Source organism: Sorex fumeus, unplaced genomic scaffold (genome assembly GCF_029834395.1).
Source record: "Sorex fumeus unplaced genomic scaffold, SorFum_2.1 ptg000036l, whole genome shotgun sequence".
Classification (NCBI taxonomy): domain Eukaryota; kingdom Metazoa; phylum Chordata; class Mammalia; order Eulipotyphla; family Soricidae; genus Sorex; species Sorex fumeus.
This window is the reverse complement of record NW_026606093.1, coordinates 6,097,912-6,242,090: the sequence shown is the minus strand read 5'-3', so window position 1 is coordinate 6,242,090 and position 144,179 is coordinate 6,097,912. Positions and strand designations below refer to the sequence as shown.

Below are 144,179 nucleotides of genomic sequence, written 5' to 3'. Positions count from 1 at the left end.
AACAGAGCCTCAATAAAACATGGGAGGCACTCGGGACAGCCTATCCACATGTGGTCACAAAAGGGCTGTCGCAGTGACATGCTGTTATCCTCACCAGGTTTCCTTCTGAAGCATTCATTTGTTTTTTTTTTATTTTAGGGGCTTCACCAGGCAGTGCTCAGGACTTCCTTTGGCTCTGAGCTCAGGGGTCACTCCTGAGGCCTCAAGGAACCAGATGGGGTACCAGGATTCAAACTTGGATGGGCCACATATAAGACAAACTCCCGACCCAGTATGCTATTGCTATGATTCCTCCTCTTCAAATATGTGAAAAATGAGCTACATGGGATAAAAATCTAGAAGAAAGTATCTGAACATTTGTTCAACGCAAATATTGAGACGTCTATGAGCGATAGCACAGCGGTAGGGCATTTGCCTTGCACGCAGCCAACATGGCCGACCCGAGTTCGATTCCTCCGCCACTCTCGGAGAGCCCGGCAAGCTGCTGAGAGTATCTCGCACGCATGGCAGAGCCTGGCAAGCTACTCGTGACGTACTCAATATGCCAAAACACAGTAACAGCAAAGTCTCCAGTGGAGATGTTCCTGGGCCCGCTCGAGCAAATCGATGATCAACGGGAGGGCCTTTACTTACTTCCAGGTAAGAAGGAAGACTAGAGACAGGCGAAGTGAGAATACTGAGGGTAGAAAAGTGAACTATTTTAGATTGGTAGTGTAGGGCCCGTGAAATCTCTATGAATCCAGAAAGGGGAGGTGGTCTCCCAGCACAACTGAGGTCATTTAATTTCTATGTTCAGGTAAACTGCATTTATATAGAGGCTGAAGATGATCAGCAAGAAAAGGAGATGAAGGGCCAAAGAGATGGTGCATCTGGGAGGAATTGTCCCCATAATTTTCTCATAAGGAAGAATTATCTGCCTGCTTTCCTTGCTTAAGTGCCTATAGTCATCAGAACTTTTTTTTTTTTTATTGAATCACTGTGAGCTACAGTTACAAAGCTTTCATGTTTGAGTTTCAGTCATACAATGACTGAACACCGACCCCTCCACCAGTGGACATTTTCTACCACATGCTTGCCTTGCTTGTGCCGAACTGAATTCTATCCCTAGCACCACACAGGGACCCCTGAGCTACCAGAGTGATCCCTGACCACAGTGCCAGGAGTAAACAATGGACATTGCCAGGTGTGAGCCAAAAACAAAACAAAAATTCAGGGGCTCTAGTGATAGCAGAGCAGATGCACGTGATCTGGGTTCGATCCTTGGTAACCCATAATGGTCCCCCAAAACCTGACAGTGTGATCAGCTGAGCACAGAGCCAGTAGTAAGCCCTGAGCATTGCCAAGTGTGGCCCCAAAAATAAAACGAAAAAGAGAATGAAACTTGATGAAGGGACTGGAAAGACAGCACAAGAGGCACTCACTTTCCTTGGGGCAAACCCTGGTTCAAATTCTGGCCTGACATTAGTTCCTTTAACAATGCCAGGAGTGATCCCAGAGTACAGAGCCAGAAGTGAACCCTGAGTGCACTGAATGTGCTCCACCAAGTTCACTCGATCCCCCAAAGCAAACAAACAAAAATTCGGTGAATTTGAATACACAGACTAGCATGAGATGGTTAGAATCAAGAAAATTTCCAAGCAAGGGCTGCTGGCTTTTGTAGGTTATTAACTAGTATGGACCATTAGGTAGAACCAACAAATGAAATGCTATTAACGGTGATAAAGGGAAGGTAAAATGGTGACACCAACATTATACATATATATGTATATATATACATATATATATATATGGAGTCCATAACCCACAAATGTTACCCAACTATCCTTTAGAAAAGGTGGGAAATGTGGAATGATTTTTTTTTAATATGACAAGACCTGTAAATTTTTTTAACCTTTTTAAAATTTTTTTATATTCATTTATTTTGCTTTTTTGGGTCACACCCGGCAATGCACAGGGGTTACCCCTGCCTCTGCACTCAGGAATTACTCCTGGTGATACTCAGGGGACCATATGGGATGCTGGGAATCGAACCCGGGTTGGCCGCGTACAAGGCAAATGCCCTACCCGCTGTGCTATCGCTCCAACCCCGGTAATTAATTTTTTTCAGGATTTTTTTGTACAATACAAATTGGGGAGATGCACATGGGACTAGATTATCATTTTCTTGCATTGTCAATCAAAATATAGGGGTCAAGTGGCTTGGGACAAGATCTCAGCCCTGCACTACACACTTTCTGCAGTGAAAGATTTGGGTAGCCAGTCGCAGGCTGACATCTGATGGTGGATATCATGTTCACAAGAACCTTACCTAAGAAATAGTAACTTAAAAGAATCAGGGACACATTGTGATCTATGTCTTTTGGTACTGAGTAATCAGTGGGGAGACTTTCCTGTGGGTTAAAGGCGATTTTGAGGCTCCACTAATCCCACTCTTGTGAATGCATGGCCAGTGGTGCTGGGGACCCTGTGTTTCCAGGAGTTAAACATGGGCCTTTATGAATGACTTCCAGATTCTTTTCTTCTTTAGAAAATAAATGTGGATTTGGAGTACTATGTAGCTGTTAGAAAAGATGAAGTCATGAAATTTACATACAAGTGGTACTACGTGGAAAGTATCATGCTAAGAGAAATGAGTCAGAAAGAGAGGGATAGACATAGAAAGATTCACTAATACTAAAAAAAAATTAAAAAAAATAAATGTGGATTGAATGTGATCTTCTAAATGGGTGTTACAAAATAGAACTTAGTGATGCAGAATTGTGGGGGGATATAAAGTGATGCATTCATCTGGGGGATATAAAGTAACAAAGTATGAGATTAATACCCAAGAATAGCTGAGATCAGCACCAGGAGGATTACTCCATAGCTTAGAGGCCAGCCGGGCATTCTAGGGGAAAGGGCAGCTCAGATAGAGAAGGGAGCACCAAATAAAGGTGTTTGGAGGATCCCCCCAGGAGGGGAGATGCATGTTGAAAGTAGACTATGGACTGAACATGTTTGCCACTCAATGCCTCTTTTGCAGACCACAACACCCAAAAGGAGAGAGAGAACACAAGGGATTGCCCTGCCACCGAGGCAGGGTGGGATGGTGGGGGGGGGGGGGGAATATTATCCATGGTGGTGGAAACGGGCACTGGTGGAGGGATGAGTATTTGATCATTGTATAATCGAAACCCAAGCACAAAAAATTGTAAATCTACAACCATACCTCATGGTGTTTCACTAATAATAAAAAAAATTAAAAAAAATAAATGTGGATTGAATGTGATCTTCTAAATGGGTGTTACAAAATAGAACTTAGTGATGCAGAATTGTGGGGGGGGGGCTTGGAGTTTTTTTTGTTTGTTTCATTGGTTGTTTAGGTGGGGTTTGGGGGCCACACCCAGCAGTGCTCTGGGATTATTCCTGACTCTACATTCAGGGATCACTTTTGAAGCTACTCGGAGCACTATATACAGCACAATGGATCGAACTTTGACCAGCAGCATGCAAGGCAAGCGCTCTGACTTCCAAGATCTCTCCAGCCCCAAGAATTGTGTCTTTTAAAAGATCTATGGAAACATTTGCTTTTATTTTACTTGGCTGACCTAAAATGTAAGTTTTAGTCACCTGAAAACCAATTAAATGCGAGGGGAAGAAAATGATTTTAGTTAAGAAAAAGTCATTTATCTTCTTCCTCAATTTAATAATATAAGGTACCACAGCTGTAGCACTTCACACAATTCTTGAATAATGGAATAAGGTGTAATTATACATTGGAACCTGAGCATTAGCACAATGGGTACCCTTGTATGTGACCAAACCCAGATCAATTCCCAAAACCCCATATGGTCCCCTGAGTCAAGCAAAAAGTAATCCTGAGTGTAGAGCCAGGAGTAAGCCTTGACCACTGCAGAAATAAAACAAAATGTATGTAATTATACCTGGATAAGCTTGCACACACAAACACATACATTTATATAGGTGTGTGTTTACAAAAATTGTTCATTTTTGAGTCACCCCTGGTGGTGCTTAATGATTCCTCCTGGTTGTGCACTACAAAATCACTTGTTGGGCTTGGGGACCATATGGGGAAATTCCACCACCATTCCACCCTCCCACCACCATATTTTGAATGTTTCCATCAAAATCCTCAAACAGTACCCCAACCAGAACTGAAAAACTTTATTTTGTATTGATTGTTATTAATAATTTGCTTAAGAGATCCAAAAAAGTTTCCTTAGAGGAAAGTGTGTGAAGATTGCTGTATTTCATCCAGGAGCCATTATGCCCTTCTAAAAGAGATCACTAATATGATGTTAAATATTGAGCCTTCTGTGCTTATATATGTGAGTGTGTATACACACACACACACACACACACACACACACACATATATATATACTTTTATTTCACCTAAGATTGTTTGCTTTCTACTTTAAACCCCATCAAATATGCTGTGCTGCACTTGGTATATCGGTGGTATAAAGTAAGGGAGGTCGTGGTAGAGTGCTTCAAGAATTCTAAGCTTTAAAATGTAGTTATGCTGCAGATTCACTCATGAGTGAGGCTCGTCAGAGCCTGTGGAGAGCAGCCGTGAGCATCGCAGCAATTGTGTTCTAGAAGTCTTTGGCTGCTGGGGCTCTGCTGGGGTAGGTCAGGGAACTCACCCATCCTTCGCCAGGTTGCCCTTGATGAAACAGCCTGGTGTGGTGTCCAGAGGCATCTCGATAGCATATCTATTTTTATTTGTTTGTCCCCAAATCTGCAACAGTTCAGGAATTTTTAAAAAAACATATGCAGAATGTCTTCATGCTATATCTTGTCCCTTTGGGTTCAATGACAAATGATAAAAGCTGCAAAAGTATTGTTACACTTCACATCAAAGAAGACTCCCAGAAGGCTGGAATTATTCTAGAATTTTATTGTGGGTGACCACATCAGTGTTCAGAGACTATTCCTGCCTCTGGACTCAGGAGTGACCCCTGGCAGTGCTCAGGACACCATTATTTGGTACAGTAGTGGGGTGTTAGAATCAGGGTTGTGGCACTCCCACCCTACCCTGTGTCTCTGCCTCAGTCTCTTCTAGACCACTACACAGACAGCCTGCAGCAGGGACACGTGAAGGAAGTCATCAGCCACTTCCCGATGCAGTCCAGGTGGAAGACGTGCTTGCAGGGCAAAGCCCGAATGCGGTCTCCATCCACAAAGTCCAGCAAGCAGATGGCACAGTCCTTGGTCTTTCCCGCTGTAGCTTCTCCGGACACGTATTCGCTAACAGGAAAACAGTGCGGGCACCTGAATCGTTGGGCTATATCGAATTCTGTCATACTCTGGGGGGCTGCTGGCAGGTCTCTCAGGAGATTCTCGTCCAGGCTTGGGATCGTCTCCGATGAAAGCTCACTGGACAGAGACTCACTCTCAGAGATGTCAGCGGAGGTGGAGGTATTGAGGCAGTTCCCCATCCTTGGCACCAGAATGCAGATCTGCTCAGTCTTCTGAAAATCTTGAGAATCAGACACTCCACCTTCCAGAAAAAGGTGATAGTTAGTAAAATGGATTCTATAACATTCTATAAGGCAGATTTCATCTCTAGATTGGTTACAGTCCCCCTCTCCCAATAGCACTGCTGGTTTGGGATAATTTACCTGTTTTTGAAATGCCCTGAGCAGAGACTCAGAGCTCTAGGAACCGAACACAACAGCATGGCCTGAGAGGAGTCACCTAGTGTGTCAACGTTGGTGTGTTCTTCCCAAGCACAAATTTTCTAATTTGATTGTCTTGGGGAGGACATACCACATCTATGTTTTGGCCACAAGACAGGACTGCAGGGCTCCCCCTTGTGAGTCTTTGGGGTGGGGGGGGGCATGTGGTGCCAGAACTTGGGCCTAGAGCTCTGTCTGCAGAGCACGAGCTGCAGCCTGTGAACTGTCCCCCCAGCACTGGGTTCCAGATTCGAGCTCTCATGGCAGCTTCACAGGGCCTTGCACCAGACTGATAAATTCTATGGGATTTTTCCAGGAAGATCCCTACTATACCCCTTGGTACTTAAGGCCTCAACAAGGTAGACAAGGTAGAGAATTTATCCTACATTTACATGCAAACAGAAAAGAAAACATTGGAGTCAGAATCAGGGAACTACAGACAGGCCCTCAGAGTGATCTATTCTGGCAACTGGGTGAAGATGTGCAAGTCAGAAATCACAGCATTCCCACCAGAACCAAGCCCAGTGACTCAGGTGCCGGCAATGTCTTCCTGTTGGCGTCACCATGTCCAGAAAAGCTGTAGCTGGAAAGACCCAGGACTGTGCCATCTGCTTGCTGGACTTGATGATCAAAACATGACCAGGACACAGAAATAATGGGTAAAGTTCTATATCCAGCTTGGAAATTTATGTTATTAATCACTGATTCTACAAGATTGTACTATGTACTTGTAAACAATTATGTTAGACACCTTTTTTTTTTAGGTATGAGGTGAAAAGTAATGTTTTCATGGATCCTAAATCTCACTGATAGAAATTCTTTTTGACTGTGTTCGTAGATCAGCCCGTTTTAGCATTAGCAAAAATGTGCCAATAAAATTATATAAATAAAATTGGCTTTCCCTGTAATCTCTCAATATTTTTCCCTGCTTCTTGGTCAGATTTCTATAACACAATCGCCACCCTCCCCATAGCATGCTTTTGTCTGCAATATCCACTTGCCTTCCCTCTCATGAACTGAACTTTTCACAGCTATCTTTACTTAGTTCCAACCTATGTTAGTTTTTTTCTTCCCAAGTTCTAATAACAGTCACATTTGTCCTTTTAAACCAAAAGAGGAGGTAGGGCATTTGCCTTGCACGAGGCTGACCCAGGTTCGATTCTCAGCCTCCCATATTGTCCCCTGAGCACCGCCAGGAATAATTCCTGAGTGAAGAGCCAGGAGTAACCCCTGAATTGCTGGGTGTGACCCAAAAAGCAAATCACGGTCACGGTCACAGTCCTCCCGTTGTTCATCGATTTGCTCGAGTGGGCCCAGTAACGTCTCCTTCATGAGACTTGTTGTTACTGTGTTTGGCATATTGAATACGTCACGGGTAGCTTGCCAGGCTCTGCCATGCGGGCAAGATACTCTCGGTAGCTTGCCGGGCTCTCCGAGAGGGGCGGAGGAATCGAACTCGGGTCGGCCATGTTGGCTGCGTGCAAGGCAAGTGCCCTACCCACTGTGCTATCGCTCCATCCCAAAAAGCAAATAAACAAATAAAAATAAACCAAAAGAGGTATCATATTTGGCAGCAATACCTGCTATCTAGATATTTACTATAGGACCATGCTGGTCTTATGGCAGGAAATTATGGCCTCAATTTTATACAGTTACGTACGATTCCTCTCATGTTACCAATGGATTAAAATTCATAAAATTTGCATATTCATAACAATATAACATCCTCCCATGGTTTACCATGAAATACCCAAATCAGATTCATAACATAATCATAACATAAATACCAAGTACCCAAAGAAAATTATCTCAGTACTTACCGTGCAATGGAAACACAAGAAGGCTGCCTCTGGATGCTACTGTACCCACAGAGGTAACAGAGAAGAGTTTCTTGGCTCTGCACTAGAGAGAGCACAGTGTGGGGAATCCTTTATATAGGGGCCAATGCTGAGTGAGCACCACCCATCTTGTCACTCATAGGGCACAACAAGACCAACCCTTGTAATTTGACACCAGTCATGATAAATCTCATTAAGCTGACTCTTGAACAAAATCATTCTTAAAATCAGAGAAATCTTGGAAAAGCAATGAAAGAAAATGGGTATTTTTGAAATCTGAACTTGTCTATATTACAAAAGCAAAGTTGCCATCTTCCCCCCAGAAGTTCCTGTTTAGTGGAATTTTGTTGTTCTGAGCAACAAGAATATCCATTCTGCTCTTCATTCCCTAGAGGATATTTATACTCCTAATGTCCTTTCTTGCTTGGAGCATGACTGTGATATTGCAATATACTACAAAACATGTCTGCTTGCTAGGTATATTGTTGTTAAACATGCGTCTTCAGGGGGCTGGGTCTATTGCTCTTGGTAGCTCATATGTCTTTCATGTGTGAGGGCCACGGTTAAATCCCCTGTACTGGAAAATAGAAAACTGGAGAACAAACTTCAAAAAAAAACCACTTTCCAGGATGCTTTCAGGGCTTTTGCCCTGAGCACTGCTGTTTGTGACTCAATAATAAATGAAAACCACCAAAATAAATCTTGCAAATGTTCTTAATGAAATTAAAGAAAATAATTTTTTTAAAAAACCCTCATGGGAATGGGGGCATTCCTGGCTCATCCTTCATGCCCTACCGAGGTCACGAGTTGCCCCCCACGAGTGAGTGGCTCTCTGGCACGGCCATGGCTCCAGAAGCACAAGGACTTAATTCAGAGCCTGGCAGATTGTGGCAGAAAAGTGAATGGACTATGTGTTAATCCACACCACCATGCCTGCCCGGAGGGGAAAGGGTGTTGCTCCTTTCCGCCTTTTTCCCTCTGGAAAGCAAGATGGCGGCCGCCTCAGAGTCTTTTGGAAAACCAGGTATGAGCCGGTCATTATGGGGCAACTGAAACCTCATGGGAAGGAGGGCGTTCCTGGCCCATCCTTCACGCCCTACCGAGGTCACCAGTTGCCCCCCACGAGCAGCTCTCCGGCACTGCCATGGCTCCAGAGCCACAGGCACCAATCTCATAATTATCTGACTCTCGGCAGAAATACTTCCAGGTTTAATAAGTAAAATACCAGAAATCCAAAATCATTTGGTTCTTGTAATCAGCTGTAGAAAACAAATTATTTCACAATGCCTTTTCAGCAGGTCTGATTTGGGGGTGCAAACTCTAAATAAGAATGGTGCATCTTTTGTCAAAACAATGAATCTAATCAAAGTAGATAGAGTGTTAACTAGAATTCATCTGCCTCACAGGCATTGGGAGGGTTGGGATGAGGGATATATTGGAGTTCTTGGTGGTGAAAAATAAGTGCTGGTGAAGGGAAATGTGTTTGATCATTGCATGACCGAGACTTAAACCTGAAAGCTTTGTAACTTTTCCCAAAGTGATTCAATAAATAAATAAATTTAAAAAATAATAAATGTAATTTTTAGTTGGATGTTAAAAAAAAAACAACCCTACTTCTCTAAGTCACAAAAGCAAAGTGTCCTTTTTCCTTCAGAATTGTTACTGTTTGGTAGAAGTTGGTTGTTCTAAGCAGAAAGATAATCCATTCTTTCTTCATTCCTGAGAGGAAATTTATATTCCAAACATCCTTTTACGTTTTGGAGCATTACTGTGATATCACACAATACTGCAAACTCTCATATCTGCTAGCTAGATATTGGTGTTGATAATGTGTCTTCAAAAGCATGGGGATGTTTGTCGTGGAAGATTATCTGTCTTGCATGTGTGAGGGACAGGGTTCAATCCCCATGATTGAAAAATAAAACTGGAAAATAAACTTTTAAGGAAAATATTTTCCAGGGTTCCAAAATTTCTATATTTTACTATCAGTGCAACTCTTTTCATTTTAGATGGAGATGTTGTCCTAAGGGTCATGATAACCTAAAAATGGTAACACGTTACATAATCGCAAGAATAAATATATTCTGCAGGTCTTTAAATGACTTTCATAACAAAGTTCTTTGGGATTCAGTCAGGTGCAGACCATGCATGGATGATCTGAGCACTTGGATTCTGTTTAGGCTCAATGGGTAATTTTTCATTATGTATTTAATGTTATAATTTTTTTTTTTTTTTTGCTTTTTGGGTCACACCCGGCGATGCTCAGGGGTTATTCCTGGCCCATGCACTCAGGAATTACTCCTGGCGGTGCTTGAGGGACCATATGGGATGCTGGGAATCGAACCAGGGTTGGCTGCGTGCAAGGCAAATGCCCTACCCGCTGTGCTATCGCTCCAGCCCCTAATGTTATAAATATTTTATGTTCAAAAATGTATTACTTTATGTTCCAGTAATCTCTATATATGATTATTTAAAAAGCCTAAGGCAAAATATTTCACTTTTTCCAGAACATATGAGCCAGGAGACTCTAACTCAGGCCTGTGTGAGGCAGGGAGGGAATTCTGGTTGCAATCACCAAAGTGCTGTGAAGGCTGGGTTGGAGCAACCTTTATTTTATTTTATTTGGAGTTTTTAATATCTGAGGCATTGTTTTTTATTTTGTCAATCTACTTATTTTTTAATTTAGTCTCGATGAGATACACAGTTACAAAGTTGTTCATGACTGGGCTTCCCTTCACCCTTCACCACTGTACATTTTCCACCACAAATATCCCCACTTCAATCCCACTCCCAACCCTAAACCCGCCTCTATGGCAGGCACTATTCTTCTCTCTCTCTCTCTCTCTCTCTCTCTCTCTCTCTCTCTCTCTCTTGCTCTCTCTTGCTCTCTCTTTCTCTCTCCCTCCCTCTCTCTCTCTTTCTGATTTTCCTTTTATACATTATAGTTTGCAATACTGATACTGAAAGGTTATCATGGATATTCCTTTCAGCACTCAGTTCTTGTCCAGAGTGATCATTTCCAACTGTAAATGTCCCAGTGGTCCCTTCTTTGTCCTCACTAGAAGCCGCCCTTTAAAGAAGGAACAGAAAGAACTGTGTACTCAAGCCTCAGAGACAACACTTGAGGACACAAGAAAGCCCTTTGAAAAGTGCAGACAGTGTCATCCATGCTCTACAAATGGTTTGTAGATAGTCTCAGAAATACTCTTGGAAATCAAGGGTTTCATTAAAAAAAAAAAAAGATTTTATTTAAAAGTTTTGAGAAAGGGTCAAGAGATAGAGAGTGACACAGGAACAGACAAAAAGAGAAATACTCAGGAGAGAACATGAGCTTCTCCAGAGTGGAGGGGGACCCCCCGCATACATCCCAGCATTAAGTATGAAAGAGTGACAAGAGGGGAGATGTGGGTGACGGATGCGCTCATCAGGGATATGTGCTCAGCGGCATATGTGCAGGAGGACCAAGTCTTAGTGTTGTTGTTTCATGGGAGCAGAAATGAGTCTTTTTGTTTTGCTTTCATCTTTTGTGGCATTTTGGCCACACCCAGTGTGCTGTGGTGCTACTTTGCTTTGTGGGGGGTGATTTTAGACCACACCCGCCCTTGTTCCTGGGACTCCTTTTGGTTCTCTGTTCAGAAGTCTCTCCTAGAGATGCTTGGTGGGAACAAACCCTGTGGGCTGCAGGGAAGGCTGAGTTTTCTCAGTACTGTACTATGATTTCTGGCCCAATGTTTTTGTTTTTCCCGGTTACTGCCTTGATACTACACAAGAGAGGTTGCCCCTGACCTCTCCTAACACACCATAAAGTTGGGGTGAATGGTTGGATCCTGGGGCCTCCCCTGAACACACCACCCACACACATACCCTCACACACAAGAAAAAAGATGTTCCTAGTCCAGGAGCACTCAAAGTCTTGAGTACATGCTTAACTGAAGGAGGCTGTGCTGGGGATTTTATTGGGATCAGCTGTGGGGAAAGTCAGATTTTTAATCCCGTGTCTTCTTTCCCTCTTATTGCTGAGACACTTATTGGGATAAGACCTTGGGGCAGGAGTGTGGGTGCCAGGGCGCTCAACAATAACATGGTGGGAAGGGTGTTTGCCTTGCAAGTAACCGGGTTGGATCCCTGGCACCCCATATGATCCCTAAGCACGGCCAGGAGTAATTTCTGAGCATCACTGGGTGTGTCCCCCCAAAAGCCATTGTCACTATCACTGTCCTCCCATTGTTCATCAATTTGCTCATGCGGGCCCAGTAACATTATGAGACTTGTTGTTACTGTGTTTGGTATATCAAATACGTCATGGGGAGCTTGCCAGGCTTTGCTCTGTGGGCAAGATACTCTCGGTAGCTTGCTGGGCTCTCCGAGAGGGGAGGTGGAATCGAACTCGGGTCGGCCATGTTGGCTGCATGCAAGGCAAACGCCCAACCCACTGTGCTATCCCTTCAGCCCCCCCCCCCAGTCAAATAATAATAATAATGAAAATAAATAAAAGACTGAATCTTCAGATAAAGTTGAAAAGAATTGACTCATTAACAATACTATTTTCAATTACAAAAAACAATGTATTTCTTCATCTGGAAACACTGTGATTTTGCAGTTTCCAGAAGTTTTGCTTTCTGCTTCCTTTGATCAGAGCCCTGCTGGATACTCTTTTTTTTTTTTAATCAGTTTTATAGTTTATTGAGAAAACAAATTGAATTAATGAAATGTCCTTTTTTTTAATCTAATTCAGAGTACTTTATCTTACTTAAATAAAGTATTTAATCTTTTTTTTTTTACAGTTGCAGACTTACACATTTTTGTGCTTGGGTTTCAATTACACAATGATCAAACACCCATCCCTTCACCAGTGCCCATTTCCCACCACCACGGGTCCCAGTATCCCTCCCACCCCCATCCCCCCATCCCACCCTGCCTCTGTGGCAGGGCATTCCCTTTTGTTCTCTCTGTTGGCATGTCAACTCGCCCAATTCTGCACCAGCGAACTCCATGGGGGTTCAACTTTCATTTTAAAGATCTTCCTTTACAATACTGTCAATGATAGGATTTCCAAATAATTGCTCCCCCACTCCCAGTGTGCTCCACTCCACCATTGTCCTCATATCTGTCACGTGACCCCACCCCCCCTTCACCTTAATTCCCCCTCTCCTCTTCCTTGTGCTAATCGTCCTACCAAAGTCCAATTAGTGTTTTCTGTTGCTTTGGGGAAGTTTTTTTTGTTCCTCTACTATGCTACTTTATAACATACATCTCAGAGGTAATTCTGTACCTGTTCCTCTTCACTGACTCACTTCACTTGGGTTGAGACTCTCCAGATCCATCCATGTAGCCGCAAATTACATGATCTCATCTTTTCTTGTAGACAAGTAGTATTCCACTGTGTATCTCTCCCATAGGTTTTTTTTTGTAGGAGTACTACTATTTATTCAGCCACTGATTAGCTGATTGAACTGGGTATGAACTCCACCTTAATTTTTTATTTTTTTTCTTTTTATATTTATTTATTGAATCACTGTGGGAAAAGTTACAAAACTTTCAGGTTTAAGTCTCAGTCGTTCAATGATCAAACACCTTTCCCTTCACCAGTACTCATTTTTCACCACCAAGAACCCCAGTATACCCCCCCACCCCTCCAAATGCCTGTGAGGCAGATGGTTTCTACTTAACTCTTCTCTACATTGATTATATTCATTATTTCAACAAAAGATGCACCATTATTGTTTAGAATTTTCCCCCAAACAATCAGAATTGCTGAAAAGGCATTGTGAAATATTTTGTTTTCTATAGCTGGTTATGAGAATCATATAATGTCATGCGGCCATGATTTTGGATTTCTGCAAAGAGCCAGATAATTACGAGATTGACTACCATAGTTTCTTGACCAAGATCTACTTACCTGTTCTTGAACACTTGGGTAGTTTCCAGATTTGGGCTATTGTGAACAGAGAAAGGAAGGAAGGAAGGAAGGAAGGAAGGAAGGAAGGAAGGAAGGAAGGAAGGGAGGGAGGAAGGGAGGGAGGGAGGGAGGGAGGGAGGGAGGGAGGGAGGGAGGAAGGAAGGAAGGAAGGAGAAAGAAAACTTTTGAGAAAATGGAGGAAGTGATGAACAGAACCTTTCTAAGAATCTTTCTCAGAGAAGACACTCAAATGGCCAGAAGGTATAAGAAAAAATTATCTGTATGAGTAATCATCAGGGAAATGCAAATAGAAATAACAGTGAAATTTTCTCTCACACAGTGAGACTGACACACCTCACAAAGAACCAAAGCATTTCAGTGTTAGTGTGGATGTCAGGCAAGGGACCCTCATAGACTGCTGCTAGGATGGCGACTGGCCCGGCTTTTGGGAAGATAGTACGGATGCTTCTCCAAAACTAAGGAGTTGAGCTCCCATAGACCCAGCAAGTTTTCATTTCTGAGCACCTACTCCAAGAGGACCTCCCAAAAAATCTATTCAGAAAAGGCTGTCACTGTCACTGTCCACTCTGGAGCAGCCACATTCTCTCTTAAACATAAATTTCCTCTCTTGCTCTCCCATTTCCTGGTTCAAAGTAAACTTACCATTATAAAAATTCTTGCTTTAGCATTTCACATCCTCCTGCAATTCTATTTTGCTCGGGAAGGTGATGGATTCAAAATGCTTGAACCAAGGTTCAGACTGATTTTCTTTCCTGCAAGGGGCAGGGCCTTGCTCAGCTGAGTTCATGGCTCCCTGAGAAACCAGGTGATAGGGATCATCCACCATGCCGTGCAGAGCAAGTGAACTTCAGGTACAGCTTGACGGCTACTACCAGCACTAGCAGGATGAATGTCTGTGCCATTGAAGTGCTTCCAATAGACTCACCAGTCCTGACCCAGCCAGACAGTTCCTAGGGAAGTGGGTGGCCCAGGTGGGTAGAGCAGAGAGGGGACAGCTCTCTTTACTAGAGGTTGGCTCCCTCGTTCCCACTTGAACAAGCCCCTGGAAAGAGCCCAATGTGGCCCACTGAGCCTAAAAGCAGAGAGTGACCCTCGGACCCTCAGAACATGGCCTGTGACCCCACAGACTTGCCGCTGATTCCAAAGCCAGTAATAGAACTGTAGAATATATTTTGTGATGTGCAACATACACATGTGATTTTAGGTTAATGGGATCCTCTGGACAGCAACTCCATCTAACTTGAAGACCTGCATTGTCAGTAAAATATAGATGATCTGGCATCCTGGAAAGTGTTTTACTTTGAAGTTTGTTCTCCGGTTTTGTATTTTCAGTGCAGGGGATTGAACCTTGGCCCTCACACATGGAAGACAAATGAGCTACCAACCTTTTGAAGATGCATTTGAAACAACAATGTACCTAGAAAGCAGGTAAGTTTTGCAGTATATTGTAATATCACAGTCATGCTCCAGCATGAAAAGATATTAGGACTATAAATTTCCTCTAGGGAATGAAGCACTGTAGCACTGTTCTCCCTTTGTTCACTGATTTGCTTGAGCGGACCCAGTAACGTCTCCATTGTGAGACTTGTTGTTACTGTGATTATATCAAATACCTCACAGGGAGCTTGCCAGGCTTTGCCATGCGTGCGGGTGAGATAACTCTTGGTAGCTTCCCGGGCTCTCTGAGAGGAGCAGAGGAATCGAATGCGAGTCTGCCCTACCGGCCTCCTGCAAGGCAAACGCCCTAAGGTTGTGCTATGGATTTTCTTTTTGCTCAGAACAACAAAATTCTACTAAAAAAGAAACTTATTGGGGGAAGATGACAACTTTGCTTTTGTGACTTAGACAAGTTCAGATTTCAAAAATACCCATTTTCTTCCATTGCTTTTCCAAGATTTCTCTGATTTCAAGAATGATTTTGTTCAAGAGTCAGTTTAAAGAGATTTATCATGACTGGTGTCAAATTACAAGGGTGGGTCTTGTTGTGCCCTATGAGTGACAAGACGGGTGGTGCTCACTCAGCATTGCCCCTATATAAAGAATTCCCACACTGGAGTCTCTTTAATCAGAGCCAAGAATCTCTACTCTGTTACCATCTGGGTACAGCAGCATCCAGAGGCAGCCTTCTTGTGCTTCCATTGTGTGGTAAGTACTGAAATGATTTTCTTTAGGTATTTGGCAATTATGTTACGGTTGTGTTATAAATCTTGTTTGGGTATTTCATGGGGGGGTAAGGTTATGTTGTTATGAATATGTGAATTCCCTGATTTTTAACTCATTGGTTACTGTGAGAGAAATTGTACTTAACTGTAAAAATTTTAAGCCGTGGGCGGGGGGCATGTGGGTCCCGGGGCTGAGATCTCCAAGCTTGCTCGGATCGGGCCTGAGCATCCTCCACCCAGATCCTCCATCTTCCAGTAGGCAGGGGTCACACCCACCAACTGCCCCCTGGCGCCGTGTAATCCCATCAACGGCCAAGACCCAGAGTCTATATAACCGAGCTCTCCGAAAGGCAAGGCCGCATTCATGGCCACGCGACATCTTATTATCTCATTCTTACTTTGGACAACCTGGCAGGCTACCGAATGTAACCTGCCCACATGGCAGAGTCTGGCAAACTCCCCATGTCGATTTTGTTCAAGAGTCAGCTTAATGAGATTTATCATGACTGGTGTCAAATTACAAGGGTGGGTCTTGTTGTGCCCTATGAGTGACAAGATGGGTGGTGCTCACTCAGCATTGGCCCCTATATAAAGGATTCCCCACACTGTGCTCTCTCTAGTGCAGAGCCAAGAAACTCTTCTCTGTTACCTCTGTGGGTACAGTAGCATCCAGAGGCAGCCTTCTTGTGTTTCCATTGCACGGTAAGTACTGAGACAATTTTCTTTGGGTACTTGGTATTTATGTTATGATTATGTTACGAATCTGATTTGGGTATTTCATGGTAAACCATGGGAGGATGTTATATTGTTATGAATATGCGAATTTTATGAATTTTAATCCATTGGTAACATGAGAGGAATCGTACGTAACTGTATAAAATTGAGGCCATGATTTCCTGCCATAAGACCAGTGTGGTCCTATAGTAAATATCTAGATAGCAGGTATTGCTGCCAAATATGATTCCTTTAGTTGTTTAAAAGGACAAATGGAACTGTTATTAGAACTTGGGAAGAAAAGACTAACATAGGTTGGAACTCAGTAAAGATAGCTGTGAAAAGTTCAGTTCATGAGAGGAAAGGCAAGTGGATATTGCAGGCAAAGGCATGCTATGGGGTGGGTGGGCGATTGTGTTACAGAAATCGGACCAAGAAGCAAGGCAAACTCTTGAGACATTATAGGGAGATCCAGTTTTATTTACATAATTTTATTGGCATATTTTAGCTAATGCTGAAATGGGCTGAGCCACAAAATCAGTTCACAAAGAATTTCTATCTGTTAGATACAGGATCCACAGTAACATTTTTTAACCTCACACATACAAAAAGATATCTAGCATAATTGTTGACAATTAAGTAGTTAGTACAATCTGGTAGAATCAGTGATTAATAACATGAGTTTCCGGGTTGGATATTGAACTTTACTAATTAAGTCTGTGACCCAGTCCTGTTCTGATTGTCCCGGTTCTGCTCTGTTCTGGTGGGAATGCTGTGATTTCCAACTCGCTTATCTTCACCCAGTTGCCAGAACAGATCACTGCCTCAAATCTCCTGGTTCTGCCTCCAATTTTTTCTTTTCAGCTTGCATGTGAATGAAGGGTGACTTGTGTGCCTTGTCGAGGCCTTAAGTTCCAAGGGGTATAGTAAGGATCTTCCTAGAAAAATCCCATAGAATTTACCAGTCTGGTGCAAGGCCCTGTGAAGCTGTCATGAGAGCTCGAATCTGGAACCCAGAGCTGGGGGGACAGTTCACAGGCTGCAGCTCGTGCTCTGCAGACAGAGCTCCAGGCCCAAGTCCTGCCACTACATGCCCCGCCCCACCCCAAAGACTCACAAGGGGGAGCCCTGCAGTCCTGTCTTGTGGCCAAAACATAGATGTGGTATGTCCTCCCCAAGACAATCAAATTAGAAAATTTGTGCTTGGGAAGAACACACCAACATTGACACACTAGGTGACTCCTCTCAGGCCATGCTGTTGTGTTCGGTTCCTAGAGCTCTGAGTCTCTGCTCAGGGCATTTCAAAAACAGGTAAATTATCCCAAACCAGCAGTGCTATTGGGAGAGGGGGATTGTAACCAATCTAGAGATGAAATCTGCCTTATAGAATGTTATAGAATCCATTTTACTAACTATCACCTTTTTCTGGAAGGTGGAGTGTCTGATTCTCAAGATTTTCAGAAGACTGAGCAGATCTGAATTCTGGTGCCAAGGATGGGGAACTGCCTCAATACCTCCACCTCCGCTGACATCTCTGAGAGTGAGTCTCCGTCCAGTGAGCTTTCATCGGAGACGATCCCAAGCCTGGACGAGAATCTCCTGAGAGACCTGCCAGCAGCCCCCCAGAGTATGACAGAATTCGATATAGCCCAACGATTCAGGTGCCCGCACTGTTTTCCTGTTAGCGAATACGTGTCTGGAGAAGCTGCAGCGGGAAAGACCAAGGACTGTGCCATTTGCTTGCTGGACTTCGTGGATGGAGACCGCATTCGGGCTCTGCCCTGCAAACATGTCTTCCACCTGGACTGCATCGGGAAATGGCTGATGACATCCTTCACGTGTCCCTGCTGCAGGCTGTCTGTGTAGTGATCTAGAGCAGACCTAAGTGGAGACAAGTGCATGGTGGGAGTTCCAGAACCCTGATTCCAACACCCCCCCTCCACCCCCTCCCCTACCGCCACCTAATATTTGTGTCCTGAGCACTGCCAGGGTTCTCTCCTGTCTCCAGAGGTAGGAATAGCCCCTGATTGGCCACCTGCAATAAAATTCTAGAATAAATTCAAATTTCTGGGAGTCTTCTTTGATGTGAAGTTTAACAAAACTTTTGCAGCTATTATCATTTGGCATCGAACCCAAAGGTCCAAGGTTTCAGAACAAAGACATTCTGCATATGTTTTTAAAATTCCTGAACTGTTGCAGATTTGGGGACAAGTAAATAAACAGATATGCTATAGAGATGCCCCTGAACCCCCACCGGGTTGTTTCATCAAGGGGGGATGGGTGAGTTCCCTGACCCACCCTAGCAGAACTCCAGCAGCCAAAAACTTCTAGAACTCAATTTCTGCCATGCTCATAGCTGCTCCCTACAGGTTTGGACAAGATTCACCATTAAGTGATACTGCAGTGTAACTACGTTTTAAATCCTAGTATTCTTGGAGCACATGGCTGCAATCTCCCATATTTTATATCACTGATATAGCAAGTATAGCACACCACATTTGATGGGGTTTAAAGTAGAAGGCAACTCAACTTAGGGGGAAATGTCTGTGTGTATGTATAGAAATACATACACACAAACTTAGTTAAGCACATAAGGCTCAATCTTTAACAACATGTTAGTAATCTCTTACAGAAAGGCATAACGGCTCCTGAGTGAGATACAACAATCTTGTCCGAACAGGACGTGGACAGGGTGGCGTGGCCACCGCGCCCGGATGGTGGCTCGGGTCGCCAGGGATGGGGGAGCGGGAGGATGGAGCTGGTGTCCGGGCTGCTCTCCTGGACGCTGAGCCGAGTCCTGCGGCTCTCGGGCCTCTCTGAGCGGAGCTCGTCCTGGCAGCCCCGGACCATGCAAGAGAAAGCGCTCGAGGTTTACGATTTGATCCGTGCTGTCCGAGACCCAGAGAAGCCTAATACTTTAGAAGAACTGGAAGTGGTGACGGAAAGCTGCGTGGAGCTTCAGGAGCTCAGTGAAGAAGGCCCTCCCGTTGATCGTCGATTTGCTCGAGCGGGCCCAGTAACGTCTCCATTGGAGACTTTGTTGTTACTGTGTCTGGCATATCGAATACTCTCGGTAGCTTGCCGGGCTCTCCGAGAGGGGCGGAGGAATCGAACTCGGGTCGGCCATGTTGACCGCTTGTAAGGCGAATGCCCTACCCGCTGTGCTATCGCTCCAGCCCAGTGAAGAAGATTATCTGGTTATTATAAGGTTCACTCCAACAGTACCTCATTGCTCTTTGGCGACTCTTATTGGACTGTGCTTAAGAGGAAAACGTCAGCGTTGTTTACCATTTAAACATAAGTTGGAAATCTACATTTCCGAAGGCACCCACTCACAGAGGAAGACATCAACAAGCAGATAAATGACAAAGAACGAGTGGCAGCTGCGATGGAGAACCCGAACTTCAGGGAAATCGTGGAACAATGTGTCCTCGAGCCCGACTAAGGAATATTTTAGGAGCCACAGAACTGCTGTTTGTAAAATGTAAAAGACTCATGTGTAATACCTAGGTGGTTTGTACCACAAAGCATTTTTTAAGATTGTTTCCAAACGAGAATTAATTCAAAGTATCACCTACTTTGTTTCCTGTATAACATTCTCAGGATTTGTAACACTTAAATGATCAGAGAAAAAAAAATGTTGTAGTTACTATGTGTAAGATGAGTTGCTATTTTTTCTGATACGACTACTTTTCATGTTAACTATTTACCCTACCCAGTTGTATTCAATTTAAATCATTGCTCTTTAAAATAAAAGAGTTGATTCTTAAAAAGAAAAAAGAAAAAGAAAAAAAGAAATACAACAATCTTCACACACTTTCCTCTAAGGAACCTTTTTTGCATAATTTTTCACAGATCATTCATAGCAAGTAATACAAAATAAATTATTTCGGTACTGCTTGGGGGCAGTGCTTGTGGTTTGGGATGGAAACATTTGAATTATGGTGGTGGAATTTCCCCATATGGTCCCCAAGCCCAACAAGTGAGTTTGTAGTGAACATCCAGAAGGAAGCCCTAACCACCACCAGGTGTGACTTAAAAAAAAAAAAATGAACAAAAATTTTTGTAAACACACAAACATATAAATTTACTTGTGTGTAAGCTTATCCAGGTATAATTACATATGTTTTGTTTTATTTCGGCTTTCTCCTGGCTCTATACTCAGGATTAATTTTAGCGTGAATCAGGGGACCATATGGGGTATCGGGAATTGATCTGGGTTTGGTCACATACAAGGGTACCCATTATGCTAATCCTCCAGCTCCAATGTATAATTACACCTTATTCTATTATTCAAGAAATGTGTGGAGTGCTACAGCTGTTGTACCTTATATTTTTAAATTGAGGAAGAAGATAAATGACTTTTTCTTAACTAAAATCATTTTCTTCCCCTGGACTGGAGCGATAGTACAGCAGGTAGGGTGTTTGCCTTGCACACGCTGACCCAGGTTCGATTCCCAGCTTCCCATATGGTCCCCCGAGCACCACCAGGAGTGAATCCTGAGTGCAGAGCCAGGAGTAACTCCTGTGCATCGTCGGGTGTGACCCAAAAAGCAAATAATAATAATCACTTGATCACCTGATCACTTGATCCCCCGTTATTCATCAATTTACTCGAGCGGGTGCCAGTAACGTCTCCATTCATCCCTGTTGCGTGTAGCGTAGCCCAATGGCATCTGTTTGTTCTAGGAATATGCAGAGCCTCAAACCGATCATTCAGGGTCTTGACAAGAAGTCTGACCATCTTGTAGGTGGGTGTCCACGTGATCTTTTGACGTCCCATGGAATCCAGTCAGTAATGGCTCTAGTCCAGCGGTTGTCTATAAACCTCATTACATGTCCAGCCCATCTGATTTTTGATGCCTTGGCAAATGAGACAGCGTCCCTGATTCTTGAGCATTGACGCAAATCAGAACTCTGGATTCTATCTCTCATTTGAGTGAAGCATGATATTCCAAGCATAGCTCTTTCGATTGCTCTTTGAGAGACCCGAATAGCGTTCTCATCCTGTTTTCGTGGGGCCCAGGTCTCTGAGGCATATGTTAATGCAGGAAGAACAGTGGAATCGAAGAGATGTGCTCGTAGCTGGAGGTTCTTTGTCCTCTTAGTTATTTCTTCAACGTTCTTGAAGACATTCCAAGCCGCTCTCTTCCTCCTGAATAACTCAGGTACCAGGTCATTCATCATGTTGATTTCTCGACCTAGGTATATATAACTGTTGCATTCGGAGATGGTGGTTCCGTTGAGAGCGAATGGAGCATCAGGAACGAGGCTGTTTCTCATAAACATTGTCTTCGTAAGATCCAGTAAAAAATGGATCTCATTCCCCAGTAAAAAAAAATAATAAAAATAATAATAATAATAACAATAATAATAATAATTTTCTTCCCCTTACATTGTATTGGTCTTTGGGATACTAAAACTTACATTTTAGGAGCAAATCTATGAACAACGGGAGGACAGTGTGACAGTGCAGTGCTAATGCCAGAAGTTTGTTACTGAAAATAATAGTACAGTGGGTAGGCACTTGTTTGCACCTGCTCGACTAGGTTGGATCCTTGGCATCCTGTATGGTCCCCTGTGTACCACCAGGAGTAATTCCTGACTATAGAACCAGGAGTAGCCCCGTAGCACCACTGGTGTAGTCCCCAAAACAAACAAAAAACCAAAATTTTAAAACTATTCTTTTAAAACTGGAAAAAAAATACGTTCAATGTATCCACACTATAAATTGCTCAGTGGGTCAAACTAAAGTGGTTTTCATGAATTCTCTAACCTTGATCTCATACCGAGAAAAAAAGTAGTCTAAATACTTCATGTAGATTTAACTGAAAAATTCAAGACTGGAAAAGTTGAAAAAGAACCGGGGGTAAAAATTTTTGAAAGTAGCCAGAAGTTGGGGTGGAGCAATAGCACAGCGGTAGGGTATTTGTCTTACACGTGGCCAGCTTGGCTGACTCGGGTTCGATTTCTCTGCCCATCTTGGAGAGCCCGGCAAACTACCGAGAGTATCTCGCCCACATGGCAAAGCCTGGCAAGCTACCCGTGGCGTATTCGATATGCCAAGCACAGTAACAAGAAGTCTCACAATGGAGACGTTACTGGGCCTGCTCGAGCTAATCTATCAACAACGGGAGGACAGTGTGACAGGGCAGTGCTACTGCCAGAAGTTTGTTACTAAAAATATATTCCCCCAAATATGTAATAATAGCAACGTGGGAATATGGAATATAAAATTTTGGGAGAAATAATGAATAATATTAAACTCATTTGACTACTATTGAAACATGCCAATTGTTCCTGGTTAAAAATGTATGTGTTGGTCAAGTTTCAGTGATTTTAGGTTGGTTTAACACATGTATTTGGACAAATTATAATTTATTAAATGTAAGTTAAAATATAGGTGTCTGTGCCTTGTTTTACACTAATGTTATTGAGCCATGTGTGGATAGCAATGACAAAATCAAATATGATTATTCACTTGGTTGGTAAAATATAATAGCACATAAATTTTCTTATTTGAAAATGCCATATATTGTTCTTATACAAATGTTAAAAGTCTGTATGAATTGTTCAACTTATTTTTTTTAAATTTTAGTCTAACACCCAAGAACAGTAGAGACAAGGGCCATGAAGATTGCCCCACAGTTGGAAGCTTGCCTTATGAGCTCGGGGAGAAGGCAGCTGGGATGGAGAAGGGATCACTAAGTCAATGATGGTTGGAGGGATCATTCAGAATGGAAGATGTGTGCGCAAAGTAGATAAAGGACCAAACATGATGGCCTCTCAGTATCTGTATTGCAAACCATAACGTCCATAAGTAGTGAGAGAGTAAGAGGGAAATTGTCTGCCATAGAGGCAGGGAGAGGGGTAGGACAGTAGTGGGAAAGGGATTCTGGGGACATTGGTGGTAGAAAATGTCCTCTGGTGGAGGGGTGGGTGTTCGATCATGACTGAAACTCAGACATGAAAGTTTGTAACTATGGCTCATGGTGATTCAATAGCACTATAGCACTGTAGCACTGTCGTCCCACTGTTCATCGATTTACTTGAGCGGGCACCACTAACGTCTTCATTGTGAGACTTGTTACTGTTTTTGACATATCGAATATGTCACGGGTAGCTTGCGAGGCTCGGCCATGTGGGTGAGATACTCTCAGTAGTTGCCAGGCTCTCCAAGATGGACAGAGGAATCAAACCTGGGTCAGTCAGTTCCACTGAGGTCTTCTAATAAATTAGAGCCAAGGTCTGGAAATTTGTTCTGGGTTTTGCAAAACATGCAAAAAAGCTTATAAACAGGCATTGGAGGGCTAGCTCCGGTGATGAAGCACAAGGTCTATAGCTTAACGTTAGGTGTCGACAATGATTAGGTGATTCAATAGCATTGTCCTCCTGTTGTTCATTGATTTGCTTGAGCGGGCACCAGTAACGTCTCCATTGTGAGACTTGTTGTTACTGTTTGAGCATATTGAATACGTCATGGGGAGCTTGCCAGGCTATACCGTGTGGGCAGGATATTCTCAGTAGCTTGCCGGGCTCTCAGAGAGGAATGGGACTCGAGCCCAGGTCGGCCGTGTGCAAGGCAAAAGCCCTACCTGCTGTGCTATCGCTCCAGCCAGGAATAATGGAACACACTCCTCATTCTCTTCAGAACCTAGATATACATTCTAGATAAAGGCCTTAATGTTGGAATCCTAAGATTAGTGCAGAAACTAACATTTCTACTAAAGCCAGTTTTCTTTGGCATTGTCGAGACAAATCAGGGCACTAAATGAGAAAGTAGTAACTACTTCAATATGGGGTTTTTGGTGGGGTTTCTTGTTTGTTTTGTTTGGGGGCCATACCTGGCAGTGCTCAGGGTTTATTCCTGGACAGGCTCAGAGAAACATATGTGGTACTGGGGATCAAACTCAAGGATGGTTGCATGCAAAGGAAATGTCTTACCCACTGTGCTATCATTCCGGTCCCCTACTTCAATTGAAGGAGGAAACTCTTTTCAAAGGGCAGAAACCATTAAAGAAGAATCGGCTGGTAGTTGAAAAGTATAGAGGGGTAAGGCACTTGTCATGCATGTGGCCAACCCTGGTCAGATCCCCAGCATCCTCTAGGGCCCCTGAACATTAGCCAGTACTAGCCTCTGAGCATAGCCTCCCAAAAGAGAGTGAGAAGGAAAGAACGGACATCTCCCTCACACCCCCAGGAGATGCGTGCAGCCTGTGCACACAGTCGCTTCATCTCTAGGAACAATCCCCAGCCAGGAACAGCCCCAGCACTGCTGCTGACTCAATTAAAAAAAAGTTCTGAAGATTATAGGCATTTTAGCAAGGAAAGCTCTTTCAATGACAAAGCAGGCAGATAATTCTTCCTTATGAGAAAATTATGGGGACAATTTCTCCCAGATGCACCATCTCTTTGACCCTTCAAATCCTTTCCTTGCTGATCATTTTCAGTGTCTACAATGATGCAGTTTACCTGAATGTAGAAATTAAATAACCTCGGTTGTTCTGGGAGATCACTTCCCCTTTCTGGATTTCTAGAGTTTTCTCTGGTCCTACACTCCCAATATCAAATAGTTCACTTTTCTACCCTCAGTATTCTCATTCCACCTGTTTCTAGTCTTCCTTCTTACCCAGAAATAGACATCTCGATATTTTCCTTGAACCAAAGTGTTCAGATACTTTCTTCTAGATTTTTATCCCATGTAACTCAGCTTTCAAATGTTTGAGGAGGAGGAATCGTAGCAATAGCATAGTGGGTAGGGAGTTTGTCTTATATGTGGCACATCCAAGTTTGAATCCTGGAACCCCATCTGGTTCCTTGAGCCCTCAGGAGTGACCCCTGAGCTCAGAGCCAGAGGAACCCCTGAGCACTACCTGGTGAAGTCCCTAAAATCAAAATAAACACATGAATGCTTCAGGAGGAAACCTGGTGAGGATGGCAGCATGTCACTGTGACACCCCTTTTGTGGCCACATGTGGACAGGCTGACCTGAGTATGCCCCATGTTCTATTGTTGTCGTTCGTTCCTTATTGGTGCAGTAGGGGCTGCTGAAATGGTTAGAAATGAAAACATTTTGTACCAAACATTTTATTTTTAAAATATTTATTTATTTACTCGTGGAAGGGTTTGAGGTTACACCTGGCTGTATTCAGCACTTATTCCTGACTCTGTACTCAGGGATCATGTCTAGCTGTGTTCAGAGGACCATATGGGGTGCCAGGGATTGAGTCTAGGCCAGCATTATGCGAGGCAGGTGCCTTACCCACTGTACTATCTCTCTGGCCCCATATCCCAAAATTGAAACCTAAGAATGGTTTGTTACTATTTTCACGTGAAAATATTTAAATGAGAAAAAACACTTTTTTGGTTTAGTTTTCAGTGGCTTTTGTTATAAAATTGGATTTTCGGTCACACTGGATTTTCGGTCACACCGGCGATGTTCAGGGGATAACTCCTGGCTTTGCACTGAAAAATTACTTCTGGCAGTGCTTGGGAAAGAGAATACAGGATGATGGAGATCAAACAGGGGTCGACTGTGTGCAAGCTAAACACCCTACCCACTGGACTATTGCTCCAGACCCTTAAATGAGAACTTGAACAAAATCATTACTGTTCATCAAGGAAACACTGTACAACTGACAGGTTGGAATCGATTTAAAACCCAATGCCTTACCATGGGATCCTAGTTTACCGATGCATATTCTCAAATTTTTTCTATGTCCTTGTTTAAGCATGCAAAAGCAAAACCTTAATCTCAAACAATCCTTTCTATAACAGAGCACCGCAATATGGAGTTCCAGCAGGCTCAGACAGAAGCTAGTGGTCACTTTGTGCCTGTGCTGTGTGCCCAGGGCTTCAGTGACATAGGTAAACTGTCCAATGTCCTATTATCACAGCTTACACTAGTGTAGAACTACTGCAATAGAAATTGTGGTGTTGGGGGCTAGAGCGATAGCACAGTGGGTAGGCGTTTGCCTTGCACGTAGCCAACATGGGCGACCCAAGTTCGATTCCCAGCATCCCATATGGTCCCCTGAGCACCGCCAGGAGTAATTCCTGAGTGCATGAGCCAGGAGTAACCCCTGAGCATCGCCGGGTGTGACACCCCCAAAAAAAGCAAAAAAAAAAAAGAAATTGTGGTGTTGTTGGAGAGGTGGGGTATGGAGAGGTGGTACTGGATATGGGAACTCTTTATATTTTAAATCTATTGTTAACAGCTTTGTTAACCATTGTGTCTAAATTTTTAAAGAAAATTTTAAAGAAATTGTGTGTGGTCAGATAATGATGCCATTTGTAAGCCTAGAAATAAAACATGTACAGGTTTTCACTTAGAAGATATTTATAAAATGCTTTACACATTTAGCCATAATAAAACCTGAATTATTCAGGCCATGTCATGAGAATTTTACTATATTATATTTAAGATTATGAATTAGATACATGTGTATAAGGCAGCAGTTTCCAAAGCCATCAAGCATGATTTCTTCCAGTCTAATTGATATTTAAATCTTAATTATAAATTTTTCTGTGGTACCAAGGATTTTATCTAATAGGGGGATTCATGCTGGTTTGCATAATCCAAATCATGTAATAGTACAAATACTCATTTTATACATTTTTAAATAAGGGGGTTGGAGTGAGAGTAAAGCAGGTAAAGTGCTTGCCTTGCATGTGACCAACCTGGATTTGATCAACAGCACCCCACAGAATGGCCTGAGCCTATCAGGAGTGATTCCTGAGTGCAGAGCCAGGAGTGAGCCCCTAGCACAGCCAAGCGAGGCCCCAATATTCCCACTAAAAATATCTGCACAGTAAAGGAAATAGTCAACCTGGTCCAAACAAGGGAGAGTTTGGGTGAGGGACTTGGATGTACCCAGAGAAAGCCGTAACCTACCCTGGCATTGAAAAGGGATGGATTAAGCCTCATAAGAAGTATAATAAATTAAGAGCACGATCATGGAACAAACTCTGTCATTATCCCCCAAAAAGTAACTGAATAAGGACCCTGCTAGGATTAGGAAAGACTAACTTGGCCTGAGGACTGTAGTCTGGGTATATATGGTGAGAGGTCCCCAGGAAGAGCCACCCTTTAAGCTTACTGTGTTCATACAAAATGACTAGAAATATTAGTAAGAAGTAAATTTAATAAGATTATTTAAATGGATTACTAGCTAAGGAAGGAGAGAAAGCAAAGTGTGCTTAGGTGGAATCCCTCCCTTAAGTGGATCTCCTAGTAATTTAGAGGTCAGAATCTCCAGATGAGATTTTTGTCCTTGAGTTAAGCTCTTAGAAGGATTTCCCCTGAAGGAAGGGCTTTACGACTCTTTATTGTTACGATTATATTCAAATACACCTATATACCCCCACCCTTCACGATTTCTGTTTCATTTCTATATAACTAAAGCTGTGAGACTTGAATAAAGAGTCACTGATTACCAACCAGCCTGTTGACTATTCCTTCATTTGGCCCTGGGTGGCGGGCCTGCGAGGCGATTCTCTGCCACCAAAAGCACTCACACTTAAACTCACAAAACTCTTTATTTTTAAGCTTTTAATTTTTATTAGTGAAACACCATGAGGTACAGTTGTAGACTTACAGATTTTTGTGCTTGAGTTTCAGTTATACAATGATTGAGCACCCATCCCTCCACCAGTGCCCAATCTCCACCACCAATGATCCCAGTATCCCTCCCATCCTCCCAACCCCCCCATCCCACCCTGCTTCTGTGGCAGGGCATTCCCTTTTGTTCTCTATCTCCTTTTGGGTGTTGTGGTTTGCAAAAGAGGCATTGAGTGGCAATCATGTTTTGTCTACAGTCTACTTTCAGCATGCTTCTCCTATCCTGGGAGGATCCTCCCAACACCCTTTACTTTGTGTTCCCTTCTCTAACTGAGCTGCCCTTTCCCCTAGCACATGCAGCTGGCCTCCAAACCATGGAGTGAGCCTTCTGGTACTTATTTCAACATTCTTGGGTGTTATTCTCCTATTTTGTTACTTTATATTCCCCAGATGAATGCGATATTTCTATGTCTGTCCCTCTCTGACTCATTTCACTTAGCATAATACTTTCCATGTAATACCACTTGTATATAAATTTCATGACTTCATCTCTTCGAACAGATGCATAGAATTCCATTGTGTACATGTACCAAAGTTTCTTTAACCAGTCATCTGTTCTCGGGCACTCGGGTTTTTTCCAGATTTTGGCTATTGTGAAGAGTGCAGCAAAGAGCATAGAAGTGCAGATGTCATTTCGACTATACTTTTTTGCCTCTCTGGGATATATTCCCAGGAGTGGTACTGCTGGGTCAAATGGGAGTTCAATTTCTAATTTTTTGAGAAGAGTCCATACTGTTTTCCAAAAGGGCTGAACCAGTTGGCATTCCCACCAGCACTGAAGGAGAGTCCCTTTCTCGCCACATCCACCCCAACATGAGTTGCTTTTGTTCTCTTGGATATGGGCCAGTCTCTGTGGGGTGAGATGATATCTCATTGTTGTTCTGATCTGCATCTCCCTGATGATTAGTGATGTAGAGCATTTTCTCATGTGTCTTTTAGCTATTCGGATTACTTCTTTGAGAAAGTTTCTGTTTATTTCATCACCCCATTTTTTGGTGGGGTTAGATGTTTTCTTCTTGTGAAGTTCAACCAGTGCTTTGTATATCCTTGGTATTAACCTATTATTGGATGGGTATTGGATGAATATCCTTTCCCATTCTGTAGATTGTCATTGTATTCTGGTCATTGTATCTTTGGAGGTTCAGAAGCTTCTTAATTTAAGATAGTTCCATTTGTTTATCTCTGTTTCCACTTGGTTGGTCAGTGGAGTGTCGCCTTTCTTATTTTTATACATGAACACTAGGTCAAGGGATAAATACTTTAATTCTTAAAAAAAATGGAGTTTCACCTTTGAATTCCACCCTTATTAGAGCTCACTAAAAAGGAAGCAAAATACTTCCCATCAGCATTGCTGATCTCAACACTTGGTGAATGTGCTTTCTTTGTTCATCTGTGAGACAAATGTTTTGTTATCTTAGACTCTAATTGCACGTGTAAATTGCACATCTAAAATGAAAATGAGTCCTTCAAGAACTTCAAGTGCAAATCACAGGATTTAGACCCTCGGGCCCCTGAGTGGTTTCTGACAAACAGTAGACTCCTCAGCTCATATTTTTTATCACTGTATCACTGTTGATCATCAATATACTCGAACAGGTGCCAGTAACATCTCCATTCCACCCAGCCCTGAGATTTTAGCAGCCTCTTCTTACTCATCTTTTCCCAACAATTGGAGGCTCTTTCAGCGTCAGGAGAATGAGACATTACTGTATCCTGTTGTCGTTACTATATTTGGCATAATGAATACACTACGGGGAGCTTGCCAGGTTTTGCCCATGTGGGCGGGTTACTCTTGGTAGCTTGCCGGGCTCTTCGAGAGGCATATATTTATATATTTCTCTTTATGATCTGTTGCTTACTATCTGAACCCATCAGATATGGTGTAGTAATTATGGAAAATGGGTAGGAAGTGTCTTATAGTGTGTACTTTGTGGCTGAGTGGTTTGGAAAACAGCCTGGATCTTGGCAGAGGTCGAGTAGTTGGAGGTCAGCTGCCGGGGCTGGATCCTTTAGGGCGGAGACGGTTCTCACCCACCCCACCGCCTGGCATGAAGTCCGGTGGCATGGTTCTGGGGGCCCCATTTTATACTCCCGTTCTGGAGAGTGGCCGATAAGAAGATTATCTGGTGCTGGCAGGGTGCGCTTTATGGGTGTGATCCCTAATCACCAGAGACTGGGGGGTGCAGAGGATCTCTGTTTCTGGGTTCTGTTGAGTCCAGAATCCAAGGTCACAAAGTTCTGTATTATCTGGGTTCCGTGGGACTTCATTCATGCGTGAGGCTTGGCCTGAGCATCCGGAAAGCGGCCTGGAGTGTGGCAGTGGTTGGGTAGAAGAGGTCGCCTATGGGAGCTGGGTCCCTTGGGATGGGAAAGGCTCTTGCCTGCCCCACAGCCTGTTTTTTATGTATCATTTGCCTTGCACGCGGCCAGCCCGGGGGCCCAGGTTCAATTCCTCCACCCCTCTCAGAGAGCCCGGCAAGCTACCGAGAGTATCTCGCCTGTATGGCAAAGCCTGGCAAGCTATCCGTGATGTATTCCATATGCCAAACACAGTAACAACAAGTCTCACAATGGAGACATTACTGGTACTGGGCCCGCTCGAGCAAATCAATGAACAATGGGAGGACAGTGCTACAGATATTTTATTTTATATATTTTAAATATTTATATATCTTATTTTATTTTTATTTTATTCACTGTAGGATAACAGTGGGTTTGTCCTTTCAGCCTTGCTGCAGGGAACTTACTTAGTTTACCTTATAGAAATGTCCTTTCTGTATGAACACAGGAGGACAGTTAATATTATGCTTTGTAACTTGGGAATTGATTGACTCCAATAATATTTACTCCTGTGCATCTGCTCTCAACTTAGTTGCCCTAGTTCCTAGCACCCCAAAAGCAGGGTCCTGACAAGGGACTGAATGAATCCAGGGCAAGCTGTGAGCTACCCTGGCATCAAAGTGGTCCTGGCCAAAGCGCTACAATACTCAACTATAAATTGAGAGCATGATCATAGCAAATGCTGTCATGATCCAAAAGTAACAACAGGACTAGCACCTTGCTGGGGTTAGGAAGTCTAACCTGGCCTGAGGACTGTGGTAAAACGTCCTAGGAAGGGAATTGTGGAGGGAGAAAGTACCTGCCACTGAGGCAGACTGTAGCAGCAGGAGGGAAACTGGGACACTGGTGCAGAGTAGAAACCCTGATTTTTATGTACTTTGCCAATTTAGTCACCTTTATTCATGGCACTGTTTTTGCCAGACTGTAGCTGCCTTAGCACAAAAATGTTTTTCGAAGACCTTGACTTAGAAAACCTGATCCTTTTTGCCCCACTTTTCAAGGAGTTGATGATAGAAACATAAGTATCCTGTGTAATAATGTTTTCTTGGATGTTCCATTGTGTCCTCTGTATTCAAATTATATTAATTGCACAGTTACTCCTATCTGATTTCTTCAACTTTAGGTAAAGCACAGCACAGCACTTCAAGACAACGCAAGACTCAGTTATGATGTAAAACAGTTGTAGTCTTTTGCTCTTGAGAAAATTCATCTGTTTGATCTCCGGTTCCAACCAGAGAAATTCTCCGTTGATTTTTGCTGTGCATTGCAGGTACCGCACATATGTTTGTGAGGCCTACTAATTGCACTTGGTATATAATTCAGGACTTTCTCCCCCATAGGATTTGCTTAAGATATATTGAGTTTAGTGAAATCGCATGACCCTGCTGAACCCCTCTTTACATTGATAATCATCACTTCCTTGTAGAATGGTGAGATCCTGATGGTGAATCCATAATACAGGTCATGGAGGATCCTGATGTATTGGGCTTGAATGCCCTGATTGGCTAGGGCTTCAATGACCGCTTGTCTCAACAGAATCAGTGGCCTTCTTTAAATCAATGAACATTAGACAAAGTGGCATCTTGAACTCCCGAGAAACCTCAATGAGCTTGGTCACCGTGTGAATATGGTTGATGGTGCTGAACCCTTCTCAGAACCTGGCTTGCTCGCATGATTGTCTGCCAATCCTATTCAGGATGACTCAAGTGTGTTCTGCCAATCCTATTCAGGATGACTCAAGTGAACAGCTTGTAGACGATGGACAACAGGTAGATCAGGTGATAGTAGCCAATGTTGTGGATGTCTCCCTTCTTGTACAGTAGAACGGTCCTGCTGGCTTTTCACTGGGATGGAACCTTGCATTTAGACAGGTAGCATGTGAAGAGCTGAAAGTCTTCAGTGCCACCCTTGAGTACATCATGTGATGACTGGAATGGGAAGGAATGGAGTGAAGATAGATGGTCGGCAAATACACCAGCTCCGCTTCACTGATGACATCGTTCTAATAACACCAAACATTAGCCAAGCGGCACAAATGCTGGATGACTTCCACTGTGAGAGTGGAAAAGTCAGACTACAGCTGAATCTTATGAAGACAATGTTTATGAGAAACAGACTAGTTCCTGACGTTCCATTCGCTCTCAATGGAACAAGCATCTCCAAATGCAGCAGTTATGTGTACCTAGGTCAAAAATCAACATGACAAATGACCTGGCACCTGAGTTGTGCAGGAGAAAGAGAGCAGCATGGAATGAATTCAAGAGAGTCAAAGAAATAGCTGAGAGGATGATGAACCTGTGGCTCCAGGCACATCTCTTCGACTCCACCATCCTTCCTGCATTAACATACGCCTCAGAGGCCTGGGCCCTGAAAAAACAGGATGAGAACGCTATTCGGACCTCCGAAAGAGGAATCGAAAGAGCTATGCTTGGACTATCACACTTCACTCAAGTGAGAGAAAGAATTCGAAGTTCTGACCTCTGTCAATGATCAAGTATCAGGGACGCTGTCTCATTTGCCGAGGCATCAAAAATCAGATGGGCTGATCACGTAATGCAATTTGGAGATGACCACTGGACTAGAGCCGTTACTGACTGGATTCCACAGGAAGTCAAAAGATCACGTGGCTTCCCACCTACGAAATGGTCAGACTTCTCCGTCAAGATTCTGAATGAACAGTTTGAGGCTCTTGTGTTCCTGGAGTGAGCAGAAACCATTGGGCTACATTAGCACGTGATAGGGACGAATGGAGACGTTACTAGTGCCCTCTCAAGCAAATAAATGAGTAATGGGAAGTCAGTGATCAAGTGATACTGAGTTTGGTAATTAAGATTTATCATTTAACACTTGTTGTGGGTATCATTAGTCATGATTCTCTTACTTAAGAAAACAAACAAACACTTTGACTGACGTGCCAGGGTCTCCCATTTTCTTTTGTTGAGAGTGTCTGTGCTGTGTTCCCTGGATAGCTGTGCAGTGGTAGTCATCTGGGGCTGTGAATGAGCAGATTGGTCCAGCAAGACTTCACATACCCATAGGGGTTGTTGCTGGCTCTTGGCTGAGGCAGATCACCCCAGCAAGAGCTGACTAGCAGGCTCTGCATTTGAAGGCTCAGGGGTGACACAGTTAGAAGATACAATTTCCCCACATTTTCATCATTCCCAGGCTTAGCCTAGGGTGCAAGAAGCCAGTGGGGGGCCTGCTTGGAAATGAAGCCATATATCTTCGAATACCTGTGAGGAGCTTCTGTGCTTACCCCATCTGATGTCTTGTCAGGTTACTCTTCCCACGAGGCAAGGCCTAGAGGTTGCATATCATCAGCTGTGCAAAGTACTGACCAATAGGATTCAGGCAGCAACTGGACCTAGGCTGCCTGTCCTAGGCCAGACTGCCAGAAAGAAAGAGCTTAAAATCCTGGAAAAAGTGCTATGTTGGATCTTTTCACTCTTTGGGGAAAAAGCCACTTGTTCCAGCCTTGCTGTGTTCTGTTTTCCTAATAAACCTTCTGCCTGCTCTCTCAGTGAATTATTTCATTAACTCATGCACTTGCTTACCAGCCTGTATATCCTGCGGACTCCAGCGTTCTTTCCTATTCATCTCTGACTAGGAGAGATTCCCTTGGATCACGGTCACATGATCTTCCCGTTATTCATCAATTTGCTCAAGCGGGCCCAGTAACATCTCCATCGTGAGACTTGTTGTTACTGTGTTTGGCATAGTGAATACGTCATGGGGAGCTTGCCAGGCTTTGCCATGAGGGCGAGATACTCTCAGTAGCTTGCCGGACTCTCCAAGAGGGGCAGAGGAATCGAACTCGGGCCGGCCATATTGGCTGCTTGCAAGGCAAATGCCTTACCCGCTGTGCTATAGCTCCAGCCCTCCCTTGGATGAATCTGGGAATTGATTTCTGACTGGACCACTCTGGTTAACCCTACAACCTGTTTGGGTCTTTTCTTGCCCCCATGCTGGTGCCTTGGCTCTTTCTCTGGCCCTTCCCCATCTCTCCCCTTTTCAGAATACCAACTAGGTGAGAACTGTGTGGGGAACAGTGGGATATCTGTTACTTCTTAGATAAGGGGCCTTATTCCAGGGATGCTGCCAGCATGTTGTCATTGGCCCTAGTGTAGCAAGAGGAGACACTTTCCTTAGACTGCAGCAGTCATGTCGGACGGGTGCAACTCCCCCCAGAACAACGTGTGGAGGTCAATCCCCATGATGTTTGGGATCTTCTGGTGCTGGGGGTTGAACCCAGACCTCCCACACACAAATATAGGGTCAACTTATGGAGCTGACTTTCTGACTCTGCTAAAACAATATTATAAGTGAGAGAGGCTTTTGAAAGGATTAAGGATTTTATTATAAAACAGGAAGTTTTCTCAGTTCTGCAATGTATAATTTTTTAAGGCTTTTAGAAATTTAAAAAATAATTTTAGCTCATTTTATATACATTTGGAAAGTCACACATACACACTTATAAAATTGCAACACAGTTGGGGCTGGAGATAGAGTGGGTAGGACACGTGCCTTGCATGCAAGCAACTTGGATTTGATCCATGGCACCCCATATGATCCCCCAAGCTCCACCAGGATTCTTCTCTGAGTGTAGAGCTGGGACTAAGCCCTGAGCACCACAGGGTGTGGCTCAAAACCACATCCCCTAACTCCCTCCCCCCACCCCCAACACACAATGTTTCAATACATCTAACGGGGAAAAGTAATTATGGAATAGCTTCTAAGCAGTTCTTTTAAGACCTCCACATTTATTTTCTTTTCTCTTTAATTCAGATTTTACTCATTTATGTTTATTAGACATGATTAGGAAGTTTCTCAGGCATTAGAAGCTTTGAAACATTTTTTTTAAAAGCTTGCACCTGGGGAAACATTTGACATCTCATGTGCAGAAGATCTAATTGCAAAATTGTGCTGTAAATGAGACTGCCATTTGGGGCCAACTCTCCTGGTTGTTGGATTTATACTAAGGCCATGCAGTGTGATAGGGGGAAAAAATCACTTGGTCTTTCCTTAGCAAGGAAAGGAAAAATTTTGTCCAGATATGGGTTACCTGGTCCAAAGAGGAATTTGAGGGGACTAAAGGAGAGGCTCCCACTGTTTAGAAAGAGATGAAGAAAGGAAAAGGCTCGGGATATCCGAATCTGAGACCTAAGTCATATTAAATTGTCCTGCCAGGGTCAGTGGGCTACAGCCCAGAAAGAAACAGATATGCTTTGGGGGGTTTTGTATCTTGACTGAGTGGGCTCAGAATATTTTGAGGAGGGTCATTTATATTCATCTAAGAAGTTGGACTTAATGAGAAAGTCAACAGGGAATCACTACTGGGGTCACCAGAAATGAGCATTATGTACATTTATGGCCCTCTACGTAATGGGCCAAAAAAGTTTTTGCAATATATACTTTCTGTGAAGTTTAGATAACTAAAACCCTTAAGTGCTGTAATGGAAAAACTGATTGAGGGTCTTCTGTGGGATGCCCCTAAAGAGGACCGTGGCTGACCATTTGGTCGGGGAGGGAGCAGAATGGACCACACTGCTGTGTAGAGCCATTGCTTATCCATCGGATTCCCAGGCCCAGATCTCCAGAAGTTAGTCTGCTGTCAGGGGTCATTTAGTCTCTCATCTGTTCTTGCAAACATCTGGCTTCCTAATTACTAGATTTGATTGTAGGGGACCCTATGGGGATTGAACCCAGGTCAGCTGCGTGGAAGGCAAATGCCCTCCCTGCTGTACTGTTGCTCTGGCCCCTGGTTTCCCTGGTTACGGTAGTTTTAACGTCAATGATATCAGTACTCAAAGTTACTGCTCCCACCACCCACAGTGCCCATATCCTCTGGTTCAACCTGTCACTTAGTAATTTTAGAAAATGTTTACATTTTTAGTACTAGCCATGACAGTAATAAAAATATCCTTTTAAAATTGCTTGTGTTCTGTTTAGAGAAAACAATTTTACATATATGTCATAATAATGTAAGAGTCCCATACAAATGTAGAGAAATATGGAAGGCATTTTAGGTGAGTGAAGTGCTCAGAAAGCACTTCTAGGAGGCAGCACTGGTAGAGCTTAAGTTTGAGAGGGATTGTTTCTATTTTTGATGTGTTACATATATACGCCGCTGGAATGATAGCACAGCTGGTAGGGCATTTGCCTTGCATGCAGCCAATCTGGCCGACCCGAGTTCGATTCCTCCGCCCCTCTCAGACAGCCCAGCAGGCTACTGAGAGTATCTCACCTGCACGGCAAAGCCTGGCAAGCTAACCGTGACATATTCAATATGCCAAACAGAGTAACAAGTCTCATGATGGAGATGTCACTGGGCCCGCTCAAGCATATCAATGAACAACGGGAGGACAGTGCTAAATTGACATATATACACACATACATGGAGAAATAGAGGTTGCCACCACTTTAGATGCAAGTGGGGAATTAGCTTAAAGCTGATTGGAATTGGGGAGGTTATTAAGGATATGAGCCGAGGTCCATGAACAAGCAGACATCACAGCAGAAGCCAAGGCCCTGAGAATACAGTGTATATTATTCTTCATATAAAGCATCGCTGCAGCATTACAGGTGAAATGTGAAAATTTTGGGATCCCAAACTAAGGAACCAGAGGACTCAGATTTTTAGAGTGGAGTTTGATATAATTTTCACCTGTAGAAATAATTGCTTCAGAGGCCAAAAATAACGACAAACTGCCTTGTTTCCTATATAACTACAACATAGTAGCAACCCTAAAAAGTGCAAATACTTCACACATTGTGAACATCAAAAAAGGACACTTGTACCAGTAAATGAAATGAGGATGCCAGGGATATTAATCTCAAAAGTATTTGGGGAAAACCTTTTTCAAACTCTTTTTTTTTGCCTTTTTATTATTATTATTTTTATTAGTGAGAAACCATGAGGTACAGTTGTAGACTTATAAATTTTGTGCTTGGGTTTCAACTATACAATGATCAAATACCCATCCCTCCACCAGTGCTCATTTCCCACCAACACAGATCCCAGTATCCCTCCCACACCCCCCATCCCACCCGGCCTCTGTGGCAGGGGACTTCCCTTTGTTCTCTCTCTCCTTTGGGGTATTGTGGTTTGCAAAAGAGGCATTGAGTGGCAATCATGTTCAGTCTATAGTCTACTTTCAGCATGCTTCTCCCATCCTGCGAGGATCCTCCCAACACCCTTTATTTGGTGCTCCCTTCTCTATCTGAGCTGCCTTTACCCCTAGCATGTGTGGCTAGCCTCCAAGCCATGGAGCAAAATTCCTGGTACTAATCTCAGCCATTCTTGGGTGTTAGTCTCCTATTTTGTTACTTTATGTCCCCCAGATAAATGCAATCTTTCTATGCCTATCCCTCTCTTTCTGGCTCATTTCACTTAACATGATAGTTTCCATGTAGTACCACTTGTATGTAAGTTTCATGACTTCAGCCCTGGTTGCAGAATCTATTACACTTACAGTTTTGGTTTTAGGGCTACACCTGGTGATGCTAAGGTCAGGGGTAAGGTAGGTAGTGGTGGTGCTGCTGCTTCTGGCTCTGTGCTCGGAGACTGCTGCCAGAAGTCCTCAGGGAAGCTCATATCATCAAGGTTAAAAAGCACTTTGCCAGTTGAGCTCCAGCCCAGGAGTATAACAGTGAAAGAGTTTATAAAGGGTGAAAAAGTTATTTTTATTTACACACATGATTTCCATTCTGTAAAAAATTAGAAAACTAAAGTTTAAACTCAAGTAGTAATCATTTATTTCTTCATTATCAGACTGCAGAAGATTCCTTTTTGCTTGGTTTGCAGGTGTAAAAATTTGAAAATCGCCATTGTAGATTAGCAGGGAAGGCCTGCAGAAAATGAAGAACCAAGTTTTCTTGTATCTTTATTGTTCTGAGAAACAAACGATGTAAATTTGATTCTAAATGCATAGGGAATCAATGGATGACTATAGCTATTCTCCATGGAGAAGTATAAAGCAAACATAGGTAGATGTAAAATCCTAGTGTCTTGCTTTGCTCTTACCTAGGTGACAGATAATTTCCAACATCTCATTCAGAAAACTCATGTTGTCTTTTCTGGTTGAATAATAGCAGCTGTACAAAACAGCTCCTTGTTATGAAAAAAAGAGTATGGGAAAAGTATATGGAAACTGAGTAAGTGAAAACCTCTATCCTAAAATTTGCAACCGGAAAATAGGTGACTTTGACCAAGTGCTTTATTATAAATTAAACAAACAAAAACAAAAAGGTATGATTAGACATTTAGACTATTCCTAATGTAACTTGTTTTCATTCACTGGGGAGAAAGGTGATGTGTTTCATAAAATCAGTAGTTTTTTTTCCCTTCCAGTCTATGTATAATAATAAAATTCTATAAGACATGCTTAGATGTTTCTCACTTTAGATATCCAAATTATTCATGGGCTGATTGAGATCAGAAGATTTGTGGCAAAAATTATTGTCAATTTAAACTTGTTGATGGGAAAACATCAGTTAAGAGTAATGACTTTCAACAAAAAATATTTGATTTGAACTCAGTTCATATTTTCATAACATATAAGTACTGGAAACTACTCGGGAGTGATGCCGAAATGATATAACACATGTTAGAACACGTGCCTTCCAGTGAATGCGATGAGATTTCTGAGCCATTCAGTATAATTGTGACATCCTTTAATTCTGAGGAACATTATAAAAGTGATCAAAATGGGAATTACGGTAGCTCGAAATTATGCTTCGCTCACCATCATGGTTAGGATTTTTAAAAATGCCTGAATCAAAAGATGTGGTGAAATGATATGTAAATACTCACTGTCACTAAATGTAAAAACACACAGAAGAGAGAAGTACTATAAATACCAGAAAACTGTTCGCATTCGACCTTTAAAAAACAGGAAAGAATACAGACCAAAAAAAAAAAAAACTACGAATGTAAAGAATGTAGAAAAACTTTCTGTAGGGAGTCAGCCCTCTACATCAGACAACTCACGCAGAAGTGAAACCTTATAGACTTCAGAGAGACATTAAAGAACAGAAACCTTAAAGAATTCAGAGACATTCTCCTGAAGTTAGCCCTCACTGTGCACCAAAGAGTTCACAAAGGAGAGAAACCTTATGAATGTAAATAATGTAGGACAGCTTTCTATAAGAAGACAACCCTTACTGTACTCCAGAAAATTCACACAGGAGAGAAAATTTATGAATGTATAGAATGTTCAGAAACATTCTTCTGGTAGCTAGCCCTTACTGTACATCAAAGAACTCGCACAAGAGAGAAACCTTATGAATGTAAAGAACATTCAAATACAAATAAAGTCAGCCCTTATACATAAGCTAATTCACACAGGAGAGAAACCTTATAAATGTAAAGAATGCAGAACTTTAATATGAGAAATCATACCTCAGTCAACATAAAAACTCACATAGAAGGGAAACCTTATGGATATAAAGAATGTTCAAAATCTTTCTCCAGGAAGTCAACCTTTACTGTACATCAGAAAACACAGAGGAGAGAAAGCTTGTGAATATAAGCAGTGTGAAAAGCCTCTCAGAATTCATCCCTCACTAGACATAAGCAAAGTTGCATGAGAAACATTATAAATATAAAGAATGCTCAAAATCATTCACCTGGAAGTCATCCCTCACTGTATGTCAAAGAGTTCACACAGCAGAGGAAACATAATTTTTTTAATGTAGAGAAACTTTTCCACAAAAATTATATCTCACTATTCATCACAACTCACACAGGAAATAAATCCTATATATATAGTAGGGAGTGAAGGAAAACTTCACTAGAAATCATAAATTACTGTACATTAGAAAAATGAGAAAGTAAAAACCAAAGGACATAGGATATTTTCTGTGAGAAATCATGTATCATCAAAAATCTCAGAATTCATACAGGGGAGAGTGATTTATATTGTAAATCTTTGAGAGGTTAACCTCCACTGGACACCAGAAGACTCACAAGATAATAATGTATGAATGCCAAGTACATGGGAAAATCTTGTACAGTAATCTAGTCCTCATTTCTTAATCAGATAGTTAACAGAGAATAGAAACTGTAAATGTAAAAAAAAATGTAGGGAAAAACCTTTCGCCAGAAGTCACATCTCACTGTACATCTCAGGATTCTTATAGAGAGAAACCTTATGAATGTATTTAATATGTGAAAGGTATCTGGAGGGGGTTCTTGTTGTTTGATTTGGGGGGCTACACTCAGTGGTGCTCAAGGCTTAATACTAAGAAATCTTTCCTGGTGGGGCTCTGGTGACCATATTATGGCATTAGGGATCAAACCAGCCTTGTCCATGTGCAGGGCAAGCACCTTACTTGCTGTACTTTCTCTCTAACCTGAATGTAAGCTTGTTCATATGAGAAACAGTTTCCTGGCACAAACCTGCAGAGAGGGAAACTGCAGCCTGCACTGAGTAGATGTCCCCAGTCATTGTGAGCCTTTGGATGATCAGTTTTCCCTGACCTCACCCGTCGTCTTCAGTGCCGTTACTACATAGTAATATTTTCTACAGTGAACCATACCTATCTAAAGCATGTTCTGAGTTCTCTGCAGACGTTTTTAGTACTGTCCCCAAAAATTAAAATAATAATAATAAAGAGTCCCTGTTTAGGAGGTAAGGACAGACACTATCCCACAGATGGGAGAGGAAGCGGGACATTTCTCATGACCACAAAACCCAACCTTCTAGAGACTTCATGGCTGGAAGAGCATGGACTTCTGCAGGAAGCTGACTTGAAGCTGCTCACCCCATGGTTGAAAGACTAACTCATCCTGGGGCAGAGCAAGCAGGATTATTCACCTGTGCATGTTTTCCTATTTTTCTAAGGTCACTTCAAGGAACTATATGCCAGCCTGTATCTCAGTTCAGAACAGCATAAAAAATGTGCAAAAAACTCAAAGCAACTAGTATTTGCTTGGGGCTAGTTCTGAAGTCCCATTTGTGAAAACTACAATTTTTTTTACAAAAGGGAAGGGGGCGGAGAGGGGAAGCTGTTAAGAATAAGCAATGGCAGGGAAAAAATAGTATCTTACCAAATTCCAAAATCACTCAGAATCCCAGCTTTCAAAGTCTTTCCCAGGCAACGGTTTGCTGTCCTTAGGAGATTTTGACCTAAGGTGTTAGAATATAGGTCATACAAGGAAGAGGACCTCTGGAGTCCAGAGCTGATCTCTTGTCCAAGAAAAATACCCACGATCACCAAGCTGTGCATCTGTTCCCCTGTGACCCGCGGGCAGGGGCAGCTTCCCAGCAATCCACAGACAGCACTGCTACTGTCGTGTCCTAGAGCAGAGCAGTGTTGCCAGTGGGATGGGCTGTGTCCCAGTACTGCAGGGGGACAGGATGTGGAGTGGGATGTGCACCCCTCCTGGCCCCACTGTGCTGGGCAAAGGGGGACAGTGGCAGGGAGAGTCTGCAGGCAACCTTCAGGCTTTTGTGCCCTTGGCCCTTCTTCTACCCCTCAGGGTGGCGGAGGCTGGCTGCATCCTGTGCATGTAACTATTTTAATAGATTTTTTTCTTAAAGGGGGTGGCAATCACCTACCCTGGCAAACTTGTTCCAGAAACCTTAATTGGAGAAGAATGACTCAGTGGTAAGGCAGAAGGTCTGAAGACGTCCAGTTCATCCTCTGAGATGTGCACACCATGCTTGGGAGAGGTCTTCAAGTCTGTGAGAAACGTGTATTTTATGACGAGAACAGGAAAACAACACAATAATTGTACAGTTTTGTGCATGAGATCAATTCCTTTGATACTTACCAACAACTTCGGGGGAGAGTATGGACTGTTTTTCAAAAGTTACATGCTCATCACTCAGTTATTTCAGGCTGATAGTAATGGAGAAGAGCTGTGGCAAAATGAGTCTATCTCAATGAACCTTCATTTTTATGAAAGGATTTAGGTAGGTGATGGCTAACTTGTTTCCACTTTAGATTGAAAAGGCAATGCAGAGTAATATGAAAATCAAATCTACATCCCAAACATTAAAATAAAATTAGAGCATGTTTCATTGTACTTATAACATACATATTCAACCAGCCACAAACTTACAGTTTGAAAATAAAAATGAGAAAACATGAGTCTCCATTACCTGCGACTGGCTCCTGGCGAAGTAGAGTAATTTTATTTTCCAACTCACTTCCAGAAAGATCCAATTTTCTTATTAAAGTCTCAGGCTGTTTTCTCTCTGGTGATGTAATGACATAACCAAAAGATGGCTACAAATCAAACATGCAGATTATTTCTTTAGTGTTCAGATTGTAATGCATCTTAATCAGCAATCTAATTTAACAACTACGACAAAATCATTCTTTTATTTTCATTTAAGCTTAAATGACCATAGATAAAAAGCCCAGGTAGTGCCTTTAATTTCCTTATTGCTATCGTTGCCCTTCAGAGCTAACACAGTCAATGTTGTTTGTACCAAGAAATCCAAATTAAACCTAAAAATGACACTTCCTTCCTCTAGTAATTATCATTGAGGACCTGCAATGTCAGGGACTATTAATCACCAGTGACATATTGGTAAGAAAACAAATGCCCTCAGGGAACTTGCAATATGGGAATATTTTTGTTTTTGAATATTTTCAAGTACATGATTAAAAATCTTTATGAACGTGAGTATGTCTCTACTGTCTTTGAGAATAGAAAGACTTACATTCAAGGAAATTGCTAAATGTGCAACAAATGCCCATTTGCCTATCTTAAATTTTTTTCATATGGAAAATCTTAACCTATGAACTTGAACAAAAGTGGTATTTCATACCTGTCACCAAAACAGAAATTCTGGCTAAAATACCTATTTTCCGTGGTTACATTTCACATTTAAATTTACATTTCACACTTAAACTTTAAAAATCAATTGTGAATTCCAACACTAGATGTTATTTAAAATCATTTCTGAGTTCTGATTTGAATAATCACTCCCTCCGTGAACCATAATTCCCTATTACTGGGATTTGACTCCACTTCTAAAGTAACCTTGGTTTTTCTGTTTCTATATTATCAACCTGGTCCCCAGCCTTCATCCCATTTTCTGAAGGCTCTACCTACTTCCCCAATGCCCTGATGCTTCACTGATTGGCACACAGACTCCTGAGTCCTCCTGTGGCCTCTGCTCTTACCTAGAGATGCAACTGAACACCAATTCAAGTTGTTCCAATTCTTTTGAGAGAAATACGAGTCCTACAAGGGCTCCTTATGATCTGGCCCTTTTGTAATTCAACCTTGAGGCCCACCTACCCCTCAGCTCTTGCCCCCACCCGCAGCAGCTCAAAGTCTGCCTTCTGTCCCTGAGATGGCCCTCGGGCTCCTACCTCCAGACCTTCACTTACGTAGCAACTCTTTAGGGAACAGGCTTCCTCTCCATCTTTCGGTGTCTGCCCCTTCTTATTATTTAGGATCTAATTCAATGTAATTCCCCCCTGACCACCACCTTAAAAATATCTGGGAGATAGTCTAATGGTTGAGATGTATGTACCAAATCTGGGTTTGATCCCCAGCATTACATACATGATAATCTTTCAGTATCTGTATTGTAAACTACAATGCCCAAAAGGAAAGAGAGGAGAGAGAGAGAGAGAGAGAGAGAGAGAGAGAGAGAGAGAGAGAGAGAGAGAAGAAAGTGACTGACATAGGCAGGCTGCGGGGACAGGGAGCATGATGAGGACACTGGTTCTGGAAATATACACTGCTGGAGGGATGGGTGTTGGAACACTGTAGGACTGAAACCTAATTATAAAGAGCTTTGTAAGGGTCTATCACAGTGATTCAATTTTAAAAAATTATTGAAAAAAAAAGAATGATGTAGTCAGGGTGGAGAGATAGGTCTTCAGCCTAGAACACGTGCTGTGTATGAAAAAGGCACAGATTTGATCTCTGACTTAGAATGATGGCATAGAATGGTCTGGAGCACAGCCAGGAGCAGCTCCTGAGTGATGAGCCAAAGCAGCCCCCTTGTATCACTAAAAAAAGACACATGCGTGCGTGCGTACACACACACACACATACACACACACACATAAAAAAAAAGCATGGCTAGAACTGGAGTGACTCCCTGAATGCCTACAAAATCTAAGCTTTGATTACTATTCTATTATGCCCCAGGTCTGCCTCAGTTTTAAAGGTTCTGTGCTCTAACAGAACTCTCATACCACTCAAATAGCAAGACTGGAGACTTTAACTATTTCTGACATATATCATACTTACTCTCTTCACATTGTGTCCACCACCAAGACAACCAAGAGCTTCAGATCTTTGAGCAAAGTACTCTCCTATAGATAGATGTGAAAAACTGGCATCCTCAGTGTCCATGTCCAATGTGCTAACTGATTTCCTCAACAGACTGGAATTGATTGTTAAACCACATGTTTGTTAAACCACTCTTGTTACATCAATGGTGTTGAGTATGACAGGTCCAGGAATTCTAAAATTTAGAAAACGATTATACAGCAGATTCACTCGTGGGTGAGGTTTCCTTGCTTTCATGGAAGTTGCTCTCTTCTGGGAGCCTTATAAAAATGCTTGATTTTTCTTTGTACTTTGTTTTGAGTTTTGTTTTGTTTATTTAGTAACAAATGTAACTAACCCTATCCTATTTTGAAACTTAAATAAAATTTTGTTGTCCAGGTCTTCCTTAAGGAGCATAAACTTTACCGCCACTTATGGTAAAATCTTCAGTTTTTGTACCCTTTTCTTTACTTTTGCTTATTCTTTTTTGTGATATTCCTCTTCCTCTTCCTTCTAGGTCCTTTTGGTTTGCTCTACCTATACCCCAAGCTCCACCATGTCTTTAGCATTTTATTACTGGGGGTGGTGATGGAGAGTCCAACTGTTTTTTTTTAATTATACGTTGGAAACATGGTCACAATAGTATGAACATTTATGCTTATGATTTCAAAAGTTTTGCTGCAGTTTCACCACTATCAGAGTGCAAGATCATTCTGTCCTTCTCATGTGCTTCTCCCACACCCCACCTCCTCCAGCTCCTTGGTAATCTCTTTCATAATCAAAGACCAAGGGCTTGTCGTTATTCTATACTGTCTATTCCCTAAACTGGAGCGACAGTATAGCAGGTAGGGTGTTTGCCTTGCATGTGGCAGACCTGAGTTCGATCAAAGGTACCCCATATGGTCCTCCAAGCCTGCCAGGAATGATCCTTAAGCACAGAGACAGGAGGGAAGCCCTGAACACTGCCGGCTGTGGCCCAAAGGTAAAGGTAAAGGTAAATGTAAAGGTAAAGGCCCTCCCGTTGATCGTCGATTTGCTCGAGCGGGCCCAGTAACATCTCCATTGGAGACTTTGTTGTTACTGTGTCTGGCATATCGAATACTCTCGGTAGCTTGCCGGGCTCTCCAAACAAAAAATAAAATACAGTAAAATACACTATTTTCTTGCTTTGTTTCTATAAAAAAGAAGTTTTAAAGACTGCAATAATTTCACAAAAATAGCCATTTGAGTCTTCTTGGAGGCAGAAAAGAAACGGAAAGGCAAAGAAATGAAAGCCTTGCTCAATAATTTCACCCACAAAGTGAGCACGAGAGATAGGCTAAAGAAAACCAATGTTGCTTTACAGTGCCAGAAGATTCCTCCAGGCTGTGTAGTGATACACGTTTTTCATCTTCTACGAAACTATCATGACTTAAGTCCATGTTTAGAACGTTATCTTGGAAATGTTTTCTGGGATCAGGAACAATAGCCTATAAGAGATAAATGCAAGAAAAGAAATGTACTCACCACTTTAAAGACCATGGTGCGAGCCTCCCCAGATAGGTCCTCTGCTATACTACCTGGAACTCCACAATTCAGGCCTAGACGGGCTAGCTGACTGGTCTTTCTGCTCTTGAGTCACCACCTTAAAATCCTAGATCTCATATTGCCTCTGCTCAGAGAACATCGCAGTAGCGTCCGTATACTATATACAGTTAAACAACAGGACTGCACTAGGAAATGAATCTAAAGCCAAAACTAAACTTAGCCTGACACTGGACAAGCTTGGCTTTTCCACTCTTCAACACAGGGACCACGTAAGCCTAAAGGCACCTGGGAAATCAAGTCAAATGCTCTAGTAGCTCTGTTGGGTCTAGGTTTTCTAACATCTTTTCCCTCTCTCTCGTTTCTTCCCCATCCAACCTGCAGGATGAAAGGCAAGTGCCTTAACCCCTGTACTATCTTTCTTACTCATTTCTCCTCCCCATCATTTAATCATGCTTCAATACTTGTTTTTTTAATATCTATTTCTAATACTTTTAGGAAGCCAATTCTTCTACCAGTCTTGGGAAATAAATTACCATCAGCTCTATATCCAGAGTCCACATCCTTAAATCCAGCCAATTGCATATGAAAATTGATGTTCTGTGGCTACATTGTAGCAAACAACTGTTATTCTCTAAGCAATTTAGTATAAACAAATAATTATATACCAGCTATATTGCATAAACTCATAAGTAATTTAGAAATGATTCTAAGTATCCAGGAGGACATGTAGGTTATAAGCAAATATGACATTAATATATAAGTAACTTACGTATATGAGGATCACAGATCAAATTCCCACAGACACCAATAAATCACTGCATGGCATTGATATTAATTAAGCTTCCACCAGGGGTATTATATTAACTTTCTCTCTCTTAGTAACTCCCCAGGAATAGATAATAACATACCCTTCATTCTGTATTATTCATCTGTGATATGAAACAAAAAATGATAGAACAGTCTGTATAAGAAAACAAAAATAGTAACTGAAAGACCACATTATTTTATCAATGAAATATTCAATGACATAAATATTTTTCTCTAGAAGAAAGACCACTGCTATTTATTTTATTTTTGGAGAAGTAATTTGGGGGCCATACCTAGTGATACTCAGGGTGTACTCCTGGATTTCTGCTCAAGTCACCTCTGGAAGTTCTCAAGGGCTTATATAGTGCTGGGGTTCGAATCAGGGTCAGCTTCATGCAAGGCCAGACCCTTATCTTTTATACTACCTCTTATCTTGAAAAAGACCTTTTTAATTATTTTACCTTTATCATTATTAATTTGTTGGTTCGAAGGCTACACTCAGATAATTGTGCTCAGGGATCCCTCCTGGTAAAGTACAGGATACCATATGCATTGACTGATTGAAGCCAGGTCAGTCACATGCAAAGCAAATGCCTTCCCTGCTATACTGTCTCTCTGACCCCAAAAGGCCACTTTTAAATGATGATAATGGAACCCATTATTAGTTAAATTAAAAACTGTTAAGAGAAAGAAGCAGAAAGACATTATTTTTAGAGAATCTAAGGTGGGGGGGAACCAAAATTACACCAATAAAAAAAATTCTTGACAATAGAAGCAGTTACAAAATGAGGTGGGGGAGGAAGCAAACATAACAAAAGCCTCATATTAACTGGAATGAACAGGTACATGGGGATTTGGGACCCTGTAAATGACTCATAGCTAAAAGCACCTTCTTTGCAAGTATGAGGTTATGAGTTTGATCTCTGGTGCAACACGTATACACTGAGCACAGTTCTAGGGGTAATGCTGTCTTAGACCCAGAGGAATATGACAGAATGTGACATTCATACACAACCAGGTGGGTGTGAGCACAACTAAGGGGTGAGCCTGTATACCAACATCACATAGAATACATAGGCATCCCCCTCTCCCGCAAGCACCACACCAATGACACAACATTGGGTCATCCCAACAGCAGCAGAGAGAAATGAAGAAGGGAGCGTTTTGAGTTAAAAAAAAATAATCACTGATAAATACAGCAATCTTCACACTCTTTCCTCTAAAGAAACTTTTTTTGTAGCGTTTTCAGCGGTTTTTCATAGCAACACAAAATATATTATTTCGGTTCTGCTTTGGGGCAGGGGTTGGGGTTTAGGATGGAAACATCCGAAATATAGTGGTGGGAAGGTGGTGGGATTGGTGTTTGAATAGTAAACGTAATTAAATATTGTGAACTACTTTACAAAATAAAATTTTTTTTAAAAATCACTGAATTGGTACAATCTAAGACCTGTCCCTGCATAGTAACACAGTAGGAAGTGTCTGGACACATTTTACAAGCACCAGGAATCTGGTGTAATAAATGTAATACAATTTCATTGATTGTTTAAAGGTAAAATTACCTTTTTAAAAGCATGCAATGTGTTGTTCCCAGTATATTCACAAAATTTTACAAGTACCACCATAAGTATTTTTCACCCCTCCAAAAAAGAAATAATTAATGCATTCACAGTGACACTCCATTTTTTCCTCCCCTACAGGCCAATAACATGAATCTACATTCTGTCTCTGAGTTTACCTACTAAGTATTATATATTTACCTATGGGTATATGGAAATAAACTGTGTGACCTTTTATGATTATCTTCTCGATCCATATTTCTGAGAGCAACGATACTTCAGCTTTTGGGAGGGAATGCAAGGAGGGTTATCTAGCAGTGCTTATGTGCTACTCCCAGCTTAGGGATCACTGTTACTCTACACAGTGTTTGGGGGACCATGAGATGCCAGCAGCAATTACCTGTACAGTACCGCTATACTTTATATAGAGGTACTTATGGATTGAAAGGAGTCAGAGAAATCTGAAAGCCTCTAGAGGACTGAGAGAGTTAATCCCTTCATCACAATGGTGAAAGTGACATTTCTTAGCAAATGTTTAGATTGAGAGAAGAACAGGAGTTCGGCTGAAATATTTAAACAAAAGCAAATGTTCCCCATCACATAAGATGGGAAAATTACACTATCACAGCAGCAGATATAACTTAAATTAGCCAGGGCCAAAAAGACCCAACACTAAGTGTGGAGCATGGCAACAGGCGCCAGAACTGATAAGATCTCTCCTTGGATAGCAGATAAGACCTGTCCCTGCATAGTAACACAGTAGGAAGTGTCTGGACACATTTTACAAGCACCAGGAATCTGGTGTTGAGTCTCATCCTCCAAGAATTGTCACCTAACTGCCTTTCTAATTGCAGCATCTAGCCTTAATTGGGATTGGGCCAGGGCAAAGCAGAGTTGAAAAGGTGATAGGTCAGGAATGCTAAACTTTATGTGATTGGACCACCCTCTTAAGCCAAGCCCTCCATAAAATGTGTGTATCTGGCAATAAAGTGAGTGGCCATCAGCAGTCTCTCGGAGTAATTTCTCCGTGCAGCTTCGCCCCATGACTGCCTGGACCTGGTGTGAAACATGTCTGGGTATGTTGGGGAGAAAACTGTTCCCCGACATCTGGCACCCAAACATGGAACACCTGTGAAGGTGATCGGTGAAGTTTTTGGATGGGTGAATTCCCCTGACCTGATCTGGGGGAATACCGGGCTTTTTCAGCCCCTCAACCAATTTTTCCTTGTCTCATTTTCTTCCTGGTCTTTCTTTCTACTTTTCTCGCACACTTGCATGTAATCCTGAGCTGTCTCTCTGTTCATTCACGGCTCATGCCAGCACAAGTGCATGACAGCCTCTTTTCCTTCCACCTTTGAATTCTGAATGTGTGAATGAGGCGTGCCAAGTGAGTGACTATGGAGAGTGATTGAATAGGCCACAGGGCCTTGGCTACTGGGTCTAGGTGGATGCCACCCCGTGATTCCATGGATCCTGAAATGACTGAAGGAGACCTGCCCCACAAGGGAGCAATCTGGCGGGGTTGGGGTGGGGGGGTTATACCTGCGCTCCAATGCCAAAGGAATCCTAAGATCCAGCGAGGGATCAGGATGGGTGAGCATCAGAGAGTGGCCCTCCCCCTACTCCCACCTCCGCTTCCCCTCTTCCTTTCTCTACTTGCAACCATGGGGGACACCAGCTCCAAAGACTATTATTCTAAACAATTTGCAGGAAATCTTACACTCTCACAGTATGAAACTTAGCCAGTCTCAAGGTGAGGCTTTGGGGGGACATGTGTGTGAGATTGCCCCCTAAATCACCAAACCCACCTGGTCCCAAATCCAGTTCTTGGCCTCTAGGGCTCAGGCCAGTGATAAGCAAGTATTTCCCCTGAAAGTTTTGCCATTATTTCGGCCCTTCGCCAGTGCCTGCAGTCTTTTGAAGAAACGGGAACTCCACAGGAGGCCTCAGATACATCCTCAGAAGGAGGACAGAAGTTCACCCTTGTGGAGGAGGAGTCAGATACTGCTTCTAAAGATCCTGCTGAGGGGCTGGAGCGATAGCATAGCGGGTAGGGTGTTTGCCTTGCACAAGGCTGACCCGAGTTCGATTCCCAGCATCCCATATGGTCCCCCAAGCACCGCCAGAAGTAATTCCTGAGTGGAGAGCCAGGAGTAACCCCTGAGCATCGCCAGGTGTGACCCAAAAAGCAATAAAATAAAATAAAATAAAAGCCCTGCTGAGAGCTGCTCTCTGCCTTCCCTGTGTCCTGCTGAATCTGCTAATTGCCCTATTCAGCCCCTGTCATCAGTTCCCAGTGGCCCCCACCTGCCCGGTATCCAGTTCCTGAGCTGTTCACTCTATCCAATATGTGCCATGCCAGGAATGCCTCTTATGTGAATCCCCTATTCTTCTCAGGAACTTAAGGATCTGTGCACCACCATTAAGGAGGATGGAATTCAGGCGCCTTGGATCAAATCAATACTATACACTATTTCTCTATCACTTAACACTCTGCATGATTGGTGGTACGTTGCTCAGGCTGTCCTGCCAGGCTCTCTTTTCCTTCAACGGGAGGCTTTTTTTAGAGATGAGTGCCGGGAGGCTGACCGCTGCAATGCACGCTCCCCGTGCCCCATCAACTTGGACTTTAGATCATCTGCTAAGGGAGGGAGTAGCTAGAGACCCCGCACTCCCTGCTGCAACAGCCAGCAGGTTTCTTTTCCCCAGTTCAATCAGTCCTGGGAAAGGCGCTGATGGGCCCTCCTGTGTGTCTTTAACTTCCCTGTGTCAGAAAGCAACAGAAGTGTTTGCTCCATTTCTTTGAAGAATGTCATGGGTATCATTATAGGGATCACATTGAATTTGTACAATGTTTTGGGAAGTATCACCATTTTGGCAATGTTAATTCTCCCCATCCATGAGCAGGGGATATCTTTTCATTTTCTCGTGTCCTCTTTTATCTCCTGAAGTAGCGTTTTGTAGTTTTCTTTGTACAGGTCCTTTACTTCCTTAGTTAAGCTGATTCCTAGGTACTTGATTTTCTGGGGCACAATTGTGAACGGGATTGTTTTCTTCGTGTCACTTTCTTCTCTCTCACTGTTTGCATATAGGAAAGCCATGGACTTTTGGGTATTGATTTTATAGCCTGCAACTTTACTATACAAGTTTCTGGCAGTTTCTTGGTAGAGGTTATAGGGTTCTCTAAGTATGGTATCATATCATCTGCAAATAGCCAGAATCTGGAAAAAACCTGAGTGCCCAAGAACAGATGACTGGTTAAAGAAACTTTGGTACATCTACACAATGGAGTACTATGTAGCTGTTAGAAAAGATGAAGTCATGAGATTTACATACAAGTGGTACTACATGGAAAGTATCATGCTAAGCAAAATGAGTCAGAAAGAGAGGGACAGACATAGAAAGATTCCATTCATCTGGGGAACATAAAGTAACAAAATAGGAGACTAACACCCAAGAATAGCCGAGATAAGTACCAGGAGGTTTACTCCATGGCTTGGAAGCCAGCCACACATACTAGGGGAAAAGACAGCTCAGACAGAGAAGGAAGCACCAAATAAAGGGTGTTAGGAGGATCCTCCCAGGATGGGAGAAGCATGCTGAAAGTAGACTATAGACCAAACATGATTGCCGCTCAGTGCCTCTTTTGCAAACCACAGCACCCAAAAGGAGAGAGAGAACAAAAGGGAATGCCTGCCACAGAGGCAGGGTGGGACGGTGGGGAGGGATACTGGGATCCGTGGTGGTGGAAAATGGGCACTGGTGGAGGGATGGGTACTTGATCATTGTATAATTGAAACCCAAGCACAAAAATTTGTAAGTCTACAACTGTACCTCATGGTGTTTCACTAATAAAAATTTTTTAAAAAAAGCAACAGAGCTTTTTCCCAACTTTGTTCGGAGAGTCAAAGAAAGTATCAAGTGCAAAGTCTCAGAACCCATTATTCAGGATGAGATGGTACACCAATTGGTCTTGGATGGAATGACTCCAGAATTTAAGTGTGTCTACAAGGGCATGCAGCATGCATACAAGGATTGGATCATAAAAACACAAGATGTAGGATCATCCTCTTTCCATGCTGCAGTAATTGCTGCCTTGCAAGATCACTGCGTGAGGAACCGCCGCTGCTTAATATGTGGTGAGTTAGGTCACTGGAGAAAAAACTATCCTAAGAAGGACCGCCCCCAGAGGAGACCCGCCAAACCCAATACCCTCTGTCATTGATGTCAGAAGGGACATCGTTGGAAAAAGGACTGCAAGTCCAAAACCCACAAGGATGGGTCCCCTCTGAACACCATAGCACCCCCATCTCCCCTGTTCCCACCAAAAATTTTCTGGACTGTCCCAATAGTCCAGAACTCCTGCTGACCTCCAGGTCTGATAAGAAAATTCTAACTCTATGTCTCAAAACTAGGAAAGTCAATTTAAAAAAATGGTACCATCTGATGCTTACAACAACGTTGTCATAGTTTATTTTGCCAGCTTTTGCCAGCTTTATATTATCAAAAGCACTTTCCTGGTCCATTTTTAACAAGCAGGAAACAGGCAGGTCAGGCTGGAAAATGGGGGGACAAGGTTCCCAATCAGCTGACAGGGCTAACTTGTCAAGTATATATGTGTGCACGTGTACATGTGGTGTTTGTAGTCAGTCTGTTGTCTTTCTGCCTGTCTGTGTGGAGTACTTGAACGCTAGAGCCAGGTTAAAATCAAAAGTAGAAATCCTTGAACCTGGGCAAGTAGCATCATCGCATGAGGTCAGAGTGATGTGCAACCCAGCGATTTTAAAAGTTTAGGTGTTTTAGGAACTTGATGGTCCAGAATGTTGAGCCTTCAGAGAAATTGAAATTCTCAATTAAATTTCTTATTGGAAAGACATTGATGGTTATTAACAATTGAAATTCTGTTAAGTCTCAGAATCTGCACTATTTAGAAAGAGTTGCGGAACTAGAGCCTGAAACTAAAGTGAAATAATAGTTCAGAGAAAGCAAGTCTTTATATTTCAAGCCTCAGCCAATCTTAATGAAAAAATTAGACTGTTTTACAAACAACAGAGGTACGGAAGCCATAAAAAACAAAGTTTTCTCATACTTTCATAAACATAGGCAGTTCAAGTGTTTTCTTATGCTAATATCAAAGTTTGGGAAAACAGAAAACTTTTTTGTATCCTTGTGGAATTGTTAAGGTATCTGGTGTAGAAAATTCTTGATTTGAAGTAACTAAGGTACAAGAAAAATTGAAATTAAGTCAAAGAAGTTTTTCTCATGTTTCATAAAATTGATGGTTCAAAGGTCTTATGCTGTTATGGCAATGTACATATTTGTATCTGCATTGAATTATTAGAATGTTTGACCTAGAAAATTTTGTGTATTGAAATAATTGTGGTACATAAAAAGAGGTTCAAAGAGTAATGGCTTAGTTTAAAACATGAGTTTCAATAGTTATAAAATTGGCTGCAGAATTTATCCTACCAGTGTTTTATTTGATCTCTGAGACTTCGGTAACTAAAATTTCTAGAACTACTTAGCAAAGAGTTATAATAAGTTATCCTCAGAAGTCAGCCAGATAACCTGAAGCCACAGAATTGTGCCTTCATAAAAGTTTTAAAAATAACAGGTTTTCCTACTGGAATGCCAGATCAGTTTCAGAACTTAAAAAAAAAGAGAGCGAAAGAGAGAGAGAGAGAGAGAGAGTCACTTTAAAATGCAAGCTGCTAAGAACAAGCCCTTTGGCTATAGTAGTTTCTGAGAATGGAGACTTGCATGGAAGATGTGGGAAAATAATTCATCAACTTTTACTGATTATATTGTTAATCAGTCTGTCCAGCACATGAAAATGCATGCTATTATTATCATAATTTTATTTCATGCAAAGCTTTGTCACCAGGTATCAACCTAGTCCTGACCTTCAGAGAACTTTGTATACAAATGTAAAATCCTTACTGTTTCATGGTAATCTATGAGTGTTTTAATTTTTTTATATCAGTGTTTTCCTAGAAATCAGAATCTTAAAGATGTCTGTTGGTTAATTTCTAATGTGAAGTGAACTTTTGCCCAGTGAATATATGTTGTAAAACTTTAGTTGTGAGCATCTTTAAATATTTTTGTATATCTATAGAACTAATTTTTTTCTTTGCTTTTTGGGTCACACCCAGCGATGCTCAGGGGTTACTCCTGGCTCATGCACTCAGGAATTACTCCTGGTGGTGCTCAGGGGACCATATGGGATGCTGGGAATCGAACCTGGATCGGCCATGTTGGCTGCGTGTAAGGCAAACGCCCTACCCGCTGTGCTATTGCTCCAGCCCCCTATAAAACTAATTTTTTTGAAATAGTATTGCAGAATACAGTGTTGTCATGCTAAATGAGATGATTAGCAACTTGTGTCCAAATTTGGGAGATCATGCTGTACTAAGATCAGTAAAATAAGAGTTTAACCTTGTGGGATATGACTAGAAGAGTCTGCATGTATGTCTTAAATCAGAAAGATAATGAATGGATATTATCGGTGGGAAAAGGAAGGGAATCCTGTTACAGTGAACTTGATTTTAACATGGGGTGAAGGAAAGTTACAGCACAGAAAGAATGGAAAGGAATGTGTACAAGTTTCAGGTAGTGTTTAAGGAAAGGAACTATACTGTTAGAAGAAACTCTTTAAATTACATCTGCAGAATTGTTCTAGTACCCTTTTGGCAAGATCTATGGGAAAGATATTGGAAGGATTATCCAGACTCCTGTTACAGTGCTCTTAGATAATGGAATTTTTTTAAGTTGCAGGAAATCAAGGGTTTTCAACATGGGATGAAATGAATTAGATATGCTAAACTGTACACTGGACTCCTAGTACAGTGCTCTTAGATAATGGGACGTCAAGGTTTTCAACATGGGATTGAATGAATTAAACATGATATTAAACTGTATGCTTTAATCTTTACAGATTTTAGCTTCTTTTGATTAGGTCCCACAACAAACGGGTGTGTTGTATCTCATTATACCTCCAGGATTCCAACCAATTCACCACCTGGGACTTATTAAAAACTAGGGTAGCATGAAATTTCACCCCTTATGCAGGCAGAGTCAGCGCCCCTTTGTCAGCATGAAGCAACTCCAGAAGTCAGAACTAAGACCATTTTCCCCTAAAAGATTTAAGGTGGCTTACTCTTAGCTTTCTATAGCATGGAACTCCAATGACTACAAATGTATTTAATAAACAATACTGATGGGTACACACAGATGGGACTTTTGAAGTCACTAGTTGAGTTTTTGCTCTCATACAAAAAAAGAAAAACCAAAACTAGGGGAAAATCTTCCTTGTTTTCAGAGATAACTGCTAAGGATGAGTACAGTTTTAAAAAGTGAGTTCAGGGCCAGCCAGTGTTCAATTCCCAACATACCTGTGAGTATACCTGTGAGGGTCCTGTGAGCCCTACCAACAGTGATCTCTAAACACTGCCAGATACGGTCACCAAAATCATGAGTGTATTCAAAGAAAACTTCTAAGTTGCAATAAAGTCTACTTGGTTCACAGACAAGAAAGAAGACAAAGTTAAATAAAGTGTATTTAGTACAGAGACCAGAAAAAGTGGCAACTAAGTCTGGAAAACAAGGGCACAAAATTTGTGTCTGTACTGTATAGAACACCTCCCAAACATACTGGTCACTGGATTGACCTGACCCCAATCAAAGTATTGAGGAGCCAATGTAAAAAACATTTCAGGGAGCCAGGTTGAAGGCCAACCCCCTGCACCACATTGTACCCTCTGTTCTGGGCTTACACCAGACTCTGTTCAGGAACCACTTCTGGCGGTGCTAGGGGCATCTTAGGCAGTGCCTGGGTTTAAACTTGGGGTGAGCTGCATGGAAGGCAAGCTTTCTATCCTTTCCCCCTTGACTATCTCTCCAAACCCTGGAGATATAAATTTCTTATGGTATTAAAATTTTTGGAACTCACGGTCTTCAGCCTGACAGGGGTGGTGAGTAGGAAAGGGGGTGGAGGCCGAAGCCCTGGAATCCTCACCATGTGGGAGGTCCAAGGAGACAGGGAGGAACCTGCAAAGGGGAAGAAACTGCAGCAGCTGATGCTGGGTGAGAACCCAGAGCCCATGTGAAAGTCATAGTTCAAGGAAGTCTGAATCCCATATTTGTTACATTAAAGATGAGGTCTGCGAAGCTATAGTAAGAAATGGCATCTGGCAACAGGGAGATCAGAGCTCGGTTTCACACACCTTGCCTTGGCAAGATAGTGGAATCTGAGCACCGCCAAGTGTGGCCCAAAAACGAAAAGGAAAAAACGAAAATTATATCTCCAGCCTGGACCTCTCCCTTGACTCTCAGGTAGTCAACTGATCCATTTTCAGAGAAAATGGAGAAAATGCCAACTGCGCAGTAGATTTCTAACAGGCTCATAAAGGAAGAATTTTGATCCCTTCTCAATTCCACCTCGTTCAAGAAAAGCCTGTTTCTTGAGATTTACCCACCAGAGAAAATGATACATCCCTTTTCTGCTTCCTTAGACCAAAAAACTCAGTCATGATGGACTCCTCTCTCTCTCTTACCCTCACTCAAAGATCACACACACATTGCCTGGAGACAAATCCAGTGGCTCTTCAGAGGTTAACCATGCTCAGGAAAAAATAAATTCAAAAGAATACAGATCTATACAATCATGAAATACAAATCATGAAAGATGCTATTGGGCTCTAGAAATACAGAAACCAGGAAAGGAGGAAGGTGAGGATTCCTTTCAATTGAAGGCAGAGCATTCAGTGCATGGTTACAACTCGGCTATGGTGCAGTGGTAACCACATCCAGTTCCCTCAGAATGTAATCTAACACTTAGCCTCTCTTTTCATAAAGGTTTGCCCTGTGCTAAATCATCCCCCGACACATCACGTTCCTAGAGCTCTCCTGGAAGGGGCCATTCCTTCCGCCTCCATTCTGTATCCATCCATCCCTTCTCTGTATCGAACTTAAGACAATCTGTTCATTTTCCTTTACCTATATTTGAACTGGAGCGATAGCATTGCGGGTAAGTCATTTGCCCTGCAGGTGGTCGACCTGAGTTCAATTCCTCTGTCTCTCTCAGAGAGCCCGGCAAGCTACCGAGAGTATTCCGCCCACATGGCAAGGCCTGGCAAGCTACCCGGGATGTATTCAATATGCCAAACACAGTAACAAGTCTCACAATGGAGACGTTACTAGTGCCCACTCGAGAAAATCGATGAACAACGGGAGGACAGTGCTACAGTGCTATATTTGAACTAAATTGCTGCGTTGGGCATTTCTCTTTCCCGCCACATAGACTCTGAGTAGATATATAAAAGATCACCGCAGGGGCCGGAGTGATAGTACAGTGGGTAGGGCGCTTGCCTCCGACAAGGGTTCGAGCCCCGACTCCTCTATAGTCCCCCTGGGAGTCCCAGAAGGAGTGACCCGTGGGCCGCAGAGCCAGGTGTAGCCCACATACTAGTCAAAGTAGATGCTAGTGGGGAACTTCAGCAAGGCTCTTCACTTACCCTGGCATCTCAGCGTCAGGCACGGGCTCAGCGTCTTAGTGTCTTACTTCCCAAGGCAGAGCTGATGTCCGAAAGTAAAGGTTGCCTTCCAAACTCAATCACTTCCAAACGGTGACTGGGAATGAAAGTAGTCATAAAAACAACCAAATCCTAAGCAGCTGCGGTGGAAGGGGTCCGTATCTGACTGCAAGTCTGACGTGAAGAGCAAAGACGAGGGCGAGTGCTAGTGAACGTTCTCAGCTCACACTAGGGGTGGGACCAGAAGTTCGACCTGTGGCTCGGCGTTCCCATAGCAACCTGAGGTCCCGGTGGGGATGTCAGACCATGAGGAAGGGAGAAAAGACGTGGCCGGTCCCCAGCACCCCGCGACCCCGCAGAGCCTGAGCGGCCCGAGCTCCGGGGTACAGGGCAGAGAGCGGACCACGCAAGGATTTCCCGGGCTCCCCGACCCCAGGCCCCAACGGGGTCCCTCAGGCTGGGCAGGAACCCCGGATACGGAGAAGCGCAAGGATGCTCACCAGGCTGGACGCAAAGGGGCCGCCCCTTGAAGCTGCCACCTGGCCTTGAGTGCAACCGGGATGCGCATCCGCCGCCCCGCAGGTGTGGCCAAGCAGGGGCGGGTGTTCGCAGGGCCGGCGAGGAGGCACAGGTGTGGCCGTGCAGGGGCGAGTTCGCAAGGGCCGGCGAGGAGGCACAGGTGTGGCGTTGCAGGGGCGGGTGTCCGCAGGGCCGCTGGGCCGCCCCACCCTGGCTGGACAGCGAGGAGGCGCCTCCGCAGGTCGCCTGAGATGGCCCAGAGTGTTTGCAGGGAGCAGGCGCTGGGCTCAGAACCCGGTTTCCTTATTCGGGGTTGGGACTCCAGAGAGCCTCAACTCACCAGTCCACCACCGACTCGGGTGTGGCCTAAGTGGCTGCGGCGGGTCTCTTAGTTCTTTCTAGATTTCCAGGTTCTTCAGTATTTTCAGGAATGAAAATAGAGAGTCAAAAAAGATGTTCAGGGGCTGGAGCAATAGCACACCGGGTAGGGCGTTTGGTTTGCACGCGCCTACTCAGTTGGATTCCCAGCATCCTATTTGGTCCCCTGAGCACCGCCAGGAGTAATTCCTGAGGGCAGAGCCAGGAGTAACCCCTGTGTATCTCCAGGTGTGACCCGGAAAAAAGCAAAAAAGCCAAAAAAAAAAAAAAGCTTAGATTTGGAGATTGGAAAAATAGCTCCCCAAGTAGGGAGGAACTTAGTATTGGACTAAGGTCAAAGAAAGAGTTTTATGTAGGCCTTTTTAAAGGCCCTTTGTGTTTCTAATCCATGACAGGTATTACAGAAAATGTGTTAGGTGCCAAAGATCTCTGTGGAAATCTCCAAATATTAAGTGGCCACACGCCTGAGACACACAGAGACAGGACAGATATGTCCAGGTTTGTTCACACACCAAAACACACACATACAAGGGACTCAGCACAGAGCGTTCCCAAGCTTGGAACCCTGATCACCATCTGGGAGAGGTTTTTAAGCCTTATGCCCTCCTGCCTACATGCTGGGTGCCCCCTGCCAGGTGCATTCTCATCGCCTTGAGCAAACAAGAGGAGGTACAGAGACAGGGCCGGTAACACAACTTGTTACATGACTTGACTCATCGCTGTTACCTGTGGCTGGGTGTCTGGGTGTTTATGTCCATGCCTTTACTGTCTGGCATGCTTTTCTTATTAGGTTGTAAACTCATACCCCGGAGGCACAAATGGAGTCTGACTTTCCAAACTGGAGGCTGTGGTCTTGTTTCTTTCAAATGCAGGGGATTTACAGGATGGCTAGCTGGTTGGAATCTTTCTGGCCTTCTGCCTCGGGTATTGTCCATGTCTTAGTCTCCCTGCAAGCCTATGTTCCGGGGCAAAATTTTATGATGAACAATTGTTAACTCTTTGATTATCAGAAAAGTCCAGTCAAAAATGTAGGATGGGCAAGCCAAAACTGGAACTGCTCACAGTAGCTGGCAAGGGTAAACTGAGGCTTTCTCTTTCATTAAGAACTACTCTAGCTAAAAAATGACCAGCCACTCCCCGGAGTTTGGTACTGTTAACTGCTTTCCTGTCCTTACACAGCTTTTCTATTGCAGCATTTTTGGCAGGCGCTGAAATGCGTCGCTATTTGCCTGCTAGCAATCTTTGTTTAGAAAATCAGACCTCGGGGCCCTCACTTCTTAATGCTTTGCTACCCCCAATTGCTTCTGATAGTTGGTCTGAGATGGAAAAGTGTGAGGAGACATCCACAATCCAAATTCACCCTTGATTAGCTTTCTAGTAGATGAAGACTACAAACCCCCCTCACGGTCCTTTACTCAGCAGAAGTCCTCTCCTACTACATGATTGAAGCCAGAGAGATTTTCCAAAAATTTTTCCATTTAACCTCACGAGGGAAATTCCCTCTTTTCCAAAGCTGCAACATCATTCACCCAATACTTATTCAAAGGATAAGATATTCAGCTCTTGAGAGAAATCACTTGATCACTTGACATCCCCTTATTCATCGATTTGCTTGAGTGGGTGCCAGGAATGTCTCCATTCATCCCTGTCATGTGCTAGTGTAGACCAATGTCGTCTGCTCGTTCTAAGAACATGAAGAACCTCAAACCAATTGTTCAGGGTCTTGACGAAGAAGTCTGACCATCTCATAGGTGGGAAACCACACAATCTTTTGACGTCCCATGGAATTCAGTTGCTAATGGCTCTAGTCCAGCGGTCATCTCCAAATCTCATTATGTGCACACATTATTTCATTATGTGTACAGCCCATCTGATTTTCGACGCCTTGGCAAATGAGACAGCATCCCTGATTCTTGACCATTGACGGAGATCGGAACTCTGGATTCTTTCTCTCATTTGAGTGAAGTGTGATACTCCAAGCACAGCTCTTTCGATTCCTCTTTGGGAGACTCGATTAACATTCTCATCCTGTTTTCATAGGGCCCAGGTCTCTGAGGTGTATGTTAATGCAGGAGGAACAGTGGAATCGAAGAGATGTGCCCAGAGCTGGAGGTTCTTCATCCTTTTAGCTATTTCTTTGACTCTCTTGAAGGCATTCCAAGCCGCTCTCTTCCTCTTGTGCAACTCAGGTGACAGGTCATTCATCATGTTGACTTCTGGACCAACGTACACATAACTGTTGCATTCGGAAATGTTCGTTCCATTGATAGCATATGGAACATCAGGAATGAGACTGTTTCTCATAAACATTGTCTTTGTGAGATTCAGCTGGAGTCCGACCTTTCCACTCTCACGGTTGAAGTCAGCCAGCATTTGTGCTGTTTGGCTAATGTTTGGTTGGGAGGATCCTCCCAGGATGAAAGAAGCATGCTGAAAGTAGACTACAGACCAAACATGATTGACACTCATTGCCTCTTTTGCAAACCACAACACCCAAAAGGAGGGAGAGAACAAAAGGGAATGCCCTGCCACAGAGGCAGGGTGGGATGGGGGGATGGGGGTGGGAGGGATACTGGGATCTGTGGTGGTGGAAAATGGGCACTGGTGGAGGGATGGTTGTTTGATCATTGTACAATTGAAACCCAAGCACAAAAATTTGTAAATCTACAACTGTACCTCATGGTGTTTCACTAATAAAAATTTTTAAAAAAAGAAAGATGTCATCAGCAAAGCGGAGTTGGTGTAGTTGCCGACCATCTATCTTCACTCTCATTCCTTCCCATTCCAATCTTCACATGAACGTTCTTGAGAGTGGCACTGAAGAGTTTCGGTGAAATGATATCCCCCTGCTGAATCCCTCTCTTGACATGAATGATCACTTCTTTGTAGAATGGTGAGATCCTGGTAGTGAATCCATAATACAGCTCATGGAGGATCCTGATGTATTGAGTTTGAACACCCTGTTTAGCTAGGGCTTCCATGACCACTTCCATCTCAACAGAATCAAAGGCCTTCTTTAAATCAATGAACATTAGACATAGCAGCATCTTGAACTCCTGAGAAACCTCACTGAGCTTGGTTATTGTGTGGATATGGTCGATCATGCTGAAGCCTTTGCAGATCCTGGCTTGCTCGCATGGTTGTCCTTCATCTAGTGTTCTGCCAATCCTATTCAAGATGACTCCAGTGAACAGCTTGTAGACGACAGACAACAAGCAGATTGGGCGATAGTTGCCAATGTTGTGGATGTCTCCCTTCTTGTACAGTAGTACAGTTCTGCTGGTTTTCCACTGGGACAGAAACTTGCATTCAGACAGGTAGCGTGTGAAGAACCGAGCCAGTGTATTGATGAGTACTGATAGCAGGTTCTTCAGGTGTTCGGGTCTGACCTTATTTGGGCCAGGTGCTGTTCGCTTCTTTACCAATGAAATGGCGTGTCGGATTTCGGAAGGGAGAACATTGGGAACAACATATCCATCCTGCAGAATTTGATATGTGGGCAGGTGGACGTGGCTCTCAAAGAGATCTGAGTAGAAGTCATGGATAATCTTCTCCGTTGCCTTTCTGGAAGATGTGAGAGATCCATCAGGATGTCGAAGGGCAGTCATCTTGGTCTTGTAGTTGGCAAAGGACAGGCGGGCATTACAAATGCTTTTCTGCTGCACCTGCCAGCACTGCTGCTCCTCTCTCTTTGAGGCCTTCCTTTATCACTTCTCTGCACTGCTTTTTGAGCTCGAATGTTCACTTGTGGTTGCTTGAGGCTTGCGCCAAGCCATGTTAGCAAATGAGCTCAAGAATTTTCGAGTTTATTGAGTTTCGATAGCCAAGCACAGCGGTAGGGCATTTGCCTTGCACACAGCCAACATGGCCGACTCGAGTTCGATTCCTCCGCCCCTCTCGGAGAGCCCAGCAACCTACCGAGAGTATCTCGCCTGCACGGCAGAGCCTGGCAAGCTCCCCATGACGTATTCGATATGCCAAACACAGTAACAACAAAGTCTCCAATGGAGACGTTACTGGGCCCGCTCGAGCAAATCGATGAACAACGGGAGGGCCTTTACTTTTTTTTACTATCTCTTGGCGTTCCTCACACATTCATGGAGGTGCTGAACCAGTCAATTGTATTCCTTGTCAATGTTGTCAACATTGGCATCTTCCCATGTTGCCGCAATAGTGCCAAAGAGCTTCCAGTTGGTGGTCGTTCTGGGAGTTTTCAAACTTTGCAGTCCTTTCTCCTCGTTCCGTGAAGTAGAATTTTGCATGAAGGAGACGGTGATCCGATCCCATTTGGAATTTTGTGACAACAGCGACATCAGTCAGGCAAAACTGTTGATTGACTATGATGTGGTCAATTTCATTGTGGAACCATCCACCCGGAGACTCCCATGTCCAACGTTTAGATTTGGCCTTCTGGAACTGTAAGTTACATGGGTGGTCTTGGTCGACAAGATGAACCCAGACAGTCTCTCACCCTGTTCTTTCCGTTCTAGGCCATGGGTCCTGATGTGGAGTTCTTCAGCTGATCTTCTCGGTCCCATCTTGGCATTAAAATCACCGACAATGATCTTGTAGAAGGTGTGGTCTTCTTTATAGAACTTCTCCAGCTCCATGTAGAACTTCTCAATTTCTCCTTCATCGTAATTGGATGTTGGTGCGTAGACAATGAAGATAGAAACTGCCGACAGTGAGCCACATCTATTCAAGTGTAATCATCCGATTCGGGTTGTTTGGCATTCGAATAAATCAATGCGTATGGCCAAGTTCGTGTTGACAAGGACACCAACACCACCGATGCTTCTTGTCGCATGTTCTAAGGAAAAGCTCTTCTCCAGTGTCAAAAACGGTGTGATGTGATAGATGCCTTCTCATCTCAGTCTGACCAATTATGTTGTACTTGATCTTTCGCACTTGTACCATCAGGTCCTCAATGGATGCATCCGATGCCAGCGTACGTGTATTGAAAGTACAGACACAGTCATTTTTGTCTTTCTTCATTTTGGTAGCCTAGTCTGGCCCTGAGATTTTATCAGCCTCTCCTTCCTCATCCTTCTTAAATCTGTGTTCCTACCAGACTAAAACTAGAAGTAGGAATTGTTGAATTCAAGCTCATGTTTGTTTTTTCCTTTTCTCCCAAGTAATCCCTAGGTTGGGGATTACTTGGGAGAAAAGAAAAGAAAAAAGAAAAAAAAAAGAGCTTGAATTGAATTCAACAGTTCCTACTTCTAGTTTTAGTCTGGTAGGTACACACATCTCTGTGATCTCTACTCTTTACCTCCAAAACACTGCAACTCTCATTCCCTTCTACTCTTTCCACTGCTTCCCTGCCTATAACATCTTTTTTTTTCTTTTTGGGTCACACCTGGCAATGCACAGGGGTTACTCCGGCTCTGCACTCAGGAATTACTCCTGGCAGTGTTCAGGGACCACAAGGGATCCAGGGAATCAAACCCATGTTGGTCGCTTGCAAGGCAAACGCCCTACCCGCTGTGCTATCTCTCCAGCCCCTTATAACATCTTTTCATCTCTCCATTAAAACAAAATAAAACAAAACAAACAAAAAAGCTTCCCTTGATGGCTTGTGTGTTTGTTGTTTGGGTGATACCTTCTGTCCTTGCCTCACTGCCTCCATTTTCACACCTATTACCAATCATTCCACTTTAGCTAACTTGGTCCTCAGCGCTCTTTTACACGTGTCTTCATTTATAAAGAATTATCTTTCTAACTTAAAAACCCAGTGACACTGCGCAGCTCTTTTGAAAACTGTGCTTGCAAAGTGGGATGCTCTCTTACTGTCTTAATCCATACTCAATGAACAAGATTAATGGATGGAAATATTTATTTCCCAATTCCTGGGGCTTGGAGGAGTCCTGACAAATAAACCAACGATTGAACTCTAAAGCTGACATGGAGCAGTCTTTGTTTTACAAAAATTCTCTTCACTCTTCTTTCTTTACCTTAGATATTGTGAAGGCAGACTGCTGGAATGTATATACATGTTAAGACACATCTGCCCAGCATCTCTAGAAACCCAACTCAACAAAAGGTCTTCCCTTACAAGGGAAGGCACTCCCCACAACACGTCGGGAGGGCAACCTTGTTGGGCAGCAGAGCTCAGACCAATCCCAGGTGAGGTTAAATCTCAGTTCTGGCTCTCATTTTCTAGCTGTGGACCAATTAGACAAATAGCTTTAATCTGCCAGCATGTGGATTTGTAAAGTTGAGGGGGGGGAAAAAAAAACAGCGTCATGTTTGCTGTGAAAAGTCAGTTAATCTCACAAAGGGCACTGGAATACGGAAGCTCTCCATAACTGAGAAGGAAAATAAGGAAGCCACTACCAAACCTTACTTGCTAGTAGAGGAACTGAACCCCCACTGAATCCCAACCCTTCATAGACATTTAGCAGGAATGCTTGTGGTCAGAAGGACTTCCCGTGGAATTAGAAGTGACGCCCATCCAGCTTAGACAAGACAGCACTGGAGCTGGAGACAGTGGTGGTTAAATCTATAGCATGCCCTTACTCTGGTTAGACCCCTGACACCTCAGGACCCCACATACTGCTGAGCGGCTCAGCAGACCAGAGTGCATGCTGTGCATGCTAGAGACCAGGGTTCAGTCCTTGGGACCATAGCGACCCCTTAGTGATGAGCTAGGAGCAATGAAACCCTAGCACTGCAGATGTTGCCCAAAAGAATTTAAAATAATTTTTTTGAATCACAGTGAGATACACAGTTACAAAGTTGTTCATGTTTCAGTCATGTTGTTCTGACACCCGTTCCTTCAGCAGTGTACATGTCTCACCACCAATGACCCCAGTCCAAAAGAAATTTTTTAAAAATAAACTGATTACAGGGGCCAGGGCAGTAGTACAGTGTGCAGGTCACTTTCCTTGCTTGTGGTTGACCTGGGTTTCATCCCTGGAATTCCATATGGTTTGCCGTCCCGAATCACTTGTGATGGCTGGTCACATGCACTGAACCCCACCAGGAATTATCCCTGAGTACAGAGCCAAGAGTAAGTCATGAGTATCACTGGGTGTGACCACACCTAACCCTCAAAACACCTGATTCCAGTGACTTTGGAAAATAATTGAACGCTTTTCTATATACATGCTGTCTGCCATCAGTTACACCACCCCCAGTAAGACGAAATCCATTTGATAACAAATGTTTGCATTTGATGGCTTTATTTTTTTTGTTTTGTTTTATTTTTCAGTGTTATTCCTGGTAGCTTCAGAGACCCGGTTCTGCGAAAGATTGAACTTGAGGTCTCACATGCACTCATTCCATTATATTACGGCCCATAAGAGTTTTTTTTTCTTTTTTTGGGGGGGGGGCGGGGGACACACCTGGCAGTGCTCAGGGATTACTCCTGGGTCTGTGCTCATGGACCACTGTTGGCAGAGTTCAAGGAACCATATGTGGTGCCGGGGATTGAACCTGAGTTGGCTGCACGCAAGGCAAGTGCTCAATCCACTGTACTGTTGCTCCAGCCCCCCATAAGGTTTCTTTCATTAATTACATTTCAGAGATTGTATGGATAAATAAAAGCCAATAAACAGGGAAATGTTATAGGAAAACATTATAGGAAAAACGGATAAAAGCCAGTAGAATAGAAAATTTAAGTGGTTCAATTGAGCTCTTATTCACCAAATACACAGTGAGTGATAGTCCGCTTCTCACTCACTAATGAATCCAAACTAATTTATCTTGTGACTTAGATGTAAACACAGTTGAACTACTTAAAAAGTATTTCATATAATCAAACGACACTTTCATAAAAATATCATCACTTGATATTATTTGGGGGTCGTTTTGGGAACGTCCAGCGAGCGGTGCTCAGAATTTTCTGGCTCTCTGTGCAGGAGTGACACTTGGTGCACGTGCTGCCGTAGAACTGAACTGGGTCTGCAGCATGGAGGTAGGCATCCTACCTCCTGTTCTTTAATGTTTTGTTTGGATTTTGGGCCACACCTGGCTGAGCTCAGGATTACTCTTGGAGGACTCAAGAAACTGCATGGGATGCCAGGCATGAAACTAGGGTCCACAAGTGCAAGGGAAGAGCCTTACCCATTGAGCTATTTTCCCCGCAAGAATTGCCCCTAGACAATAGAGGCAAAAGTAACAGAAATGCATTCTCTGACTTTAGGACATAATGCTAGATGAGATCTCCCCCACCCCCCAGTGAGGCAATTTTTAATAGAAGAATGGTAACGAGTAACGAGTAACGTTTTGGGGGATCGCCGGTGGATGTTCTGATCACTCGCGGCTCCGCAGCGACCCCTAGTGGTGCGCGGGGGATCGCGTCTGGGACTGCCGCTGAGGGCGCCACCTCCGAGTGCGCAGGCGCAATGCAGACGCCCGCCCCCAATAAACGGGGCGTCCACGCACTGCGGGGGTCTCCCCCCGAGCACCGGCAAGCTGGGCGGGCGCAGGACAGGGGTGGTCCGAGGACGTGATGAGAACACTCAGGGCGGCGCTTTATCCCGTTTAGACGCGGGTCCCCCCGGCCGCCTGCTGAGCAGGCTCAGCTGCCCCTCGGGCCTCAGCCAGCGCCTGCCCGGGGCTCTGTCCGGCTCTTCCCCTGGGCTCCTCTCCCAGGCTCCTCCCCGGGCTCCTCTCCAGGCTCCTCCCCTGGACTCCTCCCCCAGGCTCTTTCCCTGGGCTCCTCTCCCAGGCTCCTCCCCGGGCTCCTCTCCAGGCTCCTCCCCTGGACTCCTCCCCCAGGCTCTTTCCCTGGGCTCCTCTCCCAGGCTCCTCCCCGGGCTCCTCTCCAGGCTCCTCCCCTGGACTCCTCCCCCAGGCTCTTCCCCTGGGCTCCTCTCCCAGGCTCCTCCCCGGGCTCCTCTCCAGGCTCCTCCCCTGGACTCCTCCCCCAGGCTCTTTCCCTGGGCTCCTCCCCCGGGCTCTGTCCCCGGGCTATGTCCCCCCACCCCTCCCAGACTCCTCCTAGGGCTCCTCTACTGAGCCTTCCTGGCCTGGGCTCCTGTCCTGTGCTCCTCTCCTGCGCTCTTTCCTGCCCTAACCCTTCAAGTGCTCTGATGCGCTCTTGCCCCTGTGCTCACGTTTGAGATGGTGACAGGTAGTGGTCTTCAGGTCCTCCACTTGTCCCTGTCTTTGAACTTTTGGGGGGAGGAAAGCGGAGGGCAGGGGGCGGAGAGAGATCCTAATACCACAGTTAAGATCCCCTCCACTTTGAAGTAAGCAGCTTTTCATCAGTAGTTTTCTTGTTGAGTTTAGTGGGTTCCACTGGTTAAGAAACCAGTGGTCCTTAACCTGTGGATCATCACCAGGGACTGCAGTGTTAATCCCAGGGCGCCTGCATGCTCTTAAGCGATGGTTATCCTGATATTTTTTTTTTCTTTAAATATCAGGTTTGCATTGTGAAAGCCCTTCACACCAAGGGGTGATTTGCAGTTGTGTAGTTGGAAGTGGTTGAGTTGACCTTCATCGGACTGAAACAAAAAATTATAGTTTTCTTTCTCAAGCTGCATCAAGAGGGCAAACTGAACAAGTGCATCTTTAGTGTATCTTTTTTCCCTCCTTTTTGGGCCACATCCAGCAGAGTTTAGGGGTTACTCCTGACCCTGAACTAAGGAATCAATCCTGGCGGGGCACAGGGAATCTCAATCAACTCGGTGATTGAATTCAGGTCAGCCATAGGCAAGGCAACAACCTCACCACCATACTATCACCTTGGTCTCACTTTAGTGTATATATGTATATATTTTTTAATTTTTTTAAATTTTATTTTTATGAATCACCGTGAGATAGTTACAGACTTACAAACTTTCGTGGTTATGTTTCAGTCATACAATGATCGAGTCCCCATCCCTCCACCAGTGCCCATTCTCCACCACCAATGATCCCAGTATCCCTCCCACCACTGCCACCTGGTCCTCCCATGCCCTGTCTCTGTGGGAGACACATTCCCTCTTACTCTCTCTCCCTTTTTTTGGGTGTTATGGTTTTCAATACAGATACTAAGTGGCCATCATGTTTGGTCCATAGTCTACTTTCAGCACACATAGAATGACAGCATTCATTTGTGGAATGTAAAGTAACATAATAAAAGACTAACACCTAAGGACAGTAGACATACGGGTCAGGAGGATGGCTCCACAGCTTGGAAGTTGGTTTCACATGCTGGGGGAAAAGGCAGCTGGGATAGAGAAGGAACCATTAACTAAATGATGGTTGGAGAGATCACTCAGGTTGCTCAGCCACATGGGTGCAAGCAGCACATGGACTCGGGCAGCATATGCTCCGCTTACTTTGTTCAAGGTGGCTTTTATAGGCTCTTCTCGGGTTGTCTTGATCTAGAAGTTCTGGAGTCTTCTGGGGGCTGAATCACTAGTTAATCGGATTAAGGGGGAGGTCCTAGTGTTTGAGGAACTTCATAGGGAGGGACCCAATCTCCTCAGGGTCCACTTCTGAAGGTCTTATCAGGTCTCTATTTTCCGTTTTTACAAGGTAGATCAGTCTTAGAATTTTCCTCCCAGAAGTTTTGTTGACTTTAAGTTTCATTGCTGAAGCCTTTTCCCTGTCTACCTGCCTACATCATCACTTGTAATCACTTGTCATTCCAATGTTCATCGATTTGCTGGAGCGGGCACCAGCAACGTCTCCATTCATCCCTGTCATGTGCTAGTGTAGCTCAATGGCATCTGCTCACTCCAGAAACAAGAAGAGCCTCAAACCATTCACTGAGGGTCTTAATGAAGAAGTCCGACTATCTCGTAGGTGGGTGACCAGGGATTATTTTGACATTCCATGGAATCCAGTCGGTAACGGCTCTAGTCAGTGGTCGTCTCCAAATCAAATTACGTATCCGGCCCACGTAATTAGGTGTCTGATTTTTGACACCTTGCAAATAAGGCAGCATTCCTGATCTTCGATTGTCGACAGAGGTCAGAACTTCAGATTTCTTCTCTCACTTGAGTGAAGCATGATACTACAAGCATAGCTTTTTTATTCCTCTTTGGGTGACATGAATAGCATTCTCATCCTGTTTTCATAGGGCCCAGGTCTCTGAGGTGTGTTAGTGCAGGAAGAATGGTGGAATCGAAAAGACGTGCCTGGAGTGGGAGGTTCTTCATCCTCTTTAACAGTTTCTTTAATGCTCTTGAAGGCGTTCCACGCGGCTCTTTTCCTCCTGCGCAGCTCAGGTGCCAGGTCATTTGTCATGTTGACTTCTCAACCTAGGTACATGTAACTGAAGCATTCGGAGATGTTCATTCCATTGAGAGCAAATGGTACGTCAGGGACTAGTCTGTTTCTCATAAACATTGTCTTCATAAGATTCAGCTGCAGGGACCGTAGTGATAGCACAGCAGGTAGGGCATTTGCCTTGCATGTGGCCGACCTGAGTTCAATCCCCGGCATCCCATATGGTCCCCCAAGCACCGCCAGGAATAATTCCTGAGTGCAGAGCCAGGAATAACCCCTGAGAATCGCTGGGTGTGACCCCCTCAAGAAAAAAGAAAAAAAAAGATTCAGCTGCAGTCCAACCTTTCGACGCTCACGGTCAAATTTGGCCAGCATTTGTGCCTTCTGGTTGAGGTTTGGTGTTATTAGAACAACGTCATCAGTGAAGCGGAGATGGTGTAGTTGCCGACCCTCTATCTTCACTCCCATTTCTCATTCCAGTTATTACATTACATTCTCCAGGGTGACACTGAAGAGTTTTGGTGAAATGGTATCACCCTGCCGAACCCCTCTTTTAATGTCAATGATCACTTCCTTTTAGAATGGTGAGATCCTGGTGGTGAATCCATAATACAGCTCACGGAGGATCCTGATGTACTGAGTTTGAATGCCTGTTTGGCTAGGGCTTCAATGACCGCTTCATTTTCAACAGAATCAAAGGCCTTCTTTAAATTGATGAACGTTAGACAGAGCGGCATCTCGCAAAACCTCAATGAGCTTGGTCACCGTGTGGATTTGGTTGTTTGTGCTGAATCCTTTTCGGAACCCGGCTTGCTCACATGGTTGTCCTTCATCTAGTGTTCTGCCTATTCTATTCAGGACGACTCGAGTGAACAACTTATAAATGACAGACAACAGGCAGATAAGTTGTTCACAGTTGCCAATGTCGTGGATGTCTCCCTTGTACAGTAGTACAATCCTGCTGGTTTTCCATTGGGATGGAACCTTGCATTCAGACAGGTAGCGTGTGAAGAGCCAAGCCAGTGTATTGATGAGTACTATTATGCTTGTGCATAATGGTAATTGCAGGGAGTCTGCATATAATAGACACTCAAGAAGTACTGGCATTTATTATTATAAAATTTCTGTGGTTGGAACGAAATTGCAGTTCCCAAATAAGTTAAAAACCTCTTTATATGTATAACCTCTATATATTGACACCCTAGTCAATGTCCTTGAGTGAAGATTACTCTTTCTTTTTTTTTTTTTTTAATTTATTTATTGAATCACTGTGGGAAAGGTTACAAAGCTTTCAGGTTTATGTCTCAGTCATGCAAATATCAAACACATTTCCCTTTACCAATACTTATTTTTTCCCATGAAGAACCCCAATAAAACCCCACCCCCCACCCCTCCCCGTCCCTGTGAGGCAGATGAATTCTAGTTAACACTCTATCCGCTTTGATTAGATTGTTTCAATAAAAGATTCACCACTATTATTTAGAGTTTACCCCCCCCCCCAAATCAGACATGCTGAAAAAGCATTGTGAAGTGATTTGCTTTCTCCAGCTGGGTTCAAGAATTAAATGTTGGTTTTGGATTTCTGCTATTTTACTTATTGACCCTGGAAGTATTTCTACTGAAAGTCAGATAGTTAAGAAATTGGTTTCTGTGTTCTGGAGTCGTGGCCGTGCTGGAGAGCCGCTCGTGGGGGGCAACTGGTGGCCTCGGTAGGGCGTGAAGGGCGGAGCGAAACGCCCCCCTTCCCATGAGGTTTTAGTCGCCCCCACACTCCCGGCTCATACCTGCTGTCCACAAGGCTCCCATGTGGCCGCCATCTTTCTTTCCAGAGAGGAGAGGGCGAATGGGGCAACACCCTTTCCCCTCCGGCAGACTTGATGGGCTGGATCAACGCATAGTCCATTCACTTTTCTGCTCCAAGCTGCTGGGTTCTGCATTAAGTCCTTGTGCTTCTGGGGCCATGGCCGTGCTGGAGAGCCGCTCGTGGGGGGCAACTGGTGACCTCGGTAGGGCATGAAGGACGGACCGGAACGCCCCCCGACCCATGAGGTTTTAGTCGCCCCCACTCCCCCGGCTCATACCTGCTGTCCACAAGGCTCCCATGTGGCCGCCATCTTTCTTTCCAGAGAGGAGAGGGCGAATGGGGCAACACCCTTTCCCCTCCGGCAGACTTGATGGCCTGGGTCAATGCATAGTCCGTTCACTTTTCTGCTCCAAGCTGCTGGGTTCTGCATTAAGTCCTTGTGCTTCTGGGGCCGTGGCTGTGCTGGAGAGCCGCTCGTGGGGGGTGACTGGTGACCTCGGTAGGGCGTGAAGGACGGACCGGAACGCCCCCCTTCCCATGAGGTTTTAGTCGCCCCCACACCCCCGGCTCATACCTGCTGTCCACAAGGCTCCCATGTGGCCGCCATCTTTCTTTCCAGAGGGAGGAGGGCGGAAGGGAGCAACACCCTTTCCCCTCTGGGCAGAAATGATTGCCTGGATTAACGCATAGTCCTTTCACTTTTCTGCTCCAAGCTGCTGGGTTCTGCATTAAGCCCTTGTGCTTCTGGGGCTGTGGCCGTGCTGGAGAGCCGCTCGTGGGGGGCAACTGGTGACCTCGGTAGGGCGTGAAGGACGGACCGGAACACCCCCCTTCCCATGAGGTTTTAGTCGCCCCCACACCCCCGGCTCATACCTGCTGTCCACAAGGCTCCCATGCGGCTGCCATCCTTCTTTCCAGAGAAGAGAGGGCGAATGGGGCAACACCCTTTCCCCTCCGGCAGACTTGATGGCCTGGATTAATGCATAGTCCTTTCACTTTTCTGCTCTAAGCTGCTGGGTTCTGCATTAAGTCCTTGTGTTTCTGGGGCTGTGGCCGTGCTCCAAACTTAACTCTGACTTTCAGGGAGAAAGATTGGGTGGTTTACTTCTCATTGATCACTTTGTATATAGAGAGATGTCGCGCGGCCGCATAAGCGGCCGCGCGGTTTTGAGAAAAAGTCCTCGTTCCCGCATACTCGAGCTGTGTTTGTAGAGGCTTCTGGTCACCGGGGTTCCATCTGGGGGAGGCGAGATGCGGCGCCTACTCCATCTGGAACTTGCGGGTGAACTTGGCTCTTTTTGGAACCTGTTTTTTCTTTTTTTTTTTTTCCTCCGGGATCCCGCACCCTCCATGTGTTCTTTCTCTTATGCTTAAGGCTTCAAAGATGGCGCTGGGGGGCGGGCTGTGGGCATGACTTCCGGAATCAGAGGTTACCTGGGAGGTGTAGTTCGGCAGATTTGAGAAAAAGTCCTCGTTCCCGCATACTCGAGCTGTGTTTGTAGAGGCTTCTGGTCACCGGGGTTCCATCTGGGGGAGGCGAGATGCGGCGCCTACTCCATCTGGAACTTGCGGGTGAACTTGGCTCTTTTTGGAACCTGTTTTTTCTTTTTTTTTTTCCTCCGGGATCCCGCACCCTCCATGTGTTCTTTCTCTTATGCTTAAGGCTTCAAAGATGGCGCTGGGGGGCGGGCTGTGGGCATGACTTCCGGAATCAGAGGTTACCTGGGAGGTGTAGTTCGGCAGATTTGAGAAAAAGTCCTCGTTCCCGCATACTCGAGCTGTGTTTGTAGAGGCTTCTGGTCACCGGGGTTCCATCTGGGGGAGGCGAGATGCGGCGCCTACTCCATCTGGAACTTGCGGGTGAACTTGGCTCTTTTTGGAACCTGTTTTTTCTTTTTTTTTTTTTCCTCCGGGATCCCGCACCCTCCATGTGTTCTTTCTCTTATGCTTAAGGCTTCAAAGATGGCGCTGGGGGGCGGGCTGTGGGCATGACTTCCGGAATCAGAGGTTACCTGGGAGGTGTAGTTCGGCAGATTTGAGAAAAAGTCCTCGTTCCCGCATACTCGAGCTGTGTTTGTAGAGGCTTCTGGTCACCGGGGTTCCATCTGGGGGAGGCGAGATGCGGCGCCTACTCCATCTGGAACTTGCGGGTGAACTTGGCTCTTTTTGGAACCTGTTTTTTCTTTTTTTTTTTCCTCCGGGATCCCGCACCCTCCATGTGTTCTTTCTCTTATGCTTAAGGCTTCCGATTACTCTTTCTTTCATCGTAACATTTCACCCTGAAGTAAACAATAAGTTTCAGAAGAGAGGATGTGGGCCGGAGTGATAGTACAGCATTTGGGCATTTGCCTTGCTCGAGGCTGACTTGGGTTCAATCCCTGGCAGCATCACCAGGAGTAATTCCTGAGTGCAGAGCTAGGAGTAACCCCTGAGCAATGCTGGATGTGACCCCCCCCCAAAAGAAAAGATGAGAGGATGTGCTAGATGTTATTAATATTCTGTCATATGGCCACCTTGGATGATCTGATGCAAATATAATTAATTGTACATTTAACTAATAAACTTGGGATGCCTCCCCCAATTCCGTACTTTGAGATAATTTTAAAGTAACTGAACGTAGACTAATGGTCTGAATGTATGATCTGGATGCAGGAAACAATAAGTTTCTGGTTTGAGTGTCAGCAAGTCCTGGTCCCCTGAGCACTGTAGAAAGAAACCCTTAAACAGAACCAGGAGTAGCCCCCTAAGCAAAATAAAATTAAAAAATTGGAGAGAGCATTTATCCTTTTACCAGCTCCAAAAGTAGTTAATGGAATTAAGACGATTTTATGTTGTGGGAGAAATATTAAAGGGCCTTATTTTAATTCTCCATATGAGTATCTGGAAGTGAAACAACTTTTGTGTAATTAATTACTTTAGTTATATGCTCGGGATAGATTCTAAGACCTCACCTATGTACTTTACCACTGATATCCCCCACCTCCAACTTATTTGAAACTACTGATGAAGATATTTTGTTGTAAAATAAACAAACATACAAAAACTCTGTTACCTAAAATAAAGGTAAAGGCCCTCCCGTTGATCGTCGATTTGCTCGAGCGGGCCCAGTAACGTCTCCATTGGAGACTTTGTTGTTACTGTGTCTGGCATATCGAATACTCTCGGTAGCTTGCCGGGCTCTCGGAGAGGGGCGGAGGAATCGAACTCGGGTCGGCCATGTTGGCCGCGTGTAAGGCGAACGCCCTACCGCTGTGCTATCGCTGTGTCTCATGAGCCCATACTGATTAGGCCTTCCCATCTTTCCATTGTTAGTGTTTCTATTCATTGTAATTTCTTTTTTAATATCTGACAGTGCTCAGGGTTCAAGTCTAGAAGTTAGTTACCACTTTAGTTCTGAGGTCAAACCCAGGGATAGATTCTACATGCTATGCTGGTACTGCAGTTTTTTCAGTTATCTCTCTGCCACTCTGTCCATGTCTCAATACCTTGCTAGTCTTTTGTTAAAAATGGGCTTCTTCTTAGAACTAGAGTTGAATGGTAAGAGTTACTATGTAAGAGCTGGAGTTAATCCCCACCTCACTGTAGGTGCTTTGATATAACTCCCATGCAGTGCTCAGAGGGTTTGGGGACCACACTCTGATCATATCTCATAATACTAATGCCTCTGTTTGGAGGGAGGGTAGGTACACACTGGCTGGTGCTTGAAGGACTAATAGCTTGATCTTGGGGATTGCTTCCTGTGTTGCTCCAGGCACCATATAATGCAGATCAAGCTTATGTCTCCTGCAAGAAAAGCAGTGCCTGGCTCTTTGAGCTATCTCTCCCACTCCTGTCTTTTTATTTTGCTTTCTGTCATCAGGTCTTATTGCCTATTTGAATATCAAGGCAGATATTTAACAAGTGTAATCAGTTATTCCACATTTCTGGGTTAATATTCAAAATGCATCCATTAGATTTTTTTTGAGTCAGAAATTGATAAGAAATTTGTTTTGCAAGACTTTGCCCGATTAATTATAAACCTGACAGTTACAGTAACGTGAACCCAAGGCCAACTAATTCTGATTGGGCAACAATTCGGCTTTAAGATGCTTTAAGAGCTTTAAGATGTGAGCCTCAATGAACAATAAGGTGTGGGCAGGAGAGAACATTAAGAGGCTCACTTAAGAGTAAAAGACAACAAAAACCAAACAAACCTAAAACTTCCTGGTAAACAGCCTGTAAGATTGGCATTCCAAAGACTCATGTAGAGTTCTCTTTTCTCTGCTCAAGGCCTTAGTGTATTGTTTTGTTGTTTTTTTCTCTGAGCCCACATCATTACCGATCAAATCGAGAATGATCACGGTTTGAAAAATGATTCGCATAGTCTTTAGTTTAAAAACAGCAAACGATCGCCGTCTCGGATGCTTCGCTCTTGGTCGTAATGTGCGGCTGTCACTTCGGGTCCCAGCAAAGCAGTGGCTGCGACAGTCCCTCCTAGGAGGTAGCAAGGATGCAGGGCGTGGCGCGCCTATCTGTACATCTCTCACCTGGCTGAGGATTGGGGGGAAGGAGGGAAAGGGGGGCGTGCACACAAGTTCCCGGTCACATTTGCCAATGTTCTTTACAGCAAAGCTAGAAGTTACATTTTTTTTTCTTTTTGGGTGACATCCAGCGATGCTCAGGGGTTACTCCTGGCTCTGCACTCAGGAACTACTCCCGGGCGGTGCTCAGGGGACCATATGGGATGCTGGGAATCGAACCTGGGTCGGGCTGCGTGCAAGGCAAACACCCTACCCGCTGTGCTATTGCTCCAGCCCTAGAGGCCACCTTTTGGAATATTTTCTTTCTCTTTTCTTCATATTCACCTGGACGTAATTACACGTTGAAAATCTGCTTTCGCCACCCAAGAGGCGTTTCTAATTGATCACGTTCCTATGTTCACAGCTTCTAGTTTGCGATGGTACAGGAACAGAGTGCCTTGCGATGCAGTCGGTAAGAAATCACCGACTCGGGGCAGTCTCGGTGCCCGGCCCCCGCGCCAGGGCGGGGCTGGGCGCGCGGAGGGGCGGGGCCGGGCCGGGCCGGCTCCTCCCCCCGACGGGCACACCTGGCGCGCAGGTAGCCGCGTCCCCGTTTGCTCTCCAGCCGGAAGCTGCGTGGCCGTCGCCTCGGGACTGGGTTGCGCTGGGGGCGGCGCCTGCTCCGGGCTTCATGGAGCCGGGCCCGGGGCCCGCGGCGGGAGAGGGTCGCCCGGGGTCCCCGTTCCGCCGCCGCTTCCTGGGCCGCCTGTGGAGCAGCTTCCGCCCCGCGCGCAGCCGCCGCCCCGCCCGCGCCCCGGGATCTGCTCCGGCCACCCCCGGGGACGGAGGGGACAGCCGGGCCCGCGCCTTGCGCTCAGCGTCCCCGGGGGACGGAGGGGACAGCCGGGCCCGCATCTTGCGCTCAGCGTCCCCGGGCGATGGAGGGGACAGCCGGGCCCGCGCCTTGCGCTCAGCGTCCCCAGCGGACGGAGGGGACAGCCGGGCCCGCGCCTTGCGCTCAGCGTCCCCAGCGGACGGAGGGGACAGCCGGGCCCGCGCCTTGCGCTCAGCGTCCCCAGCGGACGGAGGGGACAGCCGGGCCCGCATCTTGCGCTCAGCGTCCCCGGGCGACGGAGGGGACAGCCGGGCCCGCGCCTTGCGCTCAGCGTCCCCGGGCGACGGAGGGGACAGCCGGGCCCGCATCTTGCGCCCAGCGTCCCCGGGCGACGGAGGGGACAGCCGGGCCCGCGCCCCGCGCTCAGCGTTCCCCGGGGACGGAGGGGACAGCCGGGCCCGCGCCTTGCGCTCAGCGTCCCCGGGGGACGGAGGGGACGGCGCCGCCCGCGTCCCGGGCGCTGCGGAGCGGCCCCCCGGCGCGCAGGGCCTGAAGAACCACGGCAACACCTGCTTCATGAACGCCGTGGTGCAGTGCCTCAGCAACACCGACCTGCTGGCCGAGTTCCTGGCCCTGGGGCGTTACCGGGCGGCCCCAGGCCGCGCCGAGGTCACCGGGCAGCTGGCGGCGCTCGTGCGCGCGCTCTGGACGCGGCAGTACCGGCCGCAGCTCTCCGCCGCCTTCAAGGTAGGAGGCGCCTCTGGACCGGGGCATGCCCCACACCAGGAAGGTGTTCTCTACTGCCCTGGTTAGCTGTCACTTACTGGGCTAACCTCAAGTTGCTTTCTCTGTTTTCCATTGATAGGTTTTCTCTTGCCTCTTGCTTTATGGATTAGTTTCTCCCAAGAGCGGCAAGGATGGGCCGGGTGGGCTTGAGTGTGTGAGAAGTGTGAGAATACCACCCTTAGGCAATGGCAGCTCAGATAGAGAAGGGAGCACCAAATAAACGGGGTTGGGAGGATCCTCCCAGGATGGGAGATGCATGCTGAAAGTAGGCTGTAGATCGATCATGATCGCTACTCAATGCCTCTTTTGCAAACCACAGCACCCAAAAGGAGAGAAGGAACAAAAGGGAATGCCCTGCCACGGGAGAAGGGTGGAATGGGGAGGATGGGGGGTGGGAGGGATACTGGGATCATTGGTGGTGGAGAATGGGCACTGGTGGAGGGATGGGTACTTGATCATTGTATAACTGAAACCCAAGCACAAAAATTTGTAAGTCTACAACTGTATCTCATGGTGTTTCACTAATAAAAGTTAAAAAAAAAAAGAATATCCCCCTTAAACAGCTTCAGGCCCACGGGCCAGGCAGTGCTCTATCGATAGGGATAGTTTCCACTTAGGAATTATGTGGAATGTGGAATCAGACTTTCTCCCCAGGGTGGGGACATGAAGTATCAATGAGGAAAGAGGCGATTTTGAGAGCTATATCATGACATGATCGCTGCTATTATGAAATCCTGGAATAATTCAGGAAGAAGAAAGTGCAGATAAGAAGCCTGCACTTATCTTGGTCCTGAAGAGGCCAAGAATTCCTGGGAAAGCAAAATAGTGTGGCTGGAGGCCTGGAGGGTCGGATGCGATGTAGGTAGAATGTGATGGAGGTGAGGGTGGTGCATAAGGCCATGGAGGTAATGGAAAGCAGTTTAGACTGTAGGTCACAGTGAAAGTGCAGAGCTCAGAGAGGCATCCGATGTGTATCCTTTTGCTTGGGACTTACTGAATACCCCATGAGGGTATTGCAGTCTATTTACTTCGGATATTCTGGGCTGGAGCGATAGCACAGCGGTAGGGCATTTGCCTTGCACACAGCCAACATGGCCGACCCGAGTTCGATTCCTCCGCCCCTCTCGGAGAGCCCGGCAAGCTACCGGGAGTATCTCGCCCGCACAGCAGAGCCTGGCAAGCTCCCTGTGACGTATTCGATATGCCAGACACAGTAACAACAAAGTCTCCAATGGAGACGTTACTGGGCCCGCTCGAGCAAATCGATGATCAACAGGAGGGCCTTTACCTTTACCTTTACCTTATTCTGGGGTGAGGAGGCCTTGGAGGTTAAGCGTATCACTTCATTCTGTGGTAAAGCAAGATTTCTGTTTGAATTCCAACTGGACTAAAGAGTTTTTAATAACTGATGCACGTGATCTAATTTCTTCGTGAAAACCACAGCCTGCATACCTGATATCTCATGAATCTGTGGTATATAGAATAACACTACAAGGGAATAGAAGGTATCAAAGGTGGGAAAACCCTTGGCCCTAGATTTCAGAAGTGAAAACAGCATCTGTAATGAGAGAGAGAAATGAAGGGAGGAAGAAAGAAGAGGATATGTGGAAGTAACATAGGGGCAAGGGCCGGGCATCTTGGACTGGTCTCTGGTGTTGTAGAGGTGAGATGTCTGTACTTCTCTAAACCACTACAGCCAACACTGCATTAAGCTTAGGACCCAAACTGCAACAATTAAACTTAATATAAAACAATTGTCTAAGGTCATAGCACCCTGAACTAACCCAGTCTCATCTAATCCTGGAAACTAAGCAGGGGGGAGGCTGGTCAGTATGGCCTGCAGCAGTAGTACAGAAGACTAGTGCTTGTGTTGCATTAACGTGACATGGGCTTTATCCCTGCCATCCCATATGGTCCTCTGAACACTACCTGGAGTAATTCCAGAGTTCAGAGTCAGGAGTAACCCCTGAGCATCGCTGGATGTGGTCCCCAAACAAAACAAATATCTGTGTAGGAGACAGGGTGGTAGGAGGGCAAGGAGGAAATCTGTTGTATTTGGTGGAGGGTTGTCAATGCTATTGAGGGATTGGAGCTGAAACTTTGTAAGCCTGAGGCTTTTCATTGTCAATGATTTTGTAAATCACTGTGCCTAAATTTAAAAAAAAATGAACTGTATATGCAAAAAGCTGAAGTACTCCGTGGACTAGTAATTGCTGTTCATAGGGGAGGGAGAACCTTTCAGTATTCATTCCACAGACATCAGTACTCTTGATTTTCAGCCTGATAAGGTAATCCTTGCCCTGTGATCAACAAGGAGGTCAACCGCCACCTGCTTCTTTCTACTAGTGAAGGAGTATTCTGCTTTGGCTCTTTGTGTCAAATGGCTGTCATTAATAGATCTTTTGAAAATGTTTGCTCATTAATATGAATAAATATGATGGTATAGTGGTTAAGAACAGGGTCTCTGGAGATTTGTGACATGGAACAAATTACTAAATCTCATAAAATAGGAATGTAGGGACTTTATTCCTTGTTTTATCATTAGACTTTATTTTACCATTAGAGCTCCTTAGCTGCAGATTCTTAGAAAAGGAAGAAGATAGTTTTGTGGGGCAGGAATGATAGCACAGCGGGTAGGGCGTTTGCCTTGCACATGGCTGATCCGGGTTCGATTTCCAGCATCCCATATGATTCCCCCATCACCACCAGGAGTGATTCCTGAGTGCAGAGCCAGGAGTAACCACTGAGCATCGCCAGGTGTGACCCAGAAAGCAAAAAAAAAAGAAAAAATAAAGATAGTTTTGTATACTTCTCATGCCAGGCATCTTTCCATCTTAGTATTTTAATGAGAAGAGTAAATTGAAAATTTCTTCCTAATAAAAAAAATGAGAAAGGAAGAGAAACAAGAAAGGAAGTGGAAAAGAAAGAAAAGGGAAGGGGGAAAGTAGTGGAGGGCAGGGCAGGGCAGGGCAGGGCAGGGCAGGGAAGGGAAGGGAAGGGAAAGGAAAAAGAAGTGGTAGTGAAACTTGAAGATTCCCACCTTAACAAATTGGGTGGTGATACTCAGTGTCAAGGGGAAAAAATAGATGAGTATAATATTAGTTGTGTACTTGTGGTAAAGTGGCTTTAAATATGTGAAGGAAAGTTTCTTCTTTTCTTATTTTTCTTGAGATTTTATCATGAATGAATCTTGGTTCTTCTCAGTTTTTTCTCTGCATCAGTTAATATGATCATATGATTTTAATTTTTCCTTGCATTGATATGGCATTTTACATTGATTGAATTTATGTACATTAAATCATTCTTGATCCCTTAGATAAGTCAGTTGATGATGGTACATGATCGTTTTAATTTATTATTTGATTTACTTCACTAATAATTTGTTGTGGGTCTTTGCATCTTTGTTTAATGATATTGGTTTATGATTTTCTTTTCTTTTTTTATCTTTTTATTTGCTAAGTTAGTTCACAATATTTGATTACATTTAATATTCAAACACCAATCCCGCCACCATTACACCTTCCCACCACCAAATTCCGGGATGTTTCTATCCCAAGCCCCAAGCCCTGTCCCAAAACACAACCGTATTAATATATTTGTATTGTCTGTTATGAAGAACTGCTGAACATGCTTAGAAAAAGAGTTCATATAGGAAACAGTGTGAAGATTGTTTTATTTTGGTAGGAGCCATTAAGACATTTTATAGGATATCACTAACATGTTGAAGTTTGGGTGATGTGAGCTTTGGTATATATATAGCTGAAAATATGTATATATGCATATATATATGTATTTCCCTCTATGATTTGTTGCCTACTGTCTGAACCCCATCAAATATGATGTAATTATGGGGAATGGGTTCGAGTGTCTTATGTACGGTCCAGGAATATGTTCACTTATATGTGAGGCTCTCCCGAGCGTGTGGGGAGTGGCCTTGAGTGTGGCGGCAGTTGGGCTATGGAGGTTTTCAGCTGCTGTGACTGGGTCCCTTGGGGTGGGGAAGGCTCTCACCCACCCGCCTCTGGGGCGCCCCAAGTGAAACAGCTTGGCGCGGAGTCCTGTGGCATGTCTATGGGGGGGCCTGATGCTATGCTCCCTTCTGGGAGAAATCGCCGTGCCAGTTTATGATTTTCTTTATAGTGAGTGATGTTCCCCCTACAGTGTTTACCTTATAAAAATTGTGAATGTTTATTTTTCTTTGGGCTGGAGCGATAGCACAGCAGTAGGGCATTTGCCTTGTGCGCAGCCAGCCTGGCAGAGCCGGGTTCAATTCCTCCGCCCCTCTCAGAGAGCCGGGCAAGCTACCGAGAGTATCTCGCCCGCTCGGCAAAGCCTGGCAAGCTACTCGTGACGAATTCAATATGCCAAACACAGTAACAAGTCTCACGATGGAGACGTTACTGGGCCCGCTCGAGCAAATCGATGAAAAACGGGAGGACCGTGACCATGACCATGACTTTCTGAAAGAGTCTGAGAAGGATTAGAAGTAGGTCTCTTTTTAAAGATTCAGAGAGCTTGCTAGAGAAACAATCTGGGCCTGGACCTTTGTTTTGAGGAATATTTTTACCATTTTGATATCCTTGTGAGTAATTGATGTGTTCAGATGCTTTGTTTTCTCCTGATTCGGTCTTGGAAGGTTCTGAGAGTCCAAGGATTTCTGGCTGCCCTGTTTTATGTTTTTTTTTTTTTATTGTAATCTCTAATGAACCTTTGGATTTCTGTGGTTCTGGTTTAGTCTCTCTTTATTTCTGATTCAGTTTTTATAATTTTCTCTTTCTTTTTGAATACTGTTAATGATTTGTTGGTCTTGTTCATTTTGTTTTTGAGTCCTGAGCTTACTCCTGGTAGGGCTCGGGAAACCATGAGTGGTGCTGGGGATTGAACCCATGTGGTCTGTGTGAGGGCAAGTGCCTTACATACTCTGCTGTTTCTCTGACGCCAAGTCTGACCCTAATCATTTTTTTTAATTTTTGAAAAACTAATTCTTGTTTTTTTTTTATGTTCTTTGGAGGGAAACTTTATTTTTTAATTATTTATTTATATTTTTAATTTTTATTAGTGAAACACCATGACGTACAGTTGTAGACATTGTATAACTGAAACCCAAATTTTTGTGCTTGGGTTTCAGTTATACAATGATCAAGTACCCATCCAACCACCAGTGATCACAGTATCCCTCCCACCCCCTCATACCCCCCATCCCACCCCACCTCTGTGGCAGGGCATTCCCTTTGTTTTCTCCTTTTGGGTGCTGTGGTTTGCAAAAGAGGCATTGAGTGGCAATAATGTTTGGTCTATAGTCTACTTTCAGCATGCATCTCCCATCCTGGGAGGATCCTCCCAAAACCCTTACTTGGTGCTCCCTTCTCTATCTGAGATGCCTTTTCCCCTAGCAGATGAGACTGGCCTCCAAGCTATGGAGTAAGCCTCCTGGTAATTACCTCGACTATTCTTGGGTGTTTGTCTCCTATTTTTACTTTATGTTCCCCAGATGAATGCAATCTTTCTATGTCTGTCCCTCTCTTTCTGACTCATTTCACTTAGCATGATACTTTCCATGTAGTACCACTTGTATGTAAATTTCATGACTTTATCTTTTCTAACAGCTACATAGTACTCCATTGAGTAGATGTACCAAAGTTTCTTTAACCAGTCATCTGTTCTTGGTCACTTGGGCTTTTTAAAGATTTTGGCTATTGTCAACAGTGCAGCAATGAATATAGAAGTGCAGATGTCATTTTGACTGTACTTTTTTGCCTCTCCGGGATATATTTCCATGAGTGGTATTGCTGGGTCAAATGGGAGCTCAATTTCTAATTTTTTGAGAATCGTCCATACTGTTTTCCAAAAGGGCTGAATCAGTCAACATTCCCACCAGCAGTGAAGGAGACACCCTTTCTCGCCACATCTGCACCAACACCAGTTGCCTTTGTTCTTTTGGATGTGGGCCAGTCTCTGTGGTGTGAGATGATAGCTCATTGTTGTTTTGATCTGCATCTCCCTGATGATTAATGATGTAGAACATTTTCTCATGTGCCTTTTAGCCATTTGTATTTCTTCTTTGAGAAAGTTTCTGTTCATTTCATCACCCCATTTTTTGATGGGGTTGGATGTTTTCTTCTTGTGGAGTTCAACCAGTGCTTTGTATATCCTTGATATCAACACCTTATCAGATGCATATTGGGTGAATATCCTTTCTGTAGATTGTATTTGTATTCTGGTCACTGAATCTTTTGAGGTACAGAAGCTTCTTAATTTAAGATAGTCCCATTTGTTTATCTCTGTTTCCACTTGGTTGGTCAGTAGAGTGTCGTCTTTGAAGATACCATTAGCCTCAATATCGTGGAGGAATTTGCGGACTTTGTCTTCGATGTACCTTGGATTTTGGCTTGATGTTGAGATCTTTAATCCATTTTGGTCTGACTTTTGTTCATGGTTTTAGGTCAAGGTCTAAGCCCATTTTTTTGCATGCGGTTGTTCAGTTATGCCAGCACCATTGTTGAAGAGGCTTTCCTTGTTCTACTTCACATTTCCTGCTCCCTTATCAAAAATTAGATGTTCATACAATTGGGGTTGTGTTACGGATATTCCACCCTGTTCCATTGGTCTGTGGCCCTGCCTTTGTTCCAGTACCTGCTGTTTTAATTATTACGGATTTGTAGTAGAGTTTGAGGTTGGGCCAGAGAATGCCTCCCCACGTCTTTTCCCCAAGAACTGCTTTAGCTATTCGTGGGCGTTTGTTATTCCATATGAATTTCAGGAGTGCTTGATCGATTTCTTTGAAGAATTTCATGGGTATTCTTATAGGGATCACATTGAATCTGTATAATGCTTTGGGAAGTATTGCCATTTTGACAATGTTAATTCTTCCTATCCATGAGCAGGGTATATGTTTCTATTTCCTCGTGTCCTCTTTTATTTCAAGGAGTAGCACTTTGTGGTTTTCATTGTAGTGGTCCTCTACCTCTTCAGTTAGGCTGATTCTGAGTTATTTTATTTTCTGGGGCACAATTTTGAACGGGATTTTTTTTATGTCACTTTCCTCTGTCTCATTATTTGCGTATAGAAAGGCCGTGATTTTTTTGCCATTAATTTTATAGCCTGCGACTTTACTGTACAAGTTTATTGTTTCTAGGAGTTTCTTGGTAGAGGATTTAGGGTTCTTGAGATATAGTTTCATATCTGCGAATAGTGAGAGCTTGATTTCTTCCTTTTCTATCTGGATGCCTTTAATGTCTTTTTCTTGCCTCACCGCTATTGCGAGTACTTCCAGTACTGTATTGAACAGAAGTGGTGATAGTGAGCATCCTTGTCTTGTCCCTGATAAGAGGGAAGGCCTTTAGTTTTTTCCCATTGAGGATAGTGCTTGCCATGGATTTTTTGTAGATGGCTTTGACTATCTTGAAGAAAGTTCCTTCAAAACCCGTTTTGGTGAGATTTTCATCATAAACGGGTGCTGTATCTTGTCAAAAGCTTTCTCTGCGTCTATTGATATGATCATCTTTGGTTTTCATCTTTACTTTTGTTGATATGATGGATTATGTTGATTGATTTACGAACGTTAAACCATCTTTGATCCCCGGGATGAATCCCACTTAGTCATGGTGTATGATCTTTTTGATGAGTTGTTGGAATCTATTTGATAATATTTTGTTGAGGATCTTTGCATCCATGTTCATCAGAGATATTGGCCTATAGTTTTCTTTTCTGGTGGTATTTTTGTTTGCTTTTGGTATTAGGGGGACATGTGCCTTATAGAAGTTGTTTGGGAGAGTTTCTGTTTTTTTCATTTTCCTCCCAAAAGCTTGAGGAGAACTGGCAACAGGTCTTCTTTAAATGTTTGGAAGAATTCACTAGTGAATTCATCTGGTCCTGGGCGTTTGTTTTTGGGAAGTCTTTTGATTATAGTTTCAATTTCCTTAGTATGAATGGGTCTATTCATGTATCCTAAGTCTTCTTGGGAGATTATAGGAATCCAGAAATTTATCCATTTCTTCTGGGTTCTCTTGTTTCTTGGCATGCAGACTTTCAAAGTAGTCTCTGATGTTTGGATTTCATTGGTTTCTGTTGTGATGTCCCCTTTTTCATTTCTGATTCAGTTTGTTACGGTTCTCTCTCTCTCTCTCTCTCTCTCTCTCTCTCTCTCTCTCTCTTTCTCTCTCTCTCTGTGAGTCTTGCTAGTGGTTTATCAATCTTGTTTATTTTCTCAAAGAACCAGCTCTTGATTTCATTGACCTTTCGCATTGTTTTTTGGGTTTCCATGTCATTATTTTCTGCTCTAAGTTTTATTATTACTTTCCTTTGGCCAAGTTTTGGTTTCTTTTGTTGGTCTTTTTCTAAGATCTTGAGCTGTGAGGTCAGGTTATCTATGTAGGCCCTTTCTTCCTTCCTTAGGAATGCTTGCAAAGCTATAAATTTTCCTCTCAACACAGCTTTAGCTGCATCCCATAGGTTCTAGTAGCTCGTGTCTTCATTCTCACTTGTTTCCAGGTATCTTTTGATTTCGTCCTAGAGTTCCTTCCTGGCCCACTCGTTGTTGAACATTGAATTGTTTAATTTCCAGGTGTTTGACTTGTTTCTCGGTGTCTTTATGTGATTCACTTCTATCTTTAGTGCATCATGGTCTGAAAAGATTGTTGATACTACTTCTATCTTCCTGATTCTATTGAGGTATGTTTTGTGGCCTAGCACATGGTCTATTTTGGAAAATGTTCCATTTGCACTGGAAAAGAATGTGTATTCATTCTTTTGGGTATGTAAAGCCCTGTATAGGTCTATTAGCCCTCTCTCTTCTATTTCTTCCTTCAAAGCCAGTATTTCCTTGCTGAGTTTTGTTCTTGTCAATCTATCCAGTAGTGATAAGGTGATGTTGAAGACTCTGACTACTATTGTGTTGCTAGCAGTGTCCTCCTTAAAATCTGTTAGCAGTTGTTTTAAGTATTTAGCTGGTCCTTCATTGGTGTGTATACATTTCTTCCTTTGTACTTTTCCCTTGATAAATAGAAAATGGCCTTCGCTGTTCCAACTAATCTTTTTCAACCTGAAATCTATGTTTTCGGTTACTAGTATGGCCACTCCAGCCTTTTTTGAGGGAGCTCGTAGGATTGTTTTCCATCCTTTAACTTTGAGTCTGTGTTTGCTCTGACTGTTCAGATGAGATTCTTGTAGACAACAGAATGTTGGTTTCAGTTTCTGGACCCATTTTGCCACTTGACTGGTTCATTTAGACCATTAATATTGAGAGAGATTATTGTTTTGGGGTTTTGTGCCATCTTTCTGTAGGGGTTGGTTGTGCTTATAAATGTTTTCCTTCTTATTTTACAGGAGCCCCTTTTATCCTCCTTTTATGTTTGGTTTTGAGTCTATGAAGTTCCTGAGCTGTTGTTTATCTATAAAATGGTGTATTGTTTCATCGAGTTTGAGTGAGAGTTTAGCTGGATAAAGTATTCTTGGTGAGGCGTTCATTTTACTGAGTTTTTCCACTATATCCCATCATTGTCTTCGGGCTTGGAGGGTTTCCTCTGATAGGTCTGCTGTAAATCTATGGCATGCTCCTTTGTATGTGATTTCCTTCTTTGACCTTGCTGCTTGCAGTCTTGTGTCTCTATCCATGGCATCCCTCTTTCTGACTGTGATATGCCTTGGAGTATTTTTATTAGGGTTTCTTTTAGCTGGCACCCTTCTGGCTCCTTGATTCTGGATGTCTGCATTCTTTATAACTCTGGAAACTTTTCAGCAATGATTTCTTTCACTGTGGCTTTTTCATTGGGGTTGCCTCCCTGTCCTTCTGGTACTCAATGATTCTAATGTTGTTCCTCTGGGCATTATCTCCTAGGTCTCTGATTCGCCTTCGAGCTATTTTGAGGTCTTTCCTCATTGTTTGTTGTTCCCTATGTGATTTCTGTTGCTCATCTTCAAGTTCACTGATCCTGTCTCCAGCTGTAATCATTGTACTGCTGAGGGCACCCAGTGAGTTTTTAATTTCATCTACCGAATCATTTATTTGTGACATTTCTTTTAGTAGCTTTCTTATTTTCACTCTCATTTTTCCCTGTATTTTCTCGGCTATCCATTCCACTGTTTCTTTCATTTCTTCCTTTAATTTTCTGGATGTCTGCTCCATTGATTCTTTGAATTTCTTGAACATCCTCAGCATCTCATTATGGAATTCTTTATCGGAGAGCTCAGATTTTTGGGTATCCCCTGTTGAGGACTTGGGACTCTTTTCTTCATCCTCTCCTCATAGTGGAGATTTGCACTGTTTATTCATCCTGTAGTTGTTGTGTAGAGGTAAAACCTTGAAGTTCACTAGCACTGTGCCATCTTATTGAGGGAAAGGATTCTGAGTAAGGTCAGTGGATGGTGGTCACCCTTCTCCCCTTCTAGAATGTCTTTCCTTTCAGACATTATTCTGTGGTTTATGATAGGCATTGACTGAAGCGTTGGAGGAGTACACTTTTATAATGGGCTTGTACAGCTTCTGGGGTACACTTGTCTTTTGTTGAAATGGGAGTCAGCTGGTGAATTATTGTCCTATTTTGTTTGAAGCAGCCAGGATGTTTTCCACAGAAGTAGGTGATGAAGGTTGGGATGTAAGTGGAGAGTGCTAGAAGTAGGAACTATAACTGTGGCCACGTGAGTGGCCACCCACCACACAGAAGGCCATGCCCACTTTTGAGGAGGCCATGCCCTACAGTGGAGGACATGCCCCCAGCCTGTTCAGATGCTAGTCCACAGACCTGTTGGGGGTGGGGGGGGTGGGGGGGTGGGGGAGCGGTGACTAGTTGGGCTGGCGCTTGCTGTGGAAGTGGAGGCAGGTGCCCCAGGCCGGTCAGGTGGCTGACGTTCAGGGGTGCAGGTCTTGGTGGGGAGGGGGTGCAGAAGCAGGTATAGACCTGTTGCGGGGACATTGACTAATTGGGCTGGTGCTTGCTGCGTAAGTAATTCTTGGATTTTGGATGTTTTGGGTTGGTTTTTTGGTTACCATTTTATTTTAACTGTAATTTTTATTATTTTCCTCCAATTATTTGCTTTATATCTCCTTTGTTGGTCTTGATTCTATCAGTTTTAGCTGTGCATTATGGGGCTGGAGCAATAGCACAGCGGGTAGGGCGTTTGCCTTACACGCGGCCAACATGGCCGACCCGAGTTCGATTCCTCCGCCCCTCTCGGAGAGCCCGGCAAGCTACCGAGAGTATTCGATATGCCAGACACAGTAACAACAAAGTCTCCAATGGAGATGTTACTGGGCCCGCTCGAGCAAATCGACGATCAACGGGAGGGCCTTTTTTTTTTTAGCTGTGCATTTATGTTATTTGGACCCTTCTTGTTTTTTGACGTATGTTTGCATTATTAGGAACTTTTCTCTTAATACAGCTTTTGCTTTGTCACATGTGTGTAACATGTCTCGCCTGCCACGTGTTTGCTGGCCATGTGCTGCTTCCCCCACTCCAGCCTGCAGCTGCCAACAGACGCATGAAGAAGGGAACAGAGCTGCCATGCTGGTTGGTAATCAGTTGCCATTTATTCCATTCTCCCCACGTGCCTGTTCCAGTCTCACTAAACTCCCCATTCCTGTCTCACACTACCCCTCATTCCCATCTCCTCCTATCCCCCATGCTCCGTCTCGTAGCCTTGGTCTCATGCCCAGCCTCAAAGCATTGGGGGTAGCAGTTACACCCAGGCCAGGTAGCACAATCATCTTATCAAAGCCCTTCCTTCTGAGGGAAGACAAAGATCTCCCACAGACAGGAGATCTGCTTAAGGTCGAAATACCACCTAGAGTGTGTTTCTCCTTTTCTTAGTCCAATAACCATCTTAGATTTACTTATAAATAATCTTTCTAGTCATTTTGTATGTACACAGTAAGAGATCGTGGGGACATCTCACTATAGATCCCAGACTACAGTACTCAGGTCAGATTAGTCTTTCCTAACCCTATCAGGGTCCTAATCCAGGTGTTACTCTTTGGATCATGACAGAATTTGTCCATGACCATGCTCTTAATTTGTAGTTCAGTATTATGGTGCTTGACCTGGCCCATTTTGATGCCAGGGTAGCTCACAGCTTGCCTCTTCCTTGTTGGGACCCAACTTTGGGGTGCTAGGAACTAAGAGCAACTGAGATGTAAGTCGGATAAACAGATGCCCAGGAGTGAATATTATTTGGAGTCAGTTAACTCCCAAGTTACAAATGCATAGCATTAACTGTCTTCCTGTGTGTATACAAAAAAGGAAATTGCCCTAAAGTAAACTATGCAAAAGGACATAAGAGAAGGAAAAAAGCAACATTTCACTTATACCAATCCTGATATATCTGAGTAATTTGACTTTACAAGTCACAGATACTGCTTAGGGGAATTGAGTGATTAAGAGACAGAGAAAGAACACAGAGAAGTTATAGTTGAATACCGAGGAAATGGGAGTGCTTTGGGAGCATTGTGATGGGTAAACCTCAGCTCCTTGTGGCAGAGGAGAAAGCACAAACCAATGTTATCCTACAGACAAGTTTTGGTAACTGATCTTCATTCTCATTATTTCCAGTTGTTTTGGTTTTTAATAGTATTTCCTCTTTGATCCCTTGATTATTCAGCAGTAAGTTGTTTATTTTCCAAGTATTTTGAATTTTCCCCAGTTTTAAAGCATGTGGTCTGAGAATACAATTGATAGGAGATAATTGATAATATCGTCTTGATATTGTGGAGACATAGTTTGTGTCCTATAAGTGGTCTAAGTTGGAGAATTTTCTTTGTGCACTAGAGAAGAATGAATGTGTTTTTAACTATTTGGGAAAAAGAGCCCTATATGTGTCTGGTAGGCCTGTCATTTCTTCCTTTATGGTGTTTCCTGAGGTTTTTGCTAAGTTGATCTATTTAGTAGTGAAAGAGAAGAGTTAAAATCCTGTTGCTGGGTGGGGAGTCAAGAAATGTCCTTCTTGACATTTATTAGGAGTTGCTTTACATATCTTGATGGCCCATCATTAGGTGCATAAATGTTTAGAAATGTAAGATGTATAGAACTCTTGATCATTAAGTGATGACCATACCTATCCCTGTACCATAGATTTGAAACTATATTGTCTGATATGAGTATAGCCACGGAAGCCTTTGTAGGCCCCAGTTTGCCAGTAACACTTTTTCCCAGATTGCTTAACTTTGAGACCATTTGCCTTGACTGTTCAGATATATTTAGTTAGTAGGAATTTTGTGATCCATCCTGCTACTATGTGCCTTTTGACTGGAGAGTTTGTGTGTTCAGCATTGGGAAGATTGTGCTGAAGCAATTACGACATCATTTTTCAAAAAATGATTAGTGTTTATGAGGTTTATCTTGTCTTTCAAAGAAGCTCCTTGAAAAACTATTTTCAAGGCTATGAGTTTCCTAAGCACTAGTTTCTCCATGAAGCATTGTATCATTCAAAATCTGAAGGATAATCTAGCTGGATAGAGTATTCTTGGTGAGCTGTTCATTTCATTGAGAATTTTTCCCCACTTGGTGTCTGGCCTGTAGAGTGTCATTGGATAGATCTCTTATGATTAAAGCATGATTTTTAATGATGCCTCATGCTCTTTGGTTTCAGTATGTCTGGGGGCCCAGAAACTGAACTCAAGGCCTCCACATGCCAGCCACATATTCCCAGAACTAAATATAACAAGACTTAATGGAGGAGGGCATTTGAGTCATTTGCACAGCTGGAAGTGAGTCAATGACTGCTGAATTGCCATTCTTCCTTTTCAGAGTAGAGTTTATCTTTAATGTCCTCTGTAAGAATAGATTTATTTGTTTTTAAAATCCTATACCTTCCATGTACTGCTATAGTTGGAAAAGACCAATAAAAGATAATGTTCACTATAGAACATTTACATGTATAAAAGTAAAAATTTAAAAAAATCACTTATGGTCCTTTCTTCCTATAATATCTATTTATTACTATTTTGCCATTTATTTTCTTGACATTTATTTTTTGTTTATAAATATATGAAAATGACTTCAAATATCTTGCATTCTGGATTTTAAATTTTCAAATTTGAATAATGTTGGTTTATATCTTTTTTTTTTTTTGCTTTTTGGGTCACACCTGGCGATGCACAGGGGTTACTCCTGGCTCTGCACTCAGGAGTTACTCCTGGTGGTGCTCAGGGGACCATATGGGATGCTGGGAGTCGAACCCGGGTCGGCCATGTGCAAGGCAAATGCCCTACCTGCTATGCTATCTCTCCAGCCCCCAGGTTTATATCTGTTTTAGGAGTATAGGTTAAAGCTCCTAATGTATGACTATGTTAACCACTAAAGTACTAATAAGTGTTGACCAGAGTTCACTGGAGTCTCTCGGCTACTCCTCCTCTTCTGGTTTGGTAACCAGTCCTATTGTCAAATATCTAAGGGTTTGTTTTCTCTATTTCCTTCATTTTTTGTATTCTAATATTTATATTTCTCCTGAGTTACTACATATGACATAATCTCCTCATGTTCTTACAAATGTTCTAGCAAATGACAATATTTTATCTTTATACATATGTATGTAGCAGTATAATTTATTTATTTTTTAACTGGACCACCATGAGATACAGTTACAGACTTACAAACTTTCATGATTATGTTTCAGTTATACAGTGATCAAGCACCCATCCCTCCACCAGTGCCCATTCTCCACCACCAAATTGTTCGTAGTATCCCTCCCACCACACCCACCCCTTCCCGCCCCCCTGCCTCTGGGCAGGCACATTCTCTCTTTCTCTCTCTCTTTCCTCTTGGGTATTATGGTTTACAGTACAGATACTAAGAGGCCATCATATTTGGTCCATAGTCTACTTTCAACACACATCTCCCATCCTGAGCGGTCCCTCCAACCATCATTTACTTAGTGGTCCCTTCTCTATCCCAGCTGTAGCAGTATAGTTTGCTATGTCTATAAACCATTTTTTATCCAGTCATACTTCCATGGATGTTTTATTTATGTTTGGATCTTAAAGACTGTGATAAGGCCTAACCCAAGAAGGAGTTTGGTTTCTTAGGTGGTAAGTATGAAAGAATTTAGAGCAAGGATGTGATTTACTGGGTTTCAGGAAAATTGTTCTACTATGCAAGCAATGGGTTGTCAGGAAGAGATTTTGGGGATTGAGTTCCTTCTTAGTTAATGGCATCTGGTAGCAGAGATTTGGACTCAAACTTGGGAATGGGATGCTCTGATATAGGGGCAGAAAATTTTGGGAGCCACAGTTCAGAGTGTTTGACAATTAATGTGGCTATGTGAGATAATCTGATAGAAGTCATTGTCTTAGAAAGAAGAAGAATTGATTTTTAGGGTTTTGAGCTTAGAATACTGATGAACTGGCTGGTTCATCAGAAGAAAATGTTGCTATCAAGGTTATAGACTGAAAGTTACATACTGAAATATATATATATATATATATATATATATAGACTGAAAGTTATATACTGAAAGGTGTTGGGTTAACCAGATAAACAGTGAGTTTTGAGTGCGTGTGTGATACCAAAGATTGAACCCAGAATCTTTTATGTGTAAAGCATATGCTCTTATCACTGACATAAATCTCTAGTCACAATAATAAATAACTTTTTAGAATAAATATATCCAAAATATTGTGTAAACTATGCTTTAATTGAAAAACATTGTTTAATCTGAAAATTTAAATTTAACGGGCCATCTTACATTTTTATTTGCTAAAACCTAGGGTTCAAACTTTTGAAAGGAAATGGGAGTGCTTTGGGAGCATTGTGATGGGTAAACCCATCTTTAGAAAAGATAGAGGGCCATCAGTATAAAAACATAAACTGATTCCAAATTACACTCATCAATGATCTCAAACTAGTGTCATTGAAATAAAAGTTCAAAACCAGTGTTTTATGAATTAAATCTTCAATTTTGTTTCATTTCATACTAAGTTTCCAAGAAATCCCAAAAGAAGGCCTGAAAGTTAGAGTAAGGATTAAGGAGCTTGCAGATGCCAGTTCAATCTTCTGTACTACATGATACCACTAGAAGTAGCCCCCAGCACACCCGTTGTGGCTCCAAATCTCACTGCCTCCCCCCTCCCCAAAAAAGGAAAAAGTGGATTTTCTTGATTGCTGTGGTGAATTGCCTTGATCAGCCACTTCTGCTGTTTTTGTTTTGAGACCATACTCACTGGTGCTCAGGAATTTTTTCTGGCTTGGTGTTTGCTCCTGGTGTGGCTTAGGGCGCCTCACAGTGTGAGGTACTGAAGTCCCGTGAGCTGTCTCCCCAGTGCCTAGCTCAGTCCCTTGATACCCAGCACTGTCTAAGACTTCTTATAAGGTTAGTGTGTGTGTGTGTGTGTGTGTGTGTGCGCGCGTGTGCGCGCACGCACACTTGCAAACTGAGAGAATTCCTCATACTCAGATGCTCATGCTTATATATTCATACAAAAAAAATCTCGGAAAATAAATATACTGGTGAGACTGCTGTGAGTAAAGAGAGGCATGGGCAACGGATAGAAAAAAAGATTTTTTTCATTATCCATTTTATATTTTAAGTATTTTAAAAGTATGGACTTATTATAGCTGTGAGTTCAAAAAATATGTGAGTTCACTATGTGAGACATGTGTTCAGTGGCCTGGCCACTTTCTGTCCTCCCCAGGCCTCCCCAGCAGAGAAGAGAGATGGGGGACCACAGCCTGATGGTGAAAATGGCCCATGTAATGCAGAGCTGCTAGCATAAAATTGTAGAACATCTGAAGGGGTCAGAGGTATAGGACTGCATGTCCGTGTCATTTGCAGAAGTAAAACATTCTAGCAGAGGCAATTCTCCGGGGAGATATAAACTCAAGGAGACGCTTTGTCTCCCAGGTGTATCTATATTGCTTTTCTCTTTCCCTCTAGATATATGTATATCTATCAAACAGCTAAGTCAAACAATTAATTCTGCTTCTTACCAATACTTGCAGTTGTTTGGATAAACACAGTAAGAGAAAAAGATCCCAAAACTGAGTTCTCTGGGCTGAGAGCAAGCAAGTCTTTTACTGTAAATCCCAGACTAGGTCCTCGGGCCATTTCAGCTTGTCCTTCCCCATGGGGTTCCTGACTCTTAAGTCATAACAGCTTGCGCCAAGACCGTGCATTCATGCTTTCTAGACTGTCCCATTTGGATGCTGGAGCAGCTTTGCCACTCACCCTAGGTCCATCCCAGTCCCACAGCAGGACCTCCATTTTGGGGTGTTAGGAACTGCAGCAACTGAAGCCTGAGTTAAGTAATGATGATGGATACCCAGGAGTAGGTATATTTCAGTCAGTCACCTCCCAGATATTAGGTGCACAGCTTTAACTGTTTTCTGTGTTTAAGCAAAGAACAACATTGCTCTATAGTAAAATATGAAAAGACTGTAGAGGGAATAGAAAAGCAAGTAATTCACTACAAATACAAAATCCAGAATTACCAGAAATTTTTGGCTTCTAAGTAACCAAGATTGACTTGGGGAACTGTGACAATGAGAGGTAAAACACAAAGGAAAGGTTAAAGATAAACTCAGAGGATTGGGGATGGTAGCAAGAGCACTGTAAGCTTCTCTGGGAGGAGGAAAAAGTGCAGTTCACTGATGAAGCTGAAAGCATTTAGGGTTAATAAATATCCAACAAATATCCTTTGAAATAGACTTTTCAAGAGCAGGAATATGCTATAAGGTGTGTTATATAGAAAATGACTAAGCGGTAGCATAATTCAACAGAAGGGAATGACAGTGAATGAAAACAGGAACTTGTTCATCTTGTTCACTGCTATATCCCAACACCCTGAATAGTTTCTGGCAGATGCTGGCCACTCAAAAAGTATTTATTAATGGAGTTAAGGACTTGCTCAACCACACAGTGATTAACCACAGAAAGAAATGGCTTCTTCTTCTGCACCTCCAAAGAAACAGTGACCAAAATACAAAGACAGTCTACAGAATGGGAAAGGATATTCGCCGAACACACATCTGACAAGGGGTTGATATCAAGGATATACAAAGTACTGGTTGAACTCCACAAGAAGAAAACGTCCAACCCCATCAAAAAATGGGGCAATGAAATGAACAGAAACTTTCTCAAAGAAGAAATCCAAATGGCAAAGAAGCACATGAGAAAATGCTCTACATCATTAATCATCAGGGAGATGCAGATCAAAACCACAATGAGATACCATCTCACACCTCAGAGACTGGCCTATATCCAAAAGAACAAAACCAACCGATACTGGTGCGGATGTGGCGAGAAAGGGACACTCTTTCACTGTTGGTGGGAATGTCGACTGGTTCAGCCTTTTTGGAAAACAGTATGGACGATTCTCAAAAAATTAGAAATTGAGCTCCCATTTGACCCAGCAATACCACTCCTGGGAATATATCCCAGAGAGGCGAAAATGTATAGTCGAAGTGATATCTGCACTTGTTTGTTCATTGCAGCACTCTTTACAATAGCCAGAAACTGGAAGAAACCTGAATGCCCAAGAACAGATGACTGGTTAAAGAAACTTCGGTACATCTACACAATGGAGTACTATGTAGCTGTTAGAAAAGATGAAGTCATGAAATTTACATACAAGTGGTACAATATGGAAAGTATCATGCTAAGCGAAATGAGTCAGAAAGAGAGGGATAGACATAGAAAGATTGCATTCATCTGGGGGATGTAAAGTAACAAAATATGAGATTAATACCCAAGAATAGCTGAGATCAGCACCAGGAGGATTACTCCATAACTTAGAGGCCAGCCGGGTATCCTAGAGGAAAGGGCAGTTCAGATAGAGAAGGGAGCACCAAATAAAGGATGTTTGGAGGATCCTCCCAGGAGGGGAGATGCATGTCGAAAGTAGACTATGGACTGAACATGTTTGCCACTCAATGCCTCTTTTGCAGACCACAACACCCAAAAGGAGAGAGAGAACACGGGATTGCCCTGCCACAGAGACGGGGGGATGGGGGGATGGGGGTGGGAGGGATATTATCCATGGTGGTGGAAAATGGGCACTGGTGGAGGGATGGGTATCTGATCATTGTATAATTGAAACCAAAGCACAAAAATTTGTAAATCTACAACTTTAAAAAAATAAAATAAAATAAAGGGGAAAAAAAAGAAACTTTGGTACATCTACACAATGGAGTACTATGTAGCTGTTAGAAAAGATGAAGTCATGAAATTTATATACAAGTGGTACAACATGGAAAGTATCATGCTAAGCGAAATGAGTCAGAAAGAGAGGGATAGACATAGAAAGATTGCATTCATCTGGGGGATATAAAGTAACAAAATATGAGATTAATACCCAAGAATAGCTGAGGTCAACACCAGGAGGATTACTCCATAGCTTAGAGGCCAGCCGGGCATTCTAGGGGAAAGGGCAGCTCAGATAGAGAAGGGAGCACCAAATAAAGGGTGTTTCGAGGATCCTCCCAGGAGGGGAGATGCATGTTGAAAGTAGACTATGGACTGAACATGTTTGCCACTCAAAGCCTCTTTTGCAGACCACAGCACCCAAAAGGAGAGAGAGAACACAGGGGATTGCCCTGCCACAGAGGCAGGGTGAGATGGGAGGGATGGGGGTGGGAGGGATATTATCCATGATGGTGGAAAATGGGCACTGGTGGAGGGATGGGTATTTGATCATTGTATAATCAAAACCCAAGCACAAAAAAAAAAATTGTAAATCTACAACTGTACCTCATGGTGTTTCACTAAAAATAAAAAAAAAGAAATGGCTTCTTAAATTCTGAGTATATTAGTTAGAAACAGTTAACATTCTCCATGCATGCTATTTGAAGGTATGCTCCATGGTCATTCACAAAGAATGAAACCATGGGAGTGAATGAAACTGGGGGAGAAGGTAGGAACTGTTCGCCTGTGTAGTCATCATAGAGAAATGTACACAAACATAGATAAACATAGATAAACTGAGGCATGACTGATTCTGGGGATCATGTGCCCAAATAATCGCAGCATGAGAGCTTCAGGGAGGACAGAGGGCCATCAGTATAAAAGTCTTTAACAGATAACTCTGTGGGTCTTCAAAGTACAGGACTTAGAGCATTCATCTTTCTGTTGGGTCTTGGGGAAGGGTGCCTTCTCTGCAAAACAGATCTCATGGTACTTGGAGGCTGCCCACAAAACCAGGCTTACATGGACAAGGATGCTTTTCACTCCATCTTATTTCTCTGTTGTCACTCCTGGTCAGGGCTGAATAATGATCACTAGAAGACTGGTTGGGTTGGAGTGATAGCACAAGCAGTAGGTCGTTTGCCTTGCATGTAGCCAGCCCGGCTGAGCCGGGTTTGATTCGTCCACCCCTCTCGGAGAGCCCAGCAAGCTACCAAGAGTATCTCGCCCACACGGCAAAGCCTGGCAAGCTATCTGTGATGTATTCGATATGCCAAACGCAGTAACAAGTCTCAAAATGGAGATGTTACTGGGCCCGCTCGAGCAAATCGATGAACAACGGGAGGACAGTGTTTGTTTGACAGAAGACTGGTTGTTTGAGGGGCCAAACCCACCCTCTGTTTCTTGTCTCTTTTCAGAATGCTGTTTCTAAGTATGGTTCCCAGTTCCAAGGCAATTACCAGCATGATGCCCTGGAATTCTTGCTCTGGTTACTGGATCGTGTGCATAAGGACTTGGAAAACTCACCACAAGGGCCAAGGACCCAGAAGGTATTGGATGTTTTTTGGTTGTTTTTCCTTAAATATTTCCTTCACTCCTTAAAAGTCAATCTTGAAATTTAGATTCTAAAATTTCCGTGACTTCTGCATATAGTGATATTCCTTCTCTTACCTTGTTTTCTCCCCCTGTTTGTTTTAGACAAGGTTTTTTTGTTTTTGTTTTTTGTTTTTTTGTTTTTGGGTCACACCAACCTTGTTTTCAGGTTGAGAAGGTGCATGCATTTTAAAGGACAAGCAGAAGAACAAGATTTGGAACCCTGAGAAGGAGATAGCTTTGGAGTAGGGGTGTCGCAGTAGCAGAAACTTTTTAGTTCTCTCTCCTTGACTCTATCCTAGTGCTGATGATAGTTACTCTGCTTGCGACACAGATTCAAGGCAGGAATATTTTACTTTTGCTCAGATCATGTGATTGTTTCTTGTTTAAGGGAGACAAGATGACTAAAGTGCCTTCCTCTCCTCCCACTAGCTTGGATTCAATGTTCCAAAATAAGTGCTTGTTTCTACCAAAAAGAGAAATGAATCCTGGACCAAAAAAAAATAATGCTAGCATTTTGATAATCTCAAATTTTGCAGTCCAGGCCCAAGGGTTCATCACAAGTGTGAGTGGGGAGGATGTAGGGGGAATAAAAATGTAGGCTAGAAGTGACAGATGAACATTGGTGGAGGGTATTGGGCACTTTGGTGGTGATGGTAACTGTATCAAAGACCATCAATGTTAATATTACCGTAGGCATGTCATTTTAACTACAATAACAAAAAAGTATTTTAAGAAAATATTAGTGTCTATTGTGTATCCTGGCAGACTCCTCCCCAAGAGCCCTACATATTTTCCCTGTTACACAAACCTGCCTGGGGTATGAATCACCCTTCCCGGACCCATTTCCTTCAGCTTTACTGGAACTAGCTGCTCCTGTAACTTAGAAGTATAGACTTAGTCCTGTTCATCTCCTCCTTTTGTCTCTCTGTTTTCTGTATTCATCTATCCGTTTTTTCTATTGGGTTCTCTCTCTTTTTTTCCCCATTTTGTTGATTCAGAATGAAGTTGCAGGAATTGATACACTTAACTGCAAACATTTCGTATACGTTTCTTTGTCTTGGATATGTCCTCCCCTTAATAAAATCTTTAACACACCCAGACATTACCCAAGGTCTTCACCTATGCCTTGCTTCTCTGACACAATGCCTTATTTTTCATTTCTGGAGCTTATGTTCTTTATTTTTTTCCCTTTTTGGGTCATACCCGGAGATACACAGGGGTTACTTCTGGTTCTACACTCAGAAATTACTCCTGGCAGTGCTTGGGGGACCATATCGGATGCTGGGAATTGAACCCAGGTTGGCCGCGTGCAAGGCAAACACCCTACCTGCTGTACTATCGCTCCAGCCCCTAGAGCTTATGTTCTTGATTGAAACATTATTGCCTTCAAGTAACCCCCAAATTGGTTTTTGAAGTTAAACTCTTTCACTCTCTTTATAAGACAAATATATTCACATAGTATATTAATTGATAGTAAATCTGGTATAGCAATATTTCATGACAAAATTAAAAAATAGTCTAAAAAAACTCCTTGAGGAAGTGATAATACATTTTTTAAAAAAATGTTTTAGGGAATTTTATATTCTATTGAATAATTTTACAAATGACTTAGATGCAAGAAATACAGGGATTTTTGCATGGCAGGATCAAACAATTAAGTCAAATGTGTGTTAGAAGGAAGGGAATGCAGGATGAAAATAAAGGAAAGTGACAGAACTGATTGAGAAAACTGAATAATTCATTGAAAGTGGTAGGAGTCTAGACGGTTGGTAGCATTGGGATAAGCAGGAGTCCCAGCTGAGATAGCCCCCAAAGATATCAGGTCCTGGTGTGTGTGTGTGTGTGTGTGTGTGTGTGTGTGTGTGTGTGTGTGTACTGTATATATATAATACACTGTAGCTGGGGGCTGGAGCGAAAGCACAGCAGTAGGGTGTTTGCCTTGTGCGCAGCCAGACTGGCCAAGCCCGGTTCGATTTCTCCACCCTCTTGGAGAGCCCGGCAAGCTACCGAGAGTATCTCGCCTGCACAACAAAGCCTGGCAAGCTCCCCGTGACATATTTGATATGCCAAACACAGTAACAACAAGTCTCATAATGGAGACATTACTGGGTCCACTCGAGCAAATCGATGAACAACGGGAGGACGGTGATACTGTAGCTGTTACCATATTTATAGAGTTTTGGAGTGTGTGATAAAGTTAAGGATCTTGAAATCAGTATCTAATCCAGATGGATATTAGATGCAATTACAGTATCCTTATAAGAAAGTAGAAATAATTAGAGATATAGAACATGTAGATGGAGAGATTTGGAGACACTGGTCTTAGAGACTGGAGTAATGGAGCTGTAAACCGCCTTGAATTCATACATCCAACAGAAATTTGAAGTGGCGAGGAAGAGACTGTCTTGTACAGTTTCTGGAGAGAGAGTATATTTGATGACACCTTGATTTTAGCCCCTACAATATAGATTTTGAATGTCTGTTCTCAAGAACTGTGATAAATATATTGCTGTTATTTTAAGACACCCATGTGTGTGATCTAGTTGTTTAGTTCTTGCTCTTGGAGAACCCAGCAGGCTACCAAGAGTATCTTGCCTGCATGGCAGTCTGGCAAGCTCCCTGTGGTGTATTTGATATGCCAAAACCCAATAATAATGATGGTCTCATTCCCCTGACCCTGAAAGAACCTCCAATGTGGCACTTGCTAAAATCTCAGGGCTAGGCCAAATGGAGACGTTACTACTGCCTGCTCGAGGAAATCGATGAATGGTGGGATAATAGTGATACAGTGATGTGTGTGATCAGCTACAACAGTCACAGGAAACAAAAGGATACACTGTGACTGACATATGAAGTGAAGAGACGCTTCTGAGAATTGTGCTTGAGTGAAGATCATCTCACTGGAAAATATGAATAGGAATGGTTAGCAGTATATGATGGGGCTATTGGCATAGGCGTTTTTGAACTGGCAGCTCAATCTAATGCAGAGTGTTTGGACACGTGATACCCAAGAAGATGGAGAAAAGAATGGAGTAATAGATGTAAAGATACAGTTAAGGCTGGGTAAATGTGTCTGAGTGTTCAAGGTTCATGCTTCAGTTTTCCATCACCATCCTCTCTCTTAAGGGGAATTTCAGAAGTTAAGGAATTGAAGGGCTGGAGCGATAGCACAGCGGGTAGGGCGTTCGCCTTACAAGCGGCCAACATGGCCGACCCGAGTTCCATTCCTCCGCCCCTCTCGGAGAGCCCGGCAAGCTACCAAGAGTATTCGGTATGCCAGACACAGTAACAACAAAGTCTCCAATGGAGACGTAACTGGGCCCGCTCAAGCAAATCGACGATCAACGGGAGGGCCTTTATTATTATTTATTAAGGAATTGAAGGAGGAGGGGATTATGTAGTTTTCAGGTTCTGTAGAAATAGGCCCAGAAAAATATATGAGCTAGAAGGAAGCCTTCCGAAACTCCCTGATCTGGAATCTGTAAAATGACAGAAGATTTATGATAATTTTTCTTTGTTTTATTTGTTGCAGCTTCATCGCAAAGCTAGTAAAACTTCTGAGAACTGTGTGTCACCATCTACTCAGCTTTCTTTAGGCCAAAGCTTTGTACAAAGCCACTTTCAAGCACAATATAGGTAAGAATATTGGTAAGATGTGGATGTGTTTAGAATGTATTGACTAGGGTTCAGCAAGCTTGCATGCAGGTTACCAGTCTTCTATTACCAGTTTTGGCCTGAGATTACAAAACAACAGAACTGCAATCTTCCTTTATTCATTAAAATTCCAATTAACAACTCATTACTTATCTGATCTGTAATTTTTTGCTTTTCTATTTACCTAGTTCTGGGTCTTCTATCTTCCTCTGAAGGAGGAGTTAAAGTGAGGACAGTTTTTATGGTGGTGGGAATTGAACCCAGGTCTTATTCATGCAAGGTATGTACTTTACTGCCGACCCTCCTCCCCTCCCCCATTCCCTTTCTCTGCAGTCAAGGAGCCCAGTTTATTTATGTACTTATTTCTATTTATTTTTATTGTGATGAGAATTGAATCCAAGACCTCATACATATATGGCAAGTGCTCTACCACAGAAACACATTTATGCCTCCTACGGAATTGTTTTAACATTATTTTGCATATATATCACATATATAATACATATAGGATATACATACATATGTAATATATATATATACAAGGTCACATTATATGTCCTTATGTGTCCTTATATAAGGATATATATCACATAATATAAATTACACATAAATAATCCATTATATATAACATATAATATTGTAATAATGTAATATATATTACATGTAATCACATGAAAGTATACATACCTTTCCACCCTTTCTTTCGGGAGAGAGGTGTTTGCCACGTACAGCAGTGTTCAGGGATCACTTCTGTCAGTTCTTGGGAAGGACTCTGTATCGCTAGTGATCAAAACAGGTTTGCCAGATAAAAGGCAACTTAAACTCTGTACTCTCTCTAAGGTCCTCTTTTGGCTTTTATATGTTTCAGGAATCAGATCAGGGCCAGTAGCATGCAAGGCAAACACCTTCTCTACCCCTGTACAATCTCTCTGTCCTACCGTGGGAGCTTTTAAAATCTAATCTCCTCCTCTGCCCACTCTTTTTAAACCCTTCTCCTTTCCTCTAGGAGTCTGGTCTATTTAATTTTGCTTTTTTAAAAAAAATAAAAGCTTTTCATGTGATTTTTAGGGCACAGAGCGACTGAGTGAAAGGGTCATAGACAGTCCTGAGGGCCATAAGTAGTCCAACTTGTATGTTGGTATACTGTGTTTCTATTCAGAGGGACTAATAGCTGTGATTAAGCAACTTTTCTTATTTAAAAGAAGTTGAAGTGAAAGTTATATAGCATATAATTAATTATTTTAAAGTGTAGGATCCAGTAGCATGTATATTCTCAACTTTGTGCAGTTACATCTCTGGGTAATTTGGAACATTTCATTAGCCCAAAAGCACTAGTACCGTCCAGCACCTAGAAGCAACCATTGCTTTCTGTTTCTAAGGCCTTTTTGATTCTGGAAGTTTCATAGAAGTGGAATGAAATCATATTCAATCATATAGATGAAATCATAAAGTGATTTCTTTCACTTAGCATGTTTAGAAGGGTCATCCACATATCTTGTGTAAGGACTTCATTCTTTATAAACTAAATATAATTCATTGTATAACTCTAATGACAAGTGCATATTTAGGTTTCTTGTTTTGGGGGCCACACCTAGTGGTCCTCAGGGCTTATCCTAGCCATGCACTCAGGGGTTACTCCTGGTGGTACTTGGGGGACCATATGGGGTGCCAGGGATTGAGTCTGAATCACCTGTATGCAAGGCAAGTACCTTACCTCTTCTACTATCACTCCAACCTTTTTGAATTTTTGACTTTTTGAGGAGGGGCTGGCTCAGGCCCAGGGACATAACACACCGCCAGGCCCCCTCTCGGCTCAGGCTGTGACCCTACCGCCTGGGGCAGGGCATGGACGCCAGTGGGCTCTGGCCTGGCCGGGCCGGGCTGGGCTGGGGCGTGAGGGCACGGGGGGCTGGAGCGATAGCACAGCGGGTAGGGCGTTCGCCTTACACACGGCCAACATGGCCGACCCGAGTTCGATTCCTCCACCCCTCTCGGAGAACCCGGCAAGCTGCCGAGAGTATTCGATATGCCAGACACAGTAACAACAAAGTCTCCAATGGAGACGTTACTGGGCCCGCTCGAGCAAATCGACGATCAACGGGAGGGACTTTTTGAGGAACTTTCTCACTTTTTGAGGAACCGCCAAGATACCGCATTGTTTAATCCACTGATCCACTGAGGAATATTTTTCACCCCTTAGCTATTGTGAATAATATTCCTGTTAACATTTTTTGTTTACATATTTATTCTGAGAACCTGTTTCAGTTTTCTTTTTTATGCTCAACGTGGTTCTTATTTTAAAAAATTTATTATGGTTCAGGTAATAGGTTTATGCTAATGTTTTAAGTTTATAGTTTTTGCATATATACAGGATATACAGGAATGGGATTGTAGTAAGTCTGTATATAATATCTTCAGGAAGTGGTGCATGGTCAAAATCACTTGGCATTTGTCCTTGTCCTCACAGATCTTCCTTGACCTGTCCCCACTGCTTGAAGCAGAGCAACACCTTTGATCCTTTCTTGTGTGTGTCACTCCCCATCCCCCTGCGCCAGACGAGGTAAGCGAATGTCATGTCTAGTTAACTCATTGGGAAACTTCTGGCATTGCATCTTCAACTTTCTCTCATTTCTCACCCAGCATTTCTCTATAATTCAATTAATGGCTGGATGTTTTCCCATTATTAATGTGTAAAGATAAAAGTTTGCTGTGTCCCTTCTTTAGATGAAAAAGAAATTACAAACTATGTGTTTTAGTAATTCAACACAATTGCTGGATTTAGGACTTTCTCCCATTCAGAAGCTGGTAGGGTTCTGTCTTGATACTCAGTAGGACAAGAAGGGACAAACATAAAAAACAAAATTGAATAAAACCTATTGCTACATAAATAATAAATATATCTATTGCTAAAATAAATTTATTGCTAAAAAAATAAAAGTTGCTTTTCACAGCTTTATTTCCAATTAAAAATTTTCCTTTGAGCTCGATGCCTCTTTTGCAGGCCACAGCACCCAAAAGGAGAGAGAGAACAAAAGGGAATGCCCTGCCACAGAGGCAGGGTGGGATGTGGGGGATGAGAGGGGTGGGAGGGATACTGAGATTAGTGGAGGTGGAGAATGGGCACTGGTGGAGGGATGGGCACTCGATAATTGTACAACGGAAACCCAAGCACAAAAATTTGTAAGTCTACAACTGTACCTCATGGTGTTTCACTAATAAAATATATATATGTATATATATATCTGTATATCTGAATGTGTTTCAAGATGTGTATCAATTTTTGTAATATTCTTTTTTCCTGTGAGACTAGTTAATATTATGTAACTTACTTTTAATAAAATTATATCAATCTCAAAAAAAAATTTTCCTTAAAGGGGCTGGAGCAATAATAGCACAGCGGGTAGGGCATTTGCCTTGCACGTGGCTGACCCGAGTTCGATTCCCAGCATCCCATAGGGTACCTCGAACACCACCAGGAGTAATTCCTGAGTGCAGAGCCAGAAGTAACCCCTGTGCTTGACCGGGTGTGACCCAAAAAGAAAAAAATATTTTTCCTTAAAGAGGATCTCTGACAACTGGGAGCCATCTGGTGACAATGAGCCTCAAGTACTTGCCAAGCAGACCACAAATGAAAATCCTATAATTGGAGACCATAGTGTGAGACTAGGAGCCAACCAGTAGGAAGTGGCCCTACTGGAAGGAAACAGAAGAGGACAACAGAAAAAATGTGGAGACAGTCTAGAAAAGAGATTTTTTTAAAGAGCAAAGATAAAAGGAAAGCTTTGTTGAAGATGAGAAGAGAATAAAGAGGTGGTTTAGATAGGGTTGGGTAGCAGAGCTGGACTCTACTGAACGACCTGGTACAAGTTTCTTAGAAACTCAGATCTTAATAGTGACTACGAAGGAAGTCACTTTGCCAGAGTCAGTGCCATGAAATTTTAGTCAATCCCTTCAATAACATTGGATGAATGTATTTCTTTGTTGTATTCTCCACTGTCTTAAGGATCATTGATCCTGCTCTCTACCTGTTGACATCCTTCATCTTTAGAATATCCCTCAATCCTTGCCTTACTTGTCAATTAAATCCCTCTTTCTACTCTGAATTGTACTACTTATTATCTTTGCCACAAGTATAATGTTAACTTGTTCTATTAACTGTGACACCATTAGGTTATGTCTGTTAATAGATGTGAGCTAAGGCCACTGGCTTCATGCAACATAGTATAGTGGTTAGAACCATTGATTTTAATTTTTAATTTTTTGTTTTTTTGGTTACACTGGCTATATGTTTAGGGCTTACTTCTGGCTCTGTGTTCCGGGGTCACTCATAGCAGGACCCAGGGGACCATATCTAGTTCTGGGAATTGAACCCAGATTTGTTGCCTGTAAGACAAGCTCCTTACCTGCTGTACTAGCACTCCAGTCCAGTTGTCAAGCCATATCGTCCTGTTTCTAGCACCATCTTTTAAAATAGCTATGTGGATTTGGATAATTAATATTGCAGCATGTTATAGGAGCTGAAAAAATTGATGCTAATGAGCATGGTTGGAAGGAGAATCAGAGAACATAGCCACAGAGGTTGGAAGACAGAAAATCTGTGTCCCAATAATGGAAAAATTTCATTAAGAACATTATTGATAGTGTTGAACTCTACAGAAGGACCAAGACCTCTACTATTATCAAACTTAAAAGTTTGTGTGCCCCCTGCCCCGCTAGATGATCTGTTTGATAATATCCCTGTGTTCATAGATCAATGTGCTCATTCTTAATCAAATAGGTTTTTTTTTTTTTGCTCTTTGGGTCACACCCGGCATTGCACAGGGGTTACTCCTGGCTCATGCACTCAGGAATTACTCCTGGTGGTGCACGGGGGACCATATGGGATGCTGGGAATCAAACCTGGGTCAGCTGCGTGCAAGGCAGACGCCCTATCCATTGTGCTATCATTCTAGCCCCATAGTTTTTATTATTAACTCTGGAAAAGCATTTATGAGAGACTTTTGGAGATTTGACTCTCCACCTGCCACCCTGGTGACAGTGTATTTTAAAGTATAGTAATTTACCAGTTTGCGGAGATTATTTCAAAGGTTGAACGTAACTCAAGTGTCAATGGCATTGGACAGTTCATGTTGGTTCTTTAAGGATTTGGCCTCCTTATTTTCCAGATTCTTGAGTATCACCTTGGTGTTTCCTTCTAAGAGCCAGAAGTTCCTGCGGGTTGGCCTGGCTGTGCCCATCCTCAGCACAGTGGCGGCCTTGAGGAGGATGGTCGCAGAGGAAGGCGGAGTCCCTGCTCATGAGGTGTGATGTCGGGGTTGCACTCTTCACTGGGTGACAGCAGCTCACAGAGCCAGGTTCTCTGGGCTGTTCAAGCATTCTGCTTTCCAGGTGGCTCTAGCATGACTCACAAGTTTCTACTTGATTAATGATTCCTGGTGTCTCTGACGACTTTCACTGCATCACAGTAACCAAAAGGGATGTCACCATTGTTTTTTAAGAGGAGAGTAATTATAATTGCAATAATTCTAACAAAAGCTACCCTTCAGTAGTGCTTTCCAAGTGTGGGCACCAATCTATAAACTATATATTCATAGCCAACTTAATCCTTATAACCATTCTATGAAATAGACATTATAGTTATTTTACCAACAGAGAATGGTAACTGAAAGGCTAAATAACTTGCCCAAGCTCACAAAGCTGTTAAGTTGAATCAGGATTTGACTCAGGTAATTTAACATCCAAAGCCTGAGTCACTGCTTTTATTTTCACTCCTGGGAAGATAATCCAAAACTGAATGGATATGAGGATCTACTGAGAGAACCCCCGCACGGCAGAGCATGGCAAGCTCCCTGTGGCATATTCGATATGCTGAAAACAGTAACAACAGGTCTCACAATGGAGATGTTACTGGTGCCCGCTCGAGCAAATCGATGAACAGCCCGAGGACAGTGCAGTGCTACTGAGAGAACTGAAAATATATAGCATGAAAAAGGAGATTTAGGGGAGAGATGACTATTCTACTTTATTCTTCACCCACCCTTTTAAAAAAGTGGTCTTGGTAAAGAGATTGCATTCACTGTGATTTGGGGGTAATAGTTAGAAGCAGTGGACCCCACAAAAGGGCAAGGTACAGGTGATGGTGAAAAGCAATATGGCTTGGAATAGGCTTTTTATTTTCTGACCTTGGTTCTAGTTTTCTAACTGACTAATTCTTTGCAGTCCTTTAACTGTAAAATGGAGACTTTTTGCTCCTTTATGATCATAAGGGATTTTTTTCAAATTTAGAAATACTTTGATCTTTTTGTTCAGAAGTAACAGATACAAAATAAAGTGTACACATCTTATTGCTTTATTTTGTTGAATTTTCACATGATTTCAGGAGGCTTTTATTGCCTCCTGGCCTCCTTTCTACCCAACTCTAATCAATCTCTCGGACATTTATCACACTTTTTTAAACTTTTGGGCTTGGCTCACTCCTGGTCCTGTGCTCAGGGATCACTCTGGTGGGGATTGAGGAACTATATGCAGTTCCAGAGATTGAACCTGGGTGAGCTGCATGTAAGGTAATATCCCTACCCACTGTACTTAATTGCTTTGGTCTCTGTAGCCATTAATGTGAGGATATCAAATGAGAGAATTGGGTGTCATTGTAACTGAAGTGCTTTGTGGGGATCTCCTAACAGTGGGAGATAGAGACAAGATAGTGGGTGGGGGATCTAAGGTAAAAATATGACAGCAATAAAGATCAAAAGGAAGAAGTTTGAGAGAGGTACACTTCAATTAATTAATAGACGTAAGGAATTTCTAGGGATTTGCAAAGCTTGGTATTTTTGTTCCAATGAACAGGGATCTTTTGAGACCTCTAAGTTCATAGATGGGACCTGTGCATCCATCAGGAAGGGGTACCTGGTGATTCCTGATGATTCCAATGCACCCAATGAATGATGACTGATGTGACCAGTAGACAGTTTTATTCAGGGTAAGCAGTGATTTATATAGAGACAAAAGGAATGTAGTATATGCAGGGTGAGGTTGTGTAGTGAGAGGGAGACAAAAGGGGAAATTAATGGTTCTGTGGCTACATGCAGCTTCAAGGGACACATACTTAGAGGGTTTCTACCCTCTCTGAACAGGAACAAAGCTTATTCTCCTTAAAGATTTCATGCAGCAAAGGCAACTCTTGTCCTCAAGTCTGACCAATGGTATATTACTAATTTATACTTTTGTCCAGGAAACATGATCCCCTGGTGTCAGTCTGTCCCCATCACTTGAATCAGTGCTCTGAGACCACTGCCTTTGTGTTCCTGGAGCACTCTCACAGGTTAACCAGTCCAGATGGGAGCCTCGTCAGTGGGAGCCCCGACAGGAACATAGACTAGAATTCAAATTTTTTCTTTATATAAGAGCTGAGATAGAAACATACATGCATGATAGATAGTCACTACATCCTAGACCCTTTTTTGATATTTTAATTGCCAAGAGTATCTGTTTATATTGTTTATGATCATGTATTTTTAATGAATTTGTGTCATTTTATATTTTTTTATTTACAATATATTTCCTCCCCCATTCCTTTGCTATTTTTTGGTGGTTTTTGTTGGGGGGAGTGTTGTTTGTTTGCTTTTGGGTCATACCCAGTGATGCTCAGGACTTATTCTTGGCTCTCTGTTCCAGAATGACTTCTGGCAGTGCTTAAGGAACCATTTGCAGGACTGGAACTGACCCAGGGTCACCTACATGCAGTGCAAGCACCTTAATCCCTGTGCTATCTCTCTGGCCTGCTATTGTTTTTTTAAGTTTCTTTTTTCCCCCTTCTTGTTACCTGTTTATTTGTTTGCTTTTAGTTGTTAGCACTATAAAGTTAACATAATTAATTGGCGGCCTTATGTTAATCTTTCCAAATAGATATATAGCACTATAGACTATAGCACTGTCATTCTGTTGTTTATCAATTTTCTTGAGCAGGCAACAGTAACGTCTCCATTGTGAGACTTGTACTGTTTTTGGCATATGGAATACACCATGGGGAGCTTGCCAGGCTCTGCCACACGGGCGGGATACTCTCAGTAGCTTGCCGGGCTCTCAGAGAGGGACGGAGGAATCGAACCCAGGTCAGCTGCATGCAAGGCAAATGCCCTACCTGCTGTGCTATCACTTCAGTCCAGTCTTTCCAATTACTCAAGGATATTTTTATGCTTTAAATTCCTATGTACTTTTTTTGATTCCTATGTACCTTTATGGGCTTTATAGATGGATTTTATAGTACTGTATGTTTTAGGTTGGGGATGCTCCCAACTGGTGCCCCAGCCACTCCTAGTTATGTTTTGCCAACTTTGCCAACTTTGTTGAGTGTGAGGGCCAGAGGTTATGGTGGTTCTTGACTGCTGAGGACCCACAAGGTCACCCTGTAGGTGCTCAACGACCTCCAGGGCTCTACCTGGCCATACTTGGGATGTCATGTGGTACCTGAGATTGACCCTGAGATCCGTCCCAGATCACATGCATGCCAGGCGTGCCCCTAGCTGCTATACCATGTCCAGGCTCCATATGGAGTATTTTAATCCTTTTCTTTCCTTCTCCCTGGCTGTAGTAGTAGTCATAGTTTTGTTATTATAGATTTACACAGTCAACAGGTGCTTATATTTATCAGCACTTACCATTTTCTATGGTTTACTATATTTCCTTACAACTCATTTTCCTTTTAGATTTGGTGTTTTGTTGTTGTTGTAATTTAAACTTGAAATGATTTTTTTTTTCACTTTGGCCCACACCTGGCAGTTTTCCAGGGTATTCCTAACCGTGGGTCCCAGCATGCAAAGCAGGTGCTCAGGCCTGTTGAGCCACGTCTCTGACCCTGAAATAGGGAATTTACAAGAGGATCTCCCAATCTCTCTTCTACGGGGCATATATGTGGAGATGTTGATTTCTTTAGTCCTTGAGACATTAACAAAGGAAAGCATTATTTTTAGGTAACCACTTCACTGCAAAGCCGTTTTCTTACTCAGTATAAAAAATAGTCTCCATGTATGACAGATACAAATATGAAAAATATTGACAATACTGATTTAAGTTCTTTCAGTGAAGCTTGTTTCTTACTGGTAAGCATGCCCAGGTTTTATTCGTAGTGCACTTCATGTTTGTATTGTTATTTTAATTTTGTGATATTTCAGTCATTATTTTGAGCCTCCCAGGCAGTGCTCAGAGGACCTGGGGTCCTCTGTAGGAAAACTTGGCCAACTGGGTTGAGTAGTAGAATACTCAAGCCTGGAATGTGGCATTGTTCAGGTCTTGTGTGCTGGGAGCTACCTGGTGATGATGGGAGGTAGAGTGTCATGTAGTACTAAGGATTGAATTTGGGTCCCCACTCCTGAAAAACATTTGCTCCTGACCTCAATCCCATATTTTAGTCTCACATGATCTTTCATCTCAGCATAATGTTTTAGATTTTCAGTTTCCTTCCCCCAGTTGTTGTGGGTGAGATATTTATGGTCAGTCTGTTATAACTACTGCCTTTTATTTTTAAAAATAAGTTATAGACTGGAGATTGGCTTATTGTTAGAACCATTGCTTTGCATATGTGAAGCCTTGAGTTTGATCTCTGGCACAAAACGAAGGGGGAAAAAGTATTTATTCAAATACTTTTAACCTCTTATCTCTCTTTTTTTAATTACATTCTGTTTTGGAAATTATGAGGCAAAATGATCTTTCTTATTTCAGGTAATCTTGGTTGAACTGTGTTCCACTGGACTCCAGAGATCTTTCTTTGATGAGGATGACCTGAATACTATTTCTGAAGGAGATAGTGTGTATGCTTTCCAGACCTCTCTACCACCTGTCCAGGAGATAACTTCAGGTACAGTGGTGTTTTTCATAATTTTACTTGGATATTATGTATATGGGCTTGAGAGAATTTCATTAGGTATGTGTAAAGCATTAGACATAATAGTTTTAACATTTAGAATGGTTGGGCTTACTTTCTGTGAAAATATATTTAATATATAAGTATTTGTTATTAAAACTTATTCTACTGTTACAGGGATTCTCAAAACCCTCATGATTATCAGAATTGGTTGAAGGGTTCATTAAAGAGTTCTGCATCCCCCTTCCCTACTTAAAAGTTTTTGGCTCAGGGGCTGGAACAATAGCACAACAGATAGGGCATTTGCTTTGCAAGTGGCCAACCCATATGGTCCCCTGAGCACTGCCAGGAGTAATTCCTCAGTGCATGAGCCAGGAGTAACCCCTGTGCAAAGCCTGTTGTGATCCAAAAGGCCAAAAAAAAAAAAGCTTCTGACTCAGTTTCATGGGGCCAAGAATTTGTATGTCTTACAATTTTCTATATGATTCTAATGACACTGGTTCTGAATCCCTCTTTGAGAATTACTATTCAGAATAGGTTCTGCAAGATACATAGCTCCGTAGCAGGACCCTTGCATTATGTGTCTTAATTCTGGGTTCTGTCCATGGTACCACAAAAACAAAGAACAGTATAGAAAAGATGCTGAGGTCATCTTTATCTTCCTCAGTCTTATAGTTTAGTATGTACCTGAGAAAAAATTTTACAAATTGGACAAGTAGATCGTCAAAACAATTATTAAGTGAGTTTTTCTAATAGTCTTACTTTCTCTTTTTCGATTTTCCTAAACTTTTTGATATGTCTGTATTCATTTTGATCCAATTAGCCTGTCAAGAAGGGATCATATTTAGAAGTTGCTGTGCCTGTGGGAACATAGACCCCAGATGAATACTGGGCCATTACTCTGTCAGGTGCAGTCTCGGGGAACCAGAACTGTTGTTCAGAGTCTATAGAAAATCTGGGCATGGAATCTGGAACAGGATATCGTCTGGTTCAGTTATATTATAACATCATGAAACACGTTCCAGTTTCAAAGTCTATCATAGAGGATACGTCAGTGCCTTCAAAGTCACATTTAGGAATTTTTGAAGATTCATGATATGCAATTCCTTTGCTTCCTCAGTGGAAAGAGTCTTATCATCTCTGTGTACTTCTTACATTGGTATTCGAAGATAGTGGATCCTTTAGTCTGTGATCAAAGCTTCTAAGCAATCAAAATAATACAGGAATATTTTTCAAATTGGTGTTATAAAGTGTTTATTAAAATCCCTTTCCTTTGTCCAGGGCTTGAGCCTATTTTGCATGGGCAGGACCCAGTTTAATCTCCAGAAGCACGTTGTTCCCTGAGCACTGCCCCATGGCCTGGGTGATCCCGAGGCCACAAGACCCAGCAGCACCAGACCTTTGTGCACTTGCATTGGTTCGCCTGACCATTTGGCCAGGAGTATCCACAAGGTGCTCTCCCTAACCAAATGAACAAACAAACAAACAAAAACTGTTGCCATCTATTATTTTAAAACCATTGGTTGACCACAGTGAAAAACTCACTACCATGACCTGTTAGATTTCTACCATCTAGCAACTGGCATATTTCACTAAAGTGATCTAGCATTTCCCGGTAGTAGTAAATAGATGCCCGGTGAGAAAGAAGGACTGAAGAAATCAGGATTCTCAATAGTGAAACAGTTTCTTTGTGAATGCAAATACTATTTTCTCTCCAGTTCAGCCATCTAGTCTACCTCTCTCCCCGTGTATGGTCACCTGTGAAGGTCAGCAGTTGTCCATGCCTACCTATAGCAAGAATAAGGTGCTCATCCTCTTCTGTAACCTGGTGGGGTCAGGGCAACTGGCTACCAGGTATGTCTAACTTCACACTTCCTTTTAATATTTTTAGATTTTTAGATAAATGTGCTTGGAATTTTGCCTAGAATAATTCTAATTTGATAAAAATTAAATATCAATTTTCAAGATTTATCAACTAAATATGGGGTATAGTGTACTTTATGATTATGAATATTAGAATGACTAATCATCCTTAACATTAGAAATTTTGCTATTAAAATTTTAGTATAAATTATCATTATCCTTACTGCTATAATTATACTGTGTTATAAGTCTTGGGCAGTGCAATAAGAGAAGAAAAATCAAACTGTAAGAGAAGAGAAGATAAAACTATCACTGTTTGCAGATTATATTGTCTGCCCAGAGAATCAGGAACTGTAAGATTACTTGAAAGAATTTTGGAAAGTTACGGGTTACATAAAAAATGTACAAAACAGATGGTTCACTTATGTAGTCTAAAAATTCTTAAAAGGTATAACTCCAAACAAGTATTTTATATAATCCTTTTGGAGGGGTGCTCAGAGGTCGGAGTCACTTCCATCACCACTGAGGGTTTACTCCTTGCTCTGTGTTCAAGGGATCACTCCTAGTGTTGCTCAGGGACCATCTGTGGTGATGGGAAATTGCTTATAAGTCAAGCACTTTACTCCTAGTATTATCTCTTGGGTCAAATCAAAGCATTTTACATTGGCAAAATATTTATAAAATTTATCTAGAACAAAAAACTGGGAAGAATAGCCAGAAATATTGAAAGAAGGAAAAAAGAGGAAAGAATTATTCTGTGAAAATAGGAAAAAAATCATAATTATTAAAGTGTTATGATATAGCAGAAGACTATACAATTAAATCACTGAGGCATAATAGCCCAAAATAATCACTATATGGTAAAAATGGCATGTTCTATAAATAAGTCTCAGTCATTTAATTTTTTTTAAATAGTATATAATTATTTTTTATTCTTGTCTTAAATTCACATGTGCAAGATCTAGATTAGGCACGTAATATACAAAATTATAAAATAACTTAAAGGTGATACAGGGGAATTTTCTGTCTTTGGGTGAGTGGCTATTTTATTTATTTTTTATTTTGGGGTTGTACACATGTGTTCAGGGACCACCTCTGGTAGTGTTTGAGGGACCATATGTGGTACAGAAGATCAAACCAGATGGAGAGAGGGCCATCTTCAAGCAAGACAAGACCTTGACCCCTGTACTGTCTCTAAGACAAGGGACTAAAGGAAAATACAGTGCTTAAAAAAACAATTATATTATAAACTAAATGCAAATTTGAAAGATAAAGCACAAAAATTTACATCGTGTAATAAGTAATCATATAAAATGGAGATCTTTGGGCCAGGGGAATAGCTCCAAAGACTAATACACGTGTTTTTTCTGTTGGGGCCATGAGAATCCCCAGTATTGCATGAGCTTTGAGTAATGCCTGAATACCACCAGGTATGCCCCTTGCCAAAACAACAACAAAAAATTTAAGAACTAGCTCTCAGATAGTGATAAAAATATTCCTTTAGTAAAATGCATTATAGAAATGAGTAGTAGGTTAGAAATATAAGAAGAATAAGATGAAATATTAAATTTTTTGTGTGTTTTATTTGGATGTCCAGGTGTATGTGTCATTTTAAGCACAGATTAATTAAAAGTTGAAAGAAACCTAAATATTTATAATAATAGAGGATAATTATTATTTGATGATATAATATTATAGATATTATTTAATATTATCTATATTATTAGGAATAATATCCTATTATTTATCAAATCTATCCATTATTTCAGTGAATCTACAGTGCCCTTGCCTTTTCAAACACATTGCTTCATACTTGTGTTTGAGCAAAGTTTATTCAAGTTTTGTATTTTCACCTTATTGATTACTTTGACAACTCTATGTGGTCTGGTCATGGAACAATCAGTGGTCAATGACTTGCCCATTTTACCTAGAGGTAGAGCTGAAACTGATAGCCACATCCTGTGTTTGTGGCACTTCAAATTTACTCTAGTTTGGGTTTAGAATACATTCCAATTATGAGGATATTCAGGATGCACAAAAGCATCAGTTCTCAACTGGATGGCATTCTGTGGCTTTATCCCTTGGAGCATTCCTCTGGTCCCAGGTTTTCTAGTCAGATTTCTATTGAAAGGACGAGTTTTTAAGCCAGCTAATCATTTGGGGCCATTTGTTGTCATTACAATGTCTCACTTTGCCTTATATCAGTGGGCTTATGTTTACACTAAAATGCCTTTCTTTTCAGTGAGCTTCTCTGACGGGAAATTCTGTTGTGCTTGTTGCTTAATTCCTAGCCAGTGCAGTGAGTTCATGGGTTAATGAAACACTCACGACTGTCAGGTATTGCTGGCTTTTTATTTGATCAAACATCTTGATTTCCTTGAACTTTTCAGATTCGGTCCACCTTTCCTGATAAGGGAAGACAGAGCCATCTCTTGGGCCCAGCTCCAACAGCGCATTCTTAGCAAGGTCCATCCTCTCATGAAGAGTAAGGCCTCTGTACAGGTGAATGTTTGTATGCAGGGAATGCCCAGGGGTGGGAGGTAGGTGAATGGTGGGAAGGGGAATAGGAATCTAAGGATGGTTCAGGAGAGACAAGAATGTGAAGTAAAAGAGGCTCTGGAGACAGTAGAAAGAAGTCGGCTCATGTGGGAAGTTCTGAATTCAGTCCAGAGCACCATGTGGCTGCTACAGCCCCGGTAACTCCAGTATCCCACTGGGAAGGCACTGATATAAAAAAAATAAAATTACTGTTAACGAAACTATTTTCATTGTTGTATAATATTTATACCATTGTATAAAATAGCTTTTGTTTATATACAAGGAAATAACAATTTAATGGTCTATGCTGTTCACTCTTTGCATACATTAAAATATACGTGGCTTTCATGTCTACCTGGGCTGGAGCGATAGCACAGAGGTAGGGCATTTGCCTTGCGTGCAGCCAGCCCGGCCGAGCCAGGTTCGATTCCTCTACCCCTCTCAGAGAGCCCAGCAAGCTACCGAGAGTATCTCGCCCATGCAGCAAAGCCTGGCAAGCTACCCGTGGCGTATTCGATATGCCAACCACAGTAACAATTGTCACAATGGAGACGTTACTGGGCCCGCTCGAGCAAAATTGATAAACAACAGGAGGACAGTGTTTGTTTTTTGACAGTTTTCATGTCTTCCTAGGACAGACCATGTAGAATTTTTTTAGTATCAGATTCTTTTAACTTCCCCCTCCCAGCCCAACTTTTGTCTTAGGAAGAATTTTTACTAGAAGATGAACCAAATTTATTTTCTAGGTCATTTCCTTGCAGGCAGTTCTTTTCTTTCCTGTCAGAGAAAATCATATATTCAATTCACGTTTTATACCAACTAACATTCTGTTGAAGTCCTTCTGTACATGTGTTTCAGCTTTATCCCTAAAAGAATTGCTTTTTGAACTGCCTAGGAATCCAAGTTAGAAACTATAACTTTTCTTAACTGAGTCAGGAATTCAAGTCATATTCTCCAAACCTGTGCTCCTGATTATTGAAAGTGGATGAAACTTCTGCCATGGAAGCATTTAACTTAGCTGACCTCATTTTAATATTAAATTTGTATGTATATTTGCCTTTGCCCTTTTAAAGCTATTTAAAATAAATTTTTACATGTGTTTGTGTGTCTGTAGGTGTGTGGTGTACTGGGGTACTAGGGATTGAGGACAGAGTCTCATTTACGGCAAAGCAAGTAGTGTACCACTGAGTTATGTGACATAATCTCATTTTAATTTAAGCAACCAGTCAGACAGTGGTGCTTGCAACCTCTAACTTGACTATGGATGCTGTTTATATATATATATATATATATGTATATATATGTGTGTGTGTGTGTATACACATACATATGTATATATGTTTATGTATGGTTGAACATGACTCTGTAAGAATAATGTCTCCTGAATGGTTATGAAAGTTCTCAGTTTAGCTCACATTTTTACATTTTAACTTTTTTAACTTTAATGCTATATTATATAATGCCTCACTATGCTGTCAATTTAGAAAGAACTTATTCAGAATCAAACACTGAACTGATTAAAAATAGTGAGCATATCAAGATTTTAAAAAAATTTCCCTACTCAAAAGAGATTACAGAAAATAAATGTCATATAAAAATGACTTTCTGGACAGAATAAATTGCATGAATTACAAACAAAGGTATTTATCATTGCCAGGACATGTTTTTGTATGTTTTTGGTATCACATCTTGCAGTGCTTAGGGATTACTAACAACTCTGTGCTCAGGGGTTGCTCCTGGCAGTCCTTAGGAGACAGTGACATGCTGAGAATCCCCCTCACTCCTCCTGGACACAAAAAATGCACTTTAGTCTGTTGAGTGTCTCTACAGCCGTTATCAGTTGTTTTTTTTCTTTAAGAGAATGTCTGCCTTTTTTTTCTGCCAAATTTTGGAAAGAACTTTATTTTCCTTCTAATTATATTCAGTAATAAGTTATCAGTAATAATTTTAAAAACTATTTTATTGACATTAATATCCCATTGATGTGTTTTTCACTTTTAAATTATTTATTGTTTGATTTTGTTTTTTCAGCCACACTCAGTTGTGTTTCAGAGCAATTCCTGGTTTGTTGCTCAGGGCACCATATATTGTGCCAGAGATCGCACCTGGTCCTCCTGCATGCAAAGCATGACTCTAATTCATTGATCTATCACTCATCACTGGTATATTTTTAATTGTGATGGATATGTGTAATATATTTTAAATGTTCATAAGTATAATTAATCATATTAAAATTGTATAATTGGTGCCACTGTACCTCCAAATATTTATTAGCCCTATAAAAACTCTACTTCATTAAACAATTCCCATTTTCCTCTCTCCTATCCTGTGATAACATTCATATTCTTAGGTAAAGGTAAAGGCCCTCCTGTTGTTCGTTGATTTGCTCGAGCGGGCCCAGTAACGTCTCCATTGGAGACTTTGTTGTTACTGTGTCTGGCATATGGAATACGTCACGGGGAGCTTGCCAGGCTCTGCCATGTGGGCGAGATACTCTCGGTAGCTTGTCGGGCTCTCCGAGAGGGGTGGAGGAATCGAACTCGGGTCGGCCATGTTGGCTGCGTGCAAGGCAAACGCCCTACCACTGTGCTATCGCTCCAGCCCTGCTATCGCTCCAGCCCTATAAATTTTCTTACTCTAAGTATTTCATATAAATCAAATCATAGTATTTGCCCTTCTCTGTCTTGCTTATTCCACTAAGGGAAGTGTTTTAAAGATTTATTCATGTTATAGCATGTGTGAGTGTTCTTCATTATTAAGGCTGAATAATATTCAGCTGTGTATATTCCATATTTGATTTTTCTGTCCATTTGTTAATGGATACTTGGATAGCATCTGCCTTATGACTATTGTGAAGAATGCCATTTCAACTCACTTCAATTTAGAAAATTGAAACCTGAAAAAAAATGTACATCTTAACATTAAAAGCCTGGGTAATGTCTCTTTATATGGACTATTTTAAAGTATGTACATATTTAACATTGGTAAATAAAATGTTGTTACTGTGTTTGGCATATCGAATACATCACGGGTGACTTGCCAGGCTCTGCCGTGTGGGTGAGATACTCTCCGTAGCTTGCCGGGCTCTCTGAGGGGGTGGAGGAATCGAACTCGGATCGGCCATGTTGGCTGCGTGCAAGGCAAATGCCCTACTGCTGTGCTATCGCTCCTTATTTTGGGAATTTGTAATAATTCCCAAAATTATTTGGGAATTTGTGTAAGATAGTAATAATCATCTTAATGAAGTAAGTTAGTTATATACTAACATGATTTATTTTTTGTTAACTGTATCAACCTCTACTTTAAGTTTTTGATATTAAAAACACTTTTTATGTTTTATAAGGTATGTTTCAAACAGTAGTAGTTTATTGTGTTAAAAGGTTTATCTTCTAAGCAATAACCTTCTGTTTATAGGTATTTAATACTATTAAGGGATGTTAAAGTTAGCAATAAAATCATATTTTTGAGTCATTAAATTAAACTACTAGTTTAATTTAGGGTGGTGGCGGGCTTAAGCTGTACGGCACTTGCCCCTGCATAGCATCTGCAAAGCCCTAAATTTGATCCCCTATAAGTCTAATAACATTTGCATGCATTATGACCACTTCTTCTGGTTTTGTCTTGGCAGAACCTAGGGTCACTGTTCTCCATTCGGGTTGTGGGCCTCTCCGTGCCTTGTAGCTACTTGTCTCCACAGGATAAACGACCACTCTATCACTGGGCAGTTGACAGGTAATAGAACATACGAGATATGGTAAAGGAATAAATATAATCTTCATTCCTTTGCAGCTATCATGTGATTATAATCTTAGCTACTCTTGAACACTAACCTCCCTAGTCAAATAAATCAGCCTCATGTCTATTAATGATTCTACTCTTATTAGATGGGTATTCAAGAGGTATTTTTATAGAGAGGTCTTTTGATAGAGAGGTATTTTGATAGAGAGGGGACCCTGAGATTCTGAGAGACTAAGTAAATTGCTTGTACTTACAACAGATAGTGGTTAAGAATTTGAATTTGATCCCAGGTCAATCTGACCTGAAATCCCAAATTCATACAAATAGGTCATGCTACTAAATTCAATCTTAAATATGTCCTTTAGGGTAAAAAGTCTATTACAGAACCTTTGCCCCACAGCATAGGAAATTGTGAACTGTGACTGAGGAATAAAACCAGTATGGTCAACTCTCCAGTGGCATTGACTTCCTGGTCCACTGTGTATTGACCTTTATACATTTCATGTCATTCAGCTATGCCAAGTCAACTAGAGGCTCTAGCGCAGTATGTGAGAGGCATTTTGCTGTTTAAGGAAAATGATCACTCTGGATAAGAACTGAGTGTTGAAAGTAGGGAAAGGGATATACAAGATAACCTTTGAAAGGTGGGGTTAGGGGGTGGAGAGAGAGAGAGAGAGAGAGGCAGGTTGGGGTATGGCAGGAGGGAAACTGGGGACATTTGTGATTGGGAAATGTGCAGGAACGGGTGTTAGAACATTATACGACTGAAACCCAATCATGAACAACTTTGTAACTGTGTATCTCACTGTGATTTAATAAAAAGGGCGGGGGGGGGGGAGGGGAGGAGAAAAAAGAAACTGAATAAAGGGCCAGACCTTTCAAGGGTACAGCATGTAGGGCACTGGCCTTGTGCCTGGCTGGCCAGGTTCAATCCCTAGCACCCTGTATGTTCGTGAGTCCTGCCAGCAGCAGTCCCCAAATGCAGAGTCAGAAGTAAGCTCTGAGCACTTCTAGGTGTGGCCACAAAACAAAAATAAAATTATAAAATTTAAAAAGAAAGAAAGAAAGCTCAATAAGGTTTCTTTTATTTACTAGTTTGGTCAAGTGAAGCTGACTGAACCCATAATGTAGGTATGATGTGATTTATAAAATCATACATTTGGTCTTGTCATGATTTCTGAGACAGGGTTTCTAAACTCTTTAATTTTCTAGGCAATGAATGATGAAGATATTAATAATATTTTAATATTAATAATAAAGTTTCAACCACATTTGAATTAATAAATTAAATGTTAAAAGGAAGGGCCTGTTGACAGGTAATAGAACATACGAGATATGGTAAAGGAATAAATATAATCTAAATATAAACAACAGTAGAGTTAGAAGCCTGCATGCAGGAAAGGTAGATTTCGAGTTGGTGAGCTTGTGAGGGGCAGGGAGGGGTGAGACCAGGAGGGCAGGAAGGTCTGCGCTGCTTATTCCATCCTTGCCCTAGTGTGCTTTTCCTAGTCAGCCTTTACTAAGTTAATTATAATTCTATAATATAATATGTGGACTGATAAGTAAGCAAAATGATTCCTTGCATTCTGACAACCACTCATTACACCTCCTTTGAGGGGAGAAGTTTTATTGGACTGGGTCCTTAACCTGTGAGATCTGATGTTTCCAGGTAGATAGTATCAGTATTGAGTTCATTGGTAGTTTAGTGAGTCAAGGTCACAGAGAACCATGCCAGAATTGGTATTAAAATCTGAATTGGTTCTAGGGAAGAATTATAAAGAAGAGCCCTTCCTTTTTTCCCCCCATACACCCCCCCCCCACACTTAAAAAAATTGAATCACAGTGAGATGCGCAGTTACAGAGTTGTTCTTTGTATGTATGATGGAGTTTCAACACTCATCCCTTCACCAATGCACATTTCCCACCACCAATGTCCCCAATTTCCTTTCTACCTCCCCCCCCCACACACAGCCCACAGCCTGCATCTAAGACAGACTCTCTCTCTCTACTCTCTCTCTCTCTCTCTCTCTCTCTCTCTGGATGTGTGTGTCTTTCTCTTCTCTCTCATTTTGTTTTTTGGCACTGTGGTTTGCAGTACTGTTACTGAAAGGGTATTGTGCACATCACTTTAACTCCTTTCAGCATTCATCTTATGTCCAGAATGATCATTTCCACTATCATTGTCATAGTGGTCTCTTCTCTGTCCTAACTGTACCCACCCCCTTCCCCTTGGTGGCAAGCTCCCTACAATGGGTCAGTCCTCCTGACCCTTCTTTCTACTGTCTTTGGGTATTCACATATTAATGTTTGTTTGTTTGTTTATATCCTGCAAATCCTTAAATGTGTGTCCTTCTCCCTCTGACTCAGCATAATACTCTCCTTGTCCATTCATGTATAAGCAAATTTCATGACTTCATTTTTCCTCATAGCTGTGTAGTATTCCATTGTGTACTCTACACAATGAAGCCCTTACTTTTTGAGGGAACCAGAAATTTCTAGGGTTCATGAGTATTCCTAGACATCCCCCCCCATACTACATTACATTTTCTCATCCAGTTTTTCTGTATACCACAGATAAGTGAGCTCATCCTGAGTCTATATTTCACTCAACTTGAAATCTTCTCATTCCAATCAGGTTTCAAAAAATTCCATGATTTCATCATTTCCTACAGCTGCATAGTATCCCATCGTGTGTGTGTGTGTGTCCTGTGTGTACCACTTCTTCATAATCCATTCATCTGCCATTGGACACCAAGGTTGATTCTATACCAAAGTTTTTGTACTAAGTACAGCAATAAATAATAGTGTGCATAATCCTTTTTAATGCATTTTTATGGTTCTTTAAAGTATGTATTTTTTTTAAATCTTGTTGGTAGATGATCAAAGTTAAATTGCTTGGTCATATGGCAGTTCTTTTCTATGTTTACTGAGGACTCTCCGTATTGTTTTCCATAGCAGTTGACCAGACAATAATTCCCACCAACAATAGATGAGAGCTGATTTTTCACCACATCCCCACCACCATAAATTGTTCCTACTATTTCTGATTTGTGCCATTCTTCCTGGTATGATCTTGATTAGGACTTCTCTAATGATAAGTGAGGAGTTAAACATTTTTTCATGTATCTAATGACTATTTTCTTTTCTTTCTGTGAGAAGTGTCTGTTCATTTTCTGTCCCCAAGATTTGGTAAGGCTTTTGAATTTTTTTTATTGATCCCTGACCACTTTATTTATTTTTTTAAGGTTTTTTTTTAATTTGTTTATTGAATCACCGTGAGAACAGTCACAAAGCCTTTCAGTTTAAGCCTCGGTTGGTTATACAATGATCAAACACACCATCCCTTCACCAGTGCAACGTTTTCCACCACCAATAACCCTAGTATACCCCCTCCCACCCACCCCCTGCCTGTGTAGCCGATTTCCACTTTACTCTCTCTACGTTGATCACATTCAATATTATGACAACAGACCCAACATTATTATTTGAAATTTTCCCCAATATTCAGACCTGCCAAAAAGACATCATTAGTAATTTGTTTTCTATTGCTGATTATGAAGAGCATAGGATGTTTTGCAGCTGCAATAGTGGCCACACAAATTTGGATTTCTGATATTTTAGCAACAAGCCTAGAGAGATTACTGCTAAAAGCCTCTGGGTTCTGAGATTGGTTTGTATGCCTCTGGGATCATGATCGTTCAGGAACCGGAGGAGGCATTTGTGGGTGGCAACCCGGGGCATTGTCATGGTGGGGAGCAGGGCCAATTCCATCTCCCATCCCACGAGGCCCCACGTGCCTCATCAATGCAGTCTCATACCTGGCTGTTCATTAGGCTCTAAAAGATGGAGGCCACTATGCCACTGCCGTAAGGGGGGGACATGAGGAGGGACAAACACCCTTCCCCTCCCAGAGCGGCATAGCACCATAGTTAAATGCACAGTCCAGATGCATTTTGGTTGGGCATTATATTCTGCTCAGATTTTCCCACCACCATTCAAGCCTGCCTTTCAGGGACAAACACTAGATCATTTACTTTCCATTGATCACTTTGCATATCAGAAAATGTCACGTGGCTACGTAAGTGGCCACGCAGTTCAGAAGAACAGTCCTGGTACCCGCATACTGGAGTCATGCTTGTAGAAACTCACGGTTGCCAGGATTCCATTTGGAGAAGACTGATCCCTGAGCACTTTATATCAACAATTTATACCCTTGATATCAACCATTCATCTGATATCTTGAATGCTAATATTTTTCCCATTCAGCTACTTTTAGTTTTAGCCTGTATTTGTTTTCTCATGCAGAAGCTCTTGAACTTTATGTAGTTCAGTTTATTTATTTATTTTTTAATTTTTTTGCCTTTACTAGTGGTATCAGATGTCTTTAAGGTTTGAATCTTGAAGCACTCTATCTATATTTTCTTCATTGTACTTGATAATTTCCAGTCGTATCTCAGGGTCTTTGATTTGAGCTAGAGATTCCCAAATATCTGAGATCAGATCTGATTTTATCTTTTTCAGAAAGTGATTACACTTTATAATCTGTTAATCTAACAGTGTCTGTGCCCTTAGGATGCTATTTCACTGGTCATGAAGTTGAATATCTAATATTTCTCTTTGCATAGCAGATCATTATAGACATTTTTGAGGAAAGGTACAATACCCAAGAACCCTTAGGTTTGGTAATACTTTGGTGGCTGAAGGGGTGAAGTTCTCAGCAGGACACATCATCCACATGGTTTTGGTTTGAGAGGAGGTTGACAGGGGCTTCCCTTGGATCCAGGGGACCCAGAAACAGGTCACATGAACTTGAATTTTTCCTTTAACTCCCATAACTTTCCTTTTTTGGAAATATCTTTCAAAAGTATTGATCTGTACTTTTTTGAAAACAACCCAATAAATGTGCCTCTTTCACCAGAGGTAGTTTGAGAAGTACTAGGACAGAATTGAGTACACAGCAAGTTTATCATGCTAAAGAGAGCCCTGCCTTGTGGTTGTTGCAACCTCCTGCCCACCCACCCTCCCTTTATAAGATAGTGGCCTCCTCAGGAGCCTTCAGGGCTACACTTGACACTACGGATGGGGTAAGATGAAATGGTGCTGTGCCAGGGATTCAGCTCAGGACCTTGTACATACAAAGCATGTACTCAACCCCTTCCAACTAGGTCCTTATCTCTGACTATATTGGCACTCTGGTCCCTATTCCCACCCTTGCTCCCATCTCACTCTGACAGTTATCCATCCCTATTGTAGTACCTTTTGTTTTCTAGAAATATTTATTTTGTGAAGACTTATAGTAAGATGCACATAACATAAAATTTACCATTTCGGCCATTTAATAAATGCACAGGTTAGTAGTGCATTCGCATTATTCGCATTACTGTGTGACCATCAATAACATTCACGGACAGATTTTTTTATTTTTAGTGTTTAAAAAAATTTTCCCCTCTCCATGATTGTAGTTTTTATGATGGTCATGGGTGACACACATAATTGATTGTAATGCTCACCAGGCGACACACATCTGGTGGTGATACACATTCAGCCATCATGCTCACTGAGGATCATACACTTTGGTTGCATTGCTGCACACGTACTTACTGAGGTATTGATTCCCTATGATTGTGATACTCCTGAACATTCTGATGGTCATGCTTACTAGGGGTTGCTGGGTCCTTGCGTATGTGTTTGTTAGAGACATAATCTCTGGCAATGGTACCTAAATAATTATTGAGTTCCATTTTTTTTTCCTTTTTACTGGGGGGTGGGGTTGGACACTCTTGGAAGTGCTTGGGGTCTGTGGTGCTTGAGCTATCTCCAGCAGTGCTCAGGGAGGTACATGGCAATGCGGACCAAATTTAGGGTCTTGTACATGTAAAATGGGCTCTGCTTCTTGAGACACCTCGCTGCCTTTAGTGTGCAAGAGTTTTAGTTACAGTTCATCAGAGATCACACATTTCCTTTTTGGTGCTGGGAATCCCAAATGGAGCTTCTCAGTCTAACACCCACTCAGCATATGTGGGTGGTATTGAAGATCAGACTCTCCATCTCCATCCCCCAGGCTCCCATACCTGTTCCATTTACCCAAGTGAACAGCCCATCCCATTGCCCATTTTTTCCAACTCCTGGAAACTCGTTTTCTCTGTCTCCATTCATTTGACTACTCGGACTACTTCAGCATAGTTCATGGAACTACTTAAATCTCTCCTATTTTGATGCCTGGGGATTTGTATAATAGGGTTAAACTCCAATTTTTGTTTTCCACTCCTGATTTTTAAAAAAGCAGACTGAAGACTAAGGCAGAAAGGGCTCAACATATTTGATTTATTGGTCAGGCTGATTAAAGGATAAGGCATGGTCCATGGATGAATCCAATGTGAGTTTTACATACATTTTTTCCAGAATTGGCAACTGCCCCCCCCCCCACCACCAGCTTTAGTCAATGCAAAGAATTTAGCCTTTTGCATTGTGGAAATGGAGAATTTGGGGATCTTAAGGAGATAAACTTAGATCTGGAGTTCCTACTGTTTCTCTTGTTTCTCATTGTGTCTTCCCTAAAATATGTGTTCTAAACTCAGTCTTCAGATGCAGAAATGCTTTCAGAGAGTTTCAGGCATGAATGAGAAGGCCAGTCTATTAGCTTTTGTTCTTTTTTTTAAATACTGGATTACTTAATTATTAAAAAAAATTTTTTTTGATGAATCACCATAAGATACAGACTTGCAAATTTCCGTGATTACAGCCAGTCATGCAATGATTGATTACCCATCCCTCCACCTGTGCCCATTCTCCACTACCTGTGTTCCCAGTATTCCTCCCGTCCCCTGCCCCCCCCCCCCCAGAAGTCTATTAGTTTTTAGGCCGCTGAGAAGAATATGCTGAAGGGGCTGAGCTGATCACCCTGTCCTAGTCTCATCTCCCCTCCTTTGAAGGGGCTGAGGTAGACTATGATAGTTCTCCACAGTCATGAGACTAATCAAGCCAAGAGAATTCCTACTAGACATTTCTTAATCTCTTTTTCCCATCTGGCTTTTCTCTACCAGAAAACATTTCATTCCCGGACATGTCAGTTCTCATTCACAAAATTTTATCCTTCAGGGGAGGAAGTAATAGCACAGCGAGTAGGGCATTTGCCTTGCACGCAGCTGACCCGGGTCCGATTCCCAGCATCCCATAGGGTCACCCCAAGCACTGCTAGGGGTGATTCCTGAGTGCAGAGCCAGGAGTAACCCCTGAGCATTGTTGGGTGTGACCCAAAAAGCAAAAAAAATAATTGTCCTTCACATGAGTTTAAATTCTTTTTGGAATCATCTTGGAGATAGGGATTCTATGATAATTTCACTTTTCCTTGTAATGCATTATTAAAATTTGGGGGTGTAGACATTCCAACCATTTATTCAAGTCTTAATTTTAGGATAAAACCTCAGGTGCTGTGCTTTTGTCTCATCACTTCTACAAGCAATCTCTGAAATGGTGTAAAGCCAAGCAGCTGGGAATTCTAGCTTTATTCACACTGAAAATTTCTGGGTGTGGAAGGATCTGAAAGAGGGTATGGGTTGTGGCGGTGGGTGAGGAGGGCACTGCATTTGGATTGAGGTGGAGAAAAGTTAGCCATTCATCTTAGACATTGACATAGATGGGTATTTTTGTAGAACATTCAAGAACCGCCCTATACACACTAAGAAGATAGCTTGAGCTGCAGTGGGAGAGTTGTTCTCTGTTCTTACAGTAATCTAACTTTTCAAAGCGCCCAAGATCCCAAGGGAATGGAAAAAGTGTATTCATAGGTAGATTTGGGATGACAGCTTAGTAGAATTACAGCCCAGACAAGACCTCAATTTCTAGTCAGTTTTAGGTATTTATATTTGGGACATTTGGAGATAGACCATTGTACACTGCAGATATTTGAGAAGGTAACTCTCTGCTTTCTTACTGGCTCTCTTATCCTCTCTTTAGAGTTCTGCACCTCAGGAAGCCAGGAGGCCCTCCACACATCAAGCTGGCTGTGGAGTGGGATAGCTGGGCTAAGGAGTGGTAAGTGCAGTAGGCTTTGACCCTATCCACTTAAGCACTTTCCTGTGCCCGGTTCTCCATAGTGTGACTGCATTCCTCCCTGATGCTAGGAAATGTATTATTTTGAGAATCTGAGTGACAATAGTCTGGTTAAAAACGACAATAATATCACTGGTAAGAATGATGGTGGCACATAGTGCTAGTATTAGTAACTTTGCTCGCACTAGTTCAGCGATTATAGGACATCTGTTCCATTACACAAGTCTCTGCTTTGAGTCTTGTACATGTTTGCAATTTTCTCTTTATCATACCTACTCACATGGTCAACTCTGGGCCTAGAGTCAAATTCTGGTTTCTCTCTCATACATGAGCTGGGTGATTCCTTTATCTCAATTTAATAAGGTATATCTTTTTTTAAAAAAGAAGTTTTTTAGGGTTTTTTGGAAGGGTGAGGAGGGGTCATTATTGAAGCAGAGCTTAGAGGGTACTGAGGCCAGTCCTGATGATGCTTAGCCAACGAAACTGGGAAATTCAGTGCTTAGGTCTGAGAATGTGGAGGTGCTTGGACCCTTTAGTATCAGGTGCCACTTGTGTTGAGTTTGCAAGTCTCCAAGACTATACCTGGTAGTTCTCAAGGGTCCATGAGGAACTGAGTTTTGAATTCAGGCCCCTACATATGCAGACTTGGGCTGGAGCGATAGCACAGCAGAAAGGGCATTTGCCTTGTAAGCGGCCAACATGGCTGGCCCGAGTTCGATTCCTCCACCCCTCTTGGAGAGCCCGGCAAACTACCAGGAGTATCTCACCCACACAGCAAAGCCTGACAAGCTACTTGTGACGTATTCACTATGCCAAACATAGTAACCATTGTCACAATGGAGACGTTACTGGGCCCGCTTGAGCAAATCAATGAACAATGGGAGGACAGTGACAATGACATATGCAAAACACATGCCTGTGACTGCTGAACGATCCCCTGGCCCTATTCTTAATCACTGTACTTGACTACCTCTACAATCAGTTAATGTACCTTACTTTGAAAAGGAGCACTATTTAGTTCACTAAGTATTTAATGCTCTGCCACTAGTTGCTAAATTCTGAGCAAGGACAAAACAATAAAGACAAGTAGCAAAGATCTGGTCTCTCTCATGGAGCTGTTTGGGGAGAGGGAAAATTCTAGATAATTTGAGTAAGGGCCAAGTCCAAGCATGCATGCACAAGATGCCTTTGCCTCAGCTAGTGAAGGCTTCTCCCTTGTTTGCTAAGCAGCCACTACAGTACAACTCCTCTTGGAGTGAGAAGTGCTCAGTGCCTTGGTTTCCTTCCCATGCAGCCTGTTCGGGAATCTCCAGCAGGAGAAGGTCCAGGACGCAGACAGTGTGTGGCGGCAGCAGCGGGCACATCAGCAGCACAGCTGTACCTTGGACGAGTGTTTTCACTTGTACACCAAAGAGGAACAGGTTTCATGCTGGGGAGCCTGACCACACTGGGAAACCAGCAGGTGCTCTGCGGGGCTGGGAGAGCAGGGCCTCACTGTCTCGGTGACTTTATTTGCAGCTGGCCCAAGATGATGCATGGAAGTGCCCCCATTGCAAAGTCCTGCAGCAGGGTGTGATGAAGTTGAGTCTCTGGACCCTTCCTGACATCCTAATCATCCACCTGAAGCGATTCTGTCAAGTGAGAGAGAGAAGAAACAAGCTCTCCACACTGGTGAAATTTCCACTCTCTGGTCTCAACATGGCACCTCACATGGCCAAGAGAAGTGCTAGTGCCAAGTCTGTGCTAGGCCCTTTGCCTTCTTGGAAACAACCAGTATGCCTACCCACCAGTTGCCCGCTGGACTTCCTGTATGATTTATATGCTGTCTGTAACCACCATGGTAGTCTACAAAGTGGACATTACACAGGTGAGATTTATCTTTGTACTCACTGCTGCTGTTTTTCTGTTCCATGGCATTAACCTGTCCCTCCAAATGCCCTGGGAATTAGGTATTCGTCATAAAGTCACCGACACCAACTGTGTACCAGGTACCTACAGAGGTTAATGGAAACTTTTTAAGCCACGGAGCTGGTTGTTTGATGTATAAAATACCAAGTTAGTTATAGGCTGACTTTTGGACTCTATCAAATAGAAGAGATAATTATTGGAACCAAAGTGACATTTAATCTCATCCATGACTTAACATAGCACTGTTGCCAAATTTGATATGTTTTATTTCTATGGGGTACGTTTAATTTTTTTCCTTCACAAATACTTGAGAGAAATAGAAACAATAGCTGTAATTTATTCAGTTCTTCAAAATATACATTATTCAAGAGTAACAAAAATTTTTAATTCATCAAAATAGTTTGTTTTTTGAATAGTGCATTAAAGTGCCTGCAACTTGGAAAATACTGATCTGTATAGAAATTCAGAATTCTTTGAATCAATATCCATTTAAAAGATTTTTGTGTGGCTGGTACCTAGTGCTCAGAAATCACTGTTGGTAGTGCTCTGGGAACCATGCAGTTCCCAGGGTCAAACCCAGAGGTTCCTTTATCCCAAGCATAAACGAACTACTATGAGTACAAGCATACTCTCATTCTAAACTATTTGGCTCCCAAACATTATTTATTTTTCAATTTCGTGTTTGGCCATACCTGGCAATGCTCAAAGCTTACTACACTCAGAAATCACTCCTGGCAGAGATCAGGGATCATAAATGGTGCTGGGGTTAAACCCAGATTGGCTGCATACAAGGAAAGCACCTTACCCATTGCACTATCTCTCTGGTGTCATTATTAAGTACCCATTTCATGTATAAAATCCTATCCATGCTGGTGCAGTAATAAACAAGGCAGATATAGTACTTTAATAGAATTTCAAATAGTAAAAAGTACCTTCTACTTTAGTACTTTTACTGGCATTATGGAAAATTATTGGCACTGAAACTTCTGAGGTGACACAATTGGGTCAATAACTGATGAAGTAGAACTAGACAGGTGAGGAGAAGGTGTTAGTCTCAAGAGACTCTCTTTCATTTTTGGTGGGAATGCTGACTGGTCCAGCCTTTCTGGAAAACAACATAAGCATTCCTTAAAAAACTAGAAAGTGAACTTCCATATGACACAGCAATACCACTTCTGGGAATATATCCTGAGGGTGCAAAAGAGCATAGTTTCTACTATGCTAAGAGCATAAATGTCATTTCTATGACATCTGCACCTGTATGTTCATTGCAGCACTGTTCACAGTAGCCAGAATCGGCAAACAACCCGAGTGCCCAAGAACAGACGACTGACTAAAGAAACTTTGGTACATCTACCCAATGGAATACAATGCAGCTGTTAGGAAAAATGAAGTCATGAAATTTGCTTATAAGTGGATGGTCGTGGAGAGTATCATGCTAAGTGAAATGAGTTAGAAAGAGGGGGATAGACATAGAAGGGCTGCACTCATTTGTGGAATATAAAATATCATAATATGTCCCTAGCATTTTAATCTTTGTAACCTAGAGCCAAGGGTCTTTCTACCTTTGATACCTTCATTTTCCTTATATTGTTTTATGTATCACAGATAAGTGAAAACATCTGATAATCATCCTTCTATTGTCTTCACTTAACATGAAATAAAAAAGTTGCAGGAAATTACATTATTCCATCATTCTTTGTTACTGAATAGTATCCCATTGTACATATATACCACAACTTCATTATCCACTTGTTACTGGCCATTTGAGTTGATTTAATATCCTAGTAATTGTATTCAGTGCTGCAGTGAACCAAAGTATACATATGTTTTTTCAAATGAATGTTCTTCTGTCTTGGGGGTAGAACCAAGAAATAAAATCATTCGGTAAATGTGAGCTTTATTCTTACTTTTTTTGAGAAATAGAAGAAACTTTATTGTAGTGCTGAAAATATTATTTATGAATACTTCCTTAATTTTTTACTTCAATTCTTAAATATGAATGAATTACACTATAATACAATGTACATTTTTTTACATAATTAAAGTTACTTTATTTAATTGAATCGCTGTGAGAACAGTTACAAAGCTTTCAGGTTTAAATCTCAGTCATACAATGATCAAACACCCATCCCTTCACCAGTGCACATGTTCCACCACCAAGAACCCCAGTGTACCCCCCCATCCCATCCCTCTCCCTGCCTGTGTGGCAGATGATTTCCACTTTACTCTCTCTCTACTTTGAATACATTCAATTTTTCAAAAGAAGATCCACCATTATTATTTGGGATTTTTCCCCCCAACCATCAAAGCTGCCGAAAAGGCATCATTAGATAATTTGTTTTCTATTGCTGATAATGAAGAGCATATGATGTCACGAAGCCTGCCTTTTTAAGCTTTTCTGGAGAAATGAAGTGAACATTAATAGAACGTTTGAAAATAAATTGTGGCTTCCTTTCAATTGGATTCATCTTTTGTATCAAACTCTAATAGTAAGAATCTTGGAGTGTAAGTATTGGTCTTTCTGATTTGGCAAAATTTTCTCATTCTATTATAAATGTACATTTTTCAACAATGGTAATGAAAAATGGATTTTGGAGACTCTACTAATTGGGATTTGTGGTTTGAAACTTTGCAGCTTATTGTCGGAACTCTTTGGATGGCCAGTGGTACAATTATGATGACACCATAGTGGAAAAACTTAGAGAAGATGAAGTCAATACCCAGGGGGCCTACATCCTCTTCTATCAGAAACGGAACAGCATCCCTCCCTGGTCTGCCAGCAGTTCAATGAAAGGTGGGTGCTGTTACCCATTATGGGAGAGGGGGCTTGGAATATGGAGAACAGGAAGGTCTTGCAGAGGTCTGAGCACTATCTGCTAGTATCACATTTGTTAAGGATGTAAGATACTGAAATCTTGGATAGAGGAAAAGAATATATTTGTGGCACTTGATGGGATCAGATCCCATATTTCCTATTTTTATGTCAAGCCCAGAATTTTTAAGTATGTACAACATAAACTTGCATTCTTCCTTTAGAAAGATCAATTAGTTATAAAGGAAGCAAGGTGCTACTAGAAGGTGCAAGTACCCTCAGACTTGCTTGGACGTACAGGATTAAAATAACAAGGAACGAGGAGATAGTACAGTGGGTAGGGCACATGCCTTGCACACAACCTACCTTCAATCTCTGGCATCTCGTATGGTTTTCTGAGCCCACTAGGAGTGGGTTAAGTGTAGATTCAAGAATAACTGCAGCGACAGGAGTAGACCTAAATGTAATTCCTAAGCTTAAGTATAATACCTAAGTGCAGAGTCATGAGTAAAACCTAATGACCACCAGTTGTTCAAAAGAAACAACAAAAAAGTAGCTTAGGTTTACAATTTTATTTGAGCCATTTCACTTTGTGAACTAGCTAGCTTTGGTTTGGGATGAGAGAATTCTTTTTTTCTAATTTCTCAGATTTCCTTCTCTCACAATTATGGCAAATGACTATATAAAATCATGCCCCAGCAGGTCTAAATTGAATCTAATGCAAAGCCCTCCTTTCTCCTTTCTCTTACAACGGTGAGTGAAGAACATTCCATATTTAAAACCTGGAGTTGATAACAAGTGTTTTCATTAAATGAATTTTAACACTCATAAACTTAATTTCCTTTTGGGGTTTTATTTTTGTTTTTTGTTTTTCCTTTTTTCCAAATTGTATTTTATTAAAGTACCATGAGTTACGAAGTTACTTCTAGTTCAATTTTTGACATACAATGTTCCATCACCAGTATTGCCACTGTTGTCAGTGTTCCCTTCTACCAGTGTTCCCAGGTTCCCTCTCCTGCCCCACACCCATGCTGCCGTATCGACAAATCTTTTAAATTTGACTACTAAAGTTTGGGTCTTGTGATTTTTGTGCTGTTGACACTGTGGTTTGGATCTTCCTTAACACCACCATGTACCTGAATGCCTTTGACCCCTACCCCCGTTGCTTCTTATCTGTCTCTTGCCCCTTTTTTCTTTACCCTGTTTATTTTCCTCCCTTCTTCATACTCTGTGACCAAGAGTGATCTACTCCTATCTTTTAAACCATAGAATTTTCTCATCTAATTACTCTGAATACCATATAAAAGTGATGCCATCCCTAGCTTGTTCTTATTCTTCTGCCTCACTTCATTTAACATATCTTCCAGGTATCCACCATGTTGCAGCACATTGTTTGATTTTATCATTCCTTACAGCTGCGGAGTTTTCCCTTGTGTGTAATTACCGCATCTTCATGGCCCACTGATCTGTTGTTGGACATCTAGGTTGATTCCAAATCTTAGCTTTTGTACTAAGTGCTACTATGAATAATGATGAATAATGGTGTGCATATTTTTCTTTGAGTGAATATTTGGGGCTAGAGACCCAAAAATGGAATGGCTGGGTAATATGGTAGCTCGATTTTAAGTTTGCTGAGAACCTTTCATACTTGTCCCCATAGTGATTGAGTCAGACAATATTCTCACCAGCAGTGGATGCAGATTTTCTTGTCTAAAATTTTCAGCTTGGTTACTGATTTAATCAATCTCCCGCTCATGAGCTTGTCTTTGCAATTCTATTTTTTTCTTTAGCTTCAGGGGAAGCAATGGGAGTCTGGTCACAAAATGCTTCCCTGGAGCCCTGAAGCCCTGAGTCTGGGCACAGCTTCTGCTCTTTTTCTTACACAGGTTCCACCTGCTCCTCCTTCTCTGAGCACTGGCTACTGAGGCTTGGGGGCAATGACAACGGCACCAAGGAAAGCCTGCTACCATGGAGCTCACCCCCTGGGTCCCCCCAGCCCCCTGGACCTGAGTCGCCCCTCCTTACAAACCACCTCTCCAGTCATAAAATGGGTATGTTTCTTTCATACTGACAAATTTGACGATTTCTTTTAATTTTATGTAGCAACCAGCATTCATTTATCATCTTGGTGAGGTTAATGAGATAATCAGTCTATGAAGTTTATTCATCTCTAAAATTTGTCTTTCGTGACCTTGTGCTCTCCTTCCCTGCCCACTGCAGGAGTAGGCATGTTCTTCCTTAGCTCTCTAAAGCTTACCATCGAATGGGGAAGACAGAATGCCAATAATTAAATGACATGGCGTAAAGCGTATTTCATGGTAAAGAAGTCAGTCATCAGAGGAAGAAGGCATCAGCTGAGAACAGGGGCAAAGGATAAGAAGCACTCTTAAATCTTACATCTGGGGAGCTTTCTGAAGATGTGACTTTGGAGCAGAGACTTGAGTGAGAGTTTCATGTAGAAGTCTGGCAGTGGGTTAAGAAGGTGAAGTTTTTTTTTTTTTTATGTAAGAGTACTGCTATTCATTCAGCCACTGATGAACTGATTAAATTGGGCATGGACTCCACCTTACTTTTTTTTCATTTTTTATGGTTTTTTATGTATTGAATCACCATGAGAGCAGTTACAGAGCTTTCGGGTCTAAGTCTCGGTCATACAATGAAACACGCGTACCTTAACCAGTGCCCATTCTCCACCCCCAACAACCCCAGTATTCCCCCATCCCACACCCTCCCCCTACCTGTGGGGCAGATGATTTCCACATTACTCTCTCTCTATTTTGATCACATTCAATATTTTGATACTAGACCCACCATAATTATTTGAGATTTTAAGTGTGAAAGCATGGGAGCTATGTGAGGGCTAATGGAAGTCAGCGCTTGACTGGAGTATAACAGATGATAGGAAGAGAAAAATAATAGAAAGTGAACTGTAGTCAGGCCGTGATGTGCCTTTGACCTGTAGTATGAAGTTTACATTTCAGTCCAAGTGTGGTGAATATCTGTTAGGGAATTTTGAGCAGGCAGTTGTTAGATATGACTTCAGTACTCACAAATCTGAACTACTGTGAGTGATCCAGAGCAGAAACCAAATGGCGGCTTGTCTAGTTGTGGTTCTCCAGGGATAGCTGTGCTGCCTTGGACTGGTGCATTACATAGATAATCAGATTTAGAATATATTTCAAGACAGCACCAACAGGATTGCTTTGGGGTTTGAGGAAGAAAGAATAATTGAGGAGAACTCAGCTTAAGTGATTTAATAACCAAATAAGTGAAAAAGTAGTGCAGTTCATGAGGTGGGAAAGAATTGTGTGGGAAGCAATCAATTTTAAAGGAAAATCAAGAAATGTTGTGATTCGTGTCTTAAATTTCTTTCGTGGAATATAAAGATACAGAAGTAGCTGTATGTCAAGATACATGGCATAATGGAATACAAAGGTAGAATCATGGCTGAGCTCTCCTTGGGAAACTCCACATGAAGACAGAAAAGAGCAGGGCTAGAGGGACAGTACTCAGTCCCTCCCACTTGCATCACAAGTTGATACCACCAGGTGTGGCAAAAGAGCAAGAGACACAGATAAAAACAGAGTAAGACTAAGAGGCTTTAAGGTCAAACCCTGCAGCTCCTAATATCTGAAGGCAGAAAGGGAAACCAAGAAACTGAGAAGAAACTCATGATGCAGCTCACTAGTAGAGTACTTTGCCTTGCATGTGAAACCCTGAATCTATACCCAGTACTGCACTGGGGAAAAGAAATTAAGAAGGAGCTGTCAGGGAAATGCAAAGAGAGTCATGTGATTATGGGACATTTATGCAGAAAAGAAGTAACTGGCCACTGTGTCACATCCTATGGGGAGACTAGGAAGAAGGGCTTGAGGGTAGTTAGGTGAACTTTATGCTGCAAGCCCTTTATCCTTTAGCCCTGTGTTAAACTACCCAGTTGACTGAGAATTACTGGGAAGGGACCGAGACTCCCTTACTCAGCTTCCTGAGACTGATGGGATGAACCATGCCCCCCCCCTTTCTCACACACACATGCACTCTCTCTCATTCTCTCTCTCTCTGTCTCTCTCTCTCTCTCTCTCTCTCACACACACACACACACACACACACACAAAGGTCTCTATCATCATCATTATGAAACTCTGACAACCTCATAAATTATTCTCTGTTCCAAATGTGATACAGGAGGAATGTATTTTTTACCCTTTTAAGGAAGTGAAAGATACGGTGTTCACAGTCAGCCATAGTACCAGGAAGATCTCTAGAGAGACAGAGAGGGTCAGGACTGATAGGCAAGTCATAATGGATAATTAGGTATTCTTCATAATAAGTCTTCTAATTACAATAAAGTAAAATGTATTTTACTTACTAGATATCAGAGTCTCTCAGAGAGTTGACATTAGCAGTCCTTTCATGAAAGCAAAGTTGAGCTTTGGAAATCAACAATCTGAAATGTTTTCCTCTAAAATATCAGTACTACAAATAGATCCTGTTCTCTCTGGGCGCCAGAGTCCTGGCCATGCAGCTCTTGTATTTGAATTCTAAATTTTAATTTTAATTTATTAATAGTCCAAATCCAGTGAATAGGTTTTCAGTAGAGTTTGTGGCCACTTCCTCTTTTATGGGAATGAGGGAGATGTTTTTTTACTGTCACAATGAGTAGAGGAGACTATTGACATTTTGTACCCAGTAAGCAGGGAAGCTAAATGTCTTGAAATACCTGGGAATGGTCTTTTTCAGTACAAAATTGCCCATTACTGATGCCAGTTGTTATCCACAGAGAAACACAGATAGTTTCAAAGCATCATTTTCTAGTAGTTTTGGTCATGAGACTTTGTAATAATAATGAAGACATTTTAAATTTAAATGAATGGATTCAAGTTTTGTGGGAACTGCACTTTACATGATTAAGGTCAGGTGTTGGGAGAGACTTGATATGGAAAAGGATATAAAAATGCAGTATTTTTACAATTTTGACAACACTGCCATGTAAAACCATTGATTGTTTGTATCTTTCTCAAGGGCTACTTGAACCAAACAAAGGGCCCTAGAACTTAAGTTTTTCAATGTAGCTGTATCTGGTGATAAATATTTTCTATGAACTTTATTGGTCCCCAATAAAGCTAGCTATGTGTACCTAGGTCGAGAGGTCAACATGACAAATGACCTGGCACCTGAGCTGCGCAGGAGGAAGAGAGTGGCTTGGAACGCCTTCAAGAACGTCGAACAAATAGCTAACGTCGAAGAAATAACTAAGAGGACGAAGAACCTCCGGCTCCGGGCACATCTCTTTGATTCCACTGTTCTTCCTGCATTAACATATGCCTCAGAGACCTGGGCCCTACGCAAACAAGATGAGAACGCTATTCAGGTCTCCCAAAGAAGAATAGAAAGAGCTATGCTTGGAATATCACATTTCACTCAAATGAGAGAGAGAATCCGGAGTTCTGACATCCGTTGACGATCAAGAATCAGGGACGCTGTCTCATATGCAAAGGTGTTGAAAATCAGATGGGCTGGTCACGTAATGAGATTTAAAGACGACTGCTGGACTAGAACTGTTACCGACTGGATTCCACGGGATGTCAAAAGACTGCGTGGCCGCCCACCTTCCAGATGGTCAGACTTCTTCGTCAAGATCATGAACGATCGGTTTGAGGCCCTTCATGTTCCCAGAGCGAACAGATGCCATTGGGCTACACTAGCACGTGACAGGGACAAATGGAGACGTTACTGGCGCCCGCTCGAGCAAATCAACGACTAACGGGAAGTTAAGTGATTAAGTGATTAAGTTATTGGTCCCCAAAGTTTTTATTTTCCCCTATTTTCGTTCTTCCCAATTTTGATTTTCTCTTTGATTTAAAGGTTACCAGGCACTTACAAGTTTTTTTGGTTACTTTTTGATTCTTTATTTCTGATTTTGTGAATTGGATCCATTCATCACTTGATCACTTGACATACCATTACTCGTCGATTTGCTCGAGTGGGCGCCAGTAACGTCTCCATTCATCCCTGTCGCGTGTTAGTGTAGCCCAATGGCGTCTGCTCACTCTAGGAACATGAAGAGCCTCAAAATGATTGTTCAGGGTCTTGAAGAAGTCTGACCATCTCATAGGTGGGCGGCCATGCGATCTTTTGCCATCCTGTGGAATCCAATCGGTAACTGCTCTAGTTCAGCGGTCATCTCCAAATCGCATTATGTGTCCAGCCCATCTAATTTTCGATGCCTTGGCAAACAAGACAGCGTCCCTGATTCCCGATTGTCGATGGAGGTTGGAACTCCAGATTCTTTTTCTCACTTGAGTGAAGTGTAATACTCCAAGTGTAGCTCTTTCGATTCATCTTTGGAGACCCGAATAGCGTTCTCATCCTGTTTTCATAGGGCCCAGGTCTCTGAAGCGTATGTTAATGCAGGAAAAACAGTGGAATCGAAGAGATATGCTCAGAGCTGGAGGTTCTTCATCCTCTTAGCTATTTCTTTTACACTCTTGAAGGCATTCCAAGCCTCTCTCTTCTTCCTGCACAACTCAGGTGCCACGTCATTTGTCATGTTAACTTCTCGACCTAGGTATACATAACTGTTGCATTCTGAGATGTTTGTTCCGTTGAGAGCGAATGGAACGTCAGGAATGAGACCGTTTCCCGTGACCATTGTCTTTGTGAGATTCAGCTGTAGTCCAACCTTTTCACACTTATGGTTGAAGTTGGCCAGCATTTGTGCCACTTGGTTAATGTTTGGTGTTATTAGAAAGATGTCATCAGCGAGACAGAGGTGGCGCACTTGCCGACTGTCTCTCTTCACTCCCATTCCTTCCCATTCCAGTCGTTGCATAACGTTCTTGAGGGTGGCACTGAAGAGTTTCAGTGAAATGGTATCCCCCTGCCGAACCCCTCTCTTGACATGGATGATCACTTCCTTGTAGAATGGTGAGATCCTGGTAGTGAATCCATAATACAGCTCACGGAGGATCCTGATGTATTGATGAATGCCCAGTTTGTCTAGGGCTTCAGTGACCACTTCTGTCTCAACAGAATCAAAGGCCTTCTTTAAATTAATGAACATTAGACAGAGCGGCATCTTGAACTCCTGAGAAACCTCAATGAACTTGGTTACCATGTGGATATTGTCAATCGTGCTGAATCCTTTTCGGAACCTGGCTTGCTCACATGGTTGTCCTTCATCTAGTGTACTGCCATTCGTATTCAGGGTGACTCAAGTGAACAGCTTGCAGACAACAGACAACAGGCAGATCAGGCGATAGTTATCAATGTCGTGGATGTCTCCCTTCTTGTACAGTAGAACAGTCCTGCTAGTTTTCCATTGGGACGGAACCTTGCATTCAGACAGGTAGTGTGTGAAGAGCCAAGCCAGTGTATTGATGAGTACTGACAGCAAGTTCTTCAAGTACTCGGGTCTGACCTTGTCTGGACCAGGTGCTGTTCACTTTTTTACTGACAAAATGGCGTGTTGGATTTTGGAAGGGAGAACGTTGGGAATGACATATCCATCCTGCGGAATTTGGTATGTGGGCAAGTGCCCTGCCTGCTTCCACCAATCTCCGGCGACCCAGGGATCACACCTAGAAGCCAAGCCCCACCCTACAAGTACCTGATAAATACCTCATCAGCAGACCACCACTACCTCCGCTACCTCCACTACCCAGCTGCCGCCATACTCCAGGCCGCTTTCCAGATCCATGAATATGGTTTTAAAATTATTTTCTTTTTATAAGAACTTACATGTTTATTATTTTTTCTATACCCTCTGTATACTTAAAATAATGCATTTGTTCATTTGTGTCATATGAAATTCATTTCATTACTGTTTAATTAGGTAAACTCCGATTTATTTAATTCCCTGAAATCTTTACATTTATCTTTTTTTTTAGAACTGTCTGGTTAAAAAGGATATATACTGAATATTTCCTATATTGCTATGTCTTCAAATAAGCACTCCTAGAACTTTAAAATATTTTGCCTTAGATTGTTAGCTGCTTTGTTGTTGGTCTCTATATGTTTTTTGTTCTGTTCTTGGAGCTTATTCCTTGCTTTCTGCTCAAGGACCACTCCTGCTGGTGCTCAGGTGACTTACATAAGATGCCCATGATCAAACTGTGCTGTACCACATGCAAGGCAAATGCCTTAGCCACTGTTCTGTCTCTTCTACCCCAAGCAAGTTCGAGTTAATTTTTGTTTTGAGACCACATCCAGTGTTGATCAGAGCATCATATCATATGTACTAACCCTTTTAGCTATCTCTCTGATGCAGTGAATTAGTTTTAAGTGCTTTCTTATAATTAGTATGTTGCCAGATTTTTTTAGTTTGTTTGTTTTAAAAAGCATTTCAAAATATTCAGAGCCTATTTTGAATACTGTTGCTCATGGTGTTTCTTTCAGAAGGATTGGAATCCAGACTCCGGGAGAAACGCACAGGAGGCCGAAGTATGAGCATGAAGGCGCTCACCTCTTCCCAAGGCAAGCAGAAGACCTTTAAGACCTTGCCCTCCAGGTGGTCTTTTGGACCCAAGGAGAAGCTACCTGGTGCATCTGTTGAGTTGGTGGAATATTTGGAGACCAGGGGGAGACCTCAATGTACGAGCCAGTCCATTGTCTCATTGTTGGCTGGCACTGCAGGTGAGAATGAGAAATCAACAGTGCCCAGGTCAAACACCTCTGCCTTTGCCAAGGATGAAGATGGTGAACTAATCAACCAATGTTTGCTGGCCACAGCTCCCCACCTCCTGGGCCATCCTAGCCACTGTGCCAGAGACACAGGTCATCTACACACAGCAAGGAAACACAAGGAAAACTCAAGGCCGGATATCAGACTTCCAAAACAGTTTGACCTGCCCCTCATGGTGATGCCCTCTGTAGAGCATGAGAAGCATTCGTGTCTAGAAGACCAGAAGACTAGAAGCTGTCAGGGAAGCCACAGCACAGCATCCTCTGCCAAGGGAGACCTGCCGTCTGTGGAATTACCTAGAAAAGGTGCATGCAATCACCGAAATCCCTTCACCAAGATGAGGACTAAAACAGAAGGAAAGGTTTGGGAGACAGACAGATTCCCCCAGGGGACGTTCACCTTTCTAAAGTCTGTTTTTTGGAAGAAGGAAAACAAGAAGAATGACCAGGTAGAAGTAGCTCCCCAGGTACCTCCAGCCTCTCTCATAAGTGGGAGACTGACTCTGGCTGACAGTTCATCCGCTTCACTCAGTCCAGCCAGGGGACATGGCACACACCTAGAGAGGGATATCCATTCAGCTCCCGCCTCTCTCCGCCTTGCACGCAAAGTTAGCAGGCCAATAAGGGGCAATGCTCTTGGTGCGTCACAAAGGAGTGTTTCAGGGGAGCAGACCTCTTCCAGCACCTTGCAAAAGGTGAAATATCGCACTCTTTTTTTAGGTCAAAAGAAAATATTACCAGAGTCCAGCTTTTAATAAGTTCCAGTCTGTGTGAAGCTGGAGTTCTTGAAACTCTACACTAACCAGCTCGAAAAAAACTTGTCTTTAGAGTGTGTTTTGGGAAAGCCCATTGTCATATGAAGTCTGAAAATAAATTTGTGTTCAAGTTTTGCATCTGGGCTTCCAAACCCTGTCTTCCTTTATTATTTTGCTCTTTGATTCTAGACCACAAGGGGGAGCTATTGGATCAGTGTTATCATTTCAGTATCAAATGTTTTCATTTGCTTCTCTGAAAAACATTGTAATGCGTTTACTTTTAATTTTTCTCTAGAATAAATAATTCTGGGATTCAAAAAATGATGATAAAAATCTGATGAGAATCTCAAGAGAGAAACAGGAAAGAAGTTAATGAAATTTTATAATATTTAATATATGATAAAACATTTTATATTTTTTTTAGGTTACCTTTAAGAGTTAGTTTTTCAGGTTACCTTTAAGAGTTAAGTTTTGATACTGAGAATAAAGGACGTTTCTTCCTTTTGAAGTAGAAGAGATCTATCTATAATTTTTTATTTAATTTTTATTGAATCACTGTGAGATACAGTTACAATGCTGTTCATGATGAGATTTCCATCATGCAGTTTTCCACACCTGTTTCTCTCCACCAGTGACCCCAGTTTCCCTGCATGTTTCTTCTTCTTTCCCTCTTTCTCCTTCTCCTTATCTTCTTCTTCCCCCCTCTTCCTCCTCCTCCTCCTCCTCCTCCTCCTCCTCCTCCCCCCCCCTCTTCCTCCTCCTCCTCCCTTCCTTCTCTTCCTTCTCCTCCTCCTCCTCCTAGTGGGCATTATGATTTGCAATACAGATACTGAGGGGTTATCATTTTTGTTCCCTATCTACTTTCAGCATGCAGTTCTCATCCAGAGTGATCATTTCCAATAATTTCTCTCTTTGTCATAGTGGTCCCTTCTCTGTCCCAACTGCCTTTTCCTCAAGCACTTGAAGCAGGCTTCCAACCATGAACCGGTTCTCCTGGCCCTTGTTTTTACTGTCATTGGGTATTAGTTTCATACTATTTTTTTAATATGTCCCACAAATGAATGCAATCATTCTATGCCTGTCCCTCCTCTCCTGACTCATTTCACTTAGCATGATAGTCTCCATCTTTATCCATTTATAAGCATATTTCATGACTTCATCCCCCCCCAACAGCTGTGTAACATTCCATTTTGTTGATTATACCATAGTTTCTTTTTTTTTCCCCTTTATTTTATTTTATTTTTTTTTACAGTTGTAGATTTACAATTTTTTGTGCTTTGGTTTCAATTATACAATGATCAGATACCCATCCCTCCACCAGTGCCCATTTTCCACCACCATGGATAATATCCCCCCACCCACATCCCCCCATCCCCCCCTGCCTCTGTGGCAGGGCAATCCCCTGTGATACCATAGTTTCTTTAACCAGTCATCTGTTCTGGGGCACTCGAGTTCTTTCCAGATTCTGGCTATTGTGAACAGTGCTGCAATAAACACAGAAATGCAGCTGGCATTACTGCTGTGTTTTTTGTGCCCAGCAGGACTTTTTTCAAGAAGTGGTATTGCTGTGTCCTATGAAAGCTCAATTTCTAACTTTATGAGGAATGTCTGTATTGTTATCCAAAAAGACTGGACCAGTTGGCATGCCCATTAACAGTAAGAAGAATCCCTTTCTTTCCGAA

General features: G+C 42.6%; 4 protein-coding genes across 4 annotated transcripts; 3 read left to right on the top strand and 1 right to left on the bottom strand.

Annotated features, from left to right (window-relative positions):
- Positions 1-5,072: 5,072 nt before the first annotated feature.
- LOC130027123 (RING finger protein 11-like) lies at positions 5,073-5,444 on the bottom strand. Its single transcript, XM_056117773.1, has one exon. It carries the CDS (start codon positions 5,442-5,444, stop codon positions 5,073-5,075), a length of 372 nt encoding a protein of 123 aa, XP_055973748.1.
- A 12,368-nt stretch (positions 5,445-17,812) lies between these two features.
- On the top strand, positions 17,813-18,184 carry LOC130027122 (RING finger protein 11-like). The gene has a single exon (XM_056117772.1). It carries the CDS (start codon positions 17,813-17,815, stop codon positions 18,182-18,184), a length of 372 nt encoding a protein of 123 aa, XP_055973747.1.
- Positions 18,185-19,070: 886 nt separating this feature from the next.
- On the top strand, positions 19,071-19,763 carry LOC130027121 (cytosolic iron-sulfur assembly component 2A-like). The gene is made up of 2 exons (XM_056117771.1): positions 19,071-19,311; positions 19,621-19,763. The coding sequence occupies exons 1-2, from the start codon at positions 19,071-19,073 to the stop codon at positions 19,761-19,763; spliced, it is 384 nt and encodes a 127-aa protein (XP_055973746.1).
- Positions 19,764-76,775: 57,012 nt separating this feature from the next.
- On the top strand, positions 76,776-142,504 carry USP43 (ubiquitin specific peptidase 43). The gene is made up of 15 exons (XM_056117770.1): positions 76,776-77,894; positions 98,456-98,587; positions 102,166-102,269; positions 104,755-104,847; positions 107,453-107,588; positions 112,005-112,140; positions 113,865-114,000; positions 116,400-116,511; positions 120,176-120,279; positions 128,242-128,319; positions 129,632-129,758; positions 129,856-130,204; positions 132,884-133,042; positions 134,947-135,111; positions 141,458-142,504. The coding sequence occupies exons 1-15, from the start codon at positions 76,776-76,778 to the stop codon at positions 142,495-142,497; spliced, it is 3,990 nt and encodes a 1,329-aa protein (XP_055973745.1). The 3' UTR covers positions 142,498-142,504.
- The last annotated feature ends 1,675 nt before the right edge of the window (positions 142,505-144,179 follow it).

What these genes read in the sequence shown, in the direction of transcription:
- LOC130027123 (XM_056117773.1), bottom strand. Translation starts at nt 5,444, where the DNA reads ATGGGGAACTGCCTCAATACCTCCACCTCCGCTGACATCTCTGAGAGT.
- LOC130027122 (XM_056117772.1), top strand. Translation starts at nt 17,813, where the DNA reads ATGGGGAACTGCCTCAATACCTCCACCTCCGCTGACATCTCTGAGAGT.
- LOC130027121 (XM_056117771.1), top strand. Translation starts at nt 19,071, where the DNA reads ATGGAGCTGGTGTCCGGGCTGCTCTCCTGGACGCTGAGCCGAGTCCTG. An exon ending in AGAAGGCCCTCCCGTTGATC is followed by an intron (nt 19,312 to 19,620) that starts GTCGATTTGCTC and finishes TTTAAACATAAG; the next exon opens with TTGGAAATCTACATTTCCGA.
- USP43 (XM_056117770.1), top strand. Translation starts at nt 76,776, where the DNA reads ATGCAGTCGGTAAGAAATCACCGACTCGGGGCAGTCTCGGTGCCCGGC. An exon ending in AGAGTAAGGCCTCTGTACAG is followed by an intron (nt 116,512 to 120,175) that starts GTGAATGTTTGT and finishes TTGTCTTGGCAG; the next exon opens with AACCTAGGGTCACTGTTCTC. An exon ending in CCTCTCCAGTCATAAAATGG is followed by an intron (nt 135,112 to 141,457) that starts GTATGTTTCTTT and finishes TGTTTCTTTCAG; the next exon opens with AAGGATTGGAATCCAGACTC.